At 43.9% G+C, this 125,094-nt stretch overlaps 1 protein-coding gene across 1 annotated transcript; it reads left to right on the top strand.

The window, feature by feature from the left end:
* The first annotated feature begins 3,447 nt into the window (after window positions 1-3,447).
* tafa4b (TAFA chemokine like family member 4b) lies at window positions 3,448-67,001 on the top strand. The gene is made up of 5 exons (XM_083770563.1): window positions 3,448-3,574; window positions 7,466-7,587; window positions 23,143-23,298; window positions 62,318-62,442; window positions 65,881-67,001. Exons 2-5 carry the CDS (start codon window positions 7,467-7,469, stop codon window positions 65,890-65,892), a joined length of 414 nt encoding a protein of 137 aa, XP_083626689.1. The 5' UTR covers window positions 3,448-3,574; window position 7,466; the 3' UTR covers window positions 65,893-67,001.
* The last annotated feature ends 58,093 nt before the right edge of the window (window positions 67,002-125,094 follow it).

Raw genomic sequence — 125,094 nt, 5'->3', positions numbered from 1 at the left:
TCTGCTGTCCCAAATACGAGTTAACATTGCATTTCCATCATAGTCCCAACAGCACAGTGCATTGTATGTGCATGTATTTCAGATTTTACTAACCAAATAATGGCCCATCAAGGGATGGAACAGAACAAGCTTTTATAGCCTAGTATTAGACAAAACAGAAGCAGGGCTCTGGAATGCGGCCAGCTGATGCCACGTATTTTGCGATTAGTTTTCCCAGTGGTGTCAGTAAAATGGTTATAAAGTCCCCTTTGTCTTCTCAGATGCTGTATATCCGTATTATTATTATTATTAGTTGAGCCGCAATGCGATTGTGAAATTAAATATAATGAGGCGTGTGTGTGTGTGTGTGTGTGTGTGTGTGTGTGTGTGGTGTGTGTGTGTGTGTGTGTGTGTGTGTGTGTGTGTGTGTGTGTGTGTGTGTGTGTGTGTGTGTGTGTGTGTGTGTGTGTGTGTGTGTGTGTGTGTGTGTGTGTGTGTGTGCTTGCGTGCGTGTGTGCGTATATGGCTGTCTTTGACTCAATGCACAGTATAATAATAATAATAGCTCAGATTTATATAGCGCTTTTCTAAATACCCAAAGCGCTTTACATGGGAACACCAGGAACAGACTTTATTAAGAAAGAAAAAGATCAAAGCTAAAACATAACAGATACAGGGTTAAAAAGATAAACGGATAAACGAGACCTCAACTGGGGAAGGCTATTCTGAAAAGGTGTGTTTTGAGTGAGGTTTTGAAGGAGAGGAGAGAGGGAGCAGCTCTGAGATGGTTGGGGAGTTCATTCCAGAGTTTGGGGGCCGATACATAAAAGGCCCTGTCCCCCCAGGTGCGGTATCATTATCGAATCACAACCCATGGCCAGCACTTCATATAGATCTACAATGCACTATGCATTTGACTGTCATATGCAACACAGTCAGTTATTGACCCATACATTGTCACACTAACTCGGGAACTAGTCATGATCAAAGGGTCAAACTGATTGCATTTGAAAGCTCCAAGCCAGCACACGAGTGTGTGCACGCTCTCACATGCGCACTTGCGTTTGTGTGTGTGTGTGTGTGTTGGTTGCATTTTATACTTTTTCATTCAGATGAAACGGTCGGAGAGACAGGAAACCAATACAAGGGCAGAGAAAGGGTAAAGACATGAGACGACTTTGGGTGTCAGATTTGAATCCAGGTCCAAGATGCACCCCGAGGCTATACCCTTCTTTACTTACACCCTCGTATGCTGCATTGTGTGTGTGAAGACTGTGAACGTGTGTGTGACTCCAACTGTGATTGTACCGACAATTGATTTTAGCACATCACGTGTTGGTGCTGCACAGTTTATTGAAAAAAGATCACCGTCTAGATTCAGACACCTATGGCATCTCAGTTCTAAATTTGAGTCAAAAATCGTGCAGTTGGTTGTGCAATTCATTTTAGTTACTCTCATGTTTTTGCTACAAGAGAGAGACTTTAAGAGAGGTTTAAGTCTGGCACCTTGATATTGTCTCTTTTAAGGCACAGCCACATTTTGAATATAGTACGTGTTCAGCAACTACAGGCTAAAAACAATAAATATATTCAAGGAAAAAAAGAGAATCGTGTGAGAATCGTGATCTCAATTCTTGTGGTAGAAAATCGAGATTCACATTTGAGCAAGAATCGTGCAGCACTAGTTCCAAAACCATGTGCTTTATTTTTTTTGAAAGAATGACAATGTCCAGGTCACCATTCCAGCCTGCCTGGCTGCCCCAGAATAGAACAGAGATTATAGATCACAAAAGTCCACAGGCTTCAGTTCCTGACGATGTATCCAAGGTCCAGTTGAAATAGGATATATGTAGATATATGTATAATATGTAGGCCTTCCAGTTCCTGGTCTTGTTCAGGAACATTGTTTCCTACCGCTGCTATGGCGTCGTTGTCCACTAGGGGGGAGTGGCGTTACACTGATGGACATGGGGAGTATGTGCAGACTGTGGAGCTGATATATTGTACTGTAGGATTAGGAAGTAGTTTGTTCGGCGTCTCAATGAATTACAGTGAATACTTTAAATACCATTGAGGTTTGGGGAATAAAGTTGTTTATTTGAACCCCTTATCTTGTGCAAAGCCAAGTCCCCTTGGCTTTGTAAAGAAAGCTATGTTGATACATTCATACAGTGGTACATTAACTGTGTGTGTGTGTGTGTGTGTGTGTGTGTGTGTGTGTGTGTGTGTGTGTGTGTGTGTGTGCGTTGCGTGTGTGTTGCATGGTCCTGTCATTGTGTGCAAAATGTATTGGAAACTGTCACTCAACTGTAATTAGAAAGTATCCTGTGTTGTCTTGTGATGCTGTTTGACTTTACCTAGCAAACAGAGTGTGTGTGTGTGTGTGTGTGTATAATGAGCATACAAGTGTGTTTTTCGTTTTCTTTAATCACAGCAGTATTGAAACTGGAAAGAGAGAGAGAGAATGAATATAGACACAGGTAATGCGAGTGGGATCTCATGATGAACACACAATGGCTCTGCATTCTTAGATCTTGTTTTTTTTGTGGCTTTCGCCTTTATGTTAGATATTTTTATAGAAGGTAGGCTGACATGAAATGGGGGAGAGAGATGCAGTAAAGGCCATCGGGATCGGGAGTCGAAACCGCGGCACACTGCCAAGAATTTACAATTTACAATTTAGGCATTTAGCAGACGCTCTTAATCCAGAGCGACTTACATTTAAGCAAGAACAAAAGCATGGGAATACATCACATAAAAGCATTTATCAATATCATGAAACATGCGTAAGCCAAGGTGCCTGGACCGCTGAGCTACGGCCCAGGCCTAGATCTTGTTTTTTGATGATGATTTTCATGCAAATGTTTATTGTAGCACTTTGAGATTTAAAGTGCATTATGAATGACGTATGTGCGTGAGTGCGTTTGTGCGTGCGCCAATTCCTCATGCTCACACTGCCAGTAGGCCACAGAAGTAGCGCCCAAAATATGTGAGCATTTACAGTATGTGTTTCCGCATAATGCAAAGCAATCGGTGAGGCTGTGTGATCATAATATACAGTACATACAGTCAATGTAATGTGTGAGTGTGAGTGTGAGTGTGAGTGTGAGTGTGAGTGTGAGTGTGAGTGTGCAAGCATTTGTGGCCATGCGCACGGCATCACGTTGAGCCCAGGGGTAGGTGAACCCACTGTAAACAATGGATCTGAATCTAGGTCTTCACATCACCACCCCGTCTGTGTGTGTGTGTGTGTGTGTGTGTGCGTGTGCGAGCGTGCGTGTGTGTGCGTGCGTGCGTGCGTGCATGTTTATTAGTGTGTGTGCGTGCGTGTGCGTGTAGACCTTTGTGCAAGGCCATTGGCCGTCGGAGGCCGCTGCATGCGAGCCTTCAGTGCACACCGCACTCTCTGACTGACTGCCTTTGTACCTGAATCCCCAGGGGGCGTGGTCTGCGTGAGGAGGAGGAGGAGGAGGAGGAGGAGCAGGAGGAGGTGAGAGTGAGTGAATGCAGACATGGCCCGTAGTACCTCCTGTTGCCCATAGAGGTGCTGCTCGGCGGAAGACAGTCCGGGGGGAGACAGACAGAGGACAGACAGGTGAGAAGACATTCACTATAGCAGTGGCCCCCCCCCAAATAATCATATTTGAACTGGAGACCGCCCACCTTGATATGCACTTGGAATTGTATAGGTGTTGAGGCATGACATTTACGTTTCACAGATAAATATTGTGAAAATAGCAGATCTATACAAGCTTTATTAAAAAATAACCCTCTTTCTGATATTAATTGATAATTTGGTCAATGTTTGACCAGTTTTTATAGTATAGTTTGCTGATTGATGCAGTGATGTTTTTTTTATTTCCCCCCTTTTTTGAGGTATTAAACATTTAAAAGTCCTTCAATTGTCACTTCACTGACATATGTGGACCCCCAATCATGTGGGGACCAGCCCTGGTAGTCCAAATCGAGATAGAAAGACTCTATTGGGCCAATTATTTTACAGCTGTGTAAAAAAATATTCACAATATTCAATATCCACCATTCGTTGTCAAAACCAACTTTTTCCAAGTTTATTTGAATTTGTACTTACTCCAGGTTGAAAGAAAGTGAGTATTGTAGCAGACATGCAGTATTAACCCATTCTGACCGGGCACCCATTTTGGTGTTAGCATCATGTCATGCTTTACCTATTGAAAATAGCAGATCTACAAGCTCATATCGCGCCACCGAGTGGCGCGATACGAGCTTGTAGGTCTGCTATTTTTGAAAAAAAATCGAAGAACGACTGACATTTTTAGAATCTGATCTCAGGTCAGAATGGGTCAATCAGACCAGTGTGTGTCCAGTGGAAACCTCATATGAATCTGATCTCAGGTCAGAATGGGTTAAACAGTGTGCAGTACACAATGTTTTGCTTTTGCCAGATGAGCCGATGCTGCAATGTGTCTTAGTCTGTCATGACAGCTGACAGCTGTTGTTATGTTTACACATGTGGCAGTCCCTCCTGTCACAGCACTGCCAAATTATGGGCAGAATAATTTTAGACGGACGTCTAATAGCCCACTATTGCTCAGTGGGTTATAACAGTTGTGTTGGTTGTAATGTTGTCTCCCTGCTCTTCTATTGAGACATTTAGATACATAGTTAACCCATTCTGACCTGAGATCAGATTCTAGAATGTCTATTACATCCTGACAGTTTCATTATTAACCCATTCTGACCTGAGATCAGATTCTAAGTGTCTTCGATTTTTCAAAAATAGCAGACCTACAAGCTCGTATCGCGCCACTCGGTGGCGCGATATGAGCTTGTAGATCTGCTATTTTTCAATAGATAAAGCACAACATGATGCCGACACCAAAATGGGTTCCCGTTCAAATGGGTTAAAAACCCATGTAACGCACACTGTCTCTGCATGCTTTGCAGTATTTGTCACTGTACACATCTGCACACACTGTACATATATGACATATTAGCCTTGCATTTAACCCATACTAACTACCAGTAAGACGCCTGGTTACGATAAAGGGCGAGGTCGTGTGCACAGGCCATATATGGAGCGTGTCTTGAGTGTACAGGGTTTGATGAGGTCAGATCAACATATGGAATGTCAGAATAGGTCAGCTCCATATATGGAGATCTAAGGGTGGACAGCGGTGACAGTGTCTTGAGTGTACAGGGTTTGATGAGGGCACAGGTTTTCAGGTTTCCGGCCTGTTGGTGAACTATAGTTTTCGCCGGCTGCCGGCGCGGCTGCACAAATAACTTTGGGGCAGGCCCGTCTAGAGTCTTTAAAGGACAACTTTAGTTTTTTTCAACCAAGGTTCATGTTTTAGGTTGTTATTAGAGAAACTAAAAGATGACTGTTCTTTTTTTTTCATTTGCTGCTTTCTTTCATTTTAGGGATTTTAGCTGTTTTTGACAGGGGGGGCGGGGGCATTCGAGCATGGGGCTAAATATGTATTTTTTTACAACATTTTATAGCGATTTATTTTTTAATTATTTACTATAGTCCTAATAAACCCCTGGAAATTACATCTGGCCACAAAACATCACGAGATCTACTGAATGTGTCAAACTGACATTGAGCCTATGACACACAGTATAAGCCTTCCCCCAGTAGGCTACCTTCACATTCAGTAGATCCTGTGATTTATTTGTGGCCAGATGTAATTTCCTGGGGTTTATTAGGGCTATAGTAAATAATAATAAAAATTATCTCCATAATATTTTGTAAAAAAATACATATTTAGCACCATGCTCGAATGCCCCCACCCCCTTGTACAAAACAGCTAAAATCCCTAAAACGAAAAAAAGCAGCAAATGGAAAAACATGAACCTACAACATGAACCTTGGTTGAAAAAAACTAAAGTTGTCCTTTAAATGGACAGATATCAGTCAAATGTGAGACATCGAAGAGGAAGGATGGAAGGGGAAGGATCAACATAATGGAATGTCAGAACAGGTTCTGACATATATCCATATGCTAATATTGATGACATCAGGGATCTCCATATATGGGCTTAATTGTGACGGCAGGTCGCATTTACTATGATATGGTCCCTGATTTACTATCATCCCTGATGATGTCATAGTGATGTCACGAGACCTGGGTACAATATAAGGGGGCTTTCCCCATGTATGGGGATTGTGAGTGAAGTGATGTGACAAATTGAGTGACATTAAATGTATGGGGATTGCGAGTGACGGTTTCATAGTTAACTGTGACCTTCGGTCGCAAATAAGGAGCAGTTCCATTAACACAGCCCCCTGGGAGCTGTTAGTCAATCACTGACCTTCCGATTAGCAAGGCTTCTCTACCCACCCAGCTATGGCCGTCCCCATAAGAATAGGCCGATATATCTCAATAATGGAAAGATATATATATAAAAAATAATGGCTTCGATGAATGAAATCCTATCAAAGTTACGATGGCAGAGGACCCAAGTCTTAATGGTTTTATGACATTCATTTTCATTTATTTTTATTTTTTATTTTAGGTTTTATGACCTCAATTACACCCAAAAAACCTGAACTTTGAACATTCAGTGGATTTTCTGTGGTCTGAAGTTTTCTTTGGGATTTTTGGGGCCTTTTGAGCTACAATGAAAACAGGCAACACAGTGAAACAGTGACATATTCTGGCAAATCCCATTGACATATATGGGATTTGCAGTAAGTGATGTCACTTACTGCCGGCAAATCAGAGCACCTGTTTGAGCCAGAAAACCCCAGATCACAGAAAATCTACTGAATGTTAAAAGTTCATGTTTTTTGGGTGCAATTGAGATTAGAAAACCTAAAAAAATTCCAATTCCAAAACATTTTTTTAATGTCACAATCCCTTTAAAAAGGCTTGTATATTTCGTTAGATTAGATCGATTAGATTAGATTCAATTTATTGTCACTGCACGTAGATAACAAATACTTTGACAATGAAATGATACATTTTTTGAGTAGATTAAATTGATTAGTTAGATTAACTGTCACCGCCCTACCCGGGTTGGTATGCCTTGCCCACACAGCAAAAACTGTTTATTTTCAGGATCCAAATAAAAAAATAGCAGCACTTGTGGAACTGCTATTTTTTATACTTTATAGTGTGATGCTGTAGCATATTTCTGTTGTCGGCACCTAACTCCAAAATGTTCATCTTTCAGGAAATTAAAAATAAATAAATAATAAAAATAAAATAAAACATCCAGCTGAAGTGGAGTTAGGAGGTTATGCCCGAAGCGCTTTTGAATACATTTCATTAACAAACCCACATTACGGTGTTCACAATCGGGTGTTCAACAGAAAATGGAGTTAGCTGGTTTCTGCCGGACAGCGACGATATGATCAAGTTGGGCGTTACTTCATGAGAAGAAAAAAGAAAACACACACAAAAAGTTAAAATATGGAGATAAGAGGTTTCTGTCCGACATTGACGCTCTTCTTCTGTCTCTCACTCTCTCTCTCTCTCTCTCTCTCTCTCTCGCCCAGGATGAAGCTGTGGGTGTGGTCAGCCCGGCCCCTGCAGGTGGCCTTGGTGGTTGCCGTGGCGATACTGATGCTGTGCGTTGACCCGGTGTCCGCTGGCAGCCGTAACCATCGAGGACAGACAGGTACAGAAGGGCTCGCTCCGGGCCCCCCCCCCCGCCCACCACCCACCCCTCCATGGCACAGGAGGTTAATTACACTGTCACTGCCCGAGATACAACACATGTTTCGGAGCCTGTCATTATTACCTGACCTGTCCCCATCGCGGGGTGGTAGGGGTGGGTCGTGGGGGTGTGTGTGTGGGTGGTCTCCGACAGGGGACAATTTGTCCAGTCCCTCAACATGACAGCAATCTCAAATCTTTCTTTCATTTAGGGGGGGGGGGGGGGGGGGTTTGATGAATGATGAAGGTTGTACAGCGAATGGCACTTCAACTGTCACCAGCTGTCAAAACACGGATATCGGAGCCGGAGTGATCAGATCTGTTTCGGGAATCGGGGGGGGGGGGGGGTGATCTGATTCAGAGACATCCGGAAAGAATGGAGCGGACGGTTGCCATTGTTCTCAGAGGAGGGGGGGGGGGGGGGGGGGGGGGGTTACTATGAAAAAGAAAAATAGGGCAGGGCCCTTGTGTATGTTAGTCCATTTATACTACTGGGGTAGGCTAAGAACGTCATAGCTATAATAGGCCATGTCTTTATTGTGATGTGTTAAGCTCCGCAGTGCCTCCCACAAGTCTGCCAGGAGCTGTAGGCTACCCTGCTTGAATTAAAATGAAGGTAAAGTCATATCCACCAGAGTCTTAATTGGGGACGCACCAGCTAAATTGAATTTCTATCTTTAATTTGCAGTCAGTAAAGTCAGCGACAGCGTGACCACTCCCAGGCAAAAGAGGAAAGAAGGCAGAAAGAAACATGTACTGTTGGATATTTTTTCTATGTCTGAAAATACACTAAGGTTAGGTTTACGCATAGTTTTACTGAGGTTACATTTAGGAATACGTTTAAGTTTAGGCATAGTCTTACTGAGGATACATTTAGGAAGAAGGTTAGGTTTAGGTATAGTTTTACTGAGGTTATGTTTAGGAATAAGCTTAGGTTTAGGCATAGTTTTACTGAGGTTACGTTTAGGAATAAGTTTAGGTTTAGGTATAGGTTTACTGAGGTTACGTTTAGGAATAAGCTTAGGTTTAGGTATAGTTTTACTGAGGTTATGTTTAGGAATAAGTTTAGGTTTAGGCATAGTTTTACTGAGGTTATGTTTAGGAATAAGCTTAGGTTTAGGCATAGTTTTACTGAGGTTACGTTTAGGAATAAGTTTAGGTTTAGGTATAGGTTTACTGAGGTTACGTTTAGGAATAAGCTTAGGTTTAGGTATAGTTTTACTGAGGTTACATTTAGGAATACGTTTAGGTTTAGGTATAGTTTTACTGAGGTTACGTTTAGGAATAAGCTTAGGTTTAGGCATAGTTTTACTGAGGTTATGTTTAGGAATAAGCTTAGGTTTAGGCATAGTTTTACTGAGGTTACGTTTAGGAATAAGCTTAGGTTTAGGTATAGTTTTACTGAGGTTACGTTTAGGAATAAGTTTAGGTTTAGGCATAGTTTTACTGAGGTTATGTTTAGGAATAAGCTTAGGTTTAGGTATAGTTTTACTGAGGTTATAATAATAATAATAATAATAATAATAATAATAATAATAATAATAAAACTTTATTTGTATAGCACCTTTCATGACATGAAATGCAGCTCAAAGTGCTTTACAGAACAATGGAGAATGTTTAGGATTACCTGGTGGCGACCGTTCCAGCCAGGATGGCCCGGTTTGGCCCAGGGCTGAGCGAGGACCGTGTTGTGGGGGAGAGCGTTCTTGTGCTCCTGAAAAGAGTGTCGTGTAATCCCAGGAGGGATGGACCACGAGGTGGCATTATGACACTAAATTCAAAATAATTCACTCATTCATATTCATATCTAACTGTGGCTGCCTATAAGGACAGCTGTGCTGAGTCACATGCCACGAGCCGGTGTACCCTGCACGCCTGTCCCCACCACCACCACCACCACCACCACGTCATCTGCTTCTCACACTTAATTATGACAATTTCCTTAATTATTTCTGGGTTTCCGCAGCACCTCTTCTCTTCCCCCCCCCACCCCGACCGCACTTTGCCTCCTGACGCAAGGTGACCTTTTATGTGCCACAGAAATGCCACGGGCGTCCCAGAGTCTCTGTGGTGAGTGATGGTGTTAGTTTCCTTTTGACGGAGAGGAGACAGCAGGCTGCGGGGGCCACCGTGCCGCTTATGGGCGGGAGAGACGCTAATTGCAGTCCCGGCCTGTTGTGAAGGTCAGCGCGAGTCCAACAAAAAAAACAACTTCCTCCCTAATCCCCCCCAATTTAACACACTTTTGAGACGCGAGCTGACTTTTTCCCTAAACTGATTGCAGCGTTTCATTAGAGGATTTCCACTAATTGGTGTAAGATTAGGTTTCCGCTTGCCTGTGAAAAATGTCACGACACAACAGCTGTTCTAGGCGGGGGGGGGATAATTGGCGAAATGTCATGATTTCTATATTCATTTCTCTCTGTTGTGTGCAAAATGTGTGTTCTGTTATTTCCAGGGTGGGCCAATGGTTAGTTTTGATTAATGCAGTGCTGTAACCGCATGCCGCCACATGGTGGCTCTAGAGGTCAAAAAATGCAAAAGACAAATTTTTCATTTTGCAGTAACTCACCAGGAAAACAGTAACTCTATGTTAGTAACAAATGACTGGTGCTTGTGAGTTGAACAACATAGTAGGTCTTCTGTTCTTTTTTCCTGGAAAATTCTCAAAACAATATCAGATGGTTGTAGATTGTTGGATGTATAGCCTATATGGATGGCTAGCCTAGTTAACAAAACACAATGAAGTTTATTTTATTTTATATACTTTGTTATTGTCTTAGTGGTAGCTGCTCATAACTGCTGCAGTGATGTCAGAATGTAGTCTCAGTCAGTAACAGAGTCCCTGCTCCAGGTGTGATGTAGTCTCAGTCAGTAACAGAGTCCCTGCTCCAGGTGTGATGTAGTCTCAGTCAGTAACAGAGTCCCTGCTCCAGGTGTGATGTAGTCTCAGTCAGTAACAGAGTCCCTGCTCCAGGTGTGATGTAGTCTCAGTCAGTAACAGAGTCCCTGCTCCAGGTGTAATGTAGTCTCAGTCAGTAACAGAGTCCCTGCTCCAGGTGTAATGTAGTCTCAGTCAGTAACAGAGTCCCTGCTCCAGGTGTGATGTCAGAATGTAGTCTCAGTCAGTCACAGAGTCCCTGCTCCAGGTGTGATGTCAGAATGTAGTCTCAGTCAGTCACAGAGTCCCTGCTCCAGGTGTGATTGATGCTACCATGGTTTAATCTGCAGGTTTGAGTAAATGGTGCGCTGTGACTGGCCAGTCGCTGTGATTGACAGCCTACACTACACCTAAACCTAACCCTAACCTTAACCTCAGTAAAAACTGTAACTAAACCTAACCCTAACCTTAACCTCAGTAAAAACTATACCTTAACCTTAACCTCAGTAAAACTATACCTAAACCTAACCCCTAACCCTAACCTTCACCTCAGTAAAAACTATACCTAAACCTAAACCTAACCCTAACCTTAACCTCAGTAAAACTATACCTAAACCTAACCCCTAACCCTAACCTTAACCTCAGTAAAACTATACCTAAACCTAACCCTAACCTTAACCTCAGTAAAAACTATACCTAAACCTAACCTCAGTAAATTATACCTAAACCTAACCTCAGTAAACTATACCTAAACCTAACCTCAGTAAACTATACCTAAACCTAACCTCAGTAAACTATACCTAAACCTAACCTAAGTAAAACGCAGTGGCTGGGGGGCGTTTCCAAGAACCCGCATCCGCAGATGAAACCATGCAGTGATTGATACTTGCTGCCATTCTATGAATCTTCCCGTGTCTCTCCTGTACCTCTCATCTCACTTCCTCACCGCAGAATTGTATGCATTTCTTTCTTTCTTTCTTTCTTTCTTTCTTTCTTTCTTTCTTTCTTTCTTTCTTTCTTTCTTTCTTTCTTTCTTTCTTTCTTTCTTTCTTTCTTTCTTTCTTTCTTTCTTTCTTTCTAATGATCCATGAGAATTATGCCAGTGTGCTAATGATATTTTGGCTATTTCTGAATTTGAATATTCTGAATCCAATTTGGCCGTAGCTGAAATGTGTAATGACATTCAGGGCTATTTTAACACATTCAAACCGTGTTCTTTTAGATTTGAACCACTTTAACCATTATTTCTTTGTGTCAAAAAAAATAAATATATATATATATATTGCAAGCAAAAATTTATATCTCAAATCTTTGCTTCTGTCGGTCCTTCAAACAAAATATTTTGAGATGGGGTTCACATAAAAGTTTGAGCACCACTGATGGAGCAGAAAAATAATTTAGAAGACATTTTGTAGATTCGACCTCAGTTCAGAATGGGTTAACATGCAGCTATGGCTGCGGTGAAAGCATCAATTCATATTACATATCGCTAACACAATTCCTAAAGATATTCATCATTTATGTTGTATAGGGCTGTAAAGTGCTCCTATTACCATATTGCTGAGCTCCCACTATGTCTGTATTTACATTAGCACAGGGCATCACAAACCTCATCTTCTTTTGAGGGGATTTAAATAATTCTATCTTACGTTTGTAAGCTTGCCATGCATGTAAATACATAAGCGTGTGTGTGTGTGTGTGTGTGTGTGTGTGTGTGTGTGTGTGTGTGTGTGTGTGTGTGTGTGTGTGTGTCTCTGCATGCACTACTGTTGTGTGCGAGCACAGGCATGTTTCTATAGCTGCAAGACAACGCTAGTGGGCGTGAAGCAAGGTTGGAAAGTAACTATACTTACTTTATAGACACAGTTAAATCGGAAGACATTTCAGTACACATTGCGCCATTTCCCTACATGCCCCTCATCATTGCAACCTCACGTTTTCCATTCGCCAGGCAATCTCAACCATCATCTTAAATGACCTCCTTCTTCAAATGCTCATTAGCTTCTTCGTATTGAAATTGCCCCCCCCGTAGAGTCCATGCTGCCCCCCCATCCCACCCCCGCATGTAGAGAGATGCCACATGTCCCCTTCAACGGCAGCTGACGCTGTGCCCCTCGCTTATTGACAGCAGGAAAGACATGGCTTTTATGATAAATTGCACAGCGCTCCTGCTCGCCTGTGTCTGTCAGAGTACATCAATCGCCTGGCTAACTCGTCAGTCTATGGCAGTGGTTCTGAACCTGTGGGTCGTGGACCCCCAGGGGAGTCCCCACATGGGGGGGTTCAGAGGACAGTGAAGTGACAATTTAAGGATTCTTAACACTAATTATGCTAATGATGTGTATACATGAATCAAAACCACGTGGTGCCTTGGACGTGTATAGGTGTCTTTAGGTATTTTTTTGAGTGGTGCAACCACTCTTTTTTTTTTTTTTTTTATATATTTTTTATCCCACAATTTTGTAACCCATTTTTCACCCCTGTGTCAATCATCTAATGTGATCCTGGGCTCTACACATCCTCCGCCAACCTGGGGAGAGCAACAGACTTAACTCATGCTTCCTTCATGCTTGAGTGTCCAAGTTGCTCCTTTACACCTGACAGGGGGGAGTTTCCCTGGTTGGACGTAGCGCGTGGAAGGAACACGTTATTCCAACCAGTTCCTTTCCCCTCCATCAGGCGCCCCGGCTGGCCAGGGGGAGGCAGTTTAGAGACCAGGATTACTGCATGTTTTTGTGAGGGTATCTACCCTAGGGGACACGGGGAGAACATGCAAACTCCACACAGAAAGGCCCTTTCGCCAACCCCGCCTTCGGGTATGGGCACTGATGACGTGGAGGAGGAAACACGCCGCCAGCACCCACAGCGCCCCGAGCGGGAATCGAACCCAGGACCTTCTAGCTGTGAGGCGACAGCACTACCAACTGTGCCACCGTGCCCAGTGGTGCAACCACTCTTATAGACAGCTATGTGGGTCCGGGACCCCCCCGGGGACCCCCACACTGTAACTGTCATTTCTCAACCGTTTCAGGCGCAGTTTCCCCCAGTTCAAATATGATTATTCTTGGGGGTCACAGCCTGAAAAGGCTGAGAACCACTGGTCCAATAAGGTGGTGCACGCTTCCCCCTCTCAGCCCCCCTTCCCCTCACCTCTGCTCCGCCCGCTGCTGTAACCCAAGCATGACATGCTTGACAAGCCTTTTCATCCAGTTCTCTGCTAGGCTTTAGTGCACTCCTATAGCCATAAAAAAAATGCACCACAAGGCCTTGAACAAGAGGGCTTAAACGCAACACTGAGACATTAAGACACAATGTTATTACGTGTATACCGATGGAGGAGGTTGAGTGACCACTTGACCCTGAGGCCGATTCTATACAAATGCCAGTAGAATCAGTAGATCTCAAACTTTGTCGTGCCAACAAGGACCCCTAATCTAATCCATCTAAAATGTTTGAATGAAGAAAATAAATAAAAAGTATTCAAGATCTTTCAAACATCGTGTGTCACGTGAGCTTGTATATCTGCTATTTTTGAGAACCACTGTTCTTAATCCTATGAATTTTCATAGGATTTCATAGGCCTTCCATCACCTGATGGAAGGCCCGGAGTGGCCGACATGACGTTATTATTTTACCACTCTGGTTATAATATTCAAATATGTCTTCCCTGTGTACGGCATTGTGGATGCACCCATTGACCGCTATTTGTTGTAACTAATATTATTTGTTTCATATTCAGTATAGGTTCCATAACCGTAAAGACGAGCTTACCTTTACTCTGTCCAGCATGCCAGAGCGTGCGAGTAAAGGCCAGTTTTGTTTAATCCACGTTAATAGACACTTGATTCGCATCAAATTTAGCATGTTGTAGCATTTTTAGCTAGCGCCAGGCCGCAATCACGTAAAAACAAAAATCCCATGTGCACGGCTGCACGCCTGCACGCCTGTGCACGCGCACAAGCCGTCTTTATATGCATTATGGCTCATAATCTGCAAAAAATGCGATATTCGCTTGATTCGAGCTTAGATTTACTTAGTTATGATTTATTTTTAAAGAAATCGTGGGGCCAAGCTAGTCCTACTGTAGGTCAGTATTATGATAGGTCCGACTTTCACTTCCGGTTCAAACTGATCACATCCGGTAGCTTTTGGGAGAGTTTTTTAAAGAACGTCTTGCACTGGCCCCGACACCTGGAGTTATTAATGTTATATTATCATTAAAATCTTAGTGTTTTCCCAATTATTTGGATGCTAACATGCAATATCCTCACACTCACGGCCACCAGTGGTTGAGATTGAGAATCACTGTCACTGACTGGCCTCTAAACTACCTCCCCCTGGCCAGCTGGTGCGCCTGATGGAGGGGAAAGGAACTGGTCGGAATAACGTGTTCCTTCCACTCGCTACGTCCGGCCGGGGAAACTCCCCTGTCAGGTGAAAAGAAGCAGCTTGGACTCCTCATGCATAGACGGAAGCATGAGGTCAGCCCCCCCAGGTTGGCAGAGGAAGTGTAGCGCCCAGGATTACATTAGATAATTGACACTGGGTGAAAAAATGGGTTGCAAAATCGTGGGATAAATAGTGAGGAGAATCACTGACAAAAAATATAGTTTGTTAACATGGCTCAGGGCCCAGGGAGACATACAATGTCTCTTTTGGCTCTCGAGCTAAATCGTTTAGGGAACCACTGGTCTTGACTCTTGATTAATTGCATACATACACAGTAAAATTAATTCAACTCTCAGGGTGTCCATTTTATTCTTCCTCCTGCGAGGACATTCCTTCAGATAATCCATGTTGATCATTCTGTATAAGATTAGTTTTTGGTAAAGTCCACGACACGTCGCCTCCATTTAGTTGCTCAATACCGCTCGCTTGTTAGTTTTAAAAATGGACTTGAACTCATTCCGAGCTTGGCTGGAGCCTGGGCAGTGCAGGGCACCTCTGGCCTCAGTATACCCTGGCTTTAATTTTCATTTCACATTCTGTTCAAAAAGAAAAAAGGGCTCCTCTGGCAGGCATCTCCTGGCTGTGCCATGCAGAGACTCGGCTTATAAAGTAAAGGTAACAAAGCCTTTGCTGTCAGAGCTTTCAGACTGGAATGTCCTGTGTGTGAAACAGTACAATCCATTTAATCCACCCAATCCACTTTCATTTAACTGCTGTTAAATTAACACTGCAGGCTATAGCACTTCTTTACCTCATTAAGCCGAAGAATGTCTTCTAAATCCTAACGGGTTTTCTGAAAAACATACAGTATGTTGCTATATCTGTGGTGATCAAACTGTTTCATGTCAAGGACCCCTATCTATATCCCTACCTGTTATCCCATTCTGAACGGGCACCCATTTTGGTGTCGGCATCATGTTATGCTTTAGCTATTTAAAAATAGCAGATCTACAAGCTCATATCGCGCCACCGAGTGGCGCGATACGAGCTTGTAGGTCTGCTATTTTTGAAAAATCGAAGAGCGACTGACATTTTTAGAATCTGATCTCAGGTCAGAATGGGTTCATCAGACCAGTGTGTGTCCGGCGGAAACCTCGTATGAATCTGATCTCAGGTCAGAATGGGTTATTCATGTCAAGGACCCCTATCTATCCCTACCTGTTATTCAGCAGATGCCTGAAGAAGGTGTTTGACTGAAACGTTGCCTATAATAAAGTGTTCATATTGAAGTGCAGGCGGTGTGTGGGTCTTTGTGCACTTTACGTATGTGCATTTTTCGGAATATGTCGAGCTCCCCCAAAATGGTATTTGGCCGCGGACACCCCAGCTCGTAATATTTGATATTATAAACTCATAATAAACTCAACTAGAACTGCACTCTGTCGAGTGCATACTTGCTTGTTGCACACTAGTAGGCCATAAATGGCCAACTAGTGCGCAAGCAGAGGGCGCAAGTCCTTTCGACCGCTGTAAATTGTCAAATCTCAGTATCTCTGTGAAGGAACGTTTGAAATGATTAATGTTTAGATGTAACTATTTGCTACCTACTTTATACATATAAACATCTAGTATTATTAAGTATGATTCAAGTTTCTATCTATATAAGAAATACTGTTTTATCGTTGTAGATATATTCTGGATCCCTTTTTAGTTTTTCAGAGACAAATAAATCATTTATATGTGTTGAAAAAAAGGTATATAAACTGAATTAAAATATGTTATACAGTATAATTTTTCTGTAAACGGTGGAATCTCAATATCTCTGTGAAGGAACATTTGAAATGTCTCTGGTCCCAGCAGATCAGGCACAATTAGCTATTTTATTTTTTACTGATTATGTATATAGTATACGTATGACTAGCTCTAAATGATGACGTAAGAAATATATATAGTATATATATAGTATATAGGCATATACTATATACGTATACATATATACTCTATACTCTATACTGTATAAAGTGTGTAGTTGTAAGTTGATTAGCGGTATACTGTGGTTACTTTGCGCCAAAAACCGTGACAGCTGTTCCCCCATTTGAGGCTTACGCAGAAAAACATCAAATCTGTGCCTGTGTTGCTGGACCAATGATGACGAAATGACCATATTTCTTACGTCATCATTTAGAGCTAGTCATACACATACACACCACGTACTCTGGTCCCAGCAGATCAGGCACAATTTGCTATTTTATTTTTTACTGATTATGTATATAGTATACGTATGACTAGCTCTAAATGATGACATAAGAAATATATATAGTATATATATAGTATATAGGCATATACTATATACGTATACATATATACTCTATACTCTATACTGTATAAAGTGTGTAGTTGTAAGTTGATTAGCGGTATACTGTGGTTACTTTGCGCCAAAAACCGTGACAGCTGTTCCGCCATTTGAGGCTTACGCAGAAAAACATCAAATCTGTGCCTGTGTTGCTGGACCAAATGACCACAAATGACCATATTTATTACGTCATCATTAAGAGCTAGTCATACACATACACACCACGTACTCTGGTCCCAGCAGATCAGGCACAATTTGCTATTTTATTTTTTACTGATTATGTATATAGTATACGTATGACTAGCTCTAAATGATGACGTAAGAAATATATATAGTATATATATAGTATATAGGCATATACTATAATACGTATACATATATACTCTATACTCTATACTGTATAAAGTGTGTAGTTGTAAGTTGATTAGCGGTATACTGTGGTTACTTTGCGCCAAAAACCGTGACAGCTGTTCCGCCATTTGAGGCTTACGCAGAAAAACATCAAATCTGTGCCTGTGTTGCTGGACCAATGATGACGAAATGACCATATTTCTTACGTCATCATTTAGAGCTAGTCATACACATACACACCACGTACTCTGGTCCCAGCAGATCAGGCACAATTTGCTATTTTATTTTTTACTGATTATGTATATAGTATACGTATGACTAGCTCTAAATGATGACGTAAGAAATATGGTCATTTCGTCATCATTGGTCCAGCAACACAGGCACAGATTTGATGTTTTTCTGCGTAAGCCTCGAATGGCGGAACAGCTGTCACGACGAAGGAGACCGGGCGAAAATATTACTTGCGCGCTCTGCTTGCGCAAGTAACAAGCGCTTCAGGAAACAGACCACGGATACAGGAAGCATCGTCTCCGTTGTATGTGGCAAATATCACCAATCCCCGCAGTCCGCAGGTAACAACATAACTTAGAGATTGCCTTAGCTCTTTGCTTGAGCATTACTGCAATCGCATGCGCACACGCACACACACACACACACACACACACAAACACACACACACGCACATGCACACACACACACACGCACACACACACACACACACACACACTTTCTTTCTTTTTTTCCCCCTGGTGGAAACATTATTGTCACAACAGCGTTAACTTTGGGTCCAGCACACAGATGGTGAGGTTGTGTATCCTGATCCTTGTGATGAGCTGACCTGGTTTTGAACCGCATCGATGCCTCCAGTTTATTTCACAATGACTCCGTTCTTCATCTACTATCGCTAAGTTGCTGGCCACGCAACTATCCAGTCCAACGGGAAATAATGGCTGGAGGATCATAGAGTTCTATTGTTTTTTATTCTTGTGTGTGTGTGTGTGTGGGGGGGGGGGGGGGGGGGGGGGGGGGGGGGGGGGGGTAATCCAGCGGATCCAGTGGCCTCGGGAGAGAGGCAGAGCCAGACGAGTGAGGGAAATGAAAGAGGAGGGATGATGACAGACAGCCAGGGATCATTGATGGAGCTTTGAGGGAGGAGAGAACAAACAAACTTTAAACCAGAAAGGATGAGAGGAGGCACGGCCCCAACAAAGGGTGTGTGTGTGTGTGTGTGTGTGTGTGTGTGTGTGTGTGTGTGTGTGTGTGTGTGTGTGTGTGTGTGTGTGTGTGTGTGTGTGTGTGTGCGTGTGCGTGTGCGTGTGCGTGTGCGTGTGCGTGTGCGTGTGCGTGTGCGTGTGCGTGTGCGTGAGCGTGAGCGTGAGCGTGCGCGTGTGCGCACGCGTGCACGGCGGGGGGTCGGGTTGTGGTGGAAAAAGTACTCACATCTTTTTATATCTTAACCCATTCTGACCTGAGATCAGATTCATACGAGGTTTCCGCCGGACACACGCTGGTCTGACGAACCCATTCTGACCTGAGATCAGATTAAAAAAATGTCAGTCGCTCTTCGATTTTTCAAAAATAGCAGACCTACAAGCTCATATCGCGCCACTCGGTGGCGCGATATGAGCTTGTAGATCTGCTATTTTTAAATAGCTAAAGCATAACATGATGCTAACACCAAAATGGGTGCCCGTTCAGAATGGGTTAAGTAAAAGTATCAGTACCCTTGTTATTACGAGTACATATCCGGAATTCAAATTTTAATTTAGTCAAAGTACAAAAGTATTTGTAGCAAAATGTACCAAAAGTACAAAGTATTCATTATGCAGAAAGGTTTAGAATGTATATAATCAAATGTTTTGAAAGAGACAGATCTACAAGCGACATGCATTGCGAGTAGATCGTCTATTTTCACATAGCCAAAGTTTAAATAGGGTGTGGTTAACCTACAGTATGTTTTGTAATAATCATCCAAATCCACGAAGTAACTTAAGTTTTCAAATAATTGTAGTGGAATAAAAAGTACAATATTTGTCTCTGAGATGTAGCGGAGTAGACTTGAAAGTAGAAAATTGGAAAGTATTGAAAATTGGAAATACTCTAGTAAAGTAAAAGTACCTGACCGGGCACCCATTTTGGTGTTGGCATCATGTTATGCTTTACCTAATGAAAAATAGCAGATCTACAAGCTCATAGCGCGCCACCGAGTGGCGCGCTACGAGCTTGTAGGTCTGCTATTTTTGAAAAAAATCGAAGAACGACTGACATTTTTAGAATCTGATCTCAGGTCAGAATGGGTTCATCAGACCAGTATGTCCCCCGTGGAAACCTCGTATGAATCTGATCTCAGGTCAGAATGGGTTAAACCGTTTGCGTGTCCGCGTGTGCGTCTCGGCACTGTGCACACGTGCTCTCATTCTGTGTCTTGTCTGCAAAGCCGAGCATGAAAAGTTCGGGACTTTCGACAGAGTCACGTCGGATGAAATGAAATCCTTGCGCTCGCGGTACAGTATAACCAAGGATTTCCTCCTCGCTTGTAAAAAAAACAGGATTTAGGTGTTAATGTCACCGGGAGGGCGAGCTTTGCTTAAGAATTTGACACAGTCGGCTTTCAAGTGCGCACATAACGAGGTTTGGAGAGAACACGCTGCTGCTCGTCTGCAGGGTTCAGAAAGCCCAGTCGCTGTTGTCGTGCAGAAACCTCTTCATCTCCGTCTCCGTGAATTAATGTCCTACTTCAGTGTTTTTCAACCCTGTTCATAATCGAGCTCCATTTTTTTTATTCAGCATTTGAGGCACGGACCACCATTTGATGAGATTCTTTTTTGCCTCCCAGACCCAAGATTGGGATAGGACTTTTGTCCACAATTCCATGTTGTATTGATGTGGTACCATATATCGAGAGAATGGGCAAACTTCGATCAAAATAACAATTTCTTCTACATTCTCAATTGTATAGACATCTTGTAAATTTACTAAGTAATGCAGATGTTTAACAATAATTCTTAAATGAAACCAAATGGGCCCTTACAGGTCTCCAGAGTTAACCCATTCTGACCGGGCACCCATTTTGGTGTCGGCATCATGTTATGCTTTAGCTATTTAAAAATAGCAGATCTACAAGCTCATATCGCGCCACCGAGTGGCGCGATACGAGCTTGTAGGTCTGCTATTTTTGAAAAATCGAAGAGCGACTGACATTTTTAGAATCTGATCTTTGGTCAGAATGGGTTCGTCAGACCATGCGTGTGTCCAGTGGAAACCTCGTATGAATCTGATCTCAGGTCAGAATGGGTTAAAGATCTATAAGGGTCCATTTGTTTACCAACTCTCCATCATTTAGCTGGGGACCACCTGGAACCCACTCAAGGACCCCTGTTGGTCCCCCGGACCAAGAACCACTGTCCTACTTAATCATACTACAGCGTCGCACAAAAGCATTACATGTAGCACATCTGCACATGCATCTTTTGTACACTCTACATTTGTACACTCTATAAGTCTAAAGAGTTTAATTAATTCCCAGGATAATTAAAGTGTAGCTACAACAGCACTGCCTTTAACCCATTCTGACCGGGCACCCATTTTGGTGTTGGCATCATGTTATGCTTTATCTATTGAAAAATAGCAGATCTACAAGCTCATATCGCGCCACCGAGTGGCGCGATACGAGCTTGTAGGTCTGCTATTTTTGAAAAATCGAAGACACTTTTAGAATCTGATCTCAGGTCAGAATGGGTTAATAATGAAACTGTCAGGATGTAATAGACATTTTTAGAATCTGATCTCAGGTCAGAATGGGTTAAGTTACCTCTGTATGTCAGAAGGAGACTGTTGTTCAACACTCAGCGTTTACCATCAGCGCAATGTTCTAATTAACCAGACATGAGCCCCTTGGGAAGTGTGGAGATAATCAAGGGAGATTATGAGTCATTTGTTTGTTTGAGGCATTGTTTGATTAGCAATTATACTGATGGAAGGCACGTGACTCTCGGTAGCACCGTACACACACACACGCGCACACACACGCGCACACGCCAACTCAAACCGTTCTCCCCGGGCATAATATGTAAACGAGTTGTTTAAGTTCCATTCAATAAAGTGTATGTCGACACATTGCTACGCACCAAGCTGTACAAGCTCTCCCGTAAGCCCTCATAAAATATGGATGATTTCTCCTTGGAATACATACATTTTATTATGACTAAGAAGTTGAACTATGAGCTAAGTCAAATCTGAGAAATAACCAGCTCATTGTTTTCTTTTACAGCTTGTGGGATTTAAGTCAACATAGTGACAGACGGTGGGTTTTAAATCCGAGAGCAGGGTTATATATTGTTAATGAATGCACTGCATTGAGCAACATTTGCACTCTATAACTCTACTGCAATTTGTGCTGTCTGTACAATAGTGAATGATTCAATAGCATTTGGTCATTCATTGTTTAAACAGATAGACTCGTTGCCGGGTTCACTTTGGGTTGTATCCGTTGCTCGGCAACCTAGAACCATTTATATGTTGACAAAGAGCACAATCTATCATAAACCACTGAAAAGACCACCATCAAAGATATCCATCATCGGTGGTTGGGGGAAACAGCCTACTATAGAGGGACTGACTGGACCAGTGAACGTTGGGGGAAACAGCCTACTATAGAGGGACTAACTGGTCCAGTGAACGTTGGTGGAAACAGCCTACTATAGAGGGACTAACTGGTCCAGTGAACGTTGGGGGAAACAGCCTACTATAGAGGGACTAACTGGTCCAGTGAACGTTGGGGGAAACAGCCTACTATAGAGGGACTAACTGGTCCAGTGAACGTTGGGGGAAACAGCCTACTATAGAGGGACTGACTGGTCCAGTGAACGTTGGGGGAAACAGCCTACTATAGAGGGACTGACTGGACCAGTGAACGTTGGGGGAAACAGCCTACTATAGAGGGACTGACTGGACCAGTGAACGTTGGGGGAAACAGCCTACTATAGAGGGACTGACTGGACCAGTGAACGTTGGGGGAAACAGCCTATTATAGAGGGACTGACTGGACCAGTGAACGTTGGGGGAAACAGCCTACTATAGAGGGACTGACTGGACCAGTGAACTGGACCAGTGAAACAGCCTACGCAGGAACGATGCGAGCTGAAAATGCAGCCCCACCCGGTTACACAATGCCCGTTGTAACCATCTCTCTGTCTGTGTCCCTTTTATGCCCATATATGGAGTTCCGTGTCAGGCATTCCCAAATATAATCTCTCAGTCTATGATGCCCGTCTTATTTCACCATATTGAGCAGCCTTAGGGGGGGTTCATTTGTGGAAATCCGACCGACTTCCCACATTGCACGCAACGCCTTGGTCCCCCCCGACGATAAGCTTAAGTACTTTTATATTTTAACTTGTATAAGACAAATGTGTGTGTGTGTGTGTGTGTGTGTGTGTGTGTGTGTGTGTGTGTGTGTGTGTGTGTGTGTGTGTGTGTGTGTGTGTGTGTGTGTGTGTGTGTGTGTGCGCGTGTGCGTGTGTGTGTGTGTGTGTGTGTCTCAGTCTCATACCAGGTCAAGCAGGGGACATGTGAGGTGGTGGCCATTCATCGCTGCTGCAATAAGAACAAGATTGAGGAACGCTCCCAAACCGTCAAGTGTTCCTGTTTCCCTGGTCAAGTTGCCGGGACCACCCGAGCCAGACCCTCTTGTGTGGAAGGTAAGGAATACAACCGTGTGTGTGCGTGTGTGTGTGCGTGCGTGCAGGTTCAGGTTTTTTGGGTGCAGATTGAGCTCAGAAGACAAAACAAAAAATTAAGAAAAAATACAAGAACTTTTTTTAATGTCACAACTCACAATCCATTAAAAAATATATACCGTATATCATGAGTCTAATTGCATTTTCACCTGTTTTATCTCAAATATTTCTGTAAAGTATAGGCGCCAAATATTGCTAATTGAGGATGATGCTGTCTCTCTCCCTCTCGTTTAAATTAGTTAAATTAGTTTGTATGTATCGCAATCAGTTGCAGCTGTTTATTTTATACTCATACATGTACATACCTATAGAATAGATACATACCGGTAGGCCTACACACACATACTGTACATGCAAGTCATGCATATACAAACACACAAAGTCCGACTAACTCTGCTTAGAAATGAGAGAACATTTCTTCTTTGGTCATGTTTCCTGGTTACGTAAAAAAAAAGCAAGATAAAGATTGGGCCATATCTCTCTTACTGGTAGTCCAGTAAGAGTCCCAAAGAGATCATGTAACATGAAAGGTTCCGAAGTCACTTATGCAGGTAATGGAAGCCCCAGTCACCAGTGTCTCCTTGCCCTCCCTTATCCCCCTGTGTCACATGAACGCAGAGAGGCTGATATACTACAGCTGTCCACCTTGGCTGCCTTCAAACCCAACGCTGGAAACTCAAACCGCAATTTGAAAGGCCTGTTTTTATTTGGCAGAGCGTTCCATATCTCTTCAGGCTATTCGAGGGCCTATCCGATCGGATGGTAATAGAGAAATTATTTCCTGGTCTGTTGCACTTTGTCATAACTCTAGAGAAGATAACGATATATTCATATTCAGGTTCATGTTTACACAAGTAAAGAGGCAGACATGGGGAAAAACTAATAATCATATTTTAATGTAGGAGGGATGACTGGACAATATGACTTTGTGAATTTCACACAGGAATTCGCAGCACAAAATGATTTACAATGAAAGAAATAAAAAAAAACCTTGTAAAACATGTAGGCAGATTTTTTTTTACAAAAATGTTTAGATTTTTATTATCGTGAGAATGGCTTCCATTTTTGTTCTTTCCTTTTTCTTCAGGAGGACAGTAAAAACGTCATTATTGTTCGTCTAGGACTAGGTGATTTAACCCATTTAGACTTGAGGCCGATTCTGAAAACGACTTCTAAAACCTAACTTAAGGTTTTGAAGCTGGATTGAGTCGATCCATCCATCCATCCATCTTCAACCGCTTATCCGTAGTCAGGTCATGGGGGCAACAGCTCCACCAGAGTGCTCCAGACTTCCTTCTCCAGAGCAACATTAGTGACTTCCTCCTGGGGGATTCCGAGACGTTCCAAGGCCAGTGAGTCAATGTGTTTCCTCCAACTGCGCCCTGATCTGCCCCGGGGTCTCCTTCCAGTGGGACATGCCTCGAGGACCTCCCTAGGGAGACGCCCGAGAGGCATCCTAAGCGGATGCCCGGACCACCCAGCTGGCTCCTTTCTAGGCAAAGAAGCAGGGACTCTACTCTGAGTCTCTCTCGTGTGACTGAACTTCTCACCCTATCTCTAAGGGAGATGCCAGCCACCTTCGGCCGCTTGTATTCTGACCTTATTCTTTCGGTCATGACCCACACTTCATGACCATAGGTGAGAGTAGGAACGAAGATTGCTCGGGAGGGATGGATCGAGTCTTCCAACGCAAAAGCAGATGATGATGAGGTTGATCAGGAGGTAGCTATGGAAACATTATTATTATACTCTCTGATGATGTCACCATGTGTAGCCTATATAAGATGGAACCCGTTTTTCTCATTTACATAATGAGAAGTTAGAACAAGTATAATGGACGACGTTCAACCTATGCAGTGGACCAATGACTGTAAAGACCTGACCTTCGATGGCGTTGTCTTGGTGACCGAGAGCCATGACTCCCTGCCCCAGCAGCTGGAGTGTCTGGCATGTCCTCTGAGGAAATACACCCTTTTGGACAGGGGCTTCAAGAACAGCACGCCGTTGTTGAACGTACCCGGTCTCCCCGGCGGTCGGATGGTGTTCGCCTCCACCGGCCCGGTGGACCGCGACTTTGACGACGTCAGGAGGTTCGGCGAGGCCGCGGAGCGCGGCATCAGACGGGCCATGGTGGCCGGTATGCATCGGCCCCTGTTGGTCTGTCCCCCGCACCCCAACTACACCCAGAGCACCCTGGTGGCGGCCCTCGGGGCTCTGCACGCGCTCTACACGCCCCTGGAGGTGAGGGAGACCAAGCGGAAGGACAGCCCGCACAAAGTGGGCATCCTGGGCCTGTGGGCGGAGCAGGAGGCCTTCGGGCAGGAGGTGGTGAAACTGGCCCTCGCTCTGGAGAGCGGGCGACTGGTGTACCGCGACATCGGCGGCTCCGACCCCGAGCGCATGGCCGCGCCGCGCGTGGCCGAGTACGTCCAGGAGCTCTTCGCGGGCGGCCCCGTGCAGGTGGAGGTGCTGAGCGACTTGCACGTCCTGGAGAAGGAGTACCCCTGTCTGGCCGCGGTCAACCGCTGTGCCAACACCGTGCCCCGACACCAGGCCAGGGTGATCAAGCTCCTGTACGTCGGAGAGGCGCCCGTCCAGAACACTCTGATGCTGGTGGGCAAGGGCATCACCTATGACACCGGCGGGGCGGACATCAAGGCCGGGGGCGTCATGGTCGGAATGCACAGGGACAAGTGCGGCGCGGCCGCCGTGGCCGGTTTCTTCCAGATCCTGGCCGAGCTGAGGCCGAAGCACCTGAAGGTGATGGGCTCCATGGCCATGGTCAGGAACAGCGTGGGTCCAGACTGCTACGTGGCAGATGAACTGGTCGTGTCCCGCGCGGACCGCAGGGTGCGAGTGGGCAACACGGACGCAGAGGGACGCATGGTGATGGTGGACCTCCTCTGCGAGATGAAGGAGAAGGCCGCGCACGAGGTCTCCCCCCAGCTGTTCACCATCGCCACGCTGACCGGCCACGCAATCCGGGCCATGGGATCCAACTACTCCGTCATCATGGACAACGGACCGGCCCGGCAGGCCGAAACCGCAGCGCAGTGGCAGAAGGCGGGAGAGATTTTGGGGGACGTGTTTGAAGTGTCCAGCATTAGGCGCGAGGACTACATATCCCACATTGGGAAGTCCGAGTATGAGGATATTCTCCAGAGCGGTAGCAAGCCGTCTACCGAGACTCCCCGAGGACACCAGGCCCCGGCCGCTTTCCTCATCATGGCCTCTGGTCTGGATAGGTGTGGGATTGACTCTACGAACCCTCTGCAGTACTCCCACATTGATATTGCCGGGTCTAGTGGTCCTTTCCCAGGCGTGCCCACTGGCGCTCCACTCCTTGCCATGGCTACCAAGTACATCCTGAATACATCCAAGGACTCCTCGAATATACAGTATACAGACAGAATTGTTTGAATAGGCCCCGGGCGGCTGCCATAGTCGTCTGGGCACCTAGGCCGGTAATCCCCATCCCTGCAGCGTGTCACCCCCCCATCTCTCCCCATTACCTATCGGACTACTGTATACCTATATCAATAAAAGGCTGAAAAAGCCCCCCAAAATATCGTAAAAAAGAAAAAAGGATCTCTTCAATAGTTTCTTCTATGCTTGACGTTTTCTCATCAAAACACTATTATTCCCCCTTTCTGTAGCAATTACACTGTATTGTGCTTAGCTATTTGAGATGTTAGCATAGCTGGGTATTAACAAATACCTATGCTACAGTAACATGTTGTCCTTGGATCTTCAACAAGGGGTCTTTGACTCCTATAGGGAGTCTTCAGAGCTACTACTGGGGAGCTGCTATATATTTGATGGGAAGATTCCTTTTCACCCAAAAGAGAAAGTAAATGTCAGAAAATATACACATGATCATGAATCCAACGTATATTAGCAAAGAATGTGTAAACAAACAACAAAAAACAAGCCATAGGCACTTACTGTAAAATAAATAAAATCACACCAGTGTGAAGTGAGGGACGCTCTTATCATCATACATCATCATCTCATTCCGGTCAATCAAAATTTGCTTCCTCACCTTCGTCATCAATGTTTGTGTTACGCAATGTTTGTGTTTACACTATGATGTAAAATTGCCCAATCATTGTCAATGGGAATGTAATGTTTGAGTAGGACAAAGTTTGTGCACACACACACTAAAGGCTGGAAAAAAATAATATTTAAAATGATACCTTTACTGACCGGATAAACCCCTTGAGATGTATCATCTCGTTTTCCGAGGAGGTTCTTAACGCAAATATACAGAGAGTACAATAAAGAGAACAATACAACAAATACATCCATGCATTAATACATATAGACAAACAAAGACAAAAATACGGTGGGTATAATTTGGAGCAGGCGCGATGATGACGAGGCATACGGCGTAGAAGAAAGGAGGGACTCCCCCGCACACCGCCACTTGCTATGTTCAGAGCATTTATTGTAAGGAAGCAACGTTTGGGTCTTGCGACCTTCCTCAGGCTTGCACTGACATACCTGTAAACTTGGTAAAGCTATATGAGCTTCCAAACTAGTCTCGAATGTCTCTCTCAACAGTCAACGGACATTGATGGGACACGCGTAGCACACAGGTGTGAGGGCCGCATAGTGTGCATAATATACAGTGAGAAATTATTGTTTTTATAGTCAAACAATATATGTGTACCAGTAAGACACCCCGAGGGTGAGAAGCGAAATAGGAATGCCCATATATAGACCTGTTATGTTATTGACGTTTTTGGACCGAGCATAAAATGTGTGCTAATTAGTGAGGCCAGGCGGGGCCTAGGTGATGATCTTCATGTATGGCTATCCAGGGTTCTGATGAGGTCAGTGTCGTGATCATCATATATGCAGACGGCAATAATAATAATAATAATAAACTTTATTTATATAGCACCTTTTTGAACAATGTTCCAAAGTGCTTAACAACAGAAGTGAGCGTGTAGAGAGTGTTTTGCAGGTTTTCATAGTAATCTGCGACCTATATGGTCACAATAATTTACATAATGGTCCCTATCCTGCGGCACCCCTTGCACCTTATCCCTAAACGTTATTTACCTTATATTTTCTATTTTAAAACATTTTAAAATCGTTCAACTAGCCAATCTACATCGTCACGTTGTGAGCTTGTAAATCAGCTTTTTTTTTAAACCATTTTTAAGGTTTTAAGTAGTAAATAATGGCGAATAAGTTAGAGGTGGGTAAGGGTAGCAAGATATAGCTAAATATCTACGTAAAATATATAGCAAAAATGGCAGATGTACAGATTTGCTATTTTAGCTATGCATCGTTGATGAAGTATATAACGCTTAAGTGGTTAATAGAGCAGTCATGTGGTCAAAGTAGATATTTGTGGGACAAATCTCATTTTACAAGGACAATCTTCCTACTCTACAATGTGTACACCGCATTTGGCTGTGCATGTGTCTTAACATGCAGTCTTTGTGTGCATGTGCGTGTGTGTGCATGTGCGTGCATGTGCGTGCGTGTGCGTGCGTGCGCGTGTGCGTGTGTGTGGGTGTGCGTGCGTGTGCGTGCGTGTGTGCGTGCGTGTGTGTGTGCGCATGCGAGCTTCTTTGTCCATGTATTTTCACAGTATTCTGGTCATTTCAAATGGAGAGAGAGAATGACAGAGAGGGAATGAGAGTGTCATTTTGTTGAACCTTGGTTACGCTTGTCTGCGAGCTCGGAGAACCCTTTCCCCAGCATGGATGGAATATAACGTGTCACTGACCCCTATCATCTGTAGAAACACACGCACGCACGCATCTACGCACACACGAGCACACACACACACACACACACACACACACATACGTACGTACGTGCGCACAGATTAAAGTTCAGCCCCATCCGACGCAGTTGTATTAACCTCTAACAAGTGGGAAATAGATGGTTGTGTCTGATATATTATGTGAGCGGAGGCGTAGCATCGACCAGAACACACTGTTGGGGTCAGCAGAGAGACGTACAGTTCTCACACAACCGCCAGTCCTGTACAATGTTCAATGTACATCAGTGGTTCTCAACCTGTGGCCCGGGACCCACAGTGGGGTCTCCACATGATTTTTCTTTTGTTTGGGGGGAGGGGGGGGGGGGCAGATGCCAGTAAAGTGAACGATGTAATTAAGCTCTTTTACAACCTTTTTAATGCATTTAAAAAAAAGAAATGAAATTGTCAAATATAAGAGAGGGGAAAAATGTGTCGTTCGAGGCTCTATACAGTAGCTAAACAAGTTTGGGAACCACTGTAAGATCCACAACAGCAAGGGCTCGGACAAGACCTTTCTGTTGTCTACATTAAAGCATGAGGACATACAGCCTATAGAGAGAGGTCAACGTAGCCTCGATACCAGGGGGGCAGTCAGCCAGATATTTCGTGAAGCCTCATTTGAAATCGGTAGTTCATTATAATGGCCTGTTGTGGCGCTGGACTGGACCCAAAAAGCCCCATAGCTCCATAGAGGCCCATGTATTTTGGCCCAACTTCACCTAGACTGTATTACCTTAATAAACATGGTCATGAATACTTTCTTCTTCCAGTCACTAGTTTAAAGTCTCATTTCTAATGTCATAATATTCTTTTTGGAAAATTATGGTCCCATTAATTAAAAAAATGACCATAAAGAAAAAAAAACATTGCGTATGTTCTGAGGGGCGTGGCTACCGTTACAGTCTATGATCGGGATTCCCCTCCCACTCGAGTGAAAATAAAAACCAACGGAGAAGAAGGGGGGAAGTCCCGCCTCGTTGTCTGGGCAGCCAATGGCCAGCTGGTCCAAAACGGAGCCAGCCAATGGCCAGCTGGTACCAAACGGATCTAGCTTTGTCCATATTTTTTACAGTCTATGCTCGATACCCAGGCTTTCAAGGTAAAAGCAGTGTAGCTATAGAACAATGCTTTGTTAAAAAGGTAGGTCTTTAGTGCTCTCGTAAAATAATCCACCGACTGTGGTGCTCTCAGGTGGGCAGGGAGGGGGCCAGCCGAGCAGAAGGCCAGGGTGCCCCCCCCCCATGTAGGGTTGGTCATACCATGGGGGTCATGATTTTAGATTTTCATTGAAGGGATAGACCCTGCTGAGATGCAGCATCTAATTTTAAACCATTTTGAGCAGGAACCCCTTTTGGTGGTTACATACATTATGTTATAATTTTGCTATTGAAAAATAGCAGATCTACAATAACTTGTAGGTCTGCTATTTTTGAAAAATCGTTAAAATGTGCCTCAAAATTTTAAGAAAATTGTCATGATTTAGAAAACTTTTTTTTTTTAATTTCGGGCAGAGGAATTTAAGTGCAAATACATCTGTGAATGTGCTATAATGAGGAGGTTGTTTTTTTTTTTGGGGGGGGGGGGCTTTTAATTCATGATGCACTCATATAATATATCTAGACAGTTCTCATATGCTCTCATACGCTTAGGCTTAGACATTGCCAATAAAGCCCTTTGAATTGTGAGCCGGTGGTTCACAAACCTTTTCATGTCAAGGACCACTAAATTGACACTAATTAGTCCGCGGACCCTCATTTGAAAACCACTGTTGTATAAGCTCATCATGTCTCTCCATCCTCGGTGTACTGCTGCTATTCTTCTCTCTGACCAGTAGAGGGTGCCTTTCCCATTCAAATGGCTGAGTCACATAGCCACTGTTTTCATTTCAACCACATTTTTCCCCTCAATAAGATTTGTTGTTTAGACTCTCTAATGAGTTCTTAGAGAGGAACAATGACTTCATTATGACGCGATCAAGCAACCATAAAAAAAACACGATGATTGTCTTTGTAATGAGAGACCAGGACAAAAGGAGGGCAAGACACTTTTTTAACTCTTGAGATAAAATATATACTTTGTTGAGGAAGAAACCCAATAACCCAGTGACAGACACGCACACACACACACACGTGCAGTCACACACGCGCGAACACACATGCACACACACAAACGTCTGCAGACACCACACATTGTGCAATTGCAATCGTATTACATTTTAATACCATTCTTTCAATTATTAATATTGTTATTGTATTTCTTTTCTCTTCTATTTTGCGCTGCCAATGTCAAGGGAGCTGAACCCCAATAATTGTCCTCCTAGACTCCCATTATTGGATGGTACAATGACGACGCCACATGACACACACACACACAGACACACGCACGCACGCACATACACACAGACGCGCACAATCTAACCCATTAAAACCCGGGAAAGCATCTGTCATTTTATATGTTTGCGTCGTTGGCTATTAAAAAAATAGCTTTGTGCCGCGTAATGAGAGGTTGGACATCTGCTATTCTTTGAATATATATATACATATATATATATATATATATATATTATTATTATTATTTTTAAATACTACTACAGAATTGGAAATAAATTTCTAATAATTTCTAATTCCATTCCTCCTGCTGCTATTTGTTTGTTTTTGTGTCTGCACAAAAGTCACCTCCTGTGTTTTCTTTTCTCCACGAGGATGAGCGCTGCAGGCAGACAGACAGACAGACAGACAGGCAGACAGACAGGCAGACAGGCAGGCAGGCAGACAGACAGACAGACAGACAGACAGACAGACAGACAGACAGACAGACAGACAGACAGACAGACAGACATGGGGTGTGAAAGAAAGAAGATGGCTCCCTCTCAGTGTAAACAGAGCAGGCCTATAGGGAGAGGATTAATCCCTGCTGACTCCATCAGCGTGTGGAAGGACCAGACCTACTGGGGCGGAATTGATAATAGCCAATAAGCAGAGGTCACCCTCGGTTCACTTCTATTTATCAGAACGCTCTGCTCAGCAGCAACGGGAAGTGTTTCTGCACTTTGTGTGTGTGGTTGCCGGTATTAAGACCATGCCGGGAGGCCCATTCTATACAGAATTCCTCCTAAATCAGTGCTGTTGCACCAACAAGGGCCCACCAAAATGATCTGTATAGGGCCTATTTGGCCGCTGATCTTTCAAGATTTTCCAATAAAAAAAAAAAATAGCAGATATACAAGCTCGCATCTAGTACATCTGATATTTTTGAAAAGACTACGGTAAAATCTAACACGGCCCAGAATGCCGACGCTTTCGGGTGGAGACCTCATACCGTATGTCTGAGACTTTTGATCAGGATTCAAATTAAAAATACATAGCAAAAATGGTCGATTTACAAGCTCAAAACGTGTGGCGGTGCGATGCATTTCGAGCTTGTACAGATCAGCTATTCCTATTTTGCTACTTTTGTGTGCTGCTGTAAGACAGAGTAGGGTATTCGTTTACGAGAAAGAACATGAAAATATTGAGATACAGTTAGAGGTTTCTGCCTGAGAGGCGACTAGGTCCAATGCCTTGGGCCTCAACTAGGCCACGGCCATTCTCCAGATCTTCACTGCTTATGAAATGAAATGTACACTTTCACATCATGTGTCATACGTTGAAGGAAGAGCTGAAGATGTCACGTTGTTAACCACTTTAAACCATATTTGGGGCATTTTCTTAAAATATTATTTATTTCAAAATATCGCACACTTGAAACATTTCAACCAAAAAAATCGCCAATCCGCGAGCTCACAACGCATCCCGGTGGGACGCATTGTAAGCTTTCACAAAATATTGTAATAATAGGTGTAACAACAACATAATAAGTTGTTAAATCTCAAATCCATAATAATAAAAAAAAAAGGCTAGCAACTTGTTTAACACCTGACAGTCCAGGTAATGGGCGTCAATTACACACCCTGTCTGTTTTAGAAAGAGCATGGATGCATGCACACAATCTACTGTACGAGAAGGCTAACTGTATAGGTTTACATGATACATGATTTGTTCACAGACAGAAGGCTGAGAATCGGGGTGGCTTTAATGGAATCCAAAAAAAACAACGTTAACCATACCCTACATCATGCCGGGAGTGGAAATCCATTTGCTTTCAGGCTTTGGCAGTGAGCGAGTCAAAGGTAACCCAATAGAAACGCGTGTGAGTGGGTTTATTTTGCGGTGCTGGGTGGTATATTTGAGGGACAGACACAGCGTGTGTTCCGTTATTGAGCAAGAAGATCTAGTTTATGGGTTATTTTTATTATCCCATACCAACCTGCTGCTGTTTAATGTGATTTCGACCGCCTCTTCAATGTGATGCATTTGTCATACTTGTGTCACATTGTCACGCGGCGGCCTTTTAGTTTCTTAAATAAATGTGCGTGTTTGGATGTCCATTTATGTGTATGAATGCACATGTGTGTGTGTGTACGTGGTACACTACGCCGCGTGTTTGTGTGCAATCAATTTCTGTCATTTGTTTTCTTTCAGTTGCTGTTTCGGCTCTGCGTTTTCTCTGCCATGCATTATCGTCTGTGTCGGGTGGAAACCTCCTATGTCCAAAACGGTTACATTTCAGGATTCAAATAAGAAAATAGCTAAATGGAGCTGATCGACGACCCCGGAACGCATTCCGAGCTTGTGGATCTGCTACTTTGTGATGCTTTTGTGTGACACAAAAAGTTGAAACATGGAGATGAGCGGTTTCTGTCCGGCGGCGACAGTATCTGGGCGTGCGCAGGCGTGCTCATGGCGAGCTAGCAGAACAACACAGATACAGTGTGTTAGTAAATCATTCTGGAAATAGATGGATGCGTCTTCCCCCCGCTGTTTCTGTACGCTGAGACCACTGAGCGGAACGGTTACAATGCCTTGGGGGTCTTCACACCTCGGGGAGCTCAAAGCTTTACTTGAGTACACTACTTGAGTACATGTATAGTATATACGGTAGTTACTTTCCACCACTGTGCGCGCATGCATGTGCGTGTGTGCGTGCAAGCAGCATTATATTCCTTTTTCCAAGTAGTAATATGACCTGGCAGCAAGGACATACTAGACATGCATGTGATGCTCTTTCACTCCTTACACTTGCAGCACGGTCGGAGCTGCAACCAGCTAGTGGCACACACACACACACACACACACACACACACACACAGAGAGAGAACAAATAATGCATTGCAATTTCAAAGTACGCGCATAAACTTCCGAACTCTGTTTGCAATGCAATGCCTCTTGTTTTGCGAGGGAGTGCAGCCCCTTCCTTTGTAAAGTATTCATGTGAAAACACTCTAAAAGACACACGGCTGAGTGCCCATATTGTGTTAGAACTGCCCGTCTGACGTCCAGCTTCACTTTCATTCTGTTGTGTGGGCCTCCGTCACGGGAGAGTGAGTCATATCTAATTTTAACCCATTCTGACCTGAGATCAGATTCATACGAGGTTTCCGCCAGACACACACTGGTCCTGATGAACCCATTCTGACCTGAGTTCAGATTCTAAAAATGTCAGTCGCTCTTCGATTTTTCAAAAATAGCAGACCTACAAGCTCGTATCGCGCCACTCGGTGGCGCGATATGAGCTTGTAGATCTGCTATTTTTAAATAGCTAAAGCATAACATGATGCCGACACCAAAATGGGTGCCCGGTCAGAATGGGTTAACAATTCATATCATTGCCCTGGGTCCGTTGTTAGAATAGCAGGATATACACACAAGTGGGGAGTGTGGTTTATCCGTTCTCATGCGGCCTCATGGTTTAGTTTTGGTTGAAATATGATTTATGTATCCTCTGGGTGGAATGGATCTTACTGACACTTGAGTTAATGTGGTTGCACGAGACACAATGGGCCAGAATATCCACACATGTGGGTCGAGACCCTCCCAGGTGACAAAATGTCACATTATAAGACCTTTTTTAATACCTCGAGGAAAGTCGAGCAAAGAAAAAACATCACTGCTTCAAAAGTAATCAACAAACTATACTATAAAGACCGGTGAGACATTGGCCACATTGTCAAAATAAGAATGAGGCAAAACATTGGCTATTTTCACAATATTTATCTGTACACACAACGTTGCTTTTGTGTGAGATTTGTCTCTGTCCGTTGATAGAAAAATTCTTGCCAACACAAAACAAGGCTTTGTTTGAAGGGTCTGCTAATCGTATTTGTGTTGTCTCTTTTTGTTTGTTTTTGCACCTGCCTGTAATATACCTGGCACGGCTTCCTATTTTCCAATTGTTGTTTCACCAATAACAAAGGCGACGTGTACGCACACACGCCACAGTAACGATGATTGAACATATGCGCTTGTAATTACAGGAGCATGAAGACTAATTGCCGTATACATGCAAGGCCATACAGGTGGCAGAATACTGTATAGCAGGAGAATGGAGCACGGCTGCAGTTCCAGCTCTGTCCACTTGATGTCAGAAACATTACAAACAAGAATCTTGGGTACCATTACAAACCTCAGCAGATATATGGGATTAAAAAAAAGAACTCATACATGATGAGACACGTATGTACACAGGAACAAAATGAGACATTTTCTTTTTAAACCTTACCAATGGAAGGCTTTATCGGTGAGTGGCTCTTGTCAGGTTCACATTGTGATCAGTACCGTGAGCAGTCTGAAGTCTATAGGGCCCTGCCCAGAGAACCCCCAGAGACCAGACAATTTACAATTTAGGCATTTAGCAGACGCTCTTAATCCAGAGCGACTTACATTAAGCAAGAACAAAAAAGCATGGGAATACATCACATAAAAAGCACTTATCATGAAACATGCGTAAGCCAATAAAGTAACAGTGGAATATCTATATTATGAGACTATACATATAAACTATATATCTATACTACTATGCTATACATATGTATTATGACGTGCTATGACTACATACAAGGCAATTATAGTGCTGTCTACATAACATGCTATAAGTCTGTATCTAAGTCTACATAAATGCTATCTAAGGGGGTAGGGTAAGTGCTATGGGCCATGATGGAGTCTGAAAAGGTGGGTTTTCAGACTACGGCGGAAGATTGGGAGTGATGCTGCAGTTCTGACTGCAATGGGAAGTGCATTCCACAGTTTTGGAGCCAGAAGGTAGAAGAGTTTGGGACGTGTGGAGCGTTGTCCCGGCGTTTTTAGTGAGGGTACTTCCAGCTTCCCTGCGTTGGCTGATCTGAGTGCGCGGGAAGGTTTGTAGGGTTCAATCAATCATACTTGCAAGATATGGGGGAGCCATACCTTTGGTTGCTTTGAATGCCAGCATCAGAGTTTTGTATTCTGTGCGGGCAGCGACCAGGGAGCCAGTGGAGGGAGCGGAGCAGGGGGGAGACATGTGAGAATTTTGGCTGGTTGAAGACTAAGCGAGCTGCGGCATTTTGGATCAGCTGGAGAGGCTTAAGTGCACATGCTGGTAGGCCAGTAAGGAGGGAGTTACAATAGTCAAGTTTTGACAAGACTGTTGTCTGGATTAGGAGCTGGGCTGATTCCTGGGTGAGGAACGGTCTAATTCGTCGTATGTTATAGAGTGTGAACCTACACTATAGGGCAGTCTGAAATCCCCCTGACCAGAGAACCCCCAGAGACCAGACACTGTAGGGCCCTGCCCAGAGAACCCCCAGAGACCAGACACTGTAGGGCCCTGCCTAGAGAACCCCCAGAGACCAGACACTATAGGGCCCTGCCCAGAGAACCCCCAGAGACCAGACACTATAGGGCCCTGCCCAGAGAACCCCCAGAGACCAGACACTATAGGGCCCTGCCTAGAGAACCCCCAGAGACCAGACACTATAGGGCCCTGCCTAGAGAACCCCCAGAGACCAGACACTATAGGGCCCTGCCTAGAGAACCCCCAGAGACCAGACACTATAGGGCCCTGCCCAGAGAACCCCCAGAGACCAGACACTGTAGGGCCCTGCCCAGAGAACCCCCAGAGACCAGACACTGTAGGGCCCTGCCCAGAGAACCCCCAGAGACCAGACACTGTAGGGCCCTGCCCAGAGAACCCCCAGAGACCAGACACTGTAGGGCCCTGCCCAGAGAACCCCCAGAGACCAGACACTGTAGGGCCCTGCCCAGAGAACCCCCAGAGACCAGACACTATAGGGCCCTGCCCAGAGAACCCCCAGAGACCAGACACTGTAGGGCCCTGCCCAGAGAACCCCCAGAGACCAGACACTGTAGGGCCCTGCCTAGAGAACCCCCAGAGACCAGACACTGTAGGGCCCTGCCCAGAGAACCCCCAGAGACCAGACACTATAGGGCCCTGCCCAGAGAACCCCCAGAGACCAGACACTGTAGGGCCCTGCCCAGAGAACCCCCAGAGACCAGACACTGTAGGGCCCTGCCCAGAGAACCCCCAGAGACCAGACACTGTAGGGCCCTGTCTAGAGAACCCCCAGAGACCAGACACTATAGGGCCCTGCCCAGAGAACCCCCAGAGACCAGACACTGTAGGGCCCTGCCTAGAGAACCCCCAGAGACCAGACACTATAGGGCCCTGCCTAGAGAACCCCCAGAGACCAGACACTATAGGGCCCTGCCTAGAGAACCCCCAGAGACCAGACACTGTAGGGCCCTGTCTAGAGAACCCCCAGAGACCAGACACTGTAGGGCCCTGCCTAGAGAACCCCCAGAGACCAGACACTATAGGGCCCTGTCTAGAGAACCCCCAGAGACCAGACACTGTAGGGCCCTGTCTAGAGAACCCCCAGAGACCAGACACTATAGGGCCCTGCCTAGAGAACCCCCAGAGACCAGACACTATAGGGCCCTGTCTAGAGAACCCCCAGAGACCAGACACTATAGGGCCCTGTCCAGAGAACCCCCAGAGACCAGACACTGTAGGGCCCTGCCCAGAGAACCCCCAGAGACCAGACACTGTAGGGCCCTGCCCAGAGAACCCCCAGAGACCAGACACTGTAGGGCCCTGCCCAGAGAACCCCCAGAGACCAGACACTGTAGGGCCCTGCCTAGAGAACCCCCAGAGACCAGACACTGTAGGGCCCTGCCCAGAGAACCCCCAGAGACCAGACACTGTAGGGCCCTGCCCAGAGAACCCCCAGAGACCAGACACTGTAGGGCCCTGCCCAGAGAACCCCCAGAGACCAGACACTGTAGGGCCCTGCCTAGAGAACCCCCAGAGACCAGACACTATAGGGCCCTGCCCAGAGAACCCCCAGAGACCAGACACTGTAGGGCCCTGCCCAGAGAACCCCCAGAGACCAGACACTGTAGGGCCCTGCCTAGAGAACCCCCAGAGACCAGACACTGTAGGGCCCTGCCCAGAGAACCCCCAGAGACCAGACACTGTAGGGCCCTGCCTAGAGAACCCCCAGAGACCAGACACTGTAGGGCCCGGGGGAATAACAGCCTCAGTCAGTGTCTGCTGTAAGCTGTACAACAAGCCATGCTAGTGACTTTAGGCTAGTTTTTCTGTAATGTTGCTTGTAATTATTGGTGGTTGTGCACTTAACTCATCGATTGCGCAAAACGCTCTAAAGCGTTTTATTAATCTCGAGCGCCGTCTGCGCATCACGCTCTAAAGCGTTTTATTGGTGTTTTTACTGTATACTGTACATCAACTTCTCTGACGCCCGGACAACACATAATGTAACACCGATCATCTCCAGAAAGATCCGCTATGAGATCCGGGAGTTTAAAGCCCCCCACCTCCTGAAAAGAGGCCTGGTCTAACCACATTCCAGGCATGCCGTATCCATTACGACGTACTGGGGAGGCGGCATCGCCGTCCTGCACACGGCATAGACCAACGCAGATCAGGGGATCTAAAATGGAGCTACCCATTTTCTAGTGTGTGTGAAATTTGTGAATACACTCGATTACCCTTCCCCTCCTGTTTCTACATGGTTTCTCCCGAGGCATCTCTCCATCGCATTACAGTTTCTTCCCCCCCCCCCCCACTCATTCACACAGATCCACTCGACACAGCCCTCTCTAATTCTTTCCAACGACAACTCACCGGTCTGCCGCCTCATTCTCGGAAATATAAACCCGTATATAAACCAAGAATAATCTCCAACGGTCGATCGCCATTTCACGCACACGGACAGGTATACGCGAAACGAATGACGTATTCTCGAAGGACCGCCATAGGAGAAGCAGTATACATCTGACCAACTGTCTTTTTTTCGCCGTCGCGTCAGCCATGTTTGGACAAAGAAGCAGTATACTAGGCTAGCAGATATCACACCGTGGAACCCCCCCCACACTGCGAGTTGCGATCGATCGTTTTGCAGTTTGCAATGCTACTCTCATTCTCGGAAAAAAGATTCTCGGCAGTTGATCACCATAATCGCCATAGCGCCTTCGCCAGCCAATTGCAGTGATAAGGCGTCTGGGACGTAATCGACCCGTTTGTAATGGATAACTAATACAATCCTAAGCTGCGGAAGCCATCGTGTTGTCTGTCATTTTGTCGAAATCACAGCCAGCCGGGCTACGCTTATCGCTCCTGTGGTTCATGTCCAGACATGTCGTGGAACCCCCCCCCCCCACTGCGAGTTGAGTCGCTCCTGTGGTTCATGTCCAGACATGTCAACCTCTCAAGTCACTGTTATGCTATCGTTCAGAAACGATCTGTTGATTTTGTTTACTGAGACAATGATCACATATGTGCATAGAATCATCATCATCATGACGTTATCATGACAGGCAGATATAAACATAAATAAATTATCATATACATACTACACACTGAATGAAAGCCCTAAATGTCTAATTTTAGGAGGAAAACAAATAAAATACACATATCCCATATACTGTTTGTCAATACTAGACTATTGAATCCATTTCATTTATAAAATTCTCTTTTTCAGAGAGAACTTTAGCCCATTCTGACCTGAGATCAGATTCATACGAGGTTTCCACTGGACACACACTGGTCTGATTAGAGAAAGCATGGACCTATAGAACTATTATTCACAAAATAAGGCATATAGCGACATGTACATACTATATACCGTATGAAACAGAAGACTCTCTGCTTTCATAAGAAAAAAACTAATACTGTAATAATAATAAAAATCACACCCATGTGAAGTGAGCAGTGCAATGTTGTGAAGTGAGCAGTGCAACATTGCACTGCTCACTTCACAGGGGTGTGATTTTCATTATTATTACAGTAGAAGTATTTTTCTTATGAAAGCAGAGAGTCTTCTGTTTCATACGGTATATAGTATGTATAGGCCTTATTTTGTGAATATGTAGTTGTCAGTTCCTTGTCTTGTCTAAAATACTCTGAGGATTTCAGAAAATGCATGGACCTGAAGAACCATTATTCACAAAATAAGGCCTATAGCAACATGTACATACTATATACCGTATGAAACAGAAGACTCTCTGCTTTCATAAGAAAAATACTTCTACTGTAATAATAATAAAAATCACACCCATGTGAAGTGAGCAGTGCAATGTTGTGCAACATTGCACTGCTCACTTCACAGGGGTGTGATTTGTATTATTATTACAGTAGAAGTATTTTTCTTATGAAAGCAGAGAGTCTTCTGTTTCATACGGTATATAGTATGTACATGTCGCTATAGGCCTTATTTTGTGAATAATGGTTCTTCAGGTCCATGCATTTTCTGAAATCCTCTCTGGTGGGCGCAAGCTGCATTCAACAGCCAATTACTGACAAACTATACATGGGACCATGTGTATTTGTTTTCCTCCTAAAAGTAGACATTCAGGGCTTTCATTCAGTGTGTAGTATGTATATGATATTATTTGTGTTCATTTTTATATCTGTCTGTCAATGTCTGTCAACTTCAACCTTCCATATCTCTGCTGTTTTTTCAAAAGAGCAGCGTGCAGTGAAAAGCAGGTTTTAGAAAAAGGTCAATATCTCCAGAATGGAAGATGGTAGAATCATATTTTTTTTTTTAAATTGAAGTGGACTAGTTTGGCTTCCTTTTGATTTATGCAATGTGCGATGTGCTATAAGAGGCCCCTCGCTGTGGGCCCCTAAAAAGTTAAAAAGTCCAATGTTAATCGCTTAGCAGAAGCAATCCTGAGTAGAATTTCAACAGTTAGCAATCAATGTGTTAAGTTTACTTAGTACTTGGTCCCCAGCTAAATGATGGAGAGTTGGTATAACCAAATGGACCCTAATAGATCTTTAACTCTTGAGAGTGTAACATTTTACGCTCTCAAGGGTTAATTTACAGCATGGACAACAAAATACTCAAAGTTTTGGGTCTGAGAGAGGCTATAAATGTCATCAAATGGTGGTCCGTGGCTCAAATGTCCAATAAATAATGGGACTTTTAAAACCACTGCCTTACAGCACTGCAAAAATAGGTTTCAAGTGCTCATGTGGGCTATTATACAGTAGTCGCTTCTTTTGGGCTTGTTCTCATAGACCTGGTTGCTTATTTCTCCTCCCGAAACACTGAGAAAACTGTTGCGCCTTTCTTCGTCCTTTTTTTCCAAACTTGACTACGGTAGCGGTGGTCTCAAAAACATAAGGGAAACTTTGACAGCAAAAGACTCGCTCACCGTATAGAAAAAGAAGTAAAACTCCTTAGACTGATATTTTCTTTTATTTTATCATTCTTTTATGGTGCTCGGTGCTCATGGTGCAATTAAAAAGCAAACGTTTCGGTCCTCAGACCTTCGTCAGTGCTATGATTTCATCATAGCACTGACGAGAGCGAGTCTTTATGATCTCATCATAGCACTGACGAAGGTCTGAGGACCGAAACGTTTGCTTTTTAATTATTAATTATTATTATTATTATTATTATTTTTATTATTTTTATTATTAATAGAAAAAGAAGTAAAAGCATGATAAAATAAAAGAAAAAATATTTTTTAAGTCTCAGTCTAAGGAGTTAAATACTTATTTTTCTATACGGTGAGCAAGTCTTTTCCTGTCAAAGTTTCCCTTATTTCTCCTCCCAAAATCTGGTAAGCCTCAGTCCCTGTTGTTGCCTAAAAATCACCTGCAGCTAAAGGTCTAGACTCTAGAGACTGTCTAGACGTTTGCCCTCAGTGCTAAAGGTCTAGACTCTAGAGCGTCTCTAGACTCCAGAGACCGTCTAAGGTGCTATTTACACGAGGATGGTGTTCATATAAAACGTCAAAATAAAGTATAGTTTGCTGCTGTCATTTAGACGAGAACCGTGTTCTCAGGAGGTGAAAACGCAACGAAGTGAAACCGCCTCCCAGAGTGGAAATCTTTGAGAACACCGTTTCCTATGGTCTCCATATAAACAGGCAAAACGGTGAATCCGCAAAACTTATGACATCATGGCTCATGTTGGCTCACAGCGCATATGTTTATTACATTGATGCAGAGCCATATACAGTATGATATAATGGAGTTCCTGAACAAGCCTCCCTCCTCGCCTACAAAGTGCTGCTCATCAGCGATGTTGAATGTAAAAGCATGATGTAAATAAAAAGCCTTGTGATAGACGGCAGCCGCGGCAGCAGCGTTTATTTAATAAATATATATCATCCCGTGGCGCGCCCAGAGCAGTGTTGCGCCGCTTGCGTCTTCTTCTTGTACGTGGGTGACCTGTCTATTTGGCAGCCCGTTATCGCCACCTAGCGACAGTATAGCATAATAGCACATTATATCATAACGTGTGCGTTCTCGTGTAAAGGGTAAGAAAAAATGAGAACGCAACGGGACTTTGACGTGTTATATGGAGATGGTCGCCGTCTAAAAGAGGCCTAAGTTTGCCCTCAGTGCTGCCACAACTACTGGTTTGAATGCAGCGGTGGAAAGTACCTGGATTCAAGATGGTTATTGTCACAAGGATGTACAAGTACAAGATGTACTGTACAAGGAAAAACTTAGTTTATGGGTGCCCCATAATATTCAAAAATAAAAACGGTACATAAATAGCCATACTAAAGTATCTACGAAAAACGGTTAGATCATATCATACAAGGCCGTAGTATCGCAGGAGGTGTTCATTGATTGTTTATCTTATTTAGCCTTTTAGTCTTATCCCATTCTGACCTGAGATCAGATTCATACGAGGTTTCCACTGGACACACACTGGTCTGAGGAACCCATTCTGACCTGAGATCAGATTCTAAAAATGTCAGTCGTTCTTCGATTTTTCAAAAATAGCAGACCTACAAGCTCAGACCTATATACAGTATATATATATATATAGGCATCTGTCCGTCAGTGATGACGATGGATTGCGCCTGAGAAGTCAGGTTTTCTTGCAGCGGCGGGCGGCGGTGGCTGGACAGACCAGTCTTTAGTGCAGTTGGCACAGACACACAACGAGAGGGGACTGACTGTGGTTGGCTGCTTCACGCAGTTTCCTCTTCTGTCTCTTCACTCTTAACTTTATCCTGTGGAGAGATTCCCAGGATGTGGCATAGACAACGCAGGTGGAAGCTGTTAACCCATTCTGACCGGGCACCCATTTTGGTGTTGGCATCATGTCATGCTTTAGCTATTGAAAAATAGCAGATCTACAAGCTCATAGCGCGCCACCGAGTGGCGCGATACGAGCTTGTAGGTCTGCTATTTTTGAAAAATTGAAGAGCGACTGACATTTCTAGAATCTGATCTCAGGTCAGAATGGGTTAATCAGAACCAGTGTGTGTCCAGTGGGAAACCTCATATGAATCTGATCTCAGGTCAGAATGGGTCAGAACCTGGAGTTTTGTGAGCGTAGGTAGGTGGTTGTTTGACCATGCTCTTTGTGACAGCCTGGCCATCGCTGTGGCGGCTCTTGCAAGACGGACCGTATTCAGCTCTGTGTAAGGCTGTACCCTAGCCCTGTTTTTAGGACTCGAACCTTCGGCAGGACTTTTTCGACCGAACCTTCGAACCATTCATTTCTAATTAATTTGAAAAATAACCTTCGAGCTCCGAACAAAAGACAAACAAAAAAAATAAACAAATAGTTCAAGCCCCATTCATTAAGATTCGAGTGCCAACCCTAACGAGTGAAGGTTTCGAACCCCCGAATGTTCGGGGACAGCCTTAGTTCTGTGTCAAGTGAAAGGTTGCTGTAGATTGCAGATCCGAGGTATGTGAAGGTGTTAACACATCCCAGAGTCTGATTGTGTATGTCAATGGAGAGTGGAGTTTCAGCATCTTGTCCCCCCCATGACATTGGTCTTCTTTATGCTGATGGTAAGACCAAACTCCTTACAAGCAGATGCAAGCCTGAATAGCCAAAATAGTTTTACCTTGTAAAACGGAATATTCTGCATAATGATGAGTACTTTAACTTTCGAGCTTGTAGATTTGCTATTTTTCAATAGCTAAAGCAGTATATTTTGATATTTTGACTTTATTTGTGCACCAGACCTTGACCTTGAGTATTTCTACATGGTGGTATTGTTACTCTTAGTACTTTTTCCACCACTGTTTGAGTGAGGGCACACCCATATCTGTTCCATGATATTCCGGGTTGGAGAAAGAAAAACAATGTGTTGTAATGTGCACCCCTTTCATGAATATAGATGAAGGGTGAAAATGAGATTCATAGCAAGCAGGAAGACTGAGAGGTGTGTTTTTATCACCTGTAGACATGCAGAAAGTAAGAAAGGAAAAACTAAAAGGGAACACATGCAGGGTCTAATAATGGCTGCTGCTTCCATGTCATGATGATAATGAAGAGAGAACAATACAAGATCAATCCATGCAATAGCCGGCATAAAAATACAAAACATACATAACTAGAACTGCACTCTGTCGAGTGCATACTTGCTTGTTGCACACTAGTAGGCCATAAATGGCCAACTAGTGCGCAAGCAGAGCGCGCAAGTATTTCCGACCGCTGTAAACTGTGGAATCTCAGTATCTCTGTGAAGGAACGTTTGAAATGTCTAATTATTAGGTGTAACTATTTGCTACCTATCTACTTTATGCATGTAAACACCTAGTATTATTAAGTATGGTTCAAGTTTCTATCTATATAAGAAATACACTTTTATCAATTTAGAAATATTCTAGATCCCTTTTTAGTTTTTCAAAGAAAAATAAATCATTGATATGTGATGAAAAAAAAGGTATATAAACTGAATTAAAATATGTTATACAGTATAATTATTTTATTATTTATTGTAAATTGTCAATTGTTTTAAATGTATTTCATCTTGGACTATAGTGATATTAATACTAAATCATGATCAGAGTAATATGTGTCTCTAACTTCAATTTCTGTAATAATACTTGTAAGTTGATTAGCGGTATACTGTGGTTACTTTGCGCCAAAAACCGTGCCAGCCAACCCGCCACTTGATGCGTATGCAAATAAAACAGCGGATTTGTGCCTGGTTTGCTGGGACCAGATTACATAAATGACCATATTTCTTACGTCATCATTGAGAGCTAGTCATACATATACACACCATGTACTCTGGTCCCAGCAAATCAGGCACAATTTGCTATTTTATTTTACTGATTATGTAGTATAGTATACGTATGACTACTAGCTCTAAATGATGACGTAAGACATATGGTCATTTATGTGATCTGGTCCCAGCAAACCAGGCAGAGATTTGCTGTTTTTTTTGCATACACATCAAATGGCGGGTTGGCTGTCACGGTGAATGAAGACCGGGCAAAATTATCACTTGCGCGCTCTGCTTGCGCAAGTAATAATACAATAATGAAAGTTTTAACCCTTGGCCTACAATTCACGGAAAAAACAGAATTAATCGAAAAATCTAAACCTCCCGTTAACGGAAAAAACGGAATGACAATCAATATCAGTTATCGCGGGGTCAAAAGAGCAAAAATTAAAAACATTTCGCTAATATCACTAATGTTGGATGTAATTTACCAAAAAACGGCCGAAATCCGCGTGATTGTGCGCTATCGTGCACGCGCGCCGTCTGTATGTGCGTCGCTGTAAAGAATGTGATATTTTGTGATCTTTTGGGGTTGATTTGAGGTTAATTTGACTTAGTTATGAAAAATATAGCATTAGCTTAGCAATCCGGACCAGCCAAGCTATTGACTAGGGTCAAAATACTACAGGATGTTGTTGATCGTTGAACCGGAAGTGACTTAGGAAGATCCATCTATTTTAGCCAAAATCAGCATAATGGTGCTTTCCCGCCATCTGGTGGCGAATCGAGAGAATACATTTGCAATGAATGAAAAAAAAAAAACATCTCTTCAATCCACCAGATCTTTCCTGTATGTTAAAACGATGAATTAAAAATATGCCAATTTGTTACCCAAACAAAATAATTGGGACTGGTAGTCCAAGGGTTAAGATAAAGGTGGGTTTTCAGCAGAGTTTTAAATGTGGATATTGATTTTGCGCATCTTAGGTCAGTAGGTAGGGCATTCCAGAGTATGGGGGCCCGGGTTGCAAAGGCCCTGCCGCCCTTAGTGACAAGCTGAGCTGTAGGGGTCTCCAGGGGGGCCTTGTCTGAGGACCTGAGTGGGCGCACAGGCCTGTAGGGTTTCAGCATGTCAGAGACATAGCTAGGAGCCTGGCCATTCAGGGCTTTAAAAGTCATGATTAAAAACTTAAAATCAATTCTGAAACTAACGGATAACCAGTGGAGGGTAGCTTAATATGGGGGTGATGTGGTCGGTGATGTGATGTCATATTGACACAGTGGCGTCATGTCACTGTGACATCATATGTCCTTTGAGGGGCGCTAGCCCCTTCTATATACAGGTTTAATGTTTGTCTTTCCTAGACAAACATTAAAAACGCCATTGACAATGGACAGAGTTTAACGTTTGTTTTGTCACTAACACAAACATTAAATGCCATTAACAATGAACAAGAGTTTAATGTTTGTATGCGATGATGTAAGATGATAATGGTTGGTAAAGCGCCCCTTACTTCACACGGGTGTGAGTTTTTTCTAACATTTCTTACAAAAAAGAACAAAAAAAATCTTTAAACGGTTTTAAAGGGTAAAACCAATTTTAAAGGTTATTTCAAAAGGGGTAACATGTTTTTGAGTCTAACGCACACACAAACACACACGCACATATTAACTGTATATATGATGCTTTCGGGTGTGCCAGTACAGTACAGTGACAGTACAGTACAGTAGAGGGACCGCCGCACGGTAACTGTCATTTCTCAACCATTTCGGACGCGGGACAGCACTCACTTCATGATTTCTCTCATATTATTTGACAATTTGGTCAATGTTTATAGGCCTAGTATAGTTTTAGTACTGGCTTTTTTTCTTTCTTCTTTTTATTATTTGGTATTAAAAAGGTCCTTAAATTGACGTTTGACTGTCATCTGGGACCCCCCCCCCCCCCAAACAAACACAAACAAACACAAACAAACAAAACAATGTGGTTGAGAACTAGACGGCTCTCTCGCCCCCTCTTCTAGGAGCGATGCCGTTAAAAAAAGGAGGAAAAAATAAAGTTTATTTATAATGTGCACAAGTTCTTGCAAAACTCAGAAGGTCAAAGGAGTGGAGAGTGCTGAGCCGGCCACAGCCCAGGGCATGAGGCTCCTCAGGTATTCTGTCCTGGTTGGTGCAGCGAAAGGTTGAGGTGAAACTGTGTTGCAGAGACAGAGAGGGGAGAGAAGGTCTGGGCAGGAATGAATCGGTGTGTTCTGTAGTGTACGGTTCAACTGGGGACCAGCATATTGTTAAAATAGCCGATCCACAAGCTCACAACGCCTTGCAGGTCGAGGCGTTGTGAGCTTGTAGATTGGCTAGTTTCACAATGTTTGCCTCTTTCATACGTAATATTTGCCTAGTTGGCCAATTTTGTATTGAACAGGTCTTTTACAGTCACTTACTACTGTATGCTGGTTTGTTTACTGTTGAGTGAGAAAACAATGTTGCAAATTAAGCTATAATCATCTGGGGACCCCCCCAAAAAATTATTTGGGGACCTCCCTGCAGGCTGCGGGGCCTCAACACCCAGTTTTGGAACCACTGCTTTAATGCAACCCATGTAATTATTTATACCCATTTCAATGAAACATTGATTGGAATTTGTGCTCGGGGTAGAAAAAACAATGCAATACAAATTTGCATTGGCGTAAACATATAAAAATACTCTTAGAAAATGAATAAAACAGTGTCTGGTGCATAATAAAAGCCCACTAGGGGAGTTGCATGTCCTGAACTGATGAGTTCCGGGCCCTCACTGTCTCAGGAAATGAACAGGTCTGGTCTTAACTTGAGAAAGACCTCACGGTCGAAACGTTGTACTGTATGTCCTGTCCTGCCTGCTGTGTCGCTGAATAAAAGTTTTCTGGAGCATTACAAAGGGAGTTGCGAGCCCATACTTTTGTCCAGGTCTGGTCTTAATAGGCCTACATGTAACCCTGAGGACAAACAGCACATTGGCTGCCTGGCTGGATGAGGGGTCCTTTGAAATGGTACAATTATCACAGAAACCTGTCGGTTTCCATGCCACACTTCAATCAGTCAGTCAATCAATCAATCAATCAATCTTATTGTCTCAACACAATTGCAGATTGTCTCAACACAATTGCAAATGAGGTGAAACTCTTATTTATGCAAACTTTCACGTTTGCAGTTCAAGGAGTAAAAATACAATAAGAAGTCGGGGGGGGGGGGGGGTATAATACAAAAAAAGCCTGAAACGTATTAAAATCTGTATAACGTCAATTAAAATAAAGGTGGTGGGTGCAACATGAAGCATTGCTTTAGTTCATGGCATGCAGGACCTGAGAGTCAAATGCCACCGTTGTATTCATCTTCAAATCATTCCCTGAATCATTCCCTGAAGAAAAGACCTCCTAGAGATCGAAACGTTGGATAATAATAAATATACAGCATCGTGGCTACGAGTGTGCGGCCTTTTTCTCATTTTCACTTATTTACTGCCTTAGGCCAGCACCTCACCAACACTGGCGTGCGCCCTTTTCCTGTTTTGTCTACACATTAATTTTCAAATCAGCCACATGTCTTTACACACTCATTCAAAGTGCATTCACAACAAGGCAGTCTATGTCTCCCTCCTACACTCTTCATTCAGAATATTGTATGACTCAAAGGTTATAACTGAAATCCAATGTCTTGCTTTAGGCCTGCTCTTGTATACCCATGCATTACGCTCCCTACTTTAGCTTATAGCTCACTCCTTGGCTAATTCATGGAGCATCTTAACCCATTCTGACCTGAGATCAGATTCATACGAGGTTTCCGCCGGACACACACTGGTCTGATGAACCCATTCTGACCTGAGATCAGATTCTAAAAATGTCAGTCGCTCTTCGATTTTTTTCAAAAATAGCAGACCTACAAGCTCGTATCGCGCCACTCGGTGGCGCGATATGAGCTTGTAGATCTGCTATTTTTAAATAGCTAAAGCATAACATGATGCTGACACCAAAATGGGTGCCCGTTCAGAATGGGTTAAAGGTGTAGTGAAATGGCTTTTTTGGGCATTTTATTTTTAAGTTTCAGCCTTTCAGACGGCAGGATCTTAGTTTCCGAACCAATCAGAGCGTCGCATCCCTCCAGGCTATGGGGATGTAGGTCCGTCTCATGCACGACCACGTGCACGCACATGCACAGTGGTTTTGTTTACAAGTGACAGAGAGACCTGCAGCAAAGCCAGGGGGTTATCTCTAACCTGTACACAACCTTACATACATATTTTAGCGTCATGATTAAGCTTAAAGCGAGTAACACACTGTCTGGATGTCATCATGAATAGGATTAAAAACGGGAGGATTTCTGTAATCAGTGGCAGCTGTGTTTGGACGGACGCGCAGGAATGGGACTCAAACGGCTGAGTTTCATTTCTATTGGCTTTTATTGATGTGGGCCTCGACACGTCATCACGCAGTACGTTTTCGTTTTAAGAAAGTATTTACATTCGGCATCCATTGTTAGGTATGCCCATATGATGACATATGATATGCTCTAAAAGTGTGAAAAACACATTTCACTACACCTTTAACACCCATGACGCCAAAACGCTTCGGAACCCATCAGATGACGGGTTAAGATTGAACCCTGAAGGTCTCCATACCCGTCAGATGGCAGGTTGTAAGGTTTATATCAATTCCAATCAGCCGAAGCTCAACACTAACCTTTCGTGCTGCCCAGGCTGCTAGACAGCGCCTACGTTCTTCCCATCATGAGGATCAATGCCTCCCATAAGGATCCACTCATTGTCGTTTCTTTGCTTTCTCTGAAAAATACTCCAACGTTGTTGTTTTACAATTTACAATTTACAATTTAGGCATTTAGCAGACGCTCTTAATCCAGAGCGATTTACATTAAAGGGATTGTGACATTAAAAAAAAGTTTTGGAATTGTTCTTGTTTTTTTTAGCTTTTCTAATCTCAATTGCACCCAAAAAACATGAACTTTTAACATTCAGTAGACTTTCTGTGGTCTGGGGTTTTCTGGCTCAAACAGGTGCTCTGATTTGCCGGCAGTAAGTGATGTAAGAGCCTGCAAATCCCATATATGTCAATGGGATTTGCCAGCAGATGTCACTGTTTTCACTGTGTTGCCTGTTTTCATTGCAGCTCAAAGGGCTTCCAAACCCCAAAGAAAACTTCAGACCACAGAAAATCCACTGAATGTTCAAAGTTCAGGTTTCGTGGGTGTAATTGAGGTCATAAAACCTAAAAGAAAAAAGAAAAAAAAAAGAAAATTAATGTCATAAAACCTTTAAGCAAGAACAAAAAAAGCATGGGAATAGATCACATAAAAACATTTATCAAGAAACATGCGTAAGCTAAGAAAGTAAAAGTGGAATATCTATATAATGAAGCTATACATATAAACTATACATCTATACTACTATGCTATACATATGTACTATGACGTGCTATGACTACATACAATGCAATTATAGTGCTGTCTACGGAACATGCTATAAGTCTGTATCAAATGCTATCTAAGTCTACAGAAATGCTATCTAAGGCGGTGGGGTAAGTGCTATGGGCCATGATGGAGTCTGAAAAGGTGGGTTTTCAGACTACGGCGGAAGATTGGGAGTGATGCTGCAGTTCTGACTGCAATGGGAAGTGCATTCCACAGTTTTGGAGCCAGAAGGGAGAAGAGTTTGGGACGTGTGGAGCGTTGTCCCGGCGTTTTTAGTGAGGGCACTTCCAGCTTCCCTGCGTTGGCTGATCTGAGTGCGCGCGAGGGTTTGTAGGGTTCAGTCCAATCCGCCCGACGTTCAGATGTAAATAGTGATTTCTGATCGCATCGCCCAAGCCATGTTAACGCTTAAAACTAAGACATGTCGGCTGCTGCTCGTAAAGCTTGTTGCTCCTCCTCCTCTTGCTGTATTGGGCTGTGTGGGCCGGAAATAGTTGGCGCGAATTCACAGATATTGCCTGGCTGCCTGCGGTAATTTCACATGAAGACAAAATGTTAAGAGCAGAGCTATCAGCGGCAAGTTTAACTGAATTGTATTTGTTGCAACAAAATGGTTAATTGTGATAAATCGAATATGTCCTAACTGATGCAAAAGTGTTTTTCTTTTTTTTAAGACAAAGATTCCCCCCCACCCCTCACTCCAGGCACCGCAACCTCAGCAGTGGAAGCGATTGTGTTGATACCTTTGCGATGATCTAAGACTGATAGCAGGCTCACGTAATGCTGGAACGCCTCCTCCCAGCACTCGTAAACAATTACACAAATAGCTAGGGGGGGTGAATATCTTTGGTCCGACATGCAATAGTCTGACACCCTACCCAAAACCATAACCTAACCCTAACCCCATGCAATAGTCTGACACCCTACCCACAACCATAACATAACCCTAACCCCATGCAATAGTCTGACACCCTACCCAAAACCATAACCTAACCCTAACCCCATGCAATAGTCTGACACCCTACCCAAAACCATAACATAACCCTAACCCCATGCAATAGTCTGACACCCTACCCAAAACCATAACCTAACCCTAACCCCATGCAATAGTCTGACACCCTACCCAAAACCATAACCTAACCCTAACCCCATGCAATAGTCTGACACCCTACCCAAAACCATACCCTAACCCTAACCCCATGCAATAGTCTGACACCCTACCCAAAACCATAACCTAACCCTAACCCCATGCAATAGTCTGACACCCTACCCACAACCATAACCTAACCCTAACCCCATGTCGGAGACTCAGAGCCACCGGTGAGTCTTAACCGGCCACGCATGTCGGACTGTTTGTACGTCGGACCAACGTATGCCCCCCTGCTACAGGAAATGTACCACTCCAGAATTGTAGCAGGGGAAATGTACCGCCTTGCTGTTGACCTTCATCACTGGCCCACTCATCCAATAGCCTTTTGACTTTTTCCACGACCATCACAAGTCATTACGCACAGCTGTTAATGTTTTGCCCTGACAGACAAGGTAGAGGAGGGGGTGTCACGCCAGAGCCGCCGCCGCCCCCTCTGGTGCAGCGTGAGAAAAGCTGTGTGGCGCGCTCCAACTCCGTAATGGCACTCACAAGCCATGCTCATTAGTTCTAAATAACACGCTCGCAGTGCAAAGCACCGTCGTTGACGCCATAATGGCCACATTAACGAGCATTACACAGCCATTGGTTTTTAGAACCACTTACTGCCACAGAGATCGTGCATCATAACAGTGTGTAGGGGGCCACTGTGCTCCCACGGTGCGTCTGGGTAATTTATTGCGGTGACTCTGCAACATTCTTCGATTCGTATTAGCTCTCCCTTCTGGTCATTCCCAGCATGTCTTTAACCGCTTAACCCATTCTGAACAGGCACCCATTTTGGTGTTAGCATCATGTTATGCTTTAGCTATTGAAAAATAGCAGATCTACAAGCTCATATCGCGCCACCGAGTGGCGCGATACGAGCTTGTAGGTCTGCTATTTTTTGAAAAATCGAAGAACGACTGACATTTTTAGAATCTGATCTCAGGTCAGAATGGGTTTGTGTGTCAGTGTGTGTGTCCAGTGGAAACCTCGTGTGAATCTGATCTCAGGTCAGAATGGGTTAAACCATATCAACGTTGTTGACCGGGGTCCCCCAGGGGTCTATGCTTGGCCCCGTCCTTTTCTTCTCTCTCTCTATACACCAAATATCCTTGGTGAAAATATAATATCACAATGCGTCGACACAGCACAAAGAAAATATTATTAACCACAAAATAACATTAAAATGTTATATTATTTGTAGGAAAGACTACCCCAGCCACTCTCCTTCTGGGTTTTGGTTCAGGAGTTTGATGACATCTTGAGCATAAGCATTTGGGTCCTTTATGTGTCTACAATACATCCATACCTTCATCTGATATTCTCTGCTATGATACAGTTTCTGTAGTTATGATAGGATAACAAGATGACATAAGGTAAACCATAATTGATTCTTGTGTGGGAAAATCATAGCAGCAACAACAGTAAGGATATACTGAGTGACTAAGGTAGGTAATGACTAACAATAGACTTCTGTGTTTATCTGCACTGCCTGTTGTCTGCCTTCCCTCTCTGTCTCATTTCCATACGTCTGAGGTGTCTCCATGTTTCCTCCCCAATCATTATCACTTCTCCTCTCTCTCCGTCTCTGTCTCTCAGACATGGTTCTTATTCTTACACCAGGCTTGAGAGGATTTGTCCGTGTTCGATGTGCATAATTCTTCCTGAAAGCCCATTTCGAAGGCCTTTTGTTTGGAAACAATAATGCGCCACAGAACCGAGATCTTCTCGAGGACGCAATGTAAACGGCGCCATTTCCCAGAGGCTTATCCAGGTTGGAGAAAACGTTGTGGATTTATCCTCTCTCTTGCTCTCATCCACACTGGAGGGGAGGGGGATTGACGGAGGTTTCAGAGAGAAGGTATTAAGGTATTTTCTGTCGTCCGGCTGTCTCCTGTCTAGACTGAGGGTTAAATGTGTGAATGCATTGCTCTCACATTGTAGGTCTAAGTCCTGCACACTGCAAGATTTGGGCATCCGAACTATTGGAGACATAGTCGTAGTTTTGGCTCCTTCATTCGTCTTCAGGTTAAGTGTGCAGGTCCCCATATAAGAACGATGTCTTCATATACTTGCACGTCAGGGATTATGTTGAGACATGCGTGTGTCCACTCCATCCACTTATGGAAGGGACGCAGAGAGGGACAGACTTGCGTTATCTCTAGTCCATAACTTATTCAGGAGCTCACCCTCACTGCAGGGTATTTACGACGCGCTGAGTACGGAGATAAATGGGGATCTTTGGGATAAGGCTCTAGAGAACATCCACAAACTGCTGCGCCAAGTCTAGGCACTGTCTTGTTCAATTTCAATTTATCCACAGACTTCATTACGCGAAAACAGAGTTACACCAAATCCCCATTCTGTGACAAGTGCCATACTGAAGAAGCCACTCTCCTTCCACAGTTAATGTTGTCTGCGTTGTCCTGATTACTAAGCATTGGCTTTCCAAAGTTTGCAGGACTGTTTTGTACAAAATGCCTCAGGTCATGAACGCGGCTTCCGATTGCCGTCAAACTTTGTACGCACATCCTCACTTTTCCAAATAAGATATGCCACCAAACATTGTTTAAACCAGCCTCATGGTGGCACTATAACGGGCAGATTCACGCTTGAACTGTATGTCTTACAATCAACATATTGTTTTCACAGGATTCTGTGGCATTTCGGTCTAAAATCTGCCATTATGACACCATCAAGGCCCGCCAAAATACATTTTTAGTCAACTAACTGTAGATTTAGTCAACTACAGCAACATTTGGCTTTAGAGACACTTGGATCATATAGATACGAGCATTTTTCACATTTTAATGTATGTAGTGTAGCAATCTGGGAACCAATCTGCAAAACAAAGGGACCAACAGCGCCTTCTTTTCCTTTAGGTCAGTCTTGAGAGACTAGTAGTGTAGTAATAAAAATGACCTTTAACCTTGCTGTATGTGTGGCTGCATGTCCTCTGCATCTGTTGAAAACTGTCCATCCTGTCACTGTGGACTTCTCTCTGAATCTTTCTGCTCCCTCGGTCCTCCCCGGACATAGTTTGTGACGTGTCCCAAATGGTTATTTGCTTTCGGAGGAGCCGAAAACCGGAAAGCGAGTCAGCCCTCCAAGCCGCTTGCGGCGTCAAAACAGCGAGTGTATAACCAGTGTACGACTAGCAGCCTGTTCTCGTCCGCTCGCCGAAAGTGTTGACTGTCCCGTTATTGGATGGACCGTCTCCTCTGGAGAGCATGACTGCACCGTCTGGAGGATGGGGTAAAAAAGGCCGTGGACTGCAAAGGGATGTTTTAGATCTGACAAAACCTTCTTCTGCGTGCTCATATCCTGGAATGTCAACATAACATGCATGCAGGCTGCATGCGTGTGTTTGAACGGTTTGAGAGTGAAATAAGTATCCCGTTTGATTAAACTGCAGAGATACTGAAGTAACGGCTACTTCAGTATCGGGTTACTCAGTAACGGTGATCAACAAAGCTACTGAAGCAACACATTACATAATGGCTTGATCTTTATTCATACAATCGTGCTGTTTTTTTGTGCATGGTGTGGGAGAAATGAGGATGCATGTCAAATAGCTCATACATGAGGAATACAGCATCTAATAATAGACGACATGACATGTCCAGGAGTAGCGAGTGAGAGGAATTGGAATGTGGCTGTCAGTCCAGAATGTGGCTGTCAGTCCAGAATGTGGCTGTCAGTCCAGAATGTGGCTGTCAGTCCAGAATGTGGCTGTCAGTCCAGAATGTGGCTGTCAGTCCAGCCGGCTTGATTCCTTTGGACACGCATATAATCCTCTTCACTCTGAGGCGGGACTAAAGCGCGAGGGGAGATGATGCGAGTGGAGTGAGCCAGTGTGGAAGTTGGGGTATTGGAATTTGGGACTCACTCTTTCATTGGTGTGTCGCTCCAGGTTGTGGCTAAACTCTTAACATTTCACTTCACAAAAACATGCCTAAACCTAATCCTAACCCTTACTTCACAAAAACTATGCCTAAATCTAACTCCAATCTAGGGATGTCCAATATTGACTTTTTTGCCGATATCCCGATATTGCCAACTCCTAATTTCCGATACCGATATCAACCGATATATGCGGTCGTGGAATTAACACAACATGCTTAATTTTATAGTGATGCCCTGCTGGATGCATTGATGAATGTAACAAGGTTTTCCAAATAAAAATAAACATCATACATTCAGGAGAAATGTAAATGAATTAAAACCGATATTGATATTAAACTTTTATGCAGCAAGGGCAGAATCCTATTCTTCCGACCGACGCCCCGTCGCGACGGTGCGTCGATCCGTCGCGACGCACCGTCGAAAGGTCCTATTTCGGTCGGTCGGTCCGTCGTTCCCGTCGGTCGGTCCGTCCGTCGCTCCGTCGCTCCGTCGCTCCGTCGCTCCGTTGCTCCGTCGCTCCGTCGGTCGGTCGCTCCGTCGGTCGGTCCGTTTTTGCGTCGCGACGGACCGTCGGTCGCAGGGTTAGGGTGGATGGATTGATTCTGCCCTTGCTGCCCAAATGGTAACTCTGTCATTTCTCTACCGTTTTGGACGGGGGTGGTCTCTTTGGAATCGTGTGGCCCCCCTGGAGGTTTCTATGGGGGTCTCGAGGTTCGGGGACCCCTGGGGACCCCCACGGACCCCCAAATGGTAACTCTGTCATTTCTCTACCGTTTTGGAGGGGGTGGGCTCATTTGAATCGTGTCGCCCCCCTGGAGGTTTCTATGGGGGTCTCGAGGTTCGGGGACCCCTGGGGACCCCCAGGGACCCCCAAATGGTAATGTCACCTGTGGACACTAACTGTAATTGTCTCGCTGTCTCGCTGCTGCGCTGCGCCGCACAGACAGCAGCTTGTGTCAGTTGTGTGTGTAACATGTGCGTTCGTGCCGTGTTGCTGGTATATTATTATTATTATTATATTTTTTGCGCCGCCGCGTTGTCTCGCTGCTGCGCTCTTGTGTGTAACATGTGCGTTCGTGTTGCTGGTATAGATATTATTGTTATTATTATTATATATCATATCCTGCTTCCCAGCCTCCCCGTCCTGGACGGCGCAGAACAGCGTTGGATCGCCGGCCGCCTATCGTTGATCGCCCGCCGTCTCCTCGAGGACCGCCGACGCAGATGGTTTACTGCTATATGCCATAGTGTTTATTATAGCTACTATTATTATTGGGCATTTGCTAACTTAACGGTGTGGCACGTATTATTGTAGTGTACAGTACATTGGGTACAGCGGTCATTCAGGCTTCAGAGGGCTGCTTACAGGGGTGGAATATTCTCAGGGTTGGCTTCACCTGTCTCTTAGCGCCCCTATATTGGTGAACATGCATGTTTGTATTTTACTGCTGTGATTTTCGATAGAAGTGTTATCCTATTTTGATATAGGCTTATTGCAGTGATCGTTGGTGTGCACTTGATTTGCCGTGGCATCTTTTGTGGTCGTGTGTACTAATGTGTATACGATAATATATGTGCGCTAATCTTTGGGCTGCTTAGGAGATTGGGTGGGAACAAACACTGTGCTATTATCCAGATTCCTGAGGTGGACATTTCAAGAGGAGCTTGTGATTATTGCTTGCCTAGGATACAGTGTGTTAAGTTATGAGAAGTTCTGCAGCTTACACGTTGCATTCGGAGAAAAGATTAGATCCATTTAGCCAAGCATGGCATATTTATTATTATATTAAGGGCTCCCTGTCACGCATCATTCTCACGGTGACAGACCCAATACAATACAATCACTGAATGAAAAAACACCGGTCCGCTCCACACACAGGCAGTGGTCATGTGACCCGAGTTACCTGATCACGCCATAGCTAGACAAACATGCATCCCATACCTTGCGCCTTGGCGCCTCACAGTGGCACAAGCACAACACTGCATATCACACAGAACAGCAGTACAGAATTGCACACAATACACAAGTGAGGACATACATCCCGTCAAATCTCAACACAGTGCCTATTTATATTGCTATTTGCTACGTTTTAATAATTGCCAGTCATACAGTATAAATTGCCACATTGTTATACCTATACATTTACGTATTTTACTTGTATAGTGTTATATTTGATATCCTGCTACATGATTTTATACTTACCTGTTTTATCTCCGAGCTTATAATAAACTTTGTTACTTTTCTATATACGACCTGCCTGCTGCCCTTATCCGTTTTTCTCAAGCAATGACAATTTCACTGGAGCGCAGCGCTATATGCACGCAGACAGCACATGATACAGGCCTACATCCCGTCCCAAACACTGAGGACAGTGAGGAGGTAAAGTAAACTTGTTTATAATGTGGCAAGAAAAATATATTCCAATTACTTTTCGGTGCGCACTCACCATGAATCCAAGCAGAGGTCCTCACAAGTATAGGTAAAACACAGTCCCAATGGCCCGTGCGCAAAAAGTTGATATTTAACATTGGCTATAATCTGCCAAATCTCAACCGATTGGTATAATTCCAAATGGTATACACTCAATGAAATTTATATTTTCCATTTTTCATGGGCGTATAAGTCATAGAGCCAGAGAAAGGAGAGATATGGTATAGGGAAACACTAAGCCCTGTTAGCCATGCAGCCTATTATATGTTTCATGAGCTGTGGTGGCTTCACTGATATACAACCTTTATTCAAATAGTTGCAAATGTATTAATAAAAATACTGAGCATGTATGTTTGATATAAGGCCAAACCTCATTTGAAAGAATATATTCAGAGTATACTCTTCATTAGCAAACTGTACCAAACGAAGGAAAAAACCCCGCGGGGATAACTGACGTTATAAGAAGATAACGCCCCTGCATGACACCTCCCTGGCCACCGTATAGCGCATTGACAGGTCTGTCTGTCTGTCTGTCGTAGCATGCAGATAGACAGATAGTTTGACAACAGCGGCTGACACATGTTCATTGATTATGATTAATAGGCCTACTGTATACAGCTACTGCATGTGCTGCTGGATCGTCGATAAATTGACTATAGGCCTACTGGACTTTGATGTTATACTGCACGGATATAAGCGAACCAGTTTATCAATGTTGGATAGTTGGATACCTGCATGCGCTCTTTGCATGTGCACGGCAGATGGAGAGAGAGAGAGAGAGAGAGAGAGAGAGAGAGAGAGAGAGAAAGAGAGAGAGAGAGAGAAATGAGCTCCGTTCATTGGCTTTATAGGCAAGTGCAGAAGGTTTATAACGACAGGTGCCCACCTTAGAGTAGCCTATATATATTAACTTATTATTATTGGCTTATTATTTTGCCAGCGGGTGCTTTGGCTCTTGCGCGGAGTTGACGCCGTTGTCTATAGGCCTACGTGCCAGGATGATTTTAAATAAATATGTCTCTGTCTCTGCGTCTCTAGAGCTATAAAATATATAGCACACATCATGTGTGACACATGTGTGCACATACACACACACACACACACACACACACACACACACACACACACACACACACACACACACACTTTCGTTAATAATAACTTATGCTAATTATTACTGAACCATTTTAGATGTTTATATTTCACCAACAGGCATGATATGAATTTATAGGAATAATAGGCCATCAGTGGCCACCGGTCGACTCCATTTTGCGCATTACGGCGCCTAGATTGAAATGACCACATTAATCAACAATAGACCATACTGTTCATTGAAAATAGCTGCAAAATCACTATAGTTGTGATGGGATAAAGTAGACCTTTTAAGTATAGTTACCAAGTAGGCCTACCATTAACCCCGCGATGCTGAGCGTGTGTTCCAGCTAAACCTAAGGGTAGGTCTATAGATTTTTAGGGTTAATTATTAGGACCCGATTTTTAATTTCATTCAGAGGGAGAGTCAAGGTATATATTTTATATATAGTGAAACATACATTTCATCGATATCCTTCATCGTCTTCATTTCTTTCATAGTTAAAGCAATTGCTAAGTGGTCTATTGTCTAAAAAAAACACACAAGTATGAACAGTAGACATCTATTCATCATTATTTATTTCAAATCAAAATACAAACCACTGTCACCAACTCGTCTCGAAGTTCGCGCACACACACACACACACACACACACACACACACACACACACACACACAACGAACGGTGTGGTCACGGTACCGCTGGCTGGCCTCTGTTTTAACGTTAACGTCAAAGTCCAGTAGGCCTATAGTCCATTTATCGACGATCCAGCAGCACAGTAGCTGTATACAGTAGGCCTATTAATCATAATCAATGAACATGTGTCAGCCGCTGTTGTCAAACTGCCCCCCCCCCCCTATCTGTCTATCTGCATGCTACGACAGACAGACAGACCTGTCAATGCGCTATACGGTGGCCAGGGAGGTGTCATGCAGGGGCGTTATCTTCTTATAACGTCAGTTATCCCCGCGGGGGTTTTTCCTTCGTTTGGTACAGTTTGCTAATGAAGAGTATACTCTGAATATATTCTTTCAAATGAGGTTTGGCCTTATATCAAACATACATGCTCAGTATTTTTATTAATACATTTGCAACTATTTGAATAAAGGTTGTATAAGTGAAGCCACCACAGCTCATGAAACATAATCGGCTGCATGGCTAACAGGGCTTAGTGCTTCCCTATACCATATCTCTCCTTTCTCTGGCTCTATGACTTATAGGCCCATGAAAAATGGAAAATATAAATTTCATTGAGTGTATACAATTTTGGAATTATACCAATCGGTTGAGATTTGGCAGATTATAGCCAATGTTAAATATCAACTTTTTGCGCACGGGCCATTGGGACTGTGGCGGCGGTGTTTTACCTATAGGCCTACTTGTGAGGACCTCTGCTTGGATTCAGGATGAGTGCGCACCGAAAAGTAATTGGAATATATTTTTCATAATAAACACTATGGCATATAGCAGTAAACCATCTGCGTCGGCGGTCCTCGAGGAGACGGCGGGCGATCAACGATAGGCGGCCGGCGATCCAACGCTGTTCTGCGCCGTCCAGGACGGGGAGGCTGGGAAGCAGGATATGATATATAATAATAATAACAATAATATCTATACCAGCAACACGAACGCACATGTTACACACAAGAGCGCAGCAGCGAGACAACGCGGCGGCGCAAAAAATATAATAATAATAATAATATACCAGCAACACGGCACGAACGCACATGTTACACACACAACTGACACAAGCTGCTGTCTGTGCGGCGCAGCGCAGCAGCGAGACAGCGAGACAATTACAGTTAGTGTCCACAGGTGACATTACCATTTGGGGGTCCCTGGGGGTCCCCAGGGGTCCCCGAACCTCGAGACCCCCATAGAAACCTCCAGGGGGGCGACACGATTCAAATGAGCCCACCCCCTCCAAAACGGTAGAGAAATGACAGAGTTACCATTTGGGGGTCCGTGGGGGTCCCCAGGGGTCCCCGAACCTCGAGACCCCCATAGAAACCTCCAGGGGGGCCACACGATTCCAAAGAGACCACCCCCGTCCAAAACGGTAGAGAAATGACAGAGTTACCATTTGGGCAGCAAGGGCAGAATCAATCCATCCACCCTAACCCTGCGACCGACGGTCCGTCGCGACGCAAAAACGGACCGACCGACGGAGCGACCGACCGACGGAGCGACGGAGCAACGGAGCGACGGAGCGACGGAGCGACGGACGGACCGACCGACGGGAACGACGGACCGACCGACCGAAATAGGACCTTTCGACGGTGCGTCGCGACGGATCGACGCACCGTTGCGACGGGGCGTCGGTCGGAAGAATAGGATTCTGCCCTCCCTCCTTTTATGCAACTATCGGCCGATAATATCAGGAGGCCGATAATGTCGGACATTCCTACCCTAGCCCTTACCTCACAAACGCTATGCCGAACCCTAACCCTAACCCTTACCTCACAAATGCTATGCCTATAACCCTAACCCTAACCCTTACCTCACAAACACTATGCCTAACCCTAACCCTAACCCTTACCTCACAAATGCTATGCCTATAACCCTAACCCTTACCTCACAGGAATGATGCCTAAACCTAACCTCAAACCCCTGCACAGCTAGTCGACACACCGGGAAAAGAGACTCTCCCAGAAAAGAGACTCCCAGATTCTCCACAACCTTTCCGAACAGTTCGGAAAACCACGCCTTTCCGTTGTGAGGCTTTTAGGACCAGTTATTTTTAGCTTCTCGCCATTAAGACGACATGTACCGTATTATTATCATAAGGGCTTAAGTAGTGAACTTGGTCTCTGTCTGTTCTTCTGTCTGCTTTCAGCCTCCATCGTAGCCCAGAAGTGGTGGTGTCAGATGAGTCCGTGCATGGATGGAGAGGAGTGCAAGGTTCTCCCCGACCTGACCGGATGGTCCTGTAGCACTGGCAACAAGGTCAAAACCACCAAGGTGAGATAGCACCCTGTCTGTACTCCCAGGGCTGTATTTTGCATGTCTTAAGTACCAGGTCTTATTCCCTAACTTGAGTAAACTAAAGACCTGGAGGCGTGATCAATGCCATTTGGCTATTCTGAGTGTCAAAGAGCATTGATTACGCCTCCAGGTCTTTAGTTTACTCAAGTTATGGAATAAGACCTGGTACTTAAGACACGCAAAATACAGCCCCCGGTCTCCACAGTCATGTCACGAAGATGCAGCTATAAGAGCAGTCACTTCCTGGTTTTTAAACAGATGGTGGATGGAAAATGACGCTTGTGCGCGGCTGCAACTTGCAGGTGGCCGGTGACATTGGAAGCACCGCCCACGCTGCAAGTTTCAGCCGCGCACGAGCTTCTGCATCTTGCTTCTTCGTGACTCGACTGTCTGGGAGTACCCTGTATGTGCGTGCAGCCATGTAAAGTAACATTATATTCACTCAAGTACTGTACTCATGAGTACACTTTCGCGGCACTTTTACAATCTTCAATACTTACTCCACTACATCTCATGGGCCAATGTTGTACTTTTTACGTTTTACACTATTCTGATTATTGGACTGTGTGCGTGTGTGTGTGTGTGTGTGTGTGTGTGTGTGTGTGTGTGTGTGTGTGTGTGTGTGTGTGTGTGTGTGTGTGTGTGTGTGCGCGTTTATGTACACAATGGCACAGCTGGTTTCAAAGTAGTATTTCCTGTGTCTTCAGCACACCATTTTCAATCTAGCCAATAACAATTAAAGCCCAGTCTTTGATATAGAGCCATTTGTAATTGGATGCGAGGCCATCCACAAATTGAACGTAACAACAAAGAACATAAGTTATAACCCTATCAGCATTCACATCAAAGGCCCTCTTCACAAATAGAAACTGTGTCCAGAAAGAAATAACAGAAAGAAAATAAATGAATGTGCTTTTGAACACGCTCTACTTGGACCAACATTTGATGTTCAGAATTAACCTCGATCTCAGACGGAAATGATTCATTCCTGGGATGTTTTTGTCCTCCTCAGTTTTTTGTAAACAAACTTAATGAATGTTGTTCTTGCTTTGTATGGGGGAAAAGAAACAGAAGCTTGCTTACTAAATGGCAGGAGGATATTCGCGTAAATAAAGGACTTTTCTTTCTTTCTTTTTAAGACGCCCACACAAGCGAGTGGAGTATGAGAGCTTACTTTAAACATCAATGAAACTGCGTTGAAAAAACAAAGCACTTGTGGGCCCCCGAGTGAGCCTTGTTTTGTTCATGTGCCGTGAAGACCAACCGGTGAGGAGAGAAATGGCACGGGTGATTAAAAACTAACAAAAAGCACTCTGTGAAGCGTGAACCATTGTACAACACAACCAAAATGTGGCGGCATACAGTCTCGCAAAACAACATGCTATCTAATTGCCACCGTTCAGACGTGATAAATGGATTCCGATGTAGGTCCTTCATGGCCTTTGGTAAGCCGTCAGAGTGTGAAAGTTAATTTGCGGGACTGACGGCAGGGGCAGAGAGAGAGAGAGAGAGAGAGAGAGAGAGAGAGAGAGACGTAGTGGGAAGGAACAGGTGGGGTTTACTTACAGGTGAAACACAAAAAGAGAAACAGTTGCGGGCGGGTAGCGCCGCAAGAGTAATTACTACGAGAGATGGCATAACAGCCGAACATCTGTGGCGTTCATTAGAACACATTATGGCTGGGGCCTTCCGCCGAGGCCCACAATTAACCCATTTTGGGCGGGAACCCCTTTTGGTGTTTTAAACATTATGTTATAATTTAGCTATTGAAAAATAGCAGATCTACAACAAGCTCATATCATATGGCGCGCTTACAATCTTATATGTCTGCTATTTTTGAAAAGTCATGAAAATGTGTCACAAATCTTTGAATATATATTTCAGAGCAAACATTTTTTACTAAAATATTGGCTTCTGGGGGGGTCCCTGGAACTACATATTTTGATATGGGTGTCCGTGGCCCAGTAGAGATAGTTTGGGGGTCCTTGACATGGAAAAGGTTGAGCACCACAACATAGAAAAAAAAAATTTTGAAGCCTTTTTTTAATCGACCTCAGTCCAAAACGGGTTAAGAGTCGTAATTAAATTGGAGAGCGGGATAGACTGGAGGAACAGAGGCGCTGCTGGTGTAAGACGCCGGCACATGGAAATTAATGACCCAGTGCCCAAAACAACAACACCGGGAGCCATAGGTAGGAGTCATCCTGGCCCTGTAGCGCCTTTTTGCTCCATCTCTCCCTCTTTCTCTCCGTAGCTCTTTCCCTCCGTTCTCTTTCTCGCTATACCCATCCTGACTTGTCTAGCTGATCAGCTGTTAGGGGAGCGAGGGGCCGATGGCTGACTGCATCGCTGGACATTAATTGTGCATTTGCTAGGGCACTGAGGGACCGCGGAGCTGTTACTAGGAGACATGGTGGCAGATGTCACTGAAGATAGCTGCAGTGAAACGGCGACTCCCAGGCAACCGGGCGCTCTCGCTCTCTTTATCTCTATCTCCCTCCTTTATCTATCTTCAGCCTTCCCTATCCATGACCTCCATTCCCTTCCCTGGTCTCTCGTTCAAGATGATGATGATGATGTGTATCTTTGTGTGTTTCCTCCTACACGGTGTGGGTGTTATGTACAGAAACACATGTGTTGGCTGACCATACAGTATAGCCACAGAGTTTCTGTTTTTAGGGCTTTAAAACTGTGGTTGTTTTTTTTCCTCCCCCCCTGCCAATTCATATAGTTCAGGCTATCGGGGTCAAAGCTTAAATATATTCTCAACATAGATGTTCCGTTTTTTTTTTTTACTCGATATACTCTAGTCTATGATGCTCGTATAGAAAACAATTTCTGTATAACTTTCAGACCTGACTGCTAAAAATACCAAAATGCTGCACTTTCTACAGTTTCAACAAGCGGAGCCAAAGTGTTAACTAACTCATTACGGTATTTCCAAACAGCAGCTACATTTAAGCATTTATAATTATAAGCGTTAATTGAATTCACAGAATTAAATGAAAAGAGTTTAACCCATTTTGGGCGGGCACCCCTTTTGGTGTCAGCATCATGTTATGCTTTATCTATTGAAAAATAGCAGATCTACAAGCTCATATCGCGCCACCGAGTGGCGCGATACGAGCTTGTAGGTCTGCTATTTTTGAAAAATCGAAGAACGACTGACATTTTTTTAGAATCTGATCTCAGGTCAGAATGGGTTAATCAGACCCAGTGTGTGTCCGGCGGAAACCTCGTATAGAATCTGATCTCAGGTCAGAATGGGTTAAGACTCCAGATCTTCCCTTCCCGTAGAACAGTGTACAATAGACACATCAAGTGTGCAGCGGGCCAACGTAAGTCACTGCAGGTAATTACATGTTTCTGTGTCACTGGTTCACCCCTCTTCTCTGTGCTCTCTCTCCTTTCTAGGTCACGCGATAGCAAGAGCGTCGCTGAGCCACGGTTTGCAAGCTGAAACTCTGCACTGGGACTCCATGTGTAAAAAGGAAAGGATGACACGCCAAACCCATTATCTCACCGTTCAAGTCCCAAGTATCAATGAAAGGGAGTCTGTCACCCTGTCCAACAAAACGCGACGGGATCAAATTGTACTGAAGGACTGCTAATGCCCTTGGATGGATGGAGAGACGAGCATATTCCTGATCAAATGTACTGAGGGACTGCTAATGCCCTTTTGGATGGATGGATGGAGACGACTCAGACGAGCATATTCCTGCATTTTAAAACCAATGGACCACAACAACGATGACTGCCCAGGACAAACACAAACACATGCATGCACACGTGTGCACACACACGCACACACACGCACACATGCACACACACACACGCGCACACACACACACACACACACACACACGTGCACGCACGCACACACACACAAAGACTACAATTGCAGACTCCCTCAGAGCCAATAATGGATAGTGTGTATTGAGTCCAGCAAATGGCCGAGTCTTTCAAATGTCATTTCGAACAGAAGCCTTTGCGGATGAGGTGTGAGATTGGAAAACTAAAAACTGTGTTCACGCAGCGCTCCTTGGACATGATCCAAAACCTGTTATCAATCTGTAGCGCTCGCCCGCTGCTGTATTTGGGAATTACTGTCTTTTCACGATCTGGGGGGTGGGGGGGAAATGAAAGTGACCGATAGCGGCACGTAAGTAGCAAATGGGAAATTAGCGTCAAAATGTACTCTTGCGGGTCATGTCGGCATCACAGACCCATTTTACAGGAGTCATTTTGCGGTTCTAATTTAGGATTGCAAGCGTAGGATCATAACAACATATTAAAAAATCCATGTAAGATATTTGCACTAGTTGAAACCATTTTTGGGAATGTTTTTGTTTTTCTAGATGCCTCTCGTCTTTCGAACGTGGGAACGTCACATGCGGCGTCGAAAGGCGAGCAGGATATTTTGTAAGATGTCTGCGACTTGAAGTAGGAATATATATATATATATATCTATATCTTTGCCCCATTGTTCCTTTGTAGTACTTGGTTAAGAGCCGGCTCAAAAACGATAGAGCCATGCCTATACATACAGCTTGGTACAGTCTGTCGGCCATGACGCTATAGCGACCTGTGATATCTTAATTTCCGCCCACACATATTTCTCAGCGCAGCCTCAGAGGTTATATTATATCTTTGATCTATTATATTCTGTCTGTGACATTCTCTTGTGTTAACTGTTAAAAGAAGGCCCATAAAATGTTATGATGACACAGAGGAGGACGCGTCGTGTTTTACGCTAGTGTGCAAGTCAACATCGTTTGCCACGGGGGGGTGTGACGTGTTTGTGTTGTTGTTGTTGTTCTTTCTCACGAGCGTTGCATTCTTTACGTTTTTTTTTGTCTTTAAAAAAACCCGAAAGAAAACAGAAGAGGCACTGTAAATTTAATTCAACAGCAGTTGCACGACACAGAGGTCTACTCTTCTTTACCTTAGAAAACCCAAAAGAAAACAAAAGAGGCACTGTGTAAATACAGTTTACAGTTGCACACACAGAGGTCTCTCTTCTTTACCTTAACCCATTCTGAACGGGCACCCGTTTTGGTGTCGGCATCATGTTATGCTTTAGCTATTGAAAAATAGCAGATCTACAAGCTCATATCGCGCCACCGAGTGGCGCGATACGAGCTTGTAGGTCTGCTATTTTTTGAAAAATCGAAGAACGACTGACATTTTTAGAATCTGATCTCAGGTCAGAATGGGTTCGTCAGACCAGCGTGTGTCCAGTGGAAACCTCGTATGAATCTGATCTCAGGTCAGAATGTGTTAATTAGGAGAGCTTCCTCTGTGTGCTCAGTGCTCACACTGCCAATTGATTGCCTCCAGAAACTCCTACCTTTAGCATCACTGACACGTACGGAGATAATTGCCAGGGATAATAATGGCAGTTCAACCTTTTGCCAACATGTCTTTTCCCCCCCCCCACGACCCCCATCGGGCTCGATCATTACCGCGCCGAACACAATGGAACAGTGGACACAAAAACGCCTTTGTATCTCTCAATTATCTTTGTCCATTCTCCTCTCTCTCTCTCTCTCTACCTCCCCCCCCCCCCCCTCTCTCTCTCTCTCTCTCTATCTCCATCTCTGTGTTAAACAATGACAATATACTACCTAAAACCCTCCATGCTACTCTCCACTCTATCTTGTCCACGATACAGCTCATCGCTCTCATGCACTCATTTTTTTTTTACCGTTTCTCTCTCTCCCTCTCTCTCTCTCTCTCTCTCTCTCTCTCTCTCTGTCTCTCTCTCTCTCTCTCTCTCTCTCTCTCTCTCCCAAATACACACCATACATACATCATCCCGCCGCAAGACATTCTCCAACTGTCTCAGTCTGTCTGTCTGATATGTGAGTGTGTTGGGTCAGCGTGCCCAGGGGCAGGCCCATGGAGGCACACCCCCCCCCCAGCACACACACACACACACACACACACACAAACACTACTCACCCCCCCCCCCCCCCCCCCCCCCCCCCCCCCATCGTTCCTTCAGACACACTGCTTTGTGAGATATGATGAATCTATGGGAGCCCCGTTGCGTTGCTGCCTCTCTCCGGCTCCGGCGCATGAGCTCTGAGCCGGTGGGAGCTGGGGGGGGACAGTGGGGGGAGGTGGGGGGACAGTGGGGGGAGCTGGGGGGACAGTGGGGGGGACAGTGGGGGGAGCTGGAGGGACAGTGGGGGGAGTGGGGGGGGCTACCGGTGGCAGGCAGCTCCATTCTCTCATTACTGAGAGGCCTGGATAGCACTGGGCTTCTCCCGGGACCACTGACACGGAAATATTTTTAGGCCTACGGTGCAGTGCTGCTGCTGCTGCTGCTGCAGTCGGGCCAGTCACACCGCAATGCCCCGTTTCGGTTTCCCCACATAGCCGCATGCTCCACACAGCTACAATGGTCCACTTTTTAAGAGTAGGGGGGGGGTAAAAGCCTGATTTAGACTTTGTCATAATGGCGGCGTCGCGTGCCGGGAAAATATATCGATATCCAAGCTCACACAACGTGCTGCGGCCGGGTAATTATATTTGTACACGCACGAGAGAGGGTGGAGAAAGTTACACTGGCACATTTTGACTATAAACACTAACAAAGAGGATTGTACTGTGCAACATTAGTCGAGATGTCACACGCCACAGAGCGGGTGTGTAGCATCGCGTTTCCTCTTTCCTCGACCTGCCCCCCCCCCCTAGAGGTGTGGAGTTCCACCCCACCTTAACCCGACCCAACCTGTCCTGCCCCCCCCCCCCCCCTAGAGGTCTGGAGTTCAGGTAGATGAGCCTGCATGGCGCCTTGCTCTGTCTTAAGTTGTCATCTCTCTGCAGCCCGAAATCAATATTTGAGGACAAATTTGCCCCAACGCTGCTCCCTGGTGTCCGGGGTGTGATGCTGCAGCTCCACCCATGTTGTTGTTCTGCTGAGAGGAAGAAGACCTGTCAGAGACACCTCCTCAGGTCAGTTATTCAACAACAGCAAGAAAAAGAAAAGGAAAGAAAAGGGAAAGGAAAAACATTGTTTTGAGGTTTCAATTTGCATAATTTATAATAAGAACTATTTATAAAGTAGGATACCTATCAAAAGAAGGTTACAAGAGTGTTTTGCATAAAACTGAGGAAATAAAATAAAAGTAGCAAAAAAAAAAAGAAAATAAATATCGTACAAAATATAAAAGCTGTGGCCCGGGCTGGCCTAGCGGTCCAGGCACCTAGGCTGGTAATCCAGCCTGACAGTGTGTTGCGGGTTCGAGTTCCGATCCCGACGGCCTTTTCTGCGTGTGTCCGTCCCCCCCCCATCTCTCCCCGTTTTCCTGTCAACCCACTGTACAGACAAGGCGAGGTCATACGGCGAGGTCATACGAGGTTTCCACTGGACACACACTGGTCTGATGAACCCATTCTGACCTGAGATCAGATTCTAAAAATGTCGTTCTTCGATTTTTCAAAAAATAGCAGACCTACAAGCTCGTATCGCGCCACTTGGTGGCGCGATATGAGCTTGTAGATCTGCTATTTTTCAATAGCTAAAGCACAACATGATGCCGACACCAAAATGGGTGCCCGTTCAGAATGGGTTAAACGGGTACTATGGATATAAAGGGTATTGTATACTAGAGTGGCTGTATATGTATTTCCGATTTTGCCCAACTGGCCACAGGTCTATAGTTTAGTAAATGATTTAAAAGAACACACTGATTTAACAAGCCTGAGGTTTCTCAGATCATCTGACGATGGATAGCTAATAGCTATTGTATTATTCCAGAGCTGATGACGATGAGCATTATAAAACAACATTGTTTACGTGTTTGTTTACACCTATACACAGGTGTTCCCGGCTTGAAAGGCATAATAACGATGCATAGGCGTTCCATTGACAAGAATATTTTGATCAGCTGGAAGACTGCATAGAACCATCACAACTTGTCTGCATGCAAAGTACTGGTGTGCAGTCAAAATCAATTCATTATTTTAGTTTGTTTGTTTTTGCTTTTTTTAGAAGAGGCTGAACAAGAAATCTTGAAATAACCAGGGAAAGAAGATAAGGTGCCTTTTCCTTTTTAGGATTTTGTTTTACTTTTGCTCACAGAACGTGAGACATGTTTTCGTGATTTTGTGAGAGATAATGTTGGCTATTATCGGCACGGAGTGGTAGTGGGGGAGCGAGGGCAAGACTCGAGAGCAACAAAATGATATGGTAATGACAGTGAGAGAGAGAGAGAGAGAGAAAGCACAAGACTGATGAGCTAAACAGAAGAACAAACAGGCGAGGGAGTGAGATAAAGAGGTAAAGATACAGTGTGCGTGAGAGAGTGGGAGTGTGTGAAGAGTATTTTAAGCATCCCATTGTTTATATGCGGAGCCTGGGTGGCTCCCAAGAGGCCACTTGCATCGTCAAACCAAGCGCCTCAAATAGTCCATCACAGTCCTCCTCGGCAGCACATGCACAATCACTTCCTGGAGGTGGAGGTGGGGGTGGTGGGGGGGGGGGGATAAAAGGGAATGAAAGACTGCAACTTTGGCATCACTGTCATCTTTTGTCAAGCCCAATCTGTGTTAGCCTTCAGAGGGAACGAGTGAGAGAGAGAGAGAGAGAGGTGGCGTGGCGAAGCGAGACGCTGATGCCGGCTTCGCCAGGGCGGAGGGCTCAGACTCGGGCTCTGCTGCCTGACACCAGCGGTGATCTAACAGGCGCCAGCGGGTGATTGTTATAGTCTTCGGCGAGACATCTGATACATCATCAGCATTGTCACTGACAGATGGCCTGGCCATGTTAACTTTCCTTCAGAAGGAATAGATCTATAGTCTGGGCCAAAGGTTACTTTCTTCTTATTTTTTATTATTTTTTTCGCTTTTTTTTTTTTCGCTTTTTTTTTTTTACCACTTTCAATGTCCCTAATTTGAGCTTGTCGTTATGGGTGAAAGTTCATGACGCATTGTTAATCGGCATCGTCAATAGACGCTTAAAACCCCTTTGATATACAATACACATAGTATGGGCCGTATTTTGTGTGTCATAAGTAATAGGTCGTATTACTTAACTTAAGACCTGGAGGTGTGGCCAATGCTGCATGTTCAGCTATTTTGAGTGGCCAAACAGCATTGGCCACACCTCCAGGTCTTAAGTTAAGTCATAAGACCTGGTACTTAAGACACTCAAAATAGGGCCCTATAGTGTCCAATATCCAACGCAAAACGTTTCTCTCTAATTTAACTGCGTAAACATTGACCTGCATGTTTTTGTTTTGTTTTCTCGGAATTTAAGCCAACACAGTCAGAATGTTACAGTCTGCATATAAATACCCTCAAAACGTCTTAGGCCTCCTAATCCTGTTTGTGTTCATTCCACCAGGATGCAGTACAGGGAGGGACCGTCCACTAACCGCTTTCTTTTCCACCAATGCATTTCTATCATTAATCCTCTTTCCAGACACAGTATTATATTATACCATACTTAGACCTCTTCATTGTGTATTCTACAGGGGCCTATTAGAATAGCTCAACACAGGCCACGTGGTTTCATTGGCTACCACAGCTGGTTAGCCTTCAGGTGATGGTGTGGATTAATTACATTAGCCACGCTGCCTTACCCCCCCATAGAATATATGACAGAAACAGCACACAGCACACACCGCCATTAGAATTCAATGAAACCCATGCGAGAAAAGCAGCAAACAATCAAAAATGTCTTTAATATTTTATTTTGTGGCGTGCCTGCATCAGGCCGATATTGACGGTGGAGTGACTGGGGGATTCATTAATGTCTTCTCCCGCGCCGCTCCCGCTCGCCGAGCCGCTCTCTGCTGCGTCGTCAAACCCACTTATCTCTCTGAAGCAATTAGCCGCTGGAGGCTCCGTTGACCTGAGCCTTTGTTAGACTAACGGAGGCTACATTAGCATGGCCGTATAGCCTGCGCTTCAGCCTGGCAGTCTTGGCAGTGCCAGCGCCGATGCCAATGTGAACGCTACTGATAAAAAATATTTAAAAAAAGAAAGAAAGGAGAAAAAAAACTGTGCTTTTGGGGGGGGGGTGTGTGTGTGTGTGTGTGTGTGTGTGTGTGTGTGTGCGTGCGTGTGTGTGTTTGTCTTTGGCAGTGCAAGGATGCAATGCAAGGAACACATAGGAACTAAAAAATTATATTTCAACTGGCCACTGGCAGTGCAGCCAGTGGGATTTATGAAGGCTTTACATTATGAAGAGAGAGAGTGTGTGTGTGTGTGTGTGTGTGTGTGTGTGTGTGTGTGTGTGTGTGTGTGTGTGTGTGTGTGTGTGTGTGTGTGTGTGTGTGTGTGTGTGTGTGTGTGTGTGTGTGTGTGTGTGTGTGTGCGCCTAAGTCAAGTTTTGTTGGTCTATTCATGTTATGACAAATGCAAACATGCATGAATTAACGCATAACACGAATGCAACCCTAGCTGCGCTCACTCCAAACACATTGGCAATGAACATGTACTGTATATACATGTATCATGTGGTGGTACATAATGTACAGCCGCGTACAGCGTACAAATACAAGACAGTTTCCCTGTTTTAATTTAGCTGAGCCATGGGATTACCCCCAAACGCACAGCGGGGGGAAGCGAGTGACTATCGCACATTGTCTGCAGTTTGGGGTAACTGGGGGAAGCAGAGCACATGAGCAGCGGTGTGGCCTGTGGGGCTCACACACTCATACAATACAGTACACTAAAGAGTGCTATTTAAAGCCCGTTTCTGATTTGTAGGAAATGGGATTTACTTTACTGTCACACTCTGTCACAGTCAAACGTACAGTATATATATAACCGCAGACTGGCATGAGGACAAAAGCGACAGATATAGGCTATACGTCTGACTGACTGGCAGCCGTGCCGCGGGTTGCCTCCGATGGTGCTAAATACAGAAACCGCCTTTAAAAGCGAGCATAGCGACGACACTGGGGCGAACTTATAGTGCACATGCATTATTCATAATTAATGTGCTGTTCATCCCATATTTGCCAAATTAATGGTTTGTTTTCCTGAGAAATGCCTGTCTGGCATGCGGGGCGGAGAAGCGGTGCGTCCTCATAAATTTCCCTGGCAGGTTGGAGGTATGGAGTGGGAGCGATGAGACAGAACAGAACAGCCCCGGAATCAAAGAAAAGAGAAAAACCATTAGTTCCACCGCCGCTGGTATTTACAACTTTTTACAATCACCACACACACACATACACACACACACACACACACGCACACACGCACACACAAAATGGGCTCCGCTTTGTTCAAGTTACAGAAGTTGTTGCGACAATGATTCAATGCCCCCTGTTGAGAAACAGACACCGATTGGTGTTGATACTTGATTAAGATTATAATAATAATAATAATAATAATAATAATAATAATAATAATAATAATAATAATAATAATTTGGTCCCCTGCACAGCTTGGGGTGTTTTCTTTCTTTACCCATCCTATAACTAATAGGTGTTGATGATAATGATGATGATCAAGAGTGGAGTGGGCTACAATCTCAGCGCCTCCTCCGCTCTCACTATTATGTCAGCGAGATGGCCGCCGGACACGGAAAGGCAGGAGCCACGCACCCCCTCACCGAGACCTCGACCCAGACGACAGCCACGCACCCCCTCACCGAGACCTCGACCCAGACGACAGCCACGCACCCCCTCACCGAGACCTCGACCCAGACGACAGCCACGCACCCCCTCACCGAGACCTCCACCCAGACGACAGCCACGCACCCCCTCACCGAGACCTCGACCCAGACGACAGCCACGCCACCCCCTCACCGAGACCTCGACCCAGACGACAGCCACGCACCCCCCTCACCGAGACCTCCACCCAGACGACAGCCACACACCCCCTCACCGAGACCTCGACCCAGACGACGGCCACGCACCCCCCTCACCGAGACCTCCACCCAGACGACAGCCACGCACCCCCTCACCGAGACCTCCACCCAGACGACAGCCACGTACCCCCTCACCGAGACCTCCACCCAGACGACAGCCACACACCCCCTCACCGAGACCTGGACCCAGACGACAGCCACGCACCCCCTCACCGAGACCTCGACCCAGACGACGGCCACGCACCCCCCTCACCGAGACCTCCACCCAGACGACAGCCACGCACCCCCTCACCGAGACCTCGACCCAGACGACAGCCACGCAGCCCCTCACCGAGACCTCGACCCATGTCCCATCCCATCCGGCTCTTTCACCCTGTTCAACCCCGGCATAACCTCAGGGTATACGACCCGGGCTCTGTGTCATGCATGGGTGCATGGACGCGTGCATGCAAACATTCCCACACGTTGGCATGCTGGCGCATCACTGTGTAGTCTACTACACGCATGGCTGGGTGGCTGGAAGGTGATGATGGCACGGGGGGGGGGGGGGGGGGGGGGGATTGCCGGGGTGGTTCAGGCAGCCATGCAAACATTTTCCTTTGGCCAGGCACAGGCCTTGTAAACAGGAATGGTTGTACAAAAGAGCCATGTTGAATAATTGATGGGGAGGTAAGGCGATCTGGCTTTGGGGGATTTTTTAGAGCATTGATTCTGGCCAGGCGAGAGAGAGAGAGAGAGCAGCAGGAGAGAGTAACACTTTTCTGGTGATAACGTTTTATAAGAGCTTGTCTCTTTCATTTAACCCATTCTGAACGGGCACCCATTTTGGTGTCAGCATCATGTTATGCTTTAGCTATTGAAAAATAGCAGATCTACAAGCTCATATCGCGCCACCGAGTGGCGCGATACGAGCTTGTAGGTCTGCTATTTTTGAAAAATCGAAGAGCGACTGACATTTTTAGAATCTGATCTCAGGTCAGAATGGGTTCATCAGACCAGTGTGTGTCCGGCGGAAACCTCGTATGAATCTGATCTCAGGTCAGAATGGGTTAACACCCCCCCCCCTCCCCCCCTGGTGTCTGGTGTCCGTACGTACACCTTTCTGCGGTCTCTCTTGTTCCCATGCTGCCTTTCTTCCCATCCGCTCAGTTGCTCTTTCATCCTCCCGTTCTATTGAAATGGCACGGGTGCCACCATGCCAACATGCGGGCACAACACCAGAGAGTGAAACAAAGGAACAGATGGCTGGAGTGGAGAGGGAGGCAGAGAGCGAGAGAGAAAGAGAGAGAGAGAGAGAGAGGTAATAGAGATGATACAGTCAGGAAACAGAACAGAGGGGGGAAAAAAAGAACACAAAAGACAAATGAGCAAAGGAGAAAGAGACAATTGAGAAGAGAGAGAGAGAGAGAGAGAGAAGCCTTCAGTAAGAAGGGCATTTCAGAACATCCCATCCTTTGCCCCATATCAGCCTCCAAACATCAGACAACACTGATGTACTGTGAGTTTCTATCATTTTATCATTCATTAATGACGCACACGCGTGCGACACGCACAAAGTATTTGAAGCATCCCATATATGCTGAGCCGGTGGTGTTGAGGGTACAGTAGCTACATACATATACTATCGTCGCTGTCGTGCAGAAACCGATCTCTATATTCTATACATTTTCTTTTTTGGTAAATTAGTGCCCCACACTTGATCATACTACTATAACTACAGCGTCACGTAAAAGCATCAAATGTAGCAAATAATCGACAAGCTCGAAACATGCCGCAAAGCGACGCATTTTAACCCAGTCTGACCGGGCACCCATTTTGGTGTCAGCATCATGTTATGCTTTAGCTATTTAAAAATAGCAGATCTACAAGCTCATAGCGCGCCACCGAGTGGCGCGCTACGAGCTTGTAGGTCTGCTATTTTTGAAAAATCGAAGAACGACTGACATTCTTAGAATCTGATCTCGGGTCAGAATGGGTTAATCAGACCAGTGTGTGTCCAGTGGAAACCCTCGTATGAATCTGATCTCAGGTCAGAATGGGTTAAGCTTGTAGATCTGTTGCTGTTTTTGAATTTGAATCCTGACAAGTAACAGTTGGACATATTTGAGGTTTCCACCCGGCAGAAACGACATACTGTGGTATACACGTTTGAGCATTCTTCCCTTTCTTCTCTTTGCTGCAGGGCTGACAAAATAGTTCGTCAGGTCTCAAGCGCAGCTTTGTGCTTGTGAAAAATATAACACAACATATAGGCTGCATGCACATAAGCATGCACGCACACCCGCACACACTCCACACGCACGCACATGCACGCACACCCGCACACACATAATTGAGAGCCTCTGTTGAAAGCCAGTAAGTCTACTTTTATACTACCTACCCGGTCCTACCGTGTCCACACGGAGACACACGTTTATCTGGGGTTGCTTCGCAGCAGAAAAACGTCTTGAAGTCTTATTTAGTTTTTTTCCGTCAGAGAAAGTACAGTAGCTGCAAAGATTTGACAGTTTTCCTTACTGACCATTTGTGAATATTGCTCACAAATTGCTTGCAATTTTCGCAGCTGTCATGCACTTGCTACAGTCCCAGTGAAAGGAAAAATTGCCATTTGCTAATCCTGATGTGTATAATGTCTTGGAAAACGAAAGTGTTCTCTTGGGTTTCCCCGTAGATCTTATGTGTCTGAAGAAAGCAAAATGGAAATAGAGATGTATCTTCCTCCAATGTTCCTTCACGTCTTTCCTCTGGGATGTGACCTGTGTCATCTGCAGTTCAGTTTGTTTTGTACAATTCGGAGTGGCAGACGACGGTGGGTGGGTGACTCCTCTCAGACCGGAAGACGTGTGTTTGTTTGACTCTGGGTGGGTGGGTTCCATCACGGAGCTGCTGGCCTCTTCATGGCCGCCACACGCTCCTCTGTGCTGACACAAAGACAACGCGCTAAGACCCTCATCAGAGGAAATTAGCTCAGCCGCGTTTGAAAGCGTCCCTCGTTTCTCACAATAGCCAGTGGCCATGCTATATCATTAGCCCGCTGCTTCTTTGGGGTTGAGTCCAATTATTCTCTCAATCCACCTCCGAACCAAATTGCATTATTGCAATTATATCCGCTGCTGCATGACATATTGTCACGGTGAGGACGGTTGAGGGGGAGGACGGGGGGGGGCAAAGGGAGGCAGCAGAGCAAATGAGGGGAAAAGAGGACAGAGGGAAAGTAATTTCAGAGGCATTAACAAGTTCCCAGCAATGTGTGTCTGCTTAAACAGGGCATATTGATTGTGTTTTCCATTGAAATGGACATTTGTATTTACTACATAAATGCCTGTGCTGATCACTGTTTCTCTCCAGTCCACACATCGATTAAGACATTTATGTGTCGGCCTGTGTTATGGTTACTGCTCCTGTTATACCTGGCCCTGTCTTCACTCCTCCAATCCCTGGACCATTTCTCTCCCACAGACGCTCTGAACCGAGAACCTTTTGCCAACACGGCATTTCTGAGGCCCGCGCCGTCAGTCTGTCATCGCCGATCAGGACACACATCGCTGGTTATGACAGTATATCAGATCATTGTCCAGCTCTTCCATTTTGATAAAGACTCATGTCATTCCAGAGTGTGTCCCGTCAAACTTACTGCCAGGTTCTCTCTGCATCACTATCTGCTCCAACGGCAGATCATAGTCCCCGTCATGGGAGTCAGCCCCACTGTCAACCGGGAAGCGACGAGCATCACACTGAGCTGTGCTGGCAGTGATGCTGTCTTATCCCATTCTGACCTGAGATCAGATTCATACGAGGTTTCCACTGGACACACACTGGTCTGATGAACCCATTCTGACCTGAGATCAGATTCTAAAAATTTCAGTCATTCTTCGATTTTTCAAAAAATAGCAGACCTACAAGCTCGTATCGCGCCACTCGGTGGCGCGATATGAGCTTGTAGATCTGCTATTTTTCAATAACTAAAGCATAACATGATGCTGACACCAAAATGGGTGCCCGGTCAGAATGGGTTAAACAATCCATCGTCCAGGCGTTACATACTGTACATCATATAGTGTAGGTCTTCATTTCAAAAAAGCAGTCGCCCCCCTCTGTTGTGAGGAGGATTGCGGTGTCTGTTTTGTTCAGGATCAGAATGTGTCCTCTCCTGATCTAAGGAAGATCCATGCAGCTGCCTCCCTTAGATTCCAGCTTCAATGACTCACGCTCTTAAAAAAGAAGTTACATAACAGTGTTGGAGAAGCTACTTTGAAATTGTAGCTTGTCAAGCAACTACTGATGATTTAAACCATTCTGGCCGGGCACCATTTTGGTGTTGGCATCATGTCGTGCTTTAGCTATTGAAAAATAGCAGATCTACAAGCTCATATCGCGCCACCGAGTGGCGCGAGACAGAGCTTGTAGGTCTGCTATTTTTTGAAAAATCGAAGAACGACTGACATTTTTAGAATCTGATCTCAGGTCAGAATGGGTTAATCAGACCAGTGTGTGTCCAGTGGAAACCTCGTGTGAATCTGATCTCAGGTCAGAATGGGTTAAAGTGGGTAAGACACTGTGCATATGCAGTATGTAAAACACAAAGCAGCTGCTTTGACTACGACAAGCTATACTCCATCAACAACTTTGGAGAGTAGAAAGTCATAAAGTTAGGTCTGCCAAAAAAAAACATCCATCCCTCTCTCTCTGCCTCTCTTCCTTACCCGCACGCACGCACACAGTAACGTATAGGTAACATTATCATGCAAATTAAAGTCATCTACTATGAAATTTGAATTTTTACGATCACTCCTGACTTAAGAGAAATACTACTTTGTCTGCAGAAATCCCATAAGCACGCCATGTGCCGCATACTTAACCCATTCTGAACGGGAACCCATTTTGGTGTCAGCATCATGTTATGCTTTAGCTATTGAAAAATAGCAGATCTACAAGCTCATAGCGCGCCACCGAGTGGCGCACTACGAGCTTGTAGGTCTGCTATTTTTGAAAAATCGAAGAACGACTGACATTTTTAGAATCTGATCTCAGGTCAGAATGGGTTAATCAGACCAGTGTGTGTCCAGTGGAAACCTCGTATGAATCTGATCTCAGGTCAGAATGCGTTAATATAACCTCTTCCTCAACTCTGTGATGGTCTTCTCCAGGTGTTCCGCCAGAATACTTTCCTCTGGTGGGTTCCTGGTCAGACTTGTGATGGTTTTTCTTCTCCCCTATATGGGGAACAGGCTGATAGGTCCATGTTACTGACTCTGTGCACCTTGTTGGTCAAGTTACAGAAACATCTGGGGTGCCACATGGGCTTTAATGCCTGACAGTGTGAGTCCCCTGGTTTGATTCCCGGCTAGCCAGACCATTATTTTGTCATTTGCCTCCGTCTCTCTCTCTCTCTCTCTCTCTCTCTCTCTCTCTCTCCATTGTGCCTATATCAAAGGCTCAGAGCCAAAACGTTACAGAAACATTGAAGGAAAAACTCAAAACAACCAAGAAGACCCCTTTCTGAGATACTGTATAGGCTGGTATACAGACTACAGTAGTTTAAATCACAAACAGGGGATTTGGATACAGTACATTGGGCCCTGTCATATATTGCTGCAATCAGAACAACTTAAAACCTTTCAACTCAAAACAACACTATGAACTTAGTGCAGTCTTTTATGAGCTCCTAACATTGACGTCAAACACCTCAATCTGAGGCTCAATTCTGAGAAAAAAGCGGCCAAAGATTGCGATTGTAACGGCGGTGAACGGACCACAGCGGAAGCAAGCGTTGCCTAGTGGCGGAGAAGCTATACTATACAGGACTATTCATGAAAAAAGAAAAATATGTTTCAAAATCTGTCCAACAGAGCCAATGAAGCCTTCCTGGATGTCTGCCCGCAGGTGAAAATAACACAGGTTGTGTGATCATCACACAGAACTCTGGACTCCAGCTGTTTGTGCAGCTCTGCAAATTTGGTCACCCACGGCGTTGAACACGTCGGCTCAATCAGCCACGTTTCACAAGTCCTGTGTATTCAGACAGTCTATCGGAGACGAGTCTATTTTGTGCCCATCAAAGCTGTCTGGCTTGATCAAGAAGGAAAACGCGGTAGAAAGGAGATTTAAAAATAGCCGATCTACAAGCTTGCAATGCATCGCAACGCGATATATTTGTAATGTTATTCGTTGTGTGTTATAGGAGGGCCCCTATACTATGCTGTTGTATGGTAATCAAGAGGTCTGCCTTTCCCCCCCCCCCCCAAGAACATGACAAAAGCTAGAGTACTGGAAGCCTGTTGTGCACTAATATAATGCATCTCTGGTCATTACATTTGTGTACAAACATTAATAGATGTTTTCCTACTGAAACAATAAAAATGTGTTTACGGTTTAGTCTTGTTTGGGGACGAAACGACAACAACACCCTCAAGGTCCAAATTCCTCGATAATGAACCTGTTAAGCAAAAGTCAGAGAGAGGATATAGTGAAGAAAATGTTTGGCTATAAGAACATCATCTCATAATATATACAGAAGCACTAATAGAGCGTCGCAGTCCCTCCCCCTTTCAGAACGACGAGTGGCCCAGGAAATGTAATGCAATGCATTTCTCCCATAGGATTTTCTTTAAAGATGGAGTGCCACCATTTTTTTTCCACCCTAAAACATGATCATCAGGTATTATTACAATATAAGGGGGAAGAACATATTAACAACTCCAGTCTGTCTAATTAAGTACTGTCACCTCATAGACACATGAAAAACTGGAAAAATACAAAAATTGTGGCACTCCATTTTTAAGTATTTATTTAAAGACGGTTACGCCGCGGACAAAGCCAACTCGGATCGTGACAAATCATGACAATGAACACAATGTTTTGGGCCGATCAAATAATTTATAAGAAGAAAAACAAAACAAATAGTGTTGTCTCCTGCCTTTATTTTCTTCTTTCTAATGATTTGATCGGCCCAAAACATTGTGTTCATTGTCATGATTTGTCACGATCCGAGTTGGCTTTGTCCGCGGCGTAACCGTCTTTAAATAAATAATTTAGGAATCGCCTATGGTGAAAATGAATGGAGAACCATTTCCTGGGCCACTCATTGTTCTGAAAGGGGGAGGCACTGCAACGCTCTATAGGCTATATAACTAACGGTGTGGGCAGTGAGGTGGCACGGTGGCAGACGCATTAGGCTTATAACATCTTATTGTTTACCGTATATGCTGCTTGGTCATTGTTGCAACAGTACTTCAAAATACACACACCACTCTCGTTCAAATGAGCAAGTCTAGAGAAACATAATTATATTTGATCCTTTTTGAGTGGTGCAACCACTCCTATAGACAGCTATGTGTGTCCCTGGGACTCCCTGGGTCTGTCTGTCCGAGCACAAGAATAGCGTTGTAGTGTTTGTTCACCACCAAGTGCCACTGTTGCACAGCCTAACACACAGACACACAGGCCAGGGAGGAGGGCTTGTACAGTAGTACAGTACAGTACAGTACAGTACAGTACAGTACAGTACAGTACAGTACAGTACAGTACAGTACAGTACAGTACAGTACAGTACAGTACAGTACCACTCACTTCAGACGGGTCTGATTTTTATCGACTGACTGACTGACTGACTGACTGACTGACTGATTGATTGATTGATTGATTGATTGATTGATTGATTGATTGATTGATTGATTGATTGATTGATTGATTGATTGAAATGGCATGGCTCTTGAACTACCAAATAGAGGGCATGCGCGTGACATCATCACCATACCCGGGGGGAACGCCTACTGAGTGGCAAAAATACTTTCTGGCCTTGACAGCCCATACATCCAAACAGAAAAGTCCTATCTGATTGCATTAAACAACATTAACGACGTTAAAACTCACTTTGCCACATTGCATGCAAACAACAATTACAGTCTTGTTCATACTGTATACTGTAGTGTAGACCTACAATATGTGGTCCAGCTGAGCTATACAATTAGAAGATAGTCGTCCTGAATAAAATAATTAGAAATAGGGTCCTTTTTTATTGATACTGATACATTTCAAATGAAGCAATAATGGAAATACAATAGAACAGCTAAATCATTGAAAATGCTTTGTGAGCAGTAAGAAGAGACAACATTTAACATGTTCTCCTGATTACATGGAAATAGACAAACCAGCAGCTGTGCTTTTGCTCTACTAGTGTTTGCTGCAGGCTTGGCCGGGATAGTATCTGAATCACACACTTCAAAACACTACTCTTGGCACCAAAGATCACACTGTAATTTCAACCGAGCAACGTAAAAAGGGCACTACAAAACAACATAAAGCCTTTAGTTTAACTGTTTAACACAGCATTCCAAGCCGAGTGTAAAGGGCGCTCTCTCACCTTAATAGCAGCCACAGCACAAAGGACACAAAGCACAATCATACTGGAGGAGAGAAACAAACAAAGAATGTACAAACTGTCTACTCTATACTTATCACAATAAGGTGGTACTATATATATATCTGACTGTACAAAGAGAAGAGAAGCTCACTGCGCGGCTCATTTGATGTACCAGTACCCTATAAGATGGACCAACAATGAATGGCCGCAAGTTTTCAAATATCTACACAATGTATAGGCCTATACAATGTATAGGCCTATGAGAACGTGACACAATGTGCACAACATCCCAACTCAAATCACCACTCGAATGATGTATAGCACTCAAATGATTTCACAAAAGAACATTATACGGCTCGTCACGACCAATCTTCAGAAAACTATAGCCATACTGTACTCAACATTCAGTAAACATCCTTCACATCATAATTTGCTTTCAAATCAATTAATTATCAGTCCCCCCCTCCCCACCCCCCCCCACCCCCGTGAAATTAGGAAAATCATGACTACAGCAAACGATGCATAGGCACCAATTTCAGTTGCCCTCACACACAGTTCCAGTCAATCGTCACTTTAACCACTTGAACCCGTTTATGGTGATAATAACCGATCTACAAGCTCACAACGTGTCGCGTTGCCTCCCACTGGTGACGGAGTATAGCCAAAAATGGCCAAAGTTGGGAGTAGACAAAGTCATGTTACAGTATTTAGATCGGTATAGGCTATTTAGTCCTTTAAGGATTTTCAGAGAAAACGGATTTTGCTAAAAGAAAATTGGTTATGTTATGCAAGGGATATGATCAACGGGGCGCAGGTCATTAGTGTGAAATACACCCTGACAGGGTGATTAGACCCTGGCGCAGAGCAGCTGAGGCTGTATCGTGCTGGAGAGAGGATTACTTCTCAATAATGGCCATGCTCCCCGTCGACTATCCTGCTTATGGCTTCCTTCTTAATAAATAAATGAATGCATTAAACCAAACGTGACAACATAATGATTTGATTCTGTTATTGATTCTATTATTGTTACAGCAAGTACATTTATGCAAATAAATGCTAAAAGGATACCACCAAAAACAGCCTAGATGCCTCTTTGTATATGGTCATAATATGTGTCCAATTCATAATCAAGACATGCAAGAAACATCTTGCATTAGTGCTATATAATGCAAGATAATGCGCTTCTGTTATTTTGACAGCATTTTCTTTTGCACTGCCATCATGGTAGATCATGTGTGAACTGCAGGTCGACGCTACACCTGAACATGTGGCCATATTTTTATTAAAGTTTATTATATATATGTTGTATTTTCCTATATATAACCATAAATAACAAAGTCCCATGTTTCTTTTGTCCATTTAAACATTTGTTTTAAACATTTCCACCTAAACTCTGTACCTATATATCCACAATAAATTGTGTTTCATTTAGTTTTATTCAGTCATGGCCCTGCATGCATGCTATTCAATGTTAAAGCGATTTTCCTGTTGCTGTATTTCCTTAGTAATTGCTTAATCAATCAGTAAAGTTCAGTACTCACTAATAGGTATAGGTTAAAACACAGTTTGTTTTGGCACGTGATCTTGCTATAATGCAAGATAATGCGCTTCTGTTATTTTGACAGCATTAGCTTTTGCATTATTATGGTGCCATTATTATGTGTGAACTGAACAGCATATTAAGCAGGTCGACGCCACATCTGAACATGTGGCCACATATGAGCCCGCGTGCACAGGTGGCTCTGTTTAATCCATTCTGACCGAGCACCCATTTTGGTGTCGGCATCATGTTATGCTTTAGCTATTTAAAAAATAGCAGATCTACAAGCTCATATCGCGCCACCGAGTGGCGCGATACGAGCTTGTAGGTCTGCTATTTTTTGAAAAATCGAAGAACGACTGACATTTTTTTAATCTGATCTCAGGTCAGAATGGGTTAATCAGACCAGTGCGTGTCCAGTGGAAAACTCGTATGAATCTGATCTCAGGTCAGAATGGGATAAGCAGGTCGACGCCACATCTGAACATGTGGCCATATATGAGCCCTGCATGCACAGGTGGCTCTGTTTATAAGGGCTATGGAATTGAAGGCTGATGTGAATCTATATATATGTTGTGACAGTTGTTGAAGCTTTTGAACTTGTGACAGGGTGATTGGTGTGTTGGTTCACACAGCTGGCTGGGTGACATTGATGGGTGTAGACGGCCTACTATACTGTATCCCCCCCCCCACACACACACACACACACCCTCCCTCATAACATTACACAAGTGGAAAGAAAATTTGCTTTTTGAAGATTTTTCAATTAGTCATGTGCACGCACACCATGAGTTAAAGGGACACTTCACCCTTTTTGCAAAAATATATATGTTAATGACGTTTAGAAGCTTTAGAACACTTTCCTGGGGGTATTTATGTGTGTAATATGTGGTTTTAGCTATTTTAGATTGTAGCAGTGAGCACAGTGTCTCTGATGTCATGGACACTGGTCTCACTACCTTCCTGGACTACAATTCCCATAATTCTTTGGTGCACTGCTCCTCCTTGTGGATAGGGGGAGAGCTGTCTTACTGAGACAACATGTAGTCCAGGAAGGAAGTGAGCCCAGTGTCCATGACATCAGAGACAACAGGCTCACTGCTACAATCTAAAATATCTAAAACCACATATTACACACATAAAGATCTCCAGGAAAGTGATCTAAAGCTTCTAAACGTCATTAACATATATCTTTTTGCAAAAAGGGTGAAGTGTCCCTTTAAGATTTCTGTGAGTTTGGAGTTTATCTTACAAGCCACTGTGCACAGCGTGCACCGAATCATCTTCTCTATTCCCCCCCACATAATTATATTTATATTTGAGAAGTTATAAGCTGTTGTGTTTACGCTGTTATAAAGGCAAACTTCACAGATTTCGAACCTAGATTTTTGTGTGGAAACAATTATTATACCATATGTCATCCGTTAATTTGTCCCGGCGTCGTGAAAAGATGACCTTACGAACGCGTCCTTTCACGTCGTCGAGCGTACACATTTTCTTCTTGCGCCGTTAATAAATATGTCTTATCTCCTGCAGCAGCAGCAGCTTAGTAATGGTCTTCAAAGCCAAATTTATTCCTCTCTCTTGGCGGTGACCCTTGGCCATGACATTCAGAAGGAGAGGGAGAGAGAGAGAGAGAGAGAGAGAGAGAGAGAGAGAGAGGGCATCCTTAACCTATTCTGACCGGGCACCCATTTTGGTGTCAGCATCATGTTATGCTTTAGCTATTGAAAAATAGCAGATCTACAAGCTCATATCGCGCCACCGAGTGGCGCGATACGAGCTTGTAGGTCTGCTATTTTTGAAAAAAATCGAAGAACGACTGACATTTTTTAGAATCTGATCTCAGGTCAGAATGGGTTAATCAGACCAGTGTGTGTCCAGTGGAAACCTCGTATGAATCTGATCTCAGGTCAGAATGGGTTAATCGTGGTCTCGACCCCTGACCACCTGCTCTCTGTCCCACTATGCCAGGCTGCCCGCATGGGGGTCACTTCCTGACAGCCATACTCAGCAGACTTCTACTGCTGACTGTGATGCGAGTGATCCCCAGCCACGCATTAACCCACTCAGCATGCATTAGCCCATTCTGACCTGAGATCAGATTCATACGAGGTTTCCACTGGACACACACTGGTCTGATGAACCCATTCTGACCTGAGATCAGATTCTAAAAATGTCAGTCGTTCTTCGATTTTTCAAAAAATAGCAGACCTACAAGCTCATATCGCGCCACTCGGTGGCGCGATATGAGCTTGTAGATCTGCTATTTTTCAATAGCTTAAAGCATAACATGATGCCAACACCAAAATGGGTGCCCGTTCAGAATGGGTTAGAATGGATAACGGATCTAAAGGGTTAATGTGTGCATGCGCGCATCATGTGTCCCGGGTGGGTGTGCCCATTGCTTATGCATAATATGTTTGAGTGCATATGGCATAGCCTATACTTATGTGTACTGTACGTACACTATAGGCTATGTGGCTGCCTATGCTGCCACGTTAACACACTCAGCATGCAGAATGGATATACATGTAGGAGTCCTTTCTTGTGTGGCAGTGCAAAGTGTCAATGTGTGCATGCACATATGCACATATAAACATGTGTGTGTGTGTGTGTGTGTGTGTGTGTGTGTGCGTGTGTGTGTGTGTGTGTGTGTGTGTGTGTGTGTGTGTGCGTGTGCGTGCGTGCATGCAAGTGTGTCGGTCCCGGTGTCTGCCCTTGTTTAATGTATATGTTTGAGTGCATATTGCTATTTACTGTACGTGTGTGTGTGAGAGACAGAGCCCCTGAGCCTGCAGAGGTCAGAGCAGGCTGCTGGGTGATGTGACAGCACTGGGGCCAGAGGAGGCAGAGATGACTGGAGCATGCTCCATCTGTGGGCCTTCTGTTCCACTACTGGCTGACCTGTGATTGTCTTTAGCCCATTCTAGACCTGAGATCAGATTCATACGAGGTTTCCGCTGGACACACACTGGTCTGATTAACCCATTCTGACCTGAGATCAGATTAAAAAAATGTCAGTCGTTCTTCGATTTTTCAAAAATAGCAGACCTACAAGCTCGTATCGCGCCACTCGGTGGCGCGATATGAGCTTGTAGATCTGCTATTTTTCAATAGCTAAAGCATAACATGATGCCGACACCAAAATGGGTGCCCGTTCAGAATGGGTTAGGAGTTACATGGCCAAGGGCATGTGGTCTCCTCCTCCTCCTCCTCCTCAACCCCTCTCAACCCTCCTGGGCTATAGCAGTGCTGATGAAGCCCACCGTGCGTGCGCGCGTGTGCGCGGGTGGGTGTGTGTGTGGTGCGTGTGCGTGGCTGAGAGCAGTGGTGTAAAGTAACTAAGTACATTTACTTCATTATTACAAAACAATTTTGTATACATTAATGTATTCAAAATTGTATAATTTTTTGTATAATCGGACTGTGCAAGATTAAAGGATCTGGGAGAGTGTTTAGCCCAGGGGTCGGCAACCCAAGATGTTGAAAGAGCCATTTTCGACCAAAAATAAATTCAAAATCTATCTGGAGCCGCAAAGAAAATTACGCATTATAATGCAGCTAGCCAAGCTTTATTATCTCCCGGGTTGCAACGAAACTAGCAGAATTTAGCATGCTTTCCCTGGAAATGTCTTTTAACGTTACTTTTTTTGTTGTTTGATAGCTTCTCACTGCAGATTAAACATACAGGCAGTCAATCTGCATTGGCTGTGAAGGCAAAAGCCTCTGTCCACGAACTGTTAAATCCTTTGTTTTTCGTCGGCTATCTTTATTTCTCTCCCTGTAGAAGCCATAGCGTAGCAGGCAGCAGCCTCACACACCCACTGGTTTGTTTATAATAGACACCTGGCTGGCACGGCACTGAGTGTGTCGCATGCTATAAATTTTAGTTTAGTTAAGTTTTCCAATTTTGTAAAAATGTGTAGAATAAATATTAAGAATGCTTGTCACGTTTGGCCTCCTACAGAAACCATACATGAAAAATAATTTATTGCTACTTTTAATGCTACAGGGAGCCACTAGGGGTGTGCTCTAGAGCCACATGCGGCTCTAGAGCCACATGCGGCTCTAGAGCCGCCTGTTGCAGACCCCTGGTTTAGCCAATGAGATCGCACTCCCAGATCCGGGGTTCGTAGTATTGGTGAAGCGGTATACCGGTTCAGGGGTCGTGACCTTATAATAAACTCCTTGCTGAAAGAAAAAGCAATAACTGTCACTTCAGCAATGGAAGCAACGTTCCAAAGTCAGCCAAGCTGCCAGAAAATTAAGCATCTGCTTCATGTCCCTAACTGACTGCATAGCAGGACTCATTAACTAGAGCTATACACATAGAAAAAGACTTCACTGAAACCAGCCAATTAACCACTTTGTTTTATGGCCTACCAGGGCTATATATCCCTGGCCCACAGTCCTTTTTTCCCTCTACACCAATTGTCTTTGCTGAAAATAGCCGATCTACAAACTCACAGTGAGCTTTCACTCGTATGATCGTCTGTTGTGGCAAGCCGAGCATACAGGGACACCACGGGGTTCAAGTGGTTGAAGGGTGCTCAGCAGGCTATTACACTGCCAAGATTAACCCATTCTGACCTGAGATCAGATTCATACGAGGTTTCCGCCGGACAAACACTGGGTCTGATGAACCCATTCTGACCTGAGATCAGATTCTAAAAATGTCAGTTGTTCTTCGATTTTTCAAAAAATAGCAGACCTACAAGCTCGTATCGCGCCACTCGGTGGCGCGATATGAGCTTGTAGATCTGCTATTTTTAAATAGCTAAAGCATAACATGATGCTGACACCAAAATGGGTGCCCGGTCAGAATAGGTTAACTTCCTTTTCGGAAAGCCCTGTATCAACAGGTATAGGATCACACCGAGAACCCACCAGGGGAATAACTCAACACGCAAGACAGCAGATTAATGATAACAAACGTTATTAAATTAAAGGATCCAGCAGAATGCAACACCGTGCTCTCCGACCCTCTTGTGTCTCCCCACTGAGTGGGAACATCCTCAATTAACCTTTGTGTGGTTGTGGGTGGTGAACCGCTGTGTGGAGCCGTTTGACGAGACGGCCTGTCATGCTGCTACACGCTGATGGGAGGCTGGATTACGGGATCAGCCAATGTTGGAGAGCATGAGACGTGAGCTGTGTGCGGCGACGAGATAATGGAGGCTGTTGTCACCACACAGACCCACAGGCTGGGTAGGGGGGTGCTGAGAATGTTTATGTACATTGTATATTAAAGGTTTCAGATAAAGAGTTTAGAGGGAGACAAAGGGATATCAGTTCGGTGGGGTGGGTTCGTATCAAGTACGTGGGCTGGGTCCTTAACCCATTCTGACCTGAGATCAGATTCATACGAGGTTTCCGCCGGACACACACTGGTCTGATGAACCCATTCTGACCTGAGATCAGATTCTAAAAATGTCCGTCGTTCTTCGATTTTTCAAAAAATAGCAGACCTACAAGCTCGTATCGCGCCACCGAGTGGCGCGATACGAGCTTGTAGATCTGCTATTTTGAAATAGCTAAAGCATGACATGATGCCGACACCAAAATGGGTGCCCGGTCAGAATGGGTTAAAGATCCATTAGTGACAGTCTAATCGCAAAGGAACAATGCAGGGCTGATAATTACATTGGCAATAATTAATACACTTAATGTGACAAAGGGAGGGTTGAGGACACAATCACTGACTAATAGGTTATTACTGTGAGTTGATACAATCAGCAGTTTCTGTAATGGCAGACGAGGGCGCTGGAGAACTCAGTGCGCCGGGGAACGATATCATTACAGTGGGAGGCTTTCTATTAAAACAGAAAACAGCTCATTCAGAAGAGCCACCATTCAGGCAATTACGGGAAGTTGTCCTTCACACTGCGTGGGCCTTTGTTGTTATGGAATGTACACAGGACTAATCAGGACTGCAGACTCGTACTCCCCCATTTTCTGCCGCAGTCTGAAAACTCATCTCCTTAGACTATATAGACTCTACCTCGCCCCCTAAGTAGGCCTTGCCGATACATATAGGGCCTATCTCCTATGTTACTGTTGCGTGAGGCTTGATGTGCAAAGCACATCCCCCGGCAATGATGTACAAATACACCACCTGGACACGACACTGTATGTCACAGCCGGGACTTATACCCCAAAATCAATGCTCGATGCTGAATGCTAATGACGGGGAATCGAACCCCTATACCTCCGAATCTCAGGGCAAACATCATAGCCACAAGGCCACAGCGTTGGTGGTCACCCCTGGCCATTAGAACTCCTTATTCCAATGTATCACTTTTCTTGTCACCTATTTTCCCATAGATGCTAGTTATTCTACGTACTGTAGAATATAGATGCATGTTGACATCATTTTTATTTTGTATTTTATTTTTTAAGTAGAAGTAGTACGGAGCCCCCTAGGGGACATTTCTAGGTAGATTATTTAAGAGATGGTGGTTTATGTTTTCTGGTATGGAAAAACATTTTAGATGTTGGCAGGAAAAAAACAAGGCTATAACATTTTTCTTTTAGGAGATGGAAATGTTTTGAAAGGGGAAAGATATTTTTTTTGGAGGGGATGACAATTTTCGAGGGGGTGACAAAAATAAATCAAGGCTGTGACTTTTTTTTTTAGGAGATGAAAATGTTTTTAAAGTGGAAAGATATGTTTTTTGGAGGGGATGACAATTTTTTTTAGGAGATGGAAATGTTTTTAAAGTGGAAAGATATGTTTTTTGGAGGGGATGACATTTTTTTTTAGGAGATGAAAATGTTTTGAAAGGGGAAAGATATATTTTTTTGAGGGGATGACAAATCTTTTTTAGGAGATGAAAATGTTTTTAAAGGGGAAATATATATTTTTTGGAGGGGATGACTTTTTTTTTTGTTAAAGTTTTTTTTTTTTTTCACTTCCAAGTTTTCTTTTCAAACTTTGAAAAAAAAAAAACTTTGAAAAAAAAAAAAAACTTTGAAAAAAAAAAAAAGTCATCCGTTCCAAAAAACATTCTCATCCCCTCCAAAAAACATTCTCATCTCCTAAAAAAAAACACCTCTTTTTCCAAATGGCTATAAATAGAACAACAACAGAAGCACATGGCTACTTGACCCCCAGTGACTCCCAAATGGTAACTCTGTCATTCCTCTACCGTTTTGGACGGGGGTGGGCTCATTTGAATCGTGTCGCCCCCCTGGGGGCGTCTTTGGGGGTCTCAAGGTTCGGGGACCCCCAGGGACCCCCAGGGACCCCCAAATGGTAACTCTGTCATTCCTCTACTGTTTTGGACGGGGGTGGGCTCATTTGAATCGTGTCGCCCCCCTGGGGGCGTCTTTGGGGGTCTCAAGGTTCGGGGACCCCCAGGGACCCCCAGGGACCCCCAGGGACCCCCAAATGGTAACTCTGTCATTCCTCTACTGTTTTGGACGGGGGTGGGCTCATTTGAATCGTGTCGCCCCCCTGGGGGCGTCTTTGGGGGTCTCAAGGTTCGGGGACCCCCAGGGACCCCCAGGGACCCCCAAATGGTAACTCTGTCATTTCTCTACCGTTTTGGACGGGGGTGGGCTCATTTGAATCGTGTCGCCCCCCCGGGGGCGTCTTTGGGGGTCTCAAGGTTCGGGGACACCCAGGGACCCCCAAATGGTAACTCTGTCATTTCTCTACCGTTTTGGACGGGGGTGGGCTCATTTGAATCGTGTCGCCCCCCCGGGGGCGTCTTTGGGGGTCTCAAGGTTCGGGGACCCCCAGGGACCCCTAAATGGTAACTCTGTCATTTCTCTACCGTTTTGGATGGGGGTGGGCTCATTTGAAATGTGTCGCCCCCCTGGGGGCGTCTTTGGGGGTCTCAAGGTTCGGGGACCCCCAGGGCCCCCCAGGGACCCCCAAATGGTAACTCTGTCATTTCTCTACCGTTTTGGACGGGGGTGGGCTCATTCAGATTTTACAGAGGCCAGTTTCGAATTGCAGCCATCCGTAGGTGCCCTTTGAGAGCGGTTTTGAAGGAGTCAAGGGATTCACATGTCTTAATGACTGTTGGTAGGGCGTTCCACATTTTGGTGGCATAGGAGTGAAAATAATTTAGTCCCTTAATTGTTTGTGCCCAATCTGGGTTGCACATGGTTTGTTGCACTCCCTCTGGTGTTGTGGGTGTGGACTTCGTTTACATTAAGGAAGTATTTAGACAGGTACATGGGTATCTTGGTGGTGTATCGAATCTTGTGGACCAGACCCATTGCAAGATGCTGTACTCTGTCGTCGACCCTAAGCCATCCCAGCCTGTCAAAGTGGGCAGGGGTGAGGTGGGTTCAGTTGTGTTCTTTCCCTTCAGGCTCCAAAACTGTGGAATGCACTTCCCATTGCAGTCAGAACTGCAGCATCACTCCCAATCCTCCGCCGTAGCCTGAAAACTCACCTTTTCAGACTCCATCATGGCCCATAGCACTTACCCTAAACCCTTAGATAGCATTTCTGTTGGCTTAGATAGCATTTGACACAGACTTATAGCATGTTATGTAGACAGCACTATAATTGTATCGTATATAGTCATAGCACGCCATAGTACATATGTATAGCATAGTAGTAAATATGTATAGTTTATATGTATAGTGTATGTATAGTTTCATTATATAGATATTCCACTGTTACTTTCTTAGCTTACGCATGTTTCATGATAAATGCTTTTATGTGATGTATTCCCATGCTTTTGTTCTTGCTTAAATGTAAATCGCTCTGGATTAAGAGCGTCTGCTAAATGCCTAAATTGTAAATTGTAAATTGTTTCCTCTATATACCTATCACAGTTCATTAAGTTCCCGGAACTCCTTGAGCGGAAGGCCTGTCCTTCAAAATAAAATGTATCGTCCACCGGTGTAAAGAGAGGTGTTTTTTTTGGTGCTGCTAGATGAATATTTTCTCCTCTTCTTCAACATTTTATTTTCAAACTCGTTCGCATGAGTTTCAAACTCGTGGACCCCCAGGGACCCCCAAAGACGCCCCCAGGGGGGTGACACGATTCAAATGAGCCCACCCCCGTCCAAAACGGTAGAGAAATTACAGAGTTACCATTTGGGGGTCCCTGGGGGTCCCCGAACCTTGAGACCCCCAAAGACGCCCCCAGGGGGGGCGACACATTTCAAATGAGCCCACCCCCGTCCAAAACGGTAGAGAAATGACAGAGTTACCATTTGGGGGTCCCTGGGGGGCCCTGGGGGTCCCCGAACCTTGAGACCCCCAAAGACGCCCCCAGGGGGGCGACACATTTCAAATGAGCCCACCCCCATCCAAAACGGTAGAGAAATGACAGAGTTACCATTTAGGGGTCCCTGGGGGTCCCCGAACCTTGAGACCCCCAAAGACGCCCCCGGGGGGGCGACACGATTCAAATGAGCCCACCCCCGTCCAAAACGGTAGAGAAATGACAGAGTTACCATTTGGGGGTCCCTGGGTGTCCCCGAACCTTGAGACCCCCAAAGACGCCCCCGGGGGGGCGACACGATTCAAATGAGCCCACCCCCGTCCAAAACGGTAGAGAAATGACAGAGTTACCATTTGGGGGTCCCTGGGGGTCCCTGGGGGTCCCCGAACCTTGAGACCCCCAAAGACGCCCCCAGGGGGGCGACACGATTCAAATGAGCCCACCCCCGTCCAAAACAGTAAAGGAATGACAGAGTTACCATTTGGGGGTCCCTGGGGGTCCCTGGGGGTCCCCGAACCTTGAGACCCCCAAAGACGCCCCCAGGGGGGCGACACGATTCAAATGAGCCCACCCCCGTCCAAAACAGTAGAGGAATGACAGAGTTACCATTTGGGGGTCCCTGGGGGTCCCTGGGGGTCCCCGAACCTTGAGACCCCCAAAGACGCCCCCAGGGGGGCGACACGATTCAAATGAGCCCACCCCCGTCCAAAACAGTAGAGGAATGACAGAGTTACCATTTGGGGGTCCCTGGGGGTCCCTGGGGGTCCCCGAACCTTGAGACCCCCAAAGACGCCCCCAGGGGGGCGACACGATTCAAATGAGCCCACCCCCGTCCAAAACAGTAGAGGAATGACAGAGTTACCATTTGGGGGTCCCTGGGGGTCCCTGGGGGTCCCCGAACCTTGAGACCCCCAAAGACGCCCCCAGGGGGGCGACACGATTCAAATGAGCCCACCCCCGTCCAAAACAGTAAAGGAATGACAGAGTTACCATTTGGGGGTCCCTGGGGGTCCCTGGGGGTCCCCGAACCTTGAGACCCCCAAAGACGCCCCCAGGGGGGCGACACGATTCAAATGAGCCCACCCCCGTCCAAAACAGTAGAGGAATGACAGAGTTACCATTTGGGGGTCCCTGGGGGTCCCTGGGGGTCCCCGAACCTTGAGACCCCCAAAGACGCCCCCAGGGGGGCGACACGATTCAAATGAGCCCACCCCCGTCCAAAACGGTAGAGGAATGACAGAGTTACCATTTGGGAGTCACTGGGGGTCAAGTAGCCATGTGCTTCTGTTGTTGTTCTATTTATAGCCATTTGGAAAAAGAGGTGTTTTTTTTTAGGAGATGAGAATGTTTTTTGGAGGGGATGAGAATGTTTTTTGGAGGGGATGACTTTTTTTTTTTTTCAATTTTTTTTTTTTTTTTCAATTTTTTTTTTTTTCAAAGTTTGAAAAGAAAACTTGGAAGTGAAAAAAAAAAAAAACTTTAACAAAAAAAAAAGTCATCCCCTCCAAAAAATATATATTTCCCCTTTAAAAACATTTTCATCTCCTAAAAAAGATTTGTCATCCCCTCAAAAAAATATATCTTTCCCCTTTCAAAACATTTTCATCTCCTAAAAAAAAATGTCATCCCCTCCAAAAAACATATCTTTCCACTTTAAAAACATTTCCATCTCCTAAAAAAAAATTGTCATCCCCTCCAAAAAACATATCTTTCCACTTTAAAAACATTTTCATCTCCTAAAAAAAAAAGTCACAGCCTTGATTTATTTTTGTCACCCCCTCGAAAATTGTCATCCCCTCCAAAAAAAAGATCTTTCCCCTTTCAAAACATTTCCATCTCCTAAAAGAAAAATGTTATAGCCTTGTTTTTTCCTGCCAACATCTAAAATGTTTTTCCATACCAGAAAACATAAACCACCATCTCTTAAATAATCTACCTAGAAATGTCCCCTAGGGGGCTCCGTAAAAGTAGCAATACCACCTTGTGGTGTGTGGGTGACGGATGATCAGTCACACTTGGCCTATAGTATACAATCCAAGCTAAAGTGACTCTGAGCTGGGTGCGACCAACCGCCGGTTGCGAATCGATGCACACGATAACTCCTTCATCCCCACACACAGGAGAGAGCCACGTACCGGCCGAGCTCTGTCATGACAGCATGTCCATCGGGCCATGGCTTGTACAATACATTAGTTTTAACCATCTACCAAGTAGCAATGTCTTGCATTCAACATCCTATACATTCAAAATTGATTTGAGTATAACAGAACAAAAGGCATTGCCCTCAGAAAGGCACTCATAGAGTATACCAGACATAAAAGTACGCATGCAGAGTGGGACATTTCATCATTATTATTAGATTGTAATTGATCATGCATTCAGTGATGGGAAGTGCTCAGATTCCTGACTTTAGTTTAATTTGTTTTTTTTCAACCAAGGTTCATGTTTTAGGTTGTTTTTAGAGAAACTAAAAGACGAGTGTTCATTTATTTTCATTTGCTGCTTTCTTTCGTTTTAGAGATTTTAGCTGTTTTTGTCAGGGGGGCGGGGGCATTCGAGCATGATGCTAAATATGTATTCTTTTTTACATGCTAATGTATAGCAGAGTGGCTCAGAGCCTCAGCCTGATGGCCTCAATTGTCTAATATCTCCCCTGGTCCATATAGGGATATCCCTTTGGTCTAGTGGTTAAGATGTTGGACTTTCATGTGGGAGACCTGAGTTTGAATCCTGGGCATTACACTAAGTTTGATGTGTGAAATGTGCTATACAAATACAACTGCCTTGATCTTTACTTGCTATAGTTAAGCCTACTCAACTTAAATTACGTGACTATTTACGTGTTGTCATTTGTTCACTTGTTCACTCATTTACTGATCGTGTACTTGTAAGTCGCTCTGGATAAGAGTGTTTGCTAAATGCCTTTGTTGTTGCAAACTTGCAACACACTATTTATAGCAAGTTAATTTAATCTATCACAGGGTATGTGAAATGAACAGGAATTAATGAACAAAGCATTCTCTCGGCATAGCCTTGTGATGAGGGCTCACTAACAATGGAACTATAACTTTGCCCTCTGATGTCTGAATGTCCATGAACCATTTGGGTCGATAACAGCCTTGTTTACTCCAAACAGCCCAGTGAATTGTTTTGCATGGACGGTATATTTATTTCAATTCAATTAATTAAAGGGTTCGTTAACTTTATTTATTTTTCTGGTCTTGAAATCCTAGGAGACAACAAAGTATGGCTGCAACTAACCATTAGATTAATCTGTCAATTAACTTTTTTGATTATTCAATTAATCTCTGTGATTAATATAGACGTTAAAGTACAGTGAAATGAGGTAATGAAGAACAAAATGCCCATCACTAGTTCTGAACTCAAGTCGCATAGAAATCGCTTGATATATTTACACAGACGATTTATTTTTATTTTTAATTCATTCGTTCCCTGAGCTCTTAGTTCTAATCTGAGCAATATGTGATAATGAGATTCTGGTCTCTTTTAGGCTACTTGTTGTTGCCAGACATTATGTAAATACACAGACAACCTAAGGGTTATAATTATAAGATATATCAGGAGCAGTAATATGTCGGATAATCATTTAGTGAGAAATATGCCATAGCCTACTGCATTGGTTCTCAAACTGTTTTGACTCAGGGCACCCCTGCATTACTTTGTCATCCATGGAACGCCAGAATCACACTGTTATGTTTAGAATCGTATACGGTACATACATATGCAAATCTTTCCCCCTAAATACAGTTTATGTCACAGAGGAAAACTTGAGAGAATATCAGTTTCCATTAAAGAACAGATTGAAAATAACTCTACACTTGAGCTTGTAGATCTTCTATTTTCAGTGAAGACAGTTTAGAGAAATAACTCATGAAGTCCAGTGCAACTCAGGTGTGTTTTACTAAGTCTAGAGGGTATAAGTGGTTAAACTGAAGTGATATTGATGAATTCCAAACGTTATCAAAGCATTCTGAGGCACCCCTGTTCCTGGTCTTGTGTCACGGCACGCACTTTGAGAAACCCTCTTATACAGTACACACACACACACACACACACACACACACACACACACACACACACACACACACACACACACACACACACACACACACACACACACACACACACACACACACACACACACACACACACACACACACATTGACTTGACTTAACTCATTTCCATCTGCAAGGTTGCAAACTGAAGAAAAAATGATATGACTTTAAAATCCTAGCACTTTAAGTGGTGTTAGTATAAGTATCCTAATTATTCTCCCATGCATGCACATGGTAATGAGTTAATTACCAAGTTAGAAGTTGTAGCCGTCTCTCTGTAATGTTAATTATCTTTATATTTAGTAACACATGTGATTGTGAATTCTGCCATTGATTCCGTGTATTTATCCAGCTTGGAAATGTAAACCTCGAGCGATCAGGTTGTTCTTAATTGACTTGGCAGTTTGCGCCTTGGAAACCTATGGCCGTTGGTCAGGGGAACTATTACTGCTCATTAGGCGACGTAATAGCATCAAGTGTCCGCTAGGGAAAGTCATCAGCTACTGTATTGTCCTTATATCATTACTGACACACACCTTTACCTGTCTGTGATGGTAAATAGTCGACCAACACAGTATAAATGCTTGCAAATCCCCAGAGCCCATGGGCTGTCTGCTCTGCTCTCCACAGCCGTGACAGATGTCAACATGAGGAAGACATGTCCTTGGGTAAATCCTCAGAGGGAAGGGGAAAGTGGTGGGCTGTGTATGTGATGTAAGGAGTCCTTGGCGGGTCAAGGAACATATGTTTGGGATGAACTGATGTTGTTTAACCCATTCTGACCTGAGATCAGATTCATACGAGGTTTCCACTGGACACACACTGGTCTGATTAACCCATTCTGACCTGAGATCAGATTCTAAAAATGTCAGTCGTTCTTCGATTTTTCAGACCTAGATCTGCTATTTTTCAATAGCTAAAGCATAACATGATGCTAACACCAAAACGGGTGCCCGTTCAGAATGGGTTAACCACTTATGCCATTATACTGTAGCAAAAAATGGCGATTTACAATTGCTCATTTCCCTATTACATATTTGCTAATGAAAGTGGTTGCATGGATTTTAACTAACCTATTAAGCCCTGCCTACTGTTTGTACATCAAATATTGAAAATAGCATGTACAAGCTCAGTGTATAGCATTGCTATTTTCGCCAAATGTTCAACTTAATGAATCATTGGAGAAACTAAAACAGTAATCTTACTAAAATGAAAGAACAATGCTGTTGTTTTTGTCAGGTGAGACACTGAGACCTGACTACAGCTCATGACATGGACAAGACCTAGTCATTCATGAGTCATACTGAGGACCTAGTCCTGATTGGCTGCCACACAAGCTGCTGTCATGTAATAAGCAGGTAACAGAAATCTTTAGAGACACCCAATGTTATGTAACGTAATGTTATGAATGAGACCGTCCGGTTGAGAGGAGCATTCGTTACTAAATGAAGAAACCAGCGCTTGTTTCACCTTACAAATATCACTATGTGATCATTTCTTGTTTTTTGTACAAGTTCTATCATAGAACGTGTACAAAAAAACAAGAAAGAGGAAATCTTCTATATGTACTAGGCATACCGAATAAAAAAAGTTATCTTGGAGCCATTTTGTTTATTTGTTTGTTGAGCCTTCTGTCTCTGGAGTTTGCATGTAGAGCCTCTAGTTGAAGAGTGAACAAATACTGCGACATTTGAGCTACTTATTATTGTTTGTATTGTCATTTCAGCTCATGTAGGAGCACAGTGTGGCTCTCTGCAGCAAGCAAAGCGTGGCCCTGCAGTTCAGCTGACTTTCCGTTGTGTGCCTGCCGGCACGTTCTGTGTATTATCCCATTCTGACCTGAGATCAGATTCATACAAGGTTTTCCACTGGACACACACTGGTCTGATGAACCCATTCTGACCTGAGATCAGATTCTAAAAATGTCAGTCGTTCTTCGATTTTTCAAAAATAGCAGACCTACAAGCTCGTATCGCGCCACTCGGTGGCGCGATATGAGCTTGTAGATCTGCTATTTTTCAATGGCTAAAGCATAACATGATGCCAACACAAAAATGGGTTCACGTTCAGAATGGGTTATCTTCAGGTGCAACCGGGGGCAGCAGACTGAGTCGGGATTAGATCCGAGTCTTTCTGTCAGACGGGGTATATTGCTTCTCATTCACTGGATACACCTCATGCCTATAATTTATGCTCCGTCGTACAGCGAGGCCACGAACCGAAAATAGCCAATCTATAAGCTCCCAAATGCGGTGCACGGTGCACCCACAACGCGCGTATGAGCGTGTAGATCCGCTATTTTCAGCACGCGACACCTTTACACGACGACATATGAGTCAGGCTTCAGACTAGTGTTTGCCCAGGATAAATGTTAGACCTATATGGATGTGCTTGACTGATGTTGCGGAAACTCCACCAACCAAACGTAAATATTATTCCCCCCAGTGTGAGCCATGCTGGCTGGTGAGGTACACACTGTCAGCAGGACATTCAACGACTCTATTATACTGTACCTGGCAGGGCAAAAAAACAACTCAGCCAGAATGCCTCGCACCACGTGCAACACATACATCCTTCAACGACTGGAATGCTGGTATTCTCGCCAGCTTGGCCTCCAGTATACTTTCCAATTTCATGGTGTGATTTGCTTCTTTGTGTGTGTGTGCGCGTGCGTTTATTTGTCTGTGAATCTCCGGCATTGCTGGACCAATCAGCAAGAGACTTTGCAGCCACACTCCCAGAAGGCTGTAGAAGAACCTCCACCCTAAATCTTTCAAACCTATAACGATTGCTATACACGTTTTGGCCTATAACTCTTGAACCATAGGTTACCGTTACACCATATATGTATGACTAACACAGCCCTGGGTATAGGCAACGGCAACCTGTCCTGGCAGAGACATGTGCACTTCTGTATAGTTGTAATCTGAATCCAATACATATTATTTCATACAAAAATGTATGCTAGCTACATTGTAGGGTTTGTCTATAGGCCTACATTCTTGGTCATGGGTGCCTGACACCAATTGAAGCCCGGTTTTGCGGGAGATGGGCTGGGGCTACAAATGTATAGTGTAATAGGGTTATCATTCAAATGTAGCAGCTAATATGAGATGTTAATTTAATTCTTATTTCTACTCTCTGGCACGAGTTACCGTATATATTTACCCAGGCCTCTCTCCATGCGCTGCAGCCTCGGGCTCTTCTCCACTGCAGGGACCGAGGCTCCATACAGGGGTGACCCGGGAATAAATAATGAACACGCTTCACAGTCGCCTCCCAGGACAGATGGCTTTGTTTCAACCTCCGTTATCGTCACCTCTATAAATACTGCCTGATTATGTGACACCGTGTATAGGCATGTCTGTAAACACAGCGCACTCACGCCGTCCTGCATATGAGCAGCAGAGAAAGTGTGTTTTCCAATGCATAATGAGCCCTGCATATATACTGCATGGTGCCTTCATTAGCGGCGGCTGGATTAGATTGCAGTCACAGTTCACAGACACGTGTCTGAAGTCTCTTGAGCCTCCGGGCTACCAGAACCTGTGGGAATTTGATCATCTTTTATTCACTTAAGTAAAAGTAAATGTAGCAATACAACAATTAAAAATACTCTATATTTACTTGAGTAAAAGTACAAAGGTTTTGGCATCAAAATATACTTTACCATAGCCTCACTCATCTGCGAAGAGTAAAGCCTGCAGTCACAACCTACGGCAGAGAGTGCCTAGTCGGAAGTGTCGGGGCGGAACGACCGTCGATAGATTTCGACCAATCTCAACACTTTCTTTCACGGAGAATGTAAACTGATTTGTAATGCTAATGCATCAATGTCATCTCCACTCAGCAGTGTCCTGTAGGTCTTGCCCAGCGTGATTTACCATGGTAAAATAAGTCAAATATTTCCCCAATAACCGATCTAAGATTGCGATGCAGCGGGTTGTGAGCTTGTAGATCTGCTATATTTTTGAATAGATAATGTATTGGCTCAATTGATTAATGTATGAAATAATAATCTAAATCTACAAACTGGTAACTGGTATAAAGTTTTCAAATAAGTCTTTGAGAGCCTCTAATAATGCACTCTGCCAACACCCAGCCCAAAGCATGCCTCCTGTTTGGCTCCGGGGTGGAGTGCATTCCCATTGGTCTGCCTGTGCGCTGTGACCCTGTCAAGACTCCACACCTGGGAGATTTGATGAGAACTCCTAGCTTTGGCAGCAAGAGACAGTATTAGAGACAGAGTAGGCTACTGATGTATGGTGTGACGTGTGTGCGTGTGTGTGCGTGTGCGTGTGTGTGTGTGTGTGTGCGTGCGCGTGTGCGTGCGTGTGTGTGCGTGTGTGTGTGTGTGCGTGATAGGATAAGACAGTACACATAGCCTGTTGAAACAAAGCTATCTGCATTATAAGCATAATGTAAAGGACCAGTAATAGCAGACCTGCTGTTTCATTGACTTTAATTCCTATATAGTTTGATGGCCTCACCAGGAATTTTTGTTTTATTTCACTTTGACTGTATTCTCTTTGGTGAAATCGAACAAACATTATTCAATTCTTATTGTTATTCATTAACACCCAAAGGACAAAATAGTCTTCAAAACAAAACAAAACAAATGCAAAACAGCGAATTGAGAAACCAAATAATGTGTTATTGTCAGATACTCCCATAAATTTGATTTGATTTGATTTGATTTAGAAAGTAGATGATTCTGTGAATGCATGTTATTGGTTGACGCTCCCTAATCAGGCTGCACGCCCCGGCCCCTCCCCCTCCCCCCACACCTGCTGTAAACGAACAGAGAGCAGAACAACAGACTAGAGCTCTCCAGTCCAGTCCACTCCATTTCCAGTTCGAGAAAAATAGTGAAATAAACAACTTTTCAATGCAGCGTTCCATCTCGTGGAAGACGGGAAGTTTAGTGTTGCAATAGTGTTGTCAGGCCAGGGAGTTAAAACTGCACAGTACAGTCTGTAAGGTCAAGTGAAAGACTCGCCATGAATCATAACAAACACAAACTGAGCTGGTCTCTTCTTTCCAATTGTGTAAACTTATTCGACAGGTGAGTTGACGAACTTGACGTGCATGCGTGCGTTTGTGTGTGTGTGTGTGTGTGTGTGTGCAATAAGAACATAAGGTGTCAAGGTGATTGAAAAGGTGCTGTGTGTGCTACAGTTATTGCCTTATAGTATAAATACAATGTGTTGATATGATTCGATAGATTTTGGTAAAAGAAATGTAAGTAAACACAATATAACTTAGGGATATTTCACTTTCAAATGTTTGGGAGCTGCATTTTAATGTCTACCCAGGCTTTTGTATAAGGACCCCAGACAGTTATTAAGTTGCTTGATTCAATATTTGACATTCATCCAATAGGTTCCACTGTAACTTCAAACTCCATTTTAATCATGGTGGATTCATTGAAAACACCTGAAAGTGATTATCCCTTTAAACCCAGGAAAAAAGCTAAACAAAACACTTTCATATTTGCAAGGTGGTCCTGCACCACCACTAATATCCTTATATAAAACCTCAGACTTAACTTGGCCAATATATGGTTGTTTAATTCAAAGTGTTATTGAAGCAAGTGTGAAGGCGGGAGGCTCCATCTCTATCCATGGGTTCCAAAGTTTGACGCTGGCCATCAGTTAAAGGCTATACCACAACTATGGCGTCCAAAAACGGCTCAAGGTAAAGTAGAAACCTTTTTTTTTTGTTGCTGTTCCTTGTCTTGTATGCAGTGTATAATTACTAGCTGTCCTATTGCTGACATTTTGGGACAATGGCCAAATGTTCAGTGACTGTTTCTGGCTCTGGTATTGAATGCTGATGCCAATCTACAGTTTATATATTTTGTGTTGTCAACTGTTGAAGGTTTGCTATTTACTTTAAGTTCAATCTATACAGTAGGTGTTTGTGAATCTGCACTGCAGTAGGCCTATGTCTGCTGTGTTGTGGCTGATGTTGAAGGTCTGACATATTGATTATTGACTGCCACTGGCAACACTTCCTCTGTGTAGGCCTATTCATCATGGCCTTTCTTTCTTTCTTTCTTTCTTTCTTTCTTTCTTTCTTTCTTTCTTTCTTTCTTTCTTTCTTTCTTTCTTTCTTTCTTTCTTTCTTTCTTTCTTTCTTTCTTTCTTTCTCTGTTATCAGACATAGGCTATAGTCAAGGGTCCCAAACTGTGGTGCGTGCAGCCCTTGTGGCGCATGAACGCCCTCTAGGGGGTGACATGTAAAGGGTTATGGCGGTTTTAGGATGTTATTTAACAAACAGCAAAATCTAGTAAGCACTGTTGCAGCTGCGGAAGTATACAGCAGCTACGTGTCTGTCAGTATACAGTGACATTCTGTGATTATTTGACATAATCATATTAAAAAATCTATCATTTTTGGCCAAATACAATGAGACTGAGTGTTAGGGTGATGCAGTGCGTCAGCTAGGTCAGGAGGTAACGGGGGGTGCACACCGCACGGCCAAAAAGGTTTGGGGACCGCTGGTCCCGGCGCTATACTGACCCATTATTTGAGTGAAAGTATAGAGCTGTTGCTGTCTTAGACCTTTAGAGGGCAGCACCTTTATCGTTTTCTTATATACCTCATTTTGAACGGTGTTGATACTGCACTGACATTTTGGTGGTGCGGCGGCTGGGGTTTTGTGTTGTTTTTGTCTTTCCTGATGTTTTGACAGTGATGTTTGGGGCTGCTATGGAGTTGTATCGCTTTGACGTTTCTCACACCACTGCTTGCAGATTCCCTGCAAATCCATCCACACCTGATTGTACCCATACCGCAAGTAGCTTACCCACCGCACGGCTCATAGCACAAGTTGCTCAATTCTTTGAAAACGTTCTGTGTCAGTACTGTGCTCTCTGTCATATATGTTGTCTGAGTGTCATGCCAAAGACATGCTAACCGCCTTCTTAGACACGTTGCAGTGTCGGGGTTTCTATAGCAATGGGCCAGTGACATGACATGAGCACTGTGAATGAGTTACAGACAGTGCCTACAGACAGACGAGAGACGACAAAGCTTGTTTGATGTTAATGTTCAATTAATCGCTTCTTGTTGTATGAAGAAAATATTTAACTGTCATTTAGAAATGAGGTCGCATCGGCGTCATACTCCTATTTTACCGCTGTAGTGCCGAAATGATTTCGGCTCGTCACATTGTAGGCTCTACAGAGCCGAACCGACTTTTATTCGGCTCTAAAATAGGAGTATGAATCGGCCCTAAGAAGACTAGCTGCCAAAATGAACAATTGTGTTTGCATAAGGGGGTGTGTGTGTGTGTGAGCGACTGTGCGTGTGTCTGTGTGTGTTCTCCCAGTGGTTTTGAAGTGCACATGTGGATTGGCATTATTGCATATGCATGCATGGAGTGCTGCATGCATTTTCGTATGCCGAAAGGCTCTCCATGCACTATAAGGGCGCGAGGCTTTGAACTCTTCCCTGCCGGGAGAAATCAATTTGAGGTCGCCAAGGAGGCGAACCCCCTCCTCAACCTGCCTGTTCGTTTTACATATCCATGCAGGATGGAGGGCCAGAGGTATGAAGTAATTATGAAGTCATTTACTCTAGCACAGAGTGTCCTACTTCAGTGCAATTTTGAGGCACTACTTTCAGTATTTTAATTGTTTGTAGCTTTTGTAACTTCTACGAATACATCTCATCTCATAATTAAATATTGTATGCTTTTCTCCACTCTACAATTATTTGACAAGCTTAGTTACCAGTTATACAAAGCATACTTAAGACATAATTATTGTATACTTCGGCTATTTGGAAAATAGTCAATCTACAAGATCACAACGTGTCGCATCGTGACACGCGTGAGCTTGTAGATCTACTTTTAATTTGGTAGTGTGGTGCCAATCGAGAACGAGAACACCGCTCACAACAGGGCGTCAAAGAAGTGGCGCCCGGCTCTATTCGGTTACCTCAAGGCTCAAGCTATATTAGTTTTGCACTTTTACTCAAGTAAAGTTTTGAATACAGGACTTCCATTTGCAACGGAATATTCAAACACGTAGTATCGCTACTTTTACTTGAGTAAGAAATAAAATACAATTCACCATCACCAGTATGGAGCCATGGTCGCATGGCGTGAGATTCCATTGGACCAAACCTCTGCAGAGGACAGCCTAGCGACAGCAGGCGAACCCCCCCATACAGTACCAAGCGTTCCTAAACCTGTTAAGGCTTAATCTCCATGCTTATTTCCAGCGGGAAGCCTGTGTTTGATGACCTTTTTTAGCCGCAGGGCAGGCGCTTTGTGCCCCTGAGAGAGATGCGGACCCCCCCCCCCATCCCCTCTAGTCCACTGGCTGAGTAAGCACTGATTAATGTGGTGGTGGTGGTGGTGGGGGGGGGACTCGGTCTGACTCACAACCGCCAGGGCCTGTCACACACTCTACTTAACTTCTGGAATTAAAGTCCTCCGGAATGGATTGGGGCTTAGTTTACAGATCTGGCCTTTACTGAGATTTAGGCGAAGTGTTCCTGACGGCCTCCGCTGGCATTTCCAAAATGTCTCAGCAATGTTCAAAAGGTACAAATAAATATATATACTGTGTGTGTGTGTGTATATATATATACATATATATATATATATATATATATCCCCACCCCCATAAATATTCATAACATATTTTTAAAACCTTTTCGGAAATCCTCACAATATGTCAAAACACAAGATCTACAAGTTTTACAATGTGTCATGATGCTACATGTGAGTTTATAGATTGGCTATTTTAGCTCATTTTTACGAGGTTAAAACACATGTTCAGTGATTTTTATTTTATTTATTTTTATTTATTTATTTATTTGACAGGGACAAAGCTCATTAATCAACATGTCAGTTTTCACCTCAATGTAAATAAGCCAGAGTTAGCAAAGCTAAATTTCATCTGTAGTCCCTGAGCAGGCTCTTAAAAAAATGAATGATAAAAGAAAGACAGTGTGTATACACCATGCGTAACACCATGCGTTGATGCCATGTGTGCATATGTGCAAGCACCCAACACTATATCCATACAAAAACACAATACAATACGGTACAATACAGGAACAGATCAACATGGCACAGGGGACAGAACAACTGCAAAGTGAAGTGAAAAATTACACCGGTGATGAATACCAGTGAATGATAACCACCAGACAACACGGGTTGGTGATCACATTCGCTCATATCGAGTTCTCTGTCACAAAGTTAACCTACCAAAGTCTCTCCAGCAAAAATACATCTCACTGCTTTTCCTCCCTTCCACTCTTCATGTTTTATTAATGTCATATGCCGTTGAGTAGGTCTCTCCTAACGGACTTACCAGGTCATCCCTTTCCTTGTCACAAATCAAATTAGCCCAGGCTGTGATTAATCATGGGGCCTGCGAGCCCAGTGAAAAGGGGCTGACACCTTATTAATTTCCTTAATTACATCTCCTATTAAGGTTTCAGAATCGTCCCCTCTAATTACGGCGCCTTTGACTCTCAACTCCTTCAACATGGCTACGCAAATTATTTGTGCAACTGCAGGAATTTAAATGGATTTCATTTGATATCGGGCGAGTGTGATTAATGTTGTAAAGCAAAGGAGGGGAAGAGGTCGGGCTGGAAGGTTGTCAAACTGATTTGATTTAAATTATTTATTTCTGTAGGGTGGTGGCCTGCAAAACAGGAAGTCTGACTGAGCGAGAAAAAGAGTGGCTGAGGGAATGACTGCATGAACAAGTGAGAGAGTGATGCTTAAAACATAAGGCAGAGGTTCTCAACCCGCGCGACCATTTCACAGGTGCTCACGTAAATGGTAAATACGCCTCAACTTACGAAAAAAAAAACCAAAACGTAGGCCTCTCATTGATAATAATTACTAGGCGCGTTAATCGCTGCCCATCTGACAGGACCTTAAAGGTATATTCAGTGATTTCACTTAATTCAAATATCACTTATTTTTTTGTTTTGTTGTGATAATCCTCTCTACTATAGAGTGTGCTGACCATATAAGGAGTTCCTCCCTGTCCCCAGTTAACCCCTGGGGGTCAAAAAACCTTAGGTTTAGTTTTTGGCTCTCTATCCTGATTGGATGAAAGGCTTAGGTCCCAGCCAAAAACGAAACCTAAGGTTTTTTGAGCGAAATCACTGAATATACCTTTAAGAATGTACAAACCTGTAAGGGTCCCCCTCAACCTTAAAGGTGTAGTGAATATAGTCTTCCTACTCTTCCTACCCGACACCTACCCTGGTGTCAGGTAGGATTAAAGAGTAAATCCAGACTAAATTGTAGCTTTAACAATCAGCTGGCTATTGCTGTGGAACTGTATGTTACAGCACTTTATCAATACACCAGACAACATGATTCAGGGTTTTTTGTTGTTGTTGTTGCTGGAAATGGATCACAAAGAAGACCAGGATTAAATTAAAGCTCAAAGAAAGATCATCGTCTGTAATCACAGTTTAACATGTTTTATGGCTGAAAATGTACAGTAAATGTGTCCCCGCAACTAATTTCACTATTTGAGAAAATCTCATAAAGTAGCATCTTTCGAAGAATCCAATTTCATCATCCCTTGATGGCGCCTTCTGTGGAGTCTAAATATTGCTATTTACTATGCAGTACAACAATTATCTACATCCAACAGCGCTATGTGCTCCCGGCCAGTGGAATATTATGAATCAGCCAAATGATCAACACATTTCATACGAGCTAGTAGATGGGGTTGCGCATGCTATGCTGCCGCTGTCATTATTTGTGTTTGGAAGGCAATTCTGGAGTTGCTGAAATGAAAAAGAGAGATTATGTGGCTGAATGCACACGGCCTGCCTATGAATCATAGGCTAGAGGACTGTGTTGTTTAATCGATGACACCGTGCAGACATTCATTTACTAAGTTGGCTTGTACGAAAAAGAGTTGAAATAGTTCCACTGCTGGAAAATGCACTGCCCCGTGGTTATGATGTATATGAAGTACTGTGGCAGGGGAGTTCCCTGGCTGCTCTTGGCCCTCTCTGCATAGCGGAGAGAGGGCCAGCGGGGCCCAGCGGGCCTGGGTTCTCTGCTGTGGACATTTCACGTGAAATGCCACAGAATTGCACAAAACCATTTCCATGAGTTATGACTTTCAGGCATTCATTAGAGCATTATTCCAAATGTCGTCTTGATGAAGCGGCACTGCCCCCCCGAGTGTAAATGTACCCTTTTGGGGATCCAATTGTAAACTTGTGATTTTGCAGTGTGGAGTAAAAAGTGTGTCACTGCTGTACTGTTAATGCTACATTGAGCAGCACATACTTATTTTTTAAATCATCTTCACCAGTATCAATACAAGCATTCTTCAATATGAGCAAACTGTTACATTTAAGCCACCAGGATTAATTATTACATTCGATGTAATGCACGCCAGGATTCCCCCCGTTCAACCGGGGGGGAAATAGTCACTCATACTCATCATAATATTGAAATAATTTCAGGTGAATTAAATTGTAGTTAAATTATCATCAATCATCTGACTATGGGGACACCCCCGGATCACCTTCCAGAAAGCCAGTGCATTAGGCCACTGCCGGGCTGTCTCGAAGACAGCGAATGGGTTCCTCTGAGTTTACTGTCTGACCTCTGCACCTGCAAACCAGGCGGATGCTTCATTTATCACTGTGATGTGCCTCTCTGATGCCAAGGGATGACAGGGGCCTCCAACAATGAGACATACCACTGGCCCATATCTGTCCAGAGGGCTCTGCCCCATCATTCTCTAATAGATCCACCAGGGACACGAAGTGAGAGCAGACACAAAAGGCCATCCTGTTTTTTTTATCATTTCATTATGCTTAGTATTCATTCTTATGCCACAAAGTAGTCTTATGTCCAGAAAGTAGCATGTTTTCATTTTCACTTTCTGTAGCTTGATGGATCCTATAATTCATAATTGTATTTCTTTCAGAGATGGAAGTTACTTGAGCAAAGGTTTTATATATTTTGTCTATTATTGCAGTTTGTCCACAATGGATGTTCTTAAAATATATCGGTATTATGTGAAATATAGCCTAACATTTCAAATTAATAAACTTGTGTCTCAGAGAGCACTGTGGGCGCAGATATGGGGCCTTGTGGTTTGTTAATTAAGGCTCTAATGCAAGTCGCGGGTTCGATTCCAGAGCCTGACAACCTTGGCTGCATGTCACTCCCAGTCTCTCTCTCCCTGTTTCCTATCACCGTCCACGGCATTATCCAAATGAAGGCAGAAAAATCCCCCAAATAGATATATAGAAAAGGGGAAAAAAGAAACCCACTTAGCAGTGACATCATCTGTACTGTAGGCAGGTTCGGTTATTTCAAACGAGATTTAAAATTTGTATTATTTGTATTAATGCGAGAGCAAGGGCTTCTATTATCGCATGTAAACCTTCCTGGAAGAGAAAAACTGTGGTTTAGCTTGGATTGACGGGTTTGGGTGACGAATATATCGCGGATTGGATGAGTCTATCGCCGAATATATAGCTGTTATGCACCCTAGAAACATTTCTGTATATTGAACTTTTAAGAAAAAAGGATTATGCCATTAGAGGCCTACATACTGTAACTTGACTCTCACATGTTACCGTGATATACATTGCATTTCAAAACGCCCAGCCCTACCACGCTTACACACATTTACAGCGTCTTTAAAGTTTGGCTGCCAACTGTGGTGACTGTTTATTTCTCGCTTGTACCACAGCAGCCCACAGCCTGGCATGACCAGACTGTGTGTGGCTTCACTTTGGCATAATGATCTGGTCTCTAGGCTAAGAGCAGCCACAGCTTCCACCATGCACGCCATGTCACGTGCCGCATGCCTGCCCAAACTGTGGCCCAAAGAACGCCATAGCCGTGAGACCTGTGAAAAGCCATATATGTCATTCAAATAGACCAATGAAACTGGCATAGCAACATTCACTTCTCAACTGTACACTGTAGTAAAATGTCTCATATTTTATTCTGTAATGTATTCCTCGCGGCGCTGCAACATTAAACGACACGGGTGAAATGTGCAACTGCGGTCGTGTAAATGAAGGAAAGAAAATGCTGCAATGAAGACAATTTTTACACCGCTATATTTGCTGCCATCACATTTTGTTTTTAATATACCATCTGTCTACCCAGTTGTGCTCATTGATGCGGCCTGACGGATGGAAAGCATTGTGCTGATGGCTCGGCCAGTGGCATCTCACTTCCAATGTGGATCAATGGGCATCGCCTTGAGACACGGACACCATTCCATTTGGGATGATGGCTTGGGAAAACAAGGTGATGGGGAAGGTAATACAGAAACACAAGTTCCCTGGAAAGTCATATACCCAGCCAATGGCATGGGAATAACATCTAAATTGATTTCTGCACCATGCTCATGTTGACATTGATTGGATCTGAGCCACAGGACTCTTATTGGTACCCATGTAGCTGGATGGAGGATATGATCGTATGCCTTTGCCCCCATAATGCTCTGTGTGACTAGGCCTGACCTCGAAATTAAATCTTCTAAATCCTCCAGTTTTCTGAAATAAATATTTTCACGATTTTTCAAAAATAGCAGACCTACATTTAGCTATTGAAAAATAGCTGATCTACAAGATCATGGCGCGAGTGGCGCGCTATGATCTTGTAGATCTGCTCTTTTTCAATAGCTAAATTATAACATAATGTTTAAAACACCAAAAGGGGTTCCCGCCCAAAATGGGTTAACCACATGAACTGTACCATCACCTATTCTGGGTGTGTCATCGAACAGTCCTCAAAACTAGGCAAACATTCCTCAAAAATAACAGATCTACAAGCTCTTGCAAGCTTGAAGCATTTCATGTTTTGTGTAAAGTACTTGGAATTGCCCTGTTGCAATCTGCTATGAAAAATAAACGTGCATTGCCTTGGCTTGCTTTGTACAGTAATGATAATTGGGTCTCAACGCGTTTGTAAATGCTGGGGCACTGTAAGTGTTAATTTAACTCTTGAGAGAAATGCAAATGTATGTCCAAATTTGTACATTTGTTACAGAGTTACTGTTTATAACCCCAACATGAGCCGCATTATATTGCAACTCTTGTTTGTGAGCTGTCTCTGTAGTGCATGTCTGCGTGTGCTCTTGGAAGTGTGAACAGTGCAAACATGGTGCTTTATATAAATTTCACCTGCCTAAGAAGTGAAAGAAACGATGGCTTTCAATCGAAATGGAGCATTTCCTGGCCCTTCGAGGTGAATCGCTCTCTTCGCCCATGTGTTTGCAGTCATACGTCAAACACCGTTTCCTTGTGCATGCTTCCTCCCTGATCGCCCAATCAACTTTGACCTTATCCATCCAAGGCACTCCGTTCCAGTGAGGTGAAAAAAAGCCTCTTTTATTTAAGAGTTAAGGCATGGCAAAGAACATTACAAAAAGGAGCAACGCGTTTTGTCATTCAGCCTTCGTCAGGGTCCCTAGGCGAGGTTATGATTTAACCTCACCAACGAGCACCTGTATTCAGGACCACGGCAGCACTCCCTTCCTCTATTCAACTTTGACCTTACTTCCGGGTCTAAGAAAACTGTCCGCTTCATTTTATTCCATCTTCCATTCAAATGTCATCTATAGGCTTAGCAGATGAGATTAAGCTTGGTTGCTAAAAGTTCCACGTTGAGCAATTTGAGTTATTAGCATAATATGTGACCATAATATTAACATCCTATATAAGGCAAAAAAATACAAAATGTCATCATTCTTTAAGTAGCATGTGACATATGAAACTAGGGGGTTTTCATGATTCTGAATCCATTCCAAGCATTAGTTTTGCACAAAAACACTCTTTGGGAGGAAAACGGCCATAGCCTTCATTACAAATGAGTGAGGTCAGCACATTTGGGTACTAGCTATGTTCGTTTTAAGCGACCATTTAGCATTTTAGTATTTGTTAAGTACCAATGGTCTTCCGTCTCTCCAGATTTTTTAGAGCAGTGTTTCTCAACTTCTGAACCTTTTCAAACCGTGCCCCCCACCCCGACAAGCACTTGGAATGTAGGAGTTGAGGCAGTCAATGTAGTTTGACTCCAAACATAAATATTGTGAAAATAGCTAATCTAACCTCCCTGGGGTCCTGACCCACAGGTTGAGAAGTGAGAACCACTGCTTTAGAGAACGGAAAATACATTTTCAGATCGAAATAACGTTTTATCCAAGCAGGAATGAGAGAACTCAGGATCCAGGCTAAACAAGTGAAATTGGAAGTGATGAAAGAAAAATGATCAAACTAAATTGTGACTGGAACACTGTAATAAACTGTGATAAATGGGTACTGGATAAAATTGGTGTCCATCCTGAAAATGTATTTTCTGTAATTACAGTGCTGGTTACTGTTACTATAGAACCCCTGTTACTATATAAACTTAAACCTAACTTACCTTAATTGTAACAAAAGAAAACTAAACAAAAACATTTTCGTTTTAACCTAATATCACTAAGATGAATATAAAAAATATAAACCGACATGTAATGCATATGAAACATTGTGCTGCCGTTTAGAGAGTTGAATAAGACAGCAGAAATCCACATTCAATGCACCGTGTGTGTATTTTTTAATTGCAAGTCATTCTGTATGCCAACTATAATGCACACTGCTGCACCAATACACAATTCTACAATGTGTATGTGTTTTATTGATGCATCGAGAGCTTTTGATCGCATTAATCATGAGAAACTTCTTTATAAATTATCGCAAAGAGGGGTCCCTAATTTCCTAGTCAGAATCCTGGTCTTCTGGTATGCTCACCAGACGTTGAGAGTAAAATGGGGGAGGTCAACCTCTGCTCCTTTTGGTGTAAACAATGGTGTCAGGCAGGGCGGGATTTTATCCACTTTTCTTTTTAACGTCTATATGCACCTGCATGTGGTACAGGATGTAGGGTTGGAAACCTGCTAATTATTCACCTTATGTATGCAGACGATTTGGTCATCTTTAGTCCATAATATAGTGCTGGTCTTCAACAGCTGCTGAGTTCATGCTCACAGTACGGTGCTGACTTTGACATTAAATATAATGCAAAAAAGAGAAAGATTATGATTGTTCGAAGCAGGGAAGACAGACATCTAACCTTTCCTGACTTTTATCTCTCTGGCTCTGTCCTTAGTGTCTGCAGTGAGATTAAATATTTGGGCCACATCATCTCAAATGACTTCTCTGATGACAAGGACATACACGTATATAGACAGCGTCGGAAGCTGTATGCGCAAGGAAACATGCTGTGTAGAAAATGTAGCATGTGCTCAGTACTGGTGAAGATTTCACTTTTTAAATCCGTCTGTACACCACCTGTAATGTCGCTACAAACAAGCCAGTATCAGACGATTGACAGTGGCCTATAATGACTGTATGAGGCTGCTACTGAGAGCTCCATGAAGCTCCAGTGCAAGCCAACATATTTAACAAAACAAGTAAAAGTCCTAATCTCATTAAGATCAATGACGGGCTAACTGGCGATCCTTCCATAATAGCCAATGCTTTTAGTCACCACTTCTCCTCTGTTTGCAGCTCCCAATCGGGCCCACCTTATTCTCATGCCCCCCCGAATAACCCCAGAGTTGGTAGCTCCTTCTCTTTTGCCAAAATCACTCCAACTGATGTCGAACTGGCAATCCGGGAGTTACGGTCAGGTGCTGCTGGTCCCGATGGTTTAGAGATCAAATTCCTGAAAATTGCACCTCACATTCTCTCATTCCCATGACTCTCTGATTTATTTAATCTTTCTTTATCAACATGTGAAATTCCGTCAATCTGGAAATGTGTCAGTATCACCCCCCTACATAAAGCTGGGGATCCTCATGATCTCAACAACTATAGACCAATTTCTATTATAAATAGCACAGTAAAGATATTTGAAAAGTTAATCTTTAATCAACTCTCCAAGTATGCCAATAACTTTCACATTTTATCTCCATTTCAATCTGGCTTCAGACCCAATTTTTCCACAACTACAACACTCCTAAAATTTACAAATGATACGTTCTCATCATTTGAAAACGGCATGCTCACAGGTGCTATATTTATCGACCTTACCAAGGCATTCGATCTTGTAGACCACTACCTACTCCTCGACAAATTACACTCCATTGGTCTCTCCCGAGAATCAGTTCTCTGGTTTAACTCATATCTCCATCTTAGACGTCAGTGTGTCTAGTATCAGGGGAACCGATCTGAATTTAGAATTATGGAGAAAGGCGTACCCCAGGGCTCTTCCCTGGGGCCTCTGCTTTTTTCCATTTTTATAAATGACCTGCCCACAATCTGTTCCGATTGCCAAATTCAATGATATGCCGATGACACAGTCATCTATTCATCAAATTCTGACATTGCCCAAATCCAGCGTACATTACAGGCTGACTTTGATGCAGTTCAAAGATGGTTCTATCTTAACAAGCTGATATTAAATAAAAATAAATCTGTTGGCATGCTCTTTTCCACAATACCAACTTCTTTGCCTCTAGCAATTACATTTGCTGACGGCTCACAGCTCGAAAAGGTTGTCGAATTTAAATACCTCGGCCTCTGGCTCGACCCTCAACTCACATTCAAGCCTCACCTCTGTTATCCAGAAAGTAAATTTCAGCCTGAAAGTTCTCTATCGATCAATTAACTGTTTCACCCTTCAGGTCAGGAAAATAATCATCTCGCAACTAATTCTCCCTATCCTAGACTATGCTGACATTGTTTACCAAAATACCTCCGATAGACACCTCTATCCCCTCAACGTAACATATAACAATCTCTGTAGATTTATACTGAAGTGTCCCTATATGACCCACCATTGTACCATGTATGATTCAAGATTCAAGACTTTATTGCCATGTCAACAGAGTTGATTGGAATTTGTTTCAGTGCACTAAAAACATACATGCACATATTCACATCACATAATCAGACAGAACACGATACAAAAGTACAGACATCATATGAGGGGGACCAATAAATAAGAATGCAAAACGTTACAGTTCATGTTGAATAAATAAATAGCAAATTCATCACAGTTCATCGTTTTACAAAGCAGCGCTGTAAAGTGCGAGTGAAAAGAGGGTCAGCATTCAGGAGGCGAACAGCCTCGGGATAAGTGCTGTTCTTAAAACGGGAGGTATTGCACTTTAGAGACCGGAGTCTCCTACCTGAGGGCAGGGGTGTGAAAAGAGAGCAGGCAGGGTGGGAGGGGTCAGTGATCACCTTCTGCATCCTGCACTTAATGCGTGTGGTGTAGATAGAGGAGACGGATGGGAGGTCGAGGCCAATGATTTTTGACGCTGTGCGTACCACCCTTTCCAGCCGTTTCCTCTCTAAGTCAGTGGTGTTTCCATACCACACTGTGACTGAAAGAAAGTGACCTAGATGCACTCCATAACAAGGCACTCACACACAGTGAAACTCTAGAGAGATGCCCCCTCAGCCAGCTGGCCCTGGAACTCCGGGCACAAACACAAACAGAGCCACGAGATAGAAAACCCATTGGACTAAACCAAATTATAAAACAGCAAAAGGAAAACTATCTGACACATTGGAAAGAAGCAACACAAAAGCAGAGTAAACTAGAATGCTATCTGGCCCTAAACAGAGAATACACAGTGGCAGAATACCTGAGCACCGTGACCGACCCAAAACAAAGAAAAATATTAACTAGGTACAGACTCAGTGAGCACAGTCTCGCGATCGAGAAAGGCCGTCATAGGCAGACCTGTATCCCGAGAGAAGACAGACTATGCACCCACTGCACACTAAATGAAGTGGAAACCGAGCTACACTTCCTAACCATCTGTCCACTGTACCAAGACATCAGAGACACATACTTCCCACAGTTTACAACCACACACGGAGATTTTGAAAACATGACCAATGACAAAAAACTCCCATATCTGCTGGGCGAAGTACAACAATGTGCAAACACAGCAGCAAGATTTGTGAGCTGCTGTGATAGGAGAAGGATATCAAATGGAACACAACCACCCTAAAGACTAATCATTGTGCATATTCCTGCACTATACCTGCATCGAGTGATCTTGGTACATAGAAGTTGATCTATTGAAGATCCTGACCTTCAATGTACATAATTTTTGTTTTGATTGTATTGCTGTATTGTTGTATTGCTCTTTCTGCTTTGGCAATGTAAACGTATGTTTTCTCATGCCAATAAAGCCCTTTGAATTGAATTGAATTGAATTGTGACTGAGAAGACGAGGACACTCTCCACAGTGGCTCTGTAGAAGTGAACCAACGCCTCCCCAGTCACACCGAACTTCTTTAAGAGGCGTAGGAAGTGAAGCCTCTGGTGGGCTTTACTCAAGATGTTACTAGTGTTAACTTCCCATTTCAGGGAGCAGCATATAGTGGTGCCAAGGAATTTAAAACTGTCGACCCTTTCGACAGGCTGGTCGTCGATAACCAGGGATGGGGGCATAATCCCCTTTTTCCGGAAATTAAAGATAATTTCTTTGGTCTTAGCCAGGTTTAGGATAAGGTTATTCGAAGTGCACCAGTCTACGAGGGCTGCCACCTCGGCCCTGTAGGCTGATTCATCACCATTTTTAATATAGCCAACGACAGTTGTGTCATCTGCATATTTAAAAAAAGAAACAAATTGAGAATGTGAAATAAAGTCATTGGTATAAAGTGCAAAGAGGAGGGCTGAGAGAACACAGCCCTGGGGGGCCCCAGTGTTAAGAGTCCTGGATTGAGAGAGCATGTTGACAATCTTAACCACTTGCTTCCGGTTTGAAAGAAAGTCTAAAATCCAGAGACAAAGAGAGTGATTAATACCCATGGCCAAGAGCTTATCAAATAATTTGATGGGCAAAATCGTGTTAAACGCAGAACTGAAATCAATAAATAAAACTCTAACATATTATGTGGCAGGGGCCTCCAGGTGCTGTAGGATACTGTGGAGGCACAGAGACACAGCATCCTCTACAGACCTGTTAGCTCGATAGGCAAACTGGAAGTTATCCATCTCAACATTGGACAGGCGATTACAGACAATGCGTTCGAATATTTTCATCAAGACAGAGGTCAAGGCGACAGGCCTGTAGTCATTCATGCTAACAGCATTAGGCTTCTTAGGGACAGGTATAACCACAGCAGATTTAAAACAAGCAGGGACTTTGCATAGTGTAAGAGACCAGTTAAAAATAGACAGGAGATAATTGGTGGGCACAGTGCTTTAAAGTAAAAGCAGAGACCTGATCTGGGCCTGCTGCTTTCCTGCTGTTTTGTTTAAGGAGGAGGGTTCTTACCTCTTGCTCAATGCTCACTAATTATAAAGGGAGGGGGGGTAGTTTGTTCTATACTAACTGCTGCTGCTTCACTGGGATGGACATCTCTGGGCATGTCAAATCTACAATAGAACTCGTTCAATCTATCAGGGAGGAGGGGGTCATCATCTGGGGCTCGGCGGCTGCCTTTATACCCTGTGATGGTCTGCATCCCTTGCCAAACACCCTTGGTGCCATTGGCACGTAGCTTGGCTTGCAGACTGTCATTATATTTGGCTTTAGCATGTTCAAACTCATATCTGGCTAATTTAAAAGCCTCTTTGTTGCCACTCTTAAAGGCTTCGTTTTTCTTTGAGCAGAGGGTTTTAACCTCTTTACTTGAACCAAGGTTTGTTATTGCTAAAAACAGTAACAGTCTTAGATGGGATACAGAGAGACTCAGAGAACTTTATGTAGGAGGTAACTGTGTCAGTATACTCATCCAGGTCATCGCATGCATCTTGAAAAACAGACCAGTCAGTTAAATCAAGGCAGGCACTCAGGCTATCAGCAGCCTCAGGGGACCATTGTCTTACAGTCTTAGACCAACGTTTGTTGGTCTTCAGCTGCTGACGATACTGGGGGATCAGTAAGATAGAGTTATGGTCCGACAGACCGAGGGGGGCACGCACCACAGCATGAAACGCGAGGGGTATGATGCTGTAGCACTGGTCAAGAGTTTTCTCACCTCTAGTGGCAGCGTGGATCTGTTGTTTATACCGCGGAAGCGACTTCCTCAAGTTAACATGATTCAGATCTCCCATAATAAGGACCGCTGAATGTGGATGGGCATTTTCCAATTCCGTGATATGTGCAGCTAGCTGTCGGGCAGCTGACATTGCTCCAGCCTGTGGGGGGGATGTACACAGCTACCCAAGATGATTGAAGCGAATTCCCTCGGGAGGTAGAAGGGTCTGCATCGGATGCTAAGAGACTCGAGCTCTGGCGAACATGATCGGTGTAGAACTTTAGTGTCAGAGCACCATCTGTCTTTCACGTAGAAACAAACTCCACCTCCGCGGCGTTTCAGCGAGTCCTCAGTCCGGTCTGCGCGGTGAAGAGTGTAGCCAGGTAATACAACAGCTGAGTCGGTGACACATTCGCGCAGCCATGTCTCTGTGAGGCAGAGCACGGAGCAGTCCGAGACGTCACGCTTGGAGTTGACGACAAGAGATAGTTCATCCATTTTGTTCGTTGGAGATCTAACGTTGGAAGGCAGCGGGGAGCGAAGTTTACGGCGGCGGAGTCTCACCAAGGCACCGGCTCGCCTGCCTCTCTTCCTGGGTAGAGCGTAGCGGCGGCTCCTGCTGCGACCAGCATCAGTGTTAGTCACGTCTGTTTGCTTTACAAAGTTGTTGGACGAAAAAAAAAGTTGCGGTGGGGAAAGCTGAAAGCTGTCTCTGATGTACAGCAACTCGGTCCTCTCATATACTTCAGACAATCCACTCGTTCAAACGTAAAACACGCAACAAACAAACAAACAAACAATGAGCCAGACCAGCACTATGTCGCCATGCAACGGCGCCATCTATGAGTCCCTCAACTGGCTAACACTAAAAGCTCGAAGACACTCTCACTGGCTATTATTTGTCTTTAAATGCATTATACTTTAATTACCCGGAATATCTAAAACAATATCTACGTCCCTTCAGCCCACCAACATCAGAAAAGTAGTTGGTCGGCGTGCTTTTAAATTTAAAGCTCCTGTCGACTGGAACAATCTCCCCAGTTCCCTCAGATCCATTAACTCCTTCAATCTTTTTTTAAAGTGTCTATCATTACTCATCTCCAAACACCATGCTCCTGTTTCTAACTGCCTTCGATTGTTCTGATTGTTCTCTCTTTCCTTACAGCTGCAAATTTACTATTTACTATCTACTATCTACTATCTACTATCTACTACTTTCAAGTGCATGTTTGTACTTTGGTCATGATGTATTGACAATGTTGTTAATGTCTGTCATGATGCTCGGCCTGTTGTTCTTCCGGTGTATGTTCATCATCTTGTATACTTGTATCATTTCTATATTGACTTATTGATACAATGTTGCGGGTGAATAGGTGGGATGGGAGCGGCTAGTTTTGGGAGAGCTTTGTTGTTTGTTTTGTCCTCGATTATGTATGAATGTACTTGTATTGTCTTGTATTTGCTGTATGTTGCTGGACCCCCTCGAAAACGAGATGATACATCTCAAGGGGATATCCTTTCTCAATAAAGATGTCCGTCAGTGTCGGGGTCCCCACCTGCTCTGCTGTGCTACGCAATCTTATGTATAGATTTATGTGTAGAGTATCTGAGTCAGTAAATTACATCATTGATGTCATTACTAACCCGATATGTAGTTCTGTCAGGTTCTCCTCCAGACTGTGGAACCATTGGCGAAGTTGTCTGTATGTTCGAAACTGAACATGGTGTAAATATTGTATATTTCTTTCTATATTATAATTTTTTTATCTATTGTATTGTTGTTTTGTACTGTGATATGGAGTCTGCAATAAATATTGAATTGAATACAGTGAAGTGCGTGCTTTAACCCATTCTGACCGGGCACCCATTTTGGTGTTGGCATCATGTCGTGCTTTAGCTATTGAAAAATAGCAGATCTACAAGCTCATATCGCGCCACCGAGTGGCGCGATACGAGCTTGTAGGTCTGCTATTTTTGAAAAATCGAAGAGCGACTGACATTTTTAGAATCTGATCTCAGGTCAGAATGGGTTCATCAGACCAGTGTGTGTCCGGCGGAAACCTCGTATGAATCTGATCTCAGGTCAGAATGGGTTAACACTGAGTGAAGGGAAGACGCTGTTCCTTTCTTCATGTTAAAATACCACTGGCTTCTGCGAATAACAAAACATGATGGCATTGTCAGCTCCGGGCTAAGCCCCCAAAAGGTCACTATTTCTATTTGAATGAACATGTGCTCATGAATGTCATTATCTCAGTCTCGTCTCTAGCTCACTTCTGTATTATTCACATTGTACGTTATCCTGGTGTTTACAGAGGACCGAAGTCCAAATCTTGGATGGCGTCATATCAGAACTGTGTTCCATAAACAAACAAACATATTAGAACTGTGTTCCATAAACAAACATATTAGAACTGTGTTCCATAAACAAACAAACATATTAGAACTGTGTTCCATAAACAAACATATCAGAACTGTGTTCCATAAACAAACAAACATATTAGAACTGTGTTCCATAAACAAACAAACATATTAGAACTGTGTTCCATAAACAAACATATCAGAACTGTGTTCCATAAACAAACAAACATATTAGAACTGTGTTCCATAAACAAACATATTAGAACGGTGTTCCATAAACAAACATATTAGAACTGTGTTCCATAAACAAACAAACATATTAGAACTGTGTTCCATAAACAAACAAACATATTAGAACTGTGTTCCATAAACAAACATATTAGAACTGTGTTCCATAAACAAACATATTAGAACTGTGTTCCATAAACAAACATATTAGAACTGTGTTCCATAAACAAACAAACATATTAGAACTGTGTTCCATAAACAAACATATTAGAACTGTGTTCCATAAACAAACATATTAGAACTGTGTTCCATAAACAAACATTTTAGAACTGTGTTCCATAAACAAACATATTAGAACTGTGTTCCATAAACAAACAAACATATTAGAACTGTGTTCCATAAACAAACATATTAGAACTGTGTTCGATAAACAAACATATTAGAACTGTGTTCCATAAACAAACAAACATATTAGAACTGTGTTCCATAAACACACATATTAGAACTGTGTTCCACAAACAAACATATTAGAACTGTGTTCCATAAACAAACATATTAGAACTGTGTCCCATAAACAAACATATTAGAACTGTGTTCCATAAACAAACAAACATATTAGAACTGTGTCCCATAAACAAACATATTAGAACTGTGTCCCATAAACAAACATATTAGAACTGTGTCCCATACACAAACATATTAGAACTGTGTCCCATACACAAACATATTAGAACTGTGTCCCATAAACAAACATATTAGAACTGTGTTCCATAAACAAACATATTAGAACTGTGTTCAATAAACAAACATATTAGAACTGTGTTCAATAAACAAACATATTAGAACTGTGTTCCATAAACAAACATATTAGAACTGTGTTCCATAAACAAACATATTAGAACTGTGTTCCATAAACGAATCACCCGGACATTTTGTCAGGTATGTGACTCATTTATGATGTCTGTCTTTGGATGAATTAGGTTTAAAAAATCACTCCCGTGTGAAGTGAGGGGCGCTAATATATTAAAGTCTAACTCATGTTGATTAGGTGATGCAAAACAAACGGTGCCGACACAAACATTAAACGCCATTAACGATAAAGAGACATTTTCCCTTCACTGTCGATGGCATTTAAAAACAAACATTGAACTAAAAACAAACATTAAACCTGTATATAGGAGGGGCTAGCTATTGCTGGGGCGGTTTGTTCATTTCTGGAACACAGTTCTTATGATGATCTAAGATTGGTGATCGTAATTCCAATACAAAAAATAACGCAGTGACCCAGATAGTTTGCATTGATGCCAGACTTCAGTGGTCTCTATTCAGTCTATTGTATGACTAGCCTCGATGTCCAGGCTTTTATTTACAGTATATATTTAAGCCTGGGGAAGCCCACTTACTTGTATTTCGATAACGGTGCAGAGGTACGTCGCTCCCATTTTGGTGATGCCAGTGTTCTCAGCTGTTTTCTACAGAGGGGAGGAGGGGGCGGAGAGTCCACCATCTGTGTTGGCCCTCTAGACCAGAATTCACACAGGCTGGGCCAGGCTATTGTATGAATAACACTTCATAATTTATGCAGCATAACTGGTTGCTCAGTGTTGTTAAGTAACTTAGTACATTTACTCAAGTAGCACTCAAGTAGCCTACTGTATGTACTTAAGTCCTATTATACTTTGGCTATTCAGAAAAATAGCTGAGATCGGCTATTTTTTAGAACATTTGGCAAATCGTGAAATAATTAACTGCTTTTACTTTGATGACGCCTACGTATATTGATGCTAATACCTTTGCACATTTTACTTGTGACAGGGTATTTTCTTTGTATTGTGGCATTGGTACTTTCACTTAATTAATTGAAGTACTTAATTATTCAGCAGCCTTTTTACATATTTTTGTGCATTTGAAGGACAGGTGAAACTGGCTCAGAGCCAAATCCAACAGATTAAACAAACCTTTTGGGCTATACACCCTGGAGGGGAGATATAGCACACAGCAGGGAGAAAAAGAAAGGTAATGAATTAATAAAGAGGTTAATCTCAGGAATCTTTCCTGAAAAGTGGTGCAAGGTGAAATCCATAAAACTGCTTGGAGGAGGAGGAAAGGCAGGCTTTTGATGAAAATGAACTTCAGGACTCCCAAGATTATCAAAGAGACGTCTTGATGTCCACGCCCCGCACGAGGATCAATAAAGACAGAAGTCAGCACTGATATGGCCCACGGTTGCACCATCATTTCATGTTTATAAGCTGACAGCTGCTGTTTTTATGACCAAGAAGTTATCTGTCTCTATTCGGTCTTATTCATTTCATTACTCTGTGTGCAGATGAAGTTGCCATTAAGGATGATAATGGTGTTTACCCTGGCCAAGACATTCTGGTGAACCCTCTTAATGGACATGGCAGTGATCCAATTTGCAAGGCACCACTGAAGAAACATCCAGTTAATGCAAAAGCTTATACACAATGTACAGTATGTTAAATACAACTTTGACAGAATCATGTTTCTATCATGTTTCACAATTATATTGCAGTGGTTTTCAACCCTATTCATATCAAGGCCTTGCTATTATTTATTCTGCATTTGAGCCACGGACCACCATTTGATGAGATTTAGCCTCTTATTTAGATTCACCCAAAACTTCAACTGAGAGGTCGGAATAACTCATCAAAATGTATGGTTTAGGATGGTGTGCATTTTTTGTGGCTAAGGAACTGGCCCCTTAAAAATGAAACGCTTGACAGACTTATGAATTGAACAACCACAGGCTCCCTTATTTGCATAACCCATTCTGACCGGGCACCCATTTTGGTGTTATCATGTTATGCTTTAGCTATTGAAAAATAGCAGATATACAAGCTCATATCGCGCCACCGAGTGGCGCGCTACGAGCTTGTAGGTCTGCTATTTTTGAAAAATCGACTGACATTTTTTTTTATCTGATCTCCGGTCAGAATGGGTCAATCAGACCAATGTGTGTCCAGTGGAAACCTCGTATGAATCTGATCTCAGGTCAGAATGGCATAAATAAACGACAGACTCAGACAGCCAAACTGCAGCCCAGCCACTCAGTGCAGCTCCCTGAGCTTCTGAACATGGTGATCTGTCATTCAACTCTCCGTCGCTGGAATTGATTATGTAAGACAGTGGGTTTGACCACATGAGTCCAGCCATGCATTAACAGACTGCAATGTCAGCTATGATCCGTTATGAGGTCTGATATGAATATTGATCGGATAATGAAATTGTACTGTGATGTATCTCGACGACACTGCAGGGCAACCTCAATGTCGTCGTCATGAGTCCATGACCATCTGAGTAGCCATCAGCTGGGCTGAGGCTCAAATTGAATATCCCTACAGGATTAATACAGGTCCTACTGCCGGCTTTTGAATGGGGGAAGACATCCAAATCCGACACTGTTGACATGCTCGGCATACTTTTCTCATAACATTATTTTATTTGATACCTGCCATGGCCTTGGGGAACATTTTTTCTGTTTCATTAATTTTGTTAATTTGTATTTGTAAATTACCTACCGCCGGTAAAGTATCGCTGGTCTCGGAATGTGCAGCAAATGAAAGTTAAGAGCTGGCAGCGTTACCTACAGTGGAGAACACGCTGTGCAGTAATGCTGAAATAAACGGTGACTCGTGATAACACGCGGCGTGCTTGTGCACGTCTCCCTCAGGCTCAACACAACATATTAGCTCCCCGCTCTCCCTCATCCCTCGCCCCCCTCCCCGCCTCCCTCATGCGGGGACGGCAGCTCCGGGTCATTCAATCTTAAGTGACAGACAAGCGAGAACCGTACTGTGGCGGTGGTGACGTTGTGTGCCCCACACAGTCAAATCCATAACTCTGACGGTGTGCAAAAATGGAGGGATGGGGGAAAAATAGACCCCAAAGGGTTCCATTTGGTTCCATTTATACTCTCGGAGATACGGGTCCCATTTTGGTTCCCCCTTGAAAAAGGCTCTCTGTTTAATGGGCAACAGTGACGTTTTGAAATCTCCTCGGTCGACCGGTCTGTCTTCTTGGCTGGCGCCAGTGC

This window comes from Protomyctophum parallelum, assembly GCF_964188405.1.
Source record: "Protomyctophum parallelum genome assembly, chromosome: 8".
In the NCBI taxonomy this organism is placed as follows: Eukaryota; Metazoa; Chordata; class Actinopteri; order Myctophiformes; family Myctophidae; genus Protomyctophum; species Protomyctophum parallelum.
The sequence above is the reverse complement of the archived record's forward strand: the minus strand, read 5'-3'. Positions and strand labels throughout refer to the sequence as shown.

Bases quoted from the DNA above. Each gene is read 5' to 3' on its own strand.
- tafa4b (XM_083770563.1), top strand. From the start codon at position 7,467: ATGAAGCTGTGGGTGTGGTCAGCCCGGCCCCTGCAGGTGGCCTTGGTG. The intron at 7,588-23,142 runs GTACAGAAGGGC...TGTGTGTCTCAG, and splicing joins TAACCATCGAGGACAGACAG to TCTCATACCAGGTCAAGCAG. The intron at 23,299-62,317 runs GTAAGGAATACA...GTCTGCTTTCAG, and splicing joins CAGACCCTCTTGTGTGGAAG to CCTCCATCGTAGCCCAGAAG.